The sequence below is a fragment of the Tiliqua scincoides genome, chromosome 5 (genome assembly GCF_035046505.1).
Source record: "Tiliqua scincoides isolate rTilSci1 chromosome 5, rTilSci1.hap2, whole genome shotgun sequence".
Classification (NCBI taxonomy): domain Eukaryota; kingdom Metazoa; phylum Chordata; class Lepidosauria; order Squamata; family Scincidae; genus Tiliqua; species Tiliqua scincoides.
The window spans coordinates 32,927,914-33,070,134 of NC_089825.1; the positions used below are offsets into that span (position 1 = coordinate 32,927,914).

General features: G+C 42.7%; 2 protein-coding genes across 2 annotated transcripts; both read right to left on the bottom strand.

Moving 5' to 3' along the window:
- Positions 1-6,796: 6,796 nt before the first annotated feature.
- Positions 6,797-82,694, bottom strand: CRPPA (CDP-L-ribitol pyrophosphorylase A). Its single transcript, XM_066628397.1, has 10 exons — positions 82,391-82,694; positions 68,868-69,147; positions 56,215-56,364; positions 49,554-49,658; positions 45,240-45,285; positions 37,958-38,055; positions 36,190-36,282; positions 35,057-35,149; positions 33,657-33,779; positions 6,797-8,196 (listed from the first exon to the last, which is right to left on the bottom strand). The coding sequence occupies exons 1-10, from the start codon at positions 82,594-82,596 to the stop codon at positions 8,092-8,094; spliced, it is 1,299 nt and encodes a 432-aa protein (XP_066484494.1). The 5' UTR covers positions 82,597-82,694; the 3' UTR covers positions 6,797-8,091.
- A 19,764-nt stretch (positions 82,695-102,458) lies between these two features.
- Positions 102,459-106,895, bottom strand: SOSTDC1 (sclerostin domain containing 1). The gene is made up of 2 exons (XM_066630940.1): positions 106,694-106,895; positions 102,459-102,874 (listed from the first exon to the last, which is right to left on the bottom strand). Exons 1-2 carry the CDS (start codon positions 106,893-106,895, stop codon positions 102,459-102,461), a joined length of 618 nt encoding a protein of 205 aa, XP_066487037.1.
- Positions 106,896-142,221: the final 35,326 nt, after the last annotated feature.

The window sequence follows — 142,221 nt, forward strand, 5'->3', positions numbered from 1 at the left end:
CCAAACAAGCAGTAGTCTATATGTAATCATACTATTATTTACTGCCTCAACAAAGAGATATCAAGAGACACAACTATTTTACTTGTTCTTGTTAGTAATGCTGAAGGAATTATGCCAGAAGTTCCCAAACTCCTCTATGGCAGTTGGGAATCTTGTTAAATAGTGGTGGGGACAGGAATGGAGGGGTGGCTTCCAAGCAAAACGAAAGTGAGCTCCAATCAGTGATCAGACCTCAGGGCAGTCACGCAGAGGCTCGCAAAGGGGGCTGTGAACCTCCAGGACCCTCATGGAGGCTTCAAGAACCCCACAGGAAAGTTAAAATGTCCCTAGGTCCCCGCAGTTCTATGAACGTGCAGTGTTATCAGGGACCCATTCCTGGGTCACTCCCCCTAAGGAGGAATGGCCCATTTCTGGTTCCCCTGGTGAGTTGTGACCTACCAATGTGGGAACCACTGAATTAAGCAGTTCCACACATAGCAGAACGAACTTTAGAAAGCACTTTAATAGAAAACTGCAGCCATTGTTACACAGACAGAAAACAAGATCAAGAGGGGAAAAAACCCAAATGGATGTTAGTCAGATGTAGTATGCAACTCACAAACCTTTAACTAGCAACAAACTCCTCCTATTGGTGGAGGCCAACATCTACACAGTTGGGGATCATATACTGGGGTGGCTCAACTCACATGCAGTTGCTCCGCCCAACAGTTCTTTGTGCTCCTGAAGAGTACCTGGAGAAACAGTACTGAAGTAAAAGTGACTAAGAGAAGTTAGAGGGCAAAATTATGCTGTGGGTGGGATGTGGATAGAACGGAAATGAGGCAACGTGGTATGGAAAACCAAGAACGGTTTCCAGCATTGCGGGTCTTTGATCGAATCTGGAACCCTGACACTGAGTCTGTGATGAGGAATTCTCTTTCAGCCACAAATGACAACCCTCTGGTTTTCTCTAGAAGGTAACACTGTATTCTTGGTTGAGTTAAATACATTTATCATTTTAAGAGAAATGAAATGACAGAGACAATTAGAAGCGGGTAAGAACAGAGTCTTTCATGTGCCTGGAAAAGAGCAGCATGCTGAAGGCCTGAGAATGTTTTTTTTTCTGTAGTGAAGTCTACCATATTACACAAATGTAAAGGTCAGCAATTCATGGAAAATAGAATCAAACTGAGTACTTCCAAGAGATCATTTCTTTTATATGTCTTGGCATCTCTCCAAGTTAATTCACAGACAAAAGTTAGTTATGAGTTCAAGTAAGTGATCCTTGAAACAAACAAGAGGAACTGCCTTTGAATAGCATGCTTTCGAAGTCACAACAAAAGTCTTTTATTAACCATGTATTTCAAGTTAGGATAAGTATCCAATAATACATTTTTTAAAAGACGAAGCCAATGGGATTAAAACTAAGAAACTCTATTGTCACAAGAAGAGTACAGAGCAATCAGGTTGGTTGCTTTAACAGGAAAGGTAAGCAAATACACTCATCCTGAATGACATATTAATATCAGGCTTTACCTACAATCACTTCTGTCTAGTGTAAGCTGATTTGCATTGCTTATAGAACCCCTATTTCTTGTAATGCACATCAGTGACCTCACATTTGATTTGTATCCTGCTCCTGCTTCAGCTGACACATATATCAGAGCAGACAATCTTTGCAGAGAATTCTGGCATGATCAGGTTTCCTACATTTTCTATGTACCCTTAAGAATAAATTGTAACAGTTGTGCAAATTCTTCAAAACATTCTGTTTCTGTTTTGCAGCCATCAAGGTGAGACCCAGATTTCTTTGTGCCTGTCCCCAACACAAAGAAAACTTAGCAGATTCGTTTTGATTTTTACAAGCTCTGCTTCACCACATTCCCAGCCTTTCCCTTCTCCAAATTAAAATGACTTTCGAAAGATAAATCAACAACCGTTGAAGTTGCACTAGATCAGATTTTGTTCCCGTTTCTGAATTCAGATGTGCAAGGCAACACCCTACTATTTTACCTGCCTCCTTGCTCTGATGTCAGCTAATCTGGTCTGATATCACTGAATGCTTGAACAGCCTGGAACACAAACAGCCCAATCCTATGCATGTCTACGCAGAAGTAAGTTTCACTGAGTTCAATGGGGCTTACTCCTAGGAAAGTGTGTTTAGGATTGCTGCCTAAGATGCATGAGCAAGTTTTGCACAAGTTATTGATTTCATGCTACAGGTTATTGAGTTGGTGCAAAAAAGTTGAGCAACTGGGATCTCTCAATACAGGTGGAGTGTGTTTATTTGCTGATTTTACATCTGCAGATCTGACTCAATGCGAGTTCACCGGACCCACATTGGACCAAACTTGGCTCCACCTGAACCCTCTGAAGGTGACCAGAGCTGTGCTCCAGTTCCCACCACAGGGTTTCTGAAGCCCGCAGAGGCTGCGCACATCTTCCTGCAGCTACTGCAGGAATGGCCCATAATCGCAAAAAAATGCGACTTCTGGCTTCCCTCGGGAAAGTGTTATTTTTATGCTTTTTACGGCATTCTGAAGCCCAGGGCTTAAGGGGCCAAAGATAGCAGATTGGATTATCCATGATTTTCGGTCTCCATGGATCCGAGAACATATCCCCGCAGATACAGAGGTTCTACCTGTACAAAGAATCCAGACTAGCAGCAAAAAATGGTGACTTGAGATTATGTCCTTTGGACATAAATGTGTTCAAGCTTAGAGCCAAAGTATTTTACAATTTGCTTAAAAATGAATTGTAATAAATGTTTAAATAGTATTTGAAGTATTCAAAGCACTTCACATACATCTATCTTAGTAATCTTACATTAGCCTTGTAAGGTTGGCTAACATAGCAAGTGAGATCTGAGAGAAAGGGTTGGTTATTTGCCCTGAACTCACTAGGTAGCTTTAGTGCAGAGGCAAGATGCAGACCAGGGATTTCTCGATTTACAATCCAGTCTCTTAGTCACAATACTACATTAGCTCTGGAAATGTTGATAGAATTCTTAGTAAAATCAACATGCAACAGCATGCAGGACATTCAAGTTACCAGTTTCTAGCAAGAGCAGACCCTCATGGAGTCCAACATATTGTAGTTGCACAAATTATAACCCTACCCTGCAAATGCCTTCATAAAGCCAAGCTATCAAAAGACCAATGGTCAAGAGAAAAAAGGATGTTTTAATGTGTCACAAGGATGCGACTTTGCCTATGGCAGACCTTCATAACATCCCATTAGTTTGTTTTTACAATTCTCTATTCCTAGAAGTGGCAAGTTCCATAGCATTTTTGTGGCTCTTTCACATCAGTTTCTCTTGAACGCTCATTTTCTTTGACGCTATGTTCCTTGGAGGAAGGTCAAAAATTACCAACAACACTGACTTGTAAATTGGAATCACTGCACATCAATGTTTTGATTACTCAATCAGCTATGTCATAATTAATTAGTCCTAGAAGTACTAAGCAAAACTGCACTCAAGGATATGACTAAGGTGTCAGAATATGAGCATTTGTTATTTCCTTCCAGATGTTCAATAGAATATGTGATATAACTAACACACCAGAAAGCTCAAAGAGGATTTGCATTAAATATGCGTGTAAGCATTAAATGTGATGCTTATTAAACATTAACCAGATTTGTTTTAGTTCCCTTACATGCTTATTTATATTTTGAATGAAAATGTTCTGTTGAGTGAGCTCTGCTTTGCTTATTCATACGGTGCTAATAAGATACAACAAAGGATTCACAGAAAAAGCAGGAGAGGTAATGACCCATTGACTTCAAGGTGCAAGCCCTACTTGGGCAGCCCAATCCTAGTTTAGGTTTACAGGGGCAGATCTCATGGGGAGTGGAGCAGGCAGATGACTGTTCGAGGGTAAAAGAGGGTGGATCACCATAGGATGCAGCACACACTCTGGCAGCATAACTTTATCATGTAAACTGGTGGGGGATAGGATTGGGCATTAGGGCCCGATCCAGAAGAACACACACTGGTTCACTGCCGGCGCAAATATACCATAAGGCACACTTGCAGCAGTTAGTGCTGGCCCAGTGGAAGAGCAGGCTTGCACAAGCCCATGCTGTGCCGGTGCCGGCTGGAGGCTGTTTGGCCGCCACACAGAACTCTGTGTGAAGCATCGGGCGATGGAGAGGTAAATTGGGGCATCGGGGGAGGAGTTCTAGGGCGGGGGGAGGGTGGGGAGGTGTGACGGGGAGGAAGCAGGGTGGGATGGACTGGACTGGCAGAGCTCAGCTCCGCTGGATCCAAAGCCCTGTATCAGACCCCTTGGCCCAATACAGGACCACTTTACCCTGCGCTGGCTAAATAGCTGATGCAGAGCAACCCCATTGTGAGGCCTCTTCCCTTACTTCGGGGAAGGGGACAAATGTCCCCTTTCCCCAAGGAAGAGTCAGGAGCTGCCCGTGGCTGCCCAAACAGCCATAGATTGCAGTGGCAGCCATTTTGGTGCATGCTGCAGTCTTGGGCACCAGGCAGCTCAGGCTTGGGCTGCCTGTTATTTAACGTTCCAACACAAATGCTGCAGATACCCTGCTGTTTCTGGCAATGAGTATATAAAACATAAACATACCAGCTTCATTAAGAGCATGTCACAGACTTTCCAGCATGTTCTATAGGTATTTAAAGATGCAGACATATCCACCACTTTGTATGTTGGCTGTAAGAAATATGGATATAGCCACAGCATGTTTCTGCTGTATAAAGCATGAATTCAGCTTAAGACAGGTGCTGATCATATGATGGCACTGTGGCCCTTGAAGTTATTGTTTCCTTGAAACTAGTGTGGTTTCAGTGTGTACCTGGAACCCAGGAGGGCTTCCACAGCATTTCTGTAGAGCACTGGTTCCCACACCTTTAACACCAGTACCCACTTTTTAGAATGAGAATCAGTCAGGACCCACTGGAAGTGATGTCATGACCGGAAGCGACATCATTAAGCAGGAAAATTTTTAACTATCCTAAGCTGCAATCCTACCCACACTTACCCAGGAGTAAGTCCCATTACTTACTTCTTATTTTTTTGGATATTAAAAATAAAATATTGAAATGAATGGGGACCCATCTGAAATTGGCTCGCGACCCACAGTTTGAGAAACACTGCTGTAGAAGGAACAGTTTCATGCATTGAAAGCTATAAATGTGCAGTGTGTTTGAAAATATGGAAGAAGCAACAGCTTCACAGCTTCAAACACCCAGTGAGATTATGTGCTTAACTAGGATGGACACAATAAGGAAGGTAAAGCTTGTATCTGATTAACTCCTACAACTGATTTAACCATTGACAGAATAATCGCATGTCAGACAAGTGATATTTAAAATAATGCCCAATAGCTATAATTTAGAAAAGAAAAATGATAATTTTCTTCTGTTGGAATTTTAATATCTAGAAACAGAAAGGCACAGATTGTCATAGTTATAACTGCCAAAGGCTGCAATTCTGTAGACACTTTCCTGGGACTAAACTTCACTAAACCCAGTGGACCTATCTTCTGAGGAGAAATCTGCTGTACATGAACGTCATTTGAATTGCTTAGTGACAGTCATTAAACTTTACACGGTCATTTAGAAGAGAATCAGATGTTTTTAGACACTATTGGCTTTAAAAATATATTCATAAATTGAGAGTCTTACCAAAAGAAAAAAATTTACATACATACATAAGACCTTTATTGGAATAGATAAAGGAAATACACAACAGACAAACTGTACAAACAGAAAACAATAAAATCAAACAATCATAATCATCCATTACTCCCTCCCCCCATTCACCATAATGTAGCAGAAGACCCAGAATTCCAACATGTCAGTATCCCAGAAACAAAGTTAGCAACCTTGTCGAGAGAATCAGTTTCGAATATAGAAAGAAGAGATTGTAACAATCGAATCCTCCCAACCCTGCTTCTCGGCCTTTTGGCTAAGATCAAGTGTAGTGTCGCGGCTTGCCCTCCAGACCCAGTGGAGGGGAGCCACCCATGGCTGGCCCTCCTGGCATGGTGGAGGGGAGCCACCCAGCCTATCAGCCTCCCATCAGCTCTGGGAGCACTGGAGGCAACCTGCATTGCAGGTAGACCCCCCCCCCCGAAAGCCCCTGAGCCAGCCAGGAGACTGTTTGGCTCGGGGGCGCCTGGGGGGACACACCACCTGCCCCATGCAGTGAGGGGATGGGTCCTGCACGCCTCCAACTTCGGACTCTATACCACCTGAGCAACTCTGCACCTGCACATGCTGTCAGAAGGACTGACATACTCCACCTTTCTATATTACTCTCTTTTTTTCCCTTTAACTAATTGCTTACTACTTTGTATGTCACCTTATGCTGATCTGTGCCTCACTATTGCAACGCATGAACAACCCACCCAGAAGCCAGACACGCTGACGACAACCATGGAGGCCACCCACGGAGGACCCCCTGGATCCAGGACTCACGACTGGAGGCTACCCTCAGCAGAAGACGCCTGGCCTGGCACTGCTGGCCATGTGCAAGGCGGGAGTGAGCACATCTTGCTCTAGCCTTGAATATAGTGACTTATGGACTTCCAACTTACCCCCTGTAACGGACCTACATACCAGACTTGAATGCTCTGTGTTTGTGACTGACAATACTCTCTCACTGTATGTAGCCGTGTTTCGGGATCTCGTATTTGCTATCCAGTTGTTTTCTGCTCGTGAAACTGAAAAATTCTCTAATAAAAAGTTAATCTGTTCTTATAAAAAAAAATTTAAGAAACTATCTGCCACATCATGGCACAATCTGGCCAAAGTTAATAACTTAAAAGTCCTACTTAAACATCAAATACTATTATAGTTTTAAAAGGTTTTGGTTATTGTTATGTTTTAATTTGAAATTATTATTTTTTAAATATCAAGAAGAAATTCTAGATCAGCCATTTTCAACCACTGTGCTGAGGCACACTTGTGTGCTGCAAATGGTCTGCAGGTGCACTATGGGAGTTTGGGGGAGGTTCATTTATTAGTAGGGCCACTGGGGGATGTAAGCCCCTCACCAACAGCATGGTGTGCCTTGTCAAAAAACTGATGGTATGCATTGACTACTTTAGTACCTTGTCAATGTGCTGTGAGATAAAAAAAAAGAAAGAAAATAATTGTTCTTGATGGTAAGGTGGTTTGGCAGAGGAACAGATTGATGAGAAGTGGTGGATTCTCCCTCACTGGAAATCTTCAAGCAGACACTCAGATGCAGATGCTCTAGGACAGGGATGTCAAACTTGTTTCATACAGAGGGCCAAAGTTAGCACTCATGGCGCCTGCTGAGAGCAGGAAGTGACATCATTAAGTAGAAGATGGTCAGAAATAAGCACTTTGTTCGCACACAGAAACTTATTATTTGCAAATGAAAGAAAAGGAAATGTGCAAATCTTGTTGATATTTTCAAGATATGAGAATGCCCAATTATCAAGCTAGGAGAGCCCAATTATACCAGGGGCTGGAAAAATTGCTTCCAGGGATTACATCTGGCCTGTGGGTCTTATGTTTGACATCCCTGCTGTAGGAGGATTTACTGCTACAGGCACAGGGTTGGACTAGATGGCCTTGTGGGTACCTTCCATTCTATGATTTCAATGATAAAGTTAAGCACATGCTTAAAATATTCACTGGGATTACTAGCACTTAAAAGTGCAAAATTTTGGCGATATCACGCTTATATAATCTTAAAACCATTAACTCTGTGCTTATATTTCTCTAGAACACAAAAAACACACACCTGGTTAATTCCTCTCTGCTCAAAGGTGCTGAAGGCAGAGTACAACATAACTGTACAGTAACTTCATAGTAATTTCTGTTTCATAAAGAAAGCTCTTAAATACCAAACACATTGGGTTGTATCAAAAAGCACCCGACCAGTGGGTTGTATCACAACAAAGTTAGTTGAAATCACAAGTCACAATTAAGTACCAAAATAATTAATAAGAAAAAGTCTGACTAACTTAAGACTCATTGACTTCAATGAATACAACCCAGTGGTACTAGACTGCAACAGCAACTGTTAAACATTCTGCATTTTCATTTATCAATAAAAGGTTTTTAGGAGGACTTGTTAAAACATTTGAAAAGATCTGAGCATTTCCTTTTCATGCTATCAGAAGCTGTCCAATGAGTGCAGGATTTCTGTCCTTTATTAATGCTGTGATAAGGGCAGCAGCAGAATCCATGGCCTCCTGAAGCTTCAAATTGTCCTACAAGCAAAAGAAGAGTATTCAAATTAGCCTCTTATTTCTACAAAGAAATGTGCATAGCATGCTTATATTAAAACATTCCTGAGGAAGAGAAATGGCAGAAAGCAGAGAACCCGAAATTCACTAGTAAAGTATATGCTTTGCTTGTAGCAGGTCAGTCTAATTTATTCATGCTGGAGATTTTTATCCTGTCTTTTGACCTCTAAAACAGTGTTTCTCAAACTGCTAGGACCCACTAGGTGGGTCGCTAGCCAATTTCAGGTGGGTCCCCATTCATTTCAATATTTTATTTTTAATATATTAGACTTGATGCTACCATAGCATGTGACTGCATTTGGGGAACTGTTACAGACCTGTACTTCTAAGAGGCTACTAACGTTTAACAATGATAGTAAATAAGACTTAGTCCTAGTAAGTGTAGGTAGGATTGCAGCCTAGGATTGTTAAAAATTGCCCTGCTCGATGATGTTACTTCCAGCCCTGACATCACTTCTGGTGGGCCCTGACAAGATTCTTTTTCTTAAAAGTGGGTCCCGATGCTAAATGTGTGAGAACCACTGCTCTAAGGAGTCCCCTAAGGTAGTTCAGTTCACATTCTAAAAATCTACAAATATGATGATAAATGCCTGGCAGCTCCAATTCAATATGGTCTTTGCATGAGACCTTGGATAGCCATTGACAATTAAAGTAGACAGTCTAGGTCAGTGGTTCTCACACATTTAGCATCGGGACCCACTTTTTAGAAAAAGAATCTTGTTGGGACCCACCGGAAGTGATGTCATGACTGTAAGTGACATCATCAAGCAGGGAAATTTTTAACAATCCTAGGCTGCAATCCTACCTACACTTACCCAGGAGTAAGTCCTGTTTACTATCATTGTTAAAAGCATATACATAGTTGCTAAAAGTACAGGTCTGTAACATTTGCAGTCACGTGCTATGGTAGCATCAAGTCTAATATATTAAAAATAAAATATTGAAATGAATGAGGATCCACCTGAAATTGGTTTGTGACCCACCTAGTGGGTCCCACCTCACAGTTTGAGAAACACTGCTCTAGGTAGATCAACCACTGTACAGTTTCTTCCAGTTCTTATATTTACATCATTATTCCTTTGTGTTCTGCTAACATAGGATTAATTGTCCAATGCTGAACTAACTGCATATAACACAAGACAGAGAATCTACATTATATTTTATACCAAAACAAAGTGAGTATTTATTGAGATCTCTCTCCTTGAAGTCCTCAGCAGAAATATCCCAACAGAGTTCTGGTGATACAGTCCATTAAGAAACACCCTACAATTATAGCTGTTATCCTGGCATCGAAGTAAGGCCTATTTCTAAAATTATGTTTTAGTACAAGGGTTTCAGACTTGTTTAATACAGACGGCCATATAGCATTCAAGAAGCCTGCTAAGGGCCAGAAGTAATGCCATTCAGCAGGAAGTGTTGTCATTAAACAGGTCATGATCAGAAATAAGCACTTTTTCTCACTTAGGAACTCTTCACGTGGGTTGCACTCAGCAACTGAGAGCAGCTGGCAGTAGTGTTGGAAGAGCTCAAGGGCCAGATAAAGGCCTACCATTTATGTCTGCTACAGTCGGCACTGTTTACAATATAAGCCTAGTCTTTTGTTAGCTAAGCTTGAATTAATTGCTTTAAAACCGTATACTGCACTGCATTATAGGGTGGGATCCAAAAGCAATCAGAATACTACCACGCAATTTGGACTCAGTGAGACAGCAGGCACATCTAGCTATGTTATGGTTGTAGAAGCCAACTCTGCCACAACTACATCATGTAGGGATCTAGGACTTAGCTCAATATTCTAACCTTTCTATTCACAGTTTGCTGTGTACATTCATGACCAATGATAGTCAGTGCAAAGCGATACCATCAGGATGACAACTGATCAACAAAACTCAGACCTTCCCTTTCTCTATCAACCCACGTGATAATGGATTCAGTCATTACCAAGTATTTGCACAGAGGTCCCAATAAATGAGGGTGCAGATTCTTTCCTAAGTGACTGTTTCTAATTTTGGACTCATTAAACCCAAAGAAAAACATAAACAAGAAAAATCTAAACTGCCTTTCAATTTCACAGTTGAACCTTTGAATGAATACCCAGTCCAATGGTATTTGGGTGGCAAACACCCAAATACAAGCTTGTGCTATGACATTAGCAATGCAAAATGATTCAACAAAGATGCTATGGGCAATCCGTTACAACCCCAGAGCTCCATAGCTAGCTGTGCCTGCTGTCTCATTCTTTATATTCAGCTATACTGTACCAATACTAAACATTCTTACTAGTTAAAGAAAACTAAATATTCAGACACAAGACACTTCACAGATTTAGGTACTTGAAAGGTTTAGACATATTGTAAACCATAATATGTAGCAGAATAGGAAAACAAAATAAGCAGCAGAGATCTTGTTCTCATCCCATTCCTAATTATCTAACATTATCGACCACCCACAGCTGCTTCTGCAGTTCTGGCATCCTAGTTATAGGAGGCTTATGAATCCTGTAAGGTTAAATGTTTTACTCATCAGTAAAATCTGTAACAGAAAAGACAGTGATCCTGGTAATTGCTCTTTCCTATCCATATCTTGAGTTCTGTAGTCATCCCAGACTTCTAAAGAAAAGACCATCATGTTGTTGAACTGCTTGCTAGTTTAATTAAACTCGTTTACTGGAGACCCTGGTGAAAAAAAAAATCCATCATCCTAGCCAATAAAAAATAATTTTTGTTACTGCTTAAAGGGATGATTTACTGCAGTTATATACCAAAGAACAAAACATTTACCACATCATGTGGACACAATTTGGAAAAGGCAGAATGGAACCTTGTCAATAGTATAAACCACAAATTCATATTACAAAAGTTTCATTCCCACTAAAAGATTCCTCTGCTTTTAAATGAAAAAATAATAATATTGTGACTCAAGGGAGATTCAGATCGTGAACTTTCTACATCTGATCTAAGTGGTTTCTCACTATGTGTGAGCGCCTATACTGCACAATGATGCGTGTTTAATACTTGTTAGAACTCTGTCAGTCTCATTACACATTGCCAGAACCTGAACTCATTTGGGGAGGGGGGGGTGGAGCATTATTGATACTCGATAGTTTATATTTCCAGATCTAGACCAGTGCCTGCCAGACCTGGCGTTCGCCAAAATCTCTCCCTGCCTTGAGCAGTGCTTACCGTTCCGCTGCTCTGCCACTTCATTTGAAACCCATCCGGGCATAGGGATGCTTTGGGCAGTTGCGTCTATGGCCCACATTCCAGCAGGCCTTGCACCAGGATGTCTGGGTAATAAACGCAACTGTCCAGAGCATCCCTATGCCCAGATGGATGACAAACGAAGTGACAGAGCAGCAGAACAGTAAGCGCTGCTTGGGATGGGGAGGGAGTTTTTGTTGCACGGGGTCTCCAGTTTGGAGACTGCTGATCTAGACACACACATCAACATATGGAATGAGGCCATGCGTTCTGCAACTATGTTCTGCAACCAAGACAAGGCAATTACACATTCACATCAATTCTCAGTGATGTTGGAGAATAAATTCAGCTTACATTTTTAATATGAGTGTAGAAAGAACGTCTGGCAGAATACAGAAAATGGATACTACTAAAAAGAATGCCAAGGAGGAATGTTACCAAAAAATCTTCCAAAAATAGTGCACGTAGGGTACATTCCAAACTGTTGAAAATTGTCAATGTAAATACACTGTGCAATTATGATTGCTTTTTCCTCACGCAGTGATTTTCAGACTTCTCTAAGTAAGTCCCCCCCCCCCCCGCCATCAACTCAAGTAAATTCTGAATGGTACTTGGTCATAAGAAAAAGCCTATAAGAATTCTTACTACAGGACTAATACAAGGTTGATGTGAAGTCAGGCCATGCAGGCTAAGGGACAGAAGGTAAAAAAAAGTCCATTCTCTGTTCTATTTTTCTAGGATTCCTCTAGCTTTAATCACTTTCATAGTGGAAATTCTTCACTTATAATGTATTCTTACAGCCCAAACCTAATGGATAGATTGTGCATTCTGCCAGTATTAACTGCCTTAACAGCTGTCATGAAAAACAATCCAACAGTACACAGAGGTCCATGCTGCCTGAGTGCTGTCAGGACCCACTGAGGCAGTTAAGTTGGCAGGAGAGACAGGACAGGGTAGGGAGAGGCAGAACCAGGTTGGGGGGCAAAGGTGGTGGAATGGGGAAGCAACAAGGGTGGGGAGCGGGCAGATAAGCTCCACAAAGGCAGTGGGTTCAGTAGCAGTAGTGAACACAAATCCTAGCCTGCTTCCCAGAACCAATCATGCAGCCTGGGTTCACATGAGCTTGTGCCAGCAATTTCGCTAGTACAGGTCCAAGTAGACCCTTCCATGCTAAAGAAATGGTAAGAGAAGAAATGCTCATTTATCCAGAGGAAACATACTTAAGATACATCATGTTTGCTTTCCTAATTATTGAAATAGCTATCCTGAAATCTATAGGAACCTAGATTTCACAGGTCACAGCCAAATCTTATGCAGAGTCTTCTGCTGTTGTAAAATGACTGCCGCTGGAGCCCACAGGGCTCCATAGGCAACCATTCTAGAAGTGCTGCTACAAGAGGTGTCAACACTACATATCCCTTTCTGGTTCCTGCCATGCCCGCTGGACCAAGTAAGGCACCAGTGGGAGCAGGAAGGAAGTGAATACCTGGATTGAGACTGGATTGAGACGTGGTTTAAGACCAGGAAACAGAGAGTGGGTGTCAATGGGCAATTTTCACAATGGAGAGAGGTGAAAAGCAGTGTGCCCCTAGGATCTGTAATGGGACCGGTACTTTTCAACCTGTTCATAAATGACCTGGAGACAGGGCTGAGCAGTGAGGTGGCTATGTTTGCAGACAACACCAAACTTTTCCGAGTGGTGAAGACCAGAAGTGATTGTGGGGAGCTCCAGAAGGATCTCTCCAGACTGGCAGAAAGGGCAGCAAAATGGCAGATGCGTTTCAATGTAAGTAAGTGTAAGGTCATGCACATTGGGGCAAAAAATCTAAACTTCACATACAGGCTAATGGGTTCTGAGTTGTCTGTGACAGATCAGGAGAGATCTTGGGGTGGTGGTGGACAGGTCGATGAAAGTGTCAACCCAATGTGCGGCAGCAGTGAAGAAGGCCAATTCTATGCTTGGGATAATTAGAAAACGTATTGAGAACAAAACGACTAATATAATGCCATTGTACAAATCGATGGTAAGGCCACACCTGGAGTATTGTGTCCAGTTCTGGTCACTGCATCTCAAAAAGGACATAGTGGAAATGGAAAAAGTGCAAAAGAGAGCGACTAAGATGATTACTGGGTTGGGGCACCTTCCTTATGAGGAAAGGCTATGACGGTTGGGCCTCTTCAGCCTAGAAAGGAGACGCCTGAGGGAGGACATGATTGAGACATACAAAATTATACACGGGAAGGATAAAGTGGATAGAGAGATGCTCTTTACACTCTCACATCAGAACCAGGGGACATCCACTAAAATTGAGTGTTGGGAGAGATAGGACAGACAAAAGAAAATATTTCTTTACTCAGCATGTGGTCAATCTGTGGAACTCCTTGCCGCAGGATGTGGTGACGGCATCTGGCCTGGATGCCTTTAAAAGGGGATTGGACAAGTTTCTGGAGGAAAAATCCATTACGGGTTACAAGCTATGATGTGTATGTGCAACCTCCTGATTTTAGAAATGGCTTATGTCAGAATGCCAGATGCAAGGGAAGGCACCAGGATGCAGGTCTCTTGTTATCTGGTGTGTTCCCTGGGGCATTTGGTGGGCCACTGTGAGATACAGGAAGCTGGACTAGATGGGCCTATGGCCTGATCCAGTGGGGCTGTTCTTATGTTTCTTATGAAGCTGGGTGAGGATTGGGGAGGGGAGGTGGCGGGAGAGGGTGGATCCAGCAGTAATGGCATGCGCAGGATCCTACCCCTCTTTTTGGGAGTTCCCTCCTATTTCTTCTCCTTGAAATTGTGCCAGCAAAAGAGTTGTCACAGGTCCAAGAAGACCCACTGCAGAGAGGGATGCTTACAGAGGGTCTAAGACAAAAAAAATTCCTCTTCTCCCCTCCAAGCCTCCAGATTTCCCCCCTCCCCATACAGTACCCATGTTTTTGGTGCAGCTACATTGGCAGGGAGGAAGGATACAATTGGTTTCTAAAAGACACCATGGCCTAATGAATAAGAACCTAAGGAGAGTCCTGCTGCATCAGTCAAGGGTTCACATAAACCAGCATCCTGTTTTCCACACCTGCCTCTGGAAACCCCACAAACAGGAAAGACATACTTCCCTCTCACCACTGGTCCCCTGCAAGTTGTATTCAGATGCATTCTGCCACTGAACCTGGAAGTCGTGAACAGCCATCATGGCTAGCGGCCATGGACAGACAGACCCTCCATTAACTTGTCCAATCTCCTTTTAAAACCATTCAAGCTACTGGTCATCACCATGTGGCAACAAATTCTACAGACTGCGCACTGTGTGAAGAGATGTCTCCATTTGTCCATGCTAAATCCCTTGTAAGTCTGTTTCATGGGATGACCCTTGTTCTAGTGATACAGAAAGATACAAATTCTCTCTCCACACTATACACATTTATAAATCTCAATCATCCCATTAATTGTCTTTTTTCAAGCTAAAAAGCCTCCAAAGTAAAACCTATCAGACATTTCCAGCATCCCTAAAAACATGCAACCATCCACATAATTTACAGACTGTTCAGCACAAAAGAAGCTGATGTAAGAAAATGTCTGGTTTCTATATAAAAGTAGATTGATGATACAGTTAAATCTCCTCTAAAAGCTGCTCTGCAATCTCATGTGCTGTTTCTTCATTTCTTACCAACATCTATGCATGAAGCATTAGTTGAATATTACCAAGAGTTAAAAACAAACAACTCTCTTTTTGAATACTCTTGCCCAATTCTGTGCTCTTCAAAATGCAGAACAAAATTCAGAGGAGAGCTATTAAAGTGGTGAAGGGTGTAGCAGAGAGATTCCATGGAAAAAAAGGAGAATGGAGCTGGTTACAATTTAAGCTGAAGAAAAAAATTTAAAGGAAAGAGTATACTAACAGTATGTGAATATTTGAAAGAATCTCAGAGAGGGAAAAGTTGTGCACAGCGTGGATGGATGGAAGACAGGGCCTTGACAGAGGTCCTCAAGGTACAAGCAGTTTCAAGTGCAAGGAGGTGTTCCCTCAGATAGTCAGGTCACAACCACTTTGGGCTTTAGAGCCCAATCCTGCGCTCTGCGTGCTGGTTTACTGCCAGTGTGCACTGTCACAAACGTGCCATAAGGTATGTTTGCGGGGCTTAGCACTTGCTCAGCACCAGAGCTAGCCCAGTGCGAGCCTGCACTGGGCCAGCACCAGTGGGAGACAGGCAGCCCATCGCTCGGCAGTTGCCCGGACCGCTTGGTGGCGGAGGTGGGGAGGAGGTGTTCCGGGGTGGGGGGAGGGGCGTGGCAGGGAGAATCAACAGGGAGTGAGGAGGACGGGACCGGTGGAGCTCTGATCCATTGGATCCACAGTCCCGCGTCAAGCCTCTCGTCTCAACATGGAATTCTGTTACTCTGTACCTGCTTGATAGCAGGCACTGAATTGAGTAGTCCCATTGTTGGGCTACTTTCCTTATACGGGGGGAAGGGGACAAAAGTCCCCTTCTCTCGAAAAGGTGGCGGCAGCTGCCCGGGGCACATTGGGTGCTGTGGCCGCTGTTTTGGTACCACAGCAGCCCTGCATTTCGGGCAGTTCAGAATTGGGCTGCCCATCATTTTGAATTTGGCCCAGAAACAAACTGGAAGTCAATTAAGTAATGTAAAATCATGTAATAACATTGTGATGTGATCAAACCACCAGAGTCACAATAGCAATCTAGCAACTGCATTTTATACTAATTGCAATTTCTGTACACTTATCAAGAATAGTTTCATGTAGACTACATTGCAGTATTCAAATGTGGGGGAAACTAGAGCATGCGTAATGGTTGCAAATTGAGTCTTTCCTGAAAAAGACCAGCAAAAGCAGAGTGAACATGATCCTAGTTATAGCCAGCACCTGCCTACTAAGGGTAACTCCCAGACTACATACTTCTACTTTAATGAGAACCAAGAACATATCTAGAGCAGGCTGCAATCTTGTTTCCAGGTCAGCAACCTCATTTATGAAAATAACTTCTCTCTTGTCTGAATTAAGCTTTAGCTGGCTAGCCCATATCCATTCTTGCACTACTCTAAACACTGATTCTGAACTTTCATGGCTTCCCTAAGAGAAGATGAAAAAGGGGAGATAGTGCCATCATCTACATACTGAGGACAGCGCATACCAAAATTCTGGACCTCCCCCAGGTGTTTCATGTAGATGGACCTCTGCAGAGCCCATGAGCCAAAGGTGTTGAGGAAGAACAGCAGCCTCCAGTACCACTTTTAAGGGACTTGCCCTACAGAAATAACAGGGACCAATACCCACTCCTCCAGGCAGTGGAGGAGAATTAAAGAATAATGTGGATCAATGCTATTCAAAGCCCTTGGGAGAAGAATCAACAAGGATACATACTGTCTAGTTCTCAGCATTAATTATCCACCAGGGTGACCAAAGCAGTTTCCATCTAAAAAGATAACTGAAAACAACCCAGATAATTAGTGTCATCTGCAATTCCGATTTGCAGAGCTACCACATGCTTCAACTTCCTCCCTAGAAATTGTGTGCTAAAGACATCCAATGAATATTTCTTTAGCAAATGTCTAATCATAGCTTCAATTAAAACAAAAAGAACTAGCTTTTCATGCAAAGGTGCATTAATTAATCAATCTGCCAATCCTCCTTGGCTACTTTAATTAGCCACCGGGCATGGATTAAGCATATATATGGTAGGATATATTGCTCTCAGGATCCTGACCACATACTCAGAGTGCACAAACATAAAAGTATCCATACTAATATAACAGAATGGAGCCTGTTAAGGCAGTCTCTGTAATCAAAGTGGAAAGAATGGATAAGAACAATTTTGTCTGCAAACTGTTTTACAAGTTGGTCACAGTGGCTCAGCAAAAGATCCACACAATTTATAACAAGCCTCACTTCGGCTCCATAGTTTGGGGAGGGGAAGAAAAATGTCACAGCAATTTTACCAAAAATGACGTGTGAGTTGTATTAAAGGAGTTAGTCTAAAAAGAGCATCAGCTTGAGGCATGCACAGAGGACAAAAATGAGGCATTCTAAATCCATATAACCAAGAAGACTTTCCATCCATTAACAAATCCTTATCCATAGTACATGTGACATCCACTATACAATTCTGGACTCTCACAGAGCATCTTCAGATATAATAGTGATGTGGAAATCAGGGGCTTGTACCTTAAGAAAGTTAGTCATGACTAAGCATCATTGAACTCAATAAGGCAAGTTAGTCATGACTAATTGAATCAATTAATCTATTAATCTCAGTGAGACTTGGGTGATGACAAACTTCCTTAGGATATAACCCAGAAAGTACAAGCTCCTTATGTTTTCCATTTTTCCCCATCTTACCCAAAACACATCTTTCACTGCTCTCCATCTGCGGGAGCCTGCAGGTTGTGAATACTGAGGATGGAAAGAAGGGAGAGAGATGCAAGCATCCTATCCTAGATGATATTAAGATGCAGGGATTGGAAGTGTGAGATATTTTCATTTTCTGTTCTCCCCATATGACTGTCACTGATACACCAGAATTACACTATGTATACAATAGCCAACAGAGTTCTAGATATGATTATATTCCACTGAAGTAAATGGGACTGAAGCACTAAACTGTGCACCTAAACATCTACTGATTTTAACATGAGTTAAACATATTTTCGCTAGTTTGTATCTATACATTAATTGGCATGTATTGGAGGGCACTGTCAGAGTCCATTTGTTTTCTGATTTCTATAGTTTAATAAATATGACCAAAGACTAAAAAAATTACAGGTCCAGCCTTGTTATACACAGATTTTTTTATACACAAATTGCCCCTGCAAATGAGAAGGAATGTGCTGATCCCTGGACAAGGGGGAAAATGCACCCCTTTAAAATGCTTTTCTTACTATTGTAGTGATTTTTATCTCAACATGATGAGAAGGGCCCTTTAAATTAAAGGAAAACAGTCCTTTACAATAGTTAGAGAGAGGGCAGCCAGCTGACAATCCATCAATCATTCTCTCTCCCTTCCTCCCCCCTGAACATGTGAAAGAAAGATAAGCCTTTCTAAGCACCTGGAGAGAGACTGATTGTTGGATTGTCATCTTAATGACGCTATCTTAACATCACAAAGGTCAGAAAGGCTGTTTTTAAATCACCCAAGCAAAGAAACTTTGTTTTTTAAATTGATTTGCTATAGTGCAATTTTTGCCATCCACATGAGTTCTGGGAACGCAGCCCATGTGAATAATGAGACTCAACCTGTACATTATTGCCCTTATGAATGGGAAAATCTTTGTGGCAAGTTTGGAATCCATAAAATCCTTTTGTAGAAAGAAAGCAAACAAAGAAGTACAGTTTTCAATATTTCCAGTTTAAAAGCACACTTCTTTGGTTTCCTGGACACACTGAATTCATAAACAACAATCTTACATATTATTAAAGATTCTGCTGTCTAGACAAAAAGTCAAAGACACAATAACTTATATTCATTTTACATTTATGTTTAATCTTTCAAATCTCCCATTAATCCCAACTCCTACAAACTGAGAATAATTTGAGAAATCAATAGCAATTTGTAATACCAACTGAATTCATTCCAAACATTCCTATAAGTTGTAGATAATCCACCTAGGATGGTTGACAGGAAATGCTGGTGAATTAAGTGATAATTTAGAAAAACCCCTATGGAACAGGGATGTGAATCATTCTTCTGAGCACAGTCATTTGTGCAGAATATGTGAGACTGTTTATAGTTTGAAATTACACAGTAATTTGAAATCTTCAGGGGTAAAACATAAACTTTAGCCATGTTCTTGTCCAATACTTTGCACCAATGCAAATTTAAAATGTAGTATTTTATACTTTAAAATATGCTTTCAGATTTTATACTTCAGTACTAGAGATATAGCCTTAAACCTATTCTCTGGGCTCTGAGGGTGGAAACACACGTTCCAATAGCAGAGCCTGCAGTATACAGGTTGAAGTGCCTGAATCCTGGCAGAAGTCATGCAAATGTGTTGTGAGCTCTGATGCCACTGACAAGTGCAACAAGGCCACCAGTGCAGTTGCCACCAGTGAGGCCTCCATCTAATCAGTGCAAGGTGAGTCAGCAGTGGGGGTAGGGATTGGTAGGGACAGGGCAGTGGGAGGATCAGGAGATTTTCTCAGTAGGGGTGGAGAGGAGGCAGGAATAGATGGATCCAGTAGCAATGGCACACACCAGATCATATCCCCTACATTTCAAACCTCTCCACCCGTTTCCTCTACTCAGTCATACACCAAAGTAGGTGGCATGTGGTCAAAGATACCCACTGCTGCTCAGGCAGCCTACCAGGACATAGAAAATATTTTTAGTTAACTCCTGCAGGCTGTCTGAGTGCACCCCCCCCCCTCACTATAGGATTCCTTCCTTTTTGGCATGTGTGCATAGGCATTGGTTGCAGGGCAAAAAACTGGGGTCATAGTCTATTTGTAAGAAAGCCTTGTTGATTTTACTGGAATTTTGTTAAAAGTAAATGTGTTTAGAACTGCCTATTATCATAACCCAATCTTTTAAAAAAGATACATGTGAAGATGTGGCCACTGTAGCCATATGTAGTAGCTATTGTACATACTACATAGGTAACCTGTAAATGACATGCTCATCTGTTGAATGCAAGTTAACATAGTTATTTGAAAAGATTGTCATAGATTAATTTTTTAGATACAGTAAAAAGGTAAGTAATGAATGAGTGACATCCACAATTTCCCTTCCTGCTAAACCAAGGACTCTTCTGACAGAAGAGGGAAACTGTGACTGCTACCCTATGTTATCTCAACAAGTGTCTGTTCTAATTTGCATCCAACATATGATGCAAGTTATATATAAGGAGCTTCAGCTTTGAACTTTTTTTTGAAAAAAAAAGATTTTAGTAGTTTTTTAATGGTATAATTAACATTTTGGTATACCAATAACATTTTACTGTATGATTTTTGTCTTATACTTTGTAAATACCAAAGATATTTAGGATGAGCAAATACAACAGAAATAATAAGTGGTACACAGATGACAGATGGCCTACACACTATTCGAAGCACAAGAGAGATAGTTCTCATTTATTTCAATGGTGTTTAGTGTGGATTGACCTTTAGATACAACTTAAATACCCCATCCTTCAGTAAAAACTGGTTTACAACACATGTTTACACAGACAAAAATCTAATGGCCCTTAGTTTTCTCACTGGTGACAGAGACTAGAGGTTTCCATGCTACTTTGCAAACCCCAGACAACCAGCAGTTGAACAGTTATTTCTGGCACAAAGAGGGCTCCCTGCAGCTGCTCCTTTTTCTCTAGCTGATGGCTGGGGAAAGTCTGATTGCCAACATGTTCCTTCCGGTAGACAGGGGAGCAACCTCCCAGGAGTTCTTCATCCTCTGGCCAATGGGAACTCACCCCTCAATTCTCACAACAGAATTCTATTTATTAATTAAAAGCTTTGTTCCCAAAACATATTAAGAAAACTTGTAAGTAATAAAAATCATAATACTTGTAACTAATACATTTTCATTCATCTCATCAGGCCCTGGTTTGGCAAAATTCTCCACCAGCCATTACTGAGGCCAGAGCCTTATTTTTTAATGTCAAATAAACCTCATCTGAAAATGGTTTTACTTACATCTTTGGCTAGGCATAAAGATGACTTTTTAAAGTTGTTTACATGGAATGTTGTCGCCTAGATGACCACTATTTGTTATGCAAGTTATATCCAATGGAGTAAACAAATTAAACATTTATTGCCAGTGGCTGCTTTTCCACCTGCACCCCTAAGGTTTTCAGGACTGAATGAAACCAAGGTTTTGCTGGATCCAAGATGTGTCACTGTTCTCTAAGCTAGGGTAACACTGAGGGTTAGCCATGTTGCATACTGGTTGAGGGTCCATGTCCATCAGAGACTGGCCAGGCGGATCCCCAAACCCCCTCAGTATAATAACAGTGGTAGCACCCAATGCACCATTGGGGGCAGTTGGGGCACGCAGGGTTTCACCACATGGATCACAGCAACCTGGAGCCTGCACCACACCTACTATCCAAGGATGTGGAAAAGTTGCCTCCTCATTTAATTCCTACTTTCTTGTATGAAAGTTGTATCTGGTTAAAAAATCCAGTTTCGTTTCTAATAAATAGAATTGTATTCTTGAAGCCATAAATCATATATTTCTTACTGAATACGTAAATGCTAGTCAGCATGTGCAGATTTTCCTACTGTTAGTTGCTTCAAATTAATTTTCAAAGTTACAACAATATTTGTTTGGCCAAATCACTAAATAATGAAAATTAAACATCTTCAATTCTTCCTGTTACTAATCCAATCCAGCTATTTTGAGGTTTGCTTTTTTTAACCATAGTTTAAAAAGAAATATTAATTCTAAACAAAGCTGAAAATTCAATGTGTTTTCAACATTTGAAGAAGGGTCTAAGGTTCACATAAATGCACTAATAGCTCAAGTTTAAAACACAATAACATTTGACTGAAAATTTGAATAAAGACCAATCATATGCTTAAAGGCTCTAAATATAAGAAAAATGCTGTAGAAACATACAATTTATTAAATAATTTCCAATCATAATTTTTCTTGACCAACACTACTTTGTTCAATTTTAAGCTTTTCAAACATCTCAAAGTTGTTTTCTTTTCTCTTAATTTCATTAGGAGAATATCAGGAATAGTAACATACAGCATATTTTTAACAGACAGCAGCATGCTATTTAGATATAACACTTTGGGCGCAAGTGTTCGGTTAGGCTGGCGCAAGCCATCTGTGCCGACCTGGGGGCGTTGCAAAAGTGCCATAAGGCACGTTTGGGTTGACAAGAGTCAGAGGCAGTGCTGGTATCCCTGCGCCAGATCCAGGCCCAGCACGGTAAGATTGTGTTGGTCGACCTCAACCGAAACAGAGACCTGGGAGGGGGCATGCGGAAGGCAGGAAGGAGGCAGGAGGGAGGCATTCCAGGGTGAGAGGAGGGAGGGTGGTGGGTGTTCCCGAGGCGAGTGGGCAGGAGGGGAGCAAAAGGAGGGGCCAGGATCCAGCAGTTATGCCGGATCAAGCCCCGTTCCCTGGGCATCATGGAACAGTTCCAGGCTGCTCCGCTCTAATTTGTGCCAACTTCTGAGGTGGCGCAGATCCAAATAGAACCACTGGGGCCACTGCGGCATTTCCCGGACTAAGGGAAAAAGTTTCCCCTTGCCCTTGGTTGAGCAACAGCCGGCCCCAAACTTGCGCTAGATACAGCGCAGGCCTGCTGGCCTTCCAGCTTAAGTTAGGATTGCACTGTTCATTTTTGAAAAATGAATTTAGAGAGGTCCATTCCTGTCAGGCACATACCTGAATAATGGTTTGATCTTATATGAAAGGCAAATGATTAAAAAATGCATTTTTTTCAAATTTAAAGCTGCGCTGAAAAATTTTCTAAGTCCTAAGCATTAGTTTCTCACAGATATGCTGTATCCTGACCCTTTCTATCTCTGCAAGAAACAGCATACAATGCACACAGTCTAGAGAAGAGCAGCGTTCTCTGTGTTGGAACATAGTAGAAAGATGAAGGAAGCATTACAAACCACTGCTTTTGTAAATCAAGAACAACCAGCAGCAGCAATCTCAGGAATGCTAAACAATTGTACTCCTGTAGGATGGAAAAAGATGGAAGCATTGTTCTCTTTAATGCAGATAGCTGCACATCTCAAAACCGAGCCAAGTCAAGCTCTGTGCACCCTGGCATTTCAGAAGTCCAATGGTGACAGATAATGTCATGGGTCTGGAAACGCTGCCGAACTGCCACGCAGTTCTGCAGACTCCTTAGAGTGAATATTGAATGAGAGCCACAAACCCAAGTCTACTTGGTGACTATCCAACAGAAAAGTAGGGAGCAACTTGTTGGTACACAATTTCTTCAGGAACGTGAGTGTGCATAAACCTACATTCACTTGTAGTTACATTGTGTCCCTCAGTGCAATACTCTCTCTCTCTCTCTCGCCACACAAGCCAAAATATTCTCCAAGGAGAGAGAACAGGCATTCCACAGAAAGTGGCCGAACAGCTCGCATGGACTCAAATAAGTGAGTCAAGGTACATTCTGGAGAAACTGTCTAGCTAACCATTAACATCAGATCCTATTAGTACTAGGACATATTAGCTATGTAACCATAGCTGGAAAGCCAAGCTAGCCCTTTTCAACAGAGTAGGCCTAAGTACCCACATGGCCACAGAAATATGCTTCTGAACATCTACATTGCCAACATGCCTGCACTGGCAGGCGGATGAATGTCTTGTATCAATATAAAATGTAGAAACTTTGGCAATACATTTATAATTATATTCAGAGTAAAATGAAGATCTATTGCCTGTAACTGTAATTATATTAATAAAATCACTGATGACTGATGAAGAAATATGATATTTGTGCTTGAGGGATTAAAAATGAAGACTCATTGACGGTCAAAATACTTGAGCAACCTCATTTTTGGCGAGGCATTTTACCAGAAAGACATTCATGTAAACCTTCTCTGAACTTCAGCTGGTTAACCCTTCTGATCCTCTCACTTTCTCTCCTTCAATTCAGTATCAACTATGTCACTGACTCATGAGAAAAATGACGACAGAACAGGGTAATTCTATTATGTCCCCACAAATATCTCATAAATAGTTCAATAATTTGACTTCCCCAGACCTTAGAATGCCCTATGAGGCAATAAAAACTTACAGTTTTATCATAAAACTGGAAGTAACGTTTTAATTATAACAGTCATTCTGAGGTTTGCAGAGGCTGTAGGTGGACGTGCAATGCCTCTGCAGGGTTCAGAACACCCTCGCCTCTGGAGAGGACGCATGCAGGGGAAGGGCTTGCAGGAGGGCCCTCAGTCCCAATCCACGGTTAAATGAAACTGTGGATATGGGATCCACAGATACGGAGGGCCCCTGTATGTATAATCACTGCCCTGGTTCTCATAATTAAAAAGACATCAGACAAGTGCAAGGATAATGGCTAGGCTGATGCCAGCAAATATGCTCCATCATTAGGGAGAGCGGTCATCTAGCAGGTGTAACAAAATTAATATACATGGAAAATAAACATAACCTTGGGCTTCAAAGTGGACATGCATCTTATCACCCAATTCTCATAACACCAAGCAAGTGCAGTGGCTGAGGTTATTGTTTTAGTCCAACTTTTCAGGCTTCTCATGGGAACAGTTTAGACAGCTCCCGGGCTGGGAAATACACAGAAGATGGCTGACAAGCACACAGGATGGAAGACGGTTGCCAGGCCTTGCACTGGCCCTTACACCATCCTTCCTCCAAAGAGCTCATGGAGGTGTACATGGTTCCTTCTCACCTTTTGTCCTCAAAACAACACTTATGAAGGTAGGTTAGGTAAGTTAGGCTGGGAGATGGTGACTGGTCAATGTACCTATAGTGATCTGCATAATGCAAATTGTGTTCCTTGATTACGGTAATCACTTGCATTATATTCAATTTGCATTGTGTAAACTCATACCATACAAAAAATGCCTGTTATCTGTTGTGATTGTTTTCCTGAATTTTTTGCCTTGATATACCTTGTTGTTTCCTAGCACTCAGAATTGTTTTCCTGAACCGATTGCCTTGATATACCTTGTTGTTTCCTAGTACTCAGAATTCTAAAACCTTGTTTGCCTTGATAAACCTTGTTGTTTCCTAGTACTCAGAATTCTGCATCATAAAAACAATTAACACTTCTAACACTAATGACAGTGTGCGCAACATTTTAAATATTACAGTCATTTTGGCATCATACTCTCATTGATCAGAAATGAGGTAAAAAAACAAAGATCAAATTCAGTGCTTTCAAACTGTCATGATCTTCCCATTCAAAAGTCATCACATATTATGTATAGACACACATGGTACTTCATAGGACTGTAAACACGTGAAGGCACATCTGTGAAAGATGGTCAAATTTGCTACACATCAGCCAAAGCAACCTTATTACTAGTAATAGAAACAATCTAACATGGGAAATGAGATGCACCTCCTAATAGTGGTGAGCATGCCAAGAGAGTGCATACCAAGTCACAAATGAACAGAATAAAGGCATGTGGGAGTTACTTCCTTGCTTCAATTAGCTTCAAATTGGAGGAGAAAGTGTTCTGGGAGCAGCCAGGAACATATCCATAGCCTAGTTAATCTGTTGAGCAATGCTAAATTATTGTCTTAGCACTGGTGGACTCACAACCATAACAGGCTTGTATGGAGGTGTTTGTTAGTATTTACCAGCACTTCCATGTGGTACCCAGATTTAGGTGATCACAGCAACTTTTATAGCCACCATCATGGACACTGGAGTGGTTGAGCACATAACAAAGGCCTAGCCACACATCTAGTACAAGGCCATGAAGACCTGACACAACACTACATGGTCTGGTTCATGTGTGATTTTGAATCTTGTCTGTTTTCTCATTATGTAAAGCACAATGTAAACATGGTGCATGTATTAATATATTAACATTAATGTATTAACATTAATTAATGTATTATGTATTAATTAACATGCATTAATTGATTGATCAATCAACTGATTTATAAATAAAGTTAAGGTCCAATCCAATCCAACTTTCCAACGCTGATGCAACTGTGCCAATGGGATGTGGGCTTCATCCCGCAGTGGAGGGAGAGCGGTTGTAAAGGCCTTCTCAGGTTAAGGGAATGTTTGTTCCTTTACCTCAGGGCTGCATTGCGGCTGCATCAGCACTGGAAAGTTGGATAAGATTGGGCCCTCTGTCGGATTAACTTGGCTTGTAGTTTTTCAAAAGCTGACAGTTCTTCATATGTGAAAGTGAAACGGAATCTACCAATTTTAGTCAAGCATTTGTCATAAAAATAAGTAAATTAAATTAACTGCATGCAACTAAAATATGCAGATACACTGCTGGTGTGGCCCTTAGGGCTCTTAAGCTGCTTACACTGCTTAGGTTGTCAAGATCTATGTTGCAGTCAGTTAAAATAATTTCAAGGAGAGATGTTAATGACCACCCAGTAGACATGAAAGCTGTAGACACAAAGTTGTAGACCTATGAAGTCCATTAGGTATCTCTTCCAGACAGACATTACAATATAATTAATACTTGTTGAATGAGTGATACAAAAGCATCCCTGTGCAGTGCCACTGAAAACAGAATGATTGCCATGGCATCAGCTTTTCACTAAAGCCATACGTGCATCATGATGAAACACCATCAACCAGAATGATTGTCTAGCTATTGCAGCAGGCAGTAATTAAAACATTCCACTCCTTTGCCCTTGATGTACTAATATAAATTGCCACTGATACAACCATTACACTCTGAGAACAAGATGTAGCTGAGCAAGCAATTACATTATAGTCATTCAGTCACATAGTAACTGAAAGATTTTTTTTTAAATGTTGTGGCACTTTTATAATTAGCAAAAATATTTACATAGCAAACATCTGCTGCTCTCAGAACAAATGGCAATGCATCTTATAGCTTTTTACCTACAGCTACAAAATGCAATCTTCTTGGACAATTAACAAATGTGGATCAGAATGGCATTTTGACTTACACAGTAAAATTTGCTTCCTTTCTTGATTGAATCTTTATTATAGCAAATCAAGTTACTGACAGATTACTATGATCTGAAAAGGAACCAGGGAACACACAGAAATGAACAGGAATGAAGGGAAAGTAAGATAAGTGGAAACAGAAATATTTAAACTGACTGTAAAAGCCATTTAAAAGCCCCAAGACAGAAATGTAAGATTTGTTGAATCCAGCATGTTTGTCAAAACATGTAAAAAGTATAGAGCACAAAGCAAAGCAGAGCACATAAAATTCATGCTCAGAGACAAGTTGTTGGAGCAAAAAAGACAGATGCATTTGAACACTAATCACAGAGAACCAAACTACACATTATATTATGCTCATAATTAACCCTTTACACCTCCATAGTTAATACAAAGTGCCATCTGGCCCTGGATTTCTGGTTGAAATTTGTCACTGAACATGAATAACATGCATTCCTATTGAATTTGCACAACTGTGTACTTTTCACTTATTCTATCAAACGTGCAGTTTTCTATTAGAAGCATTTTCTTGTGCTGTTTCCATTTCACACTATAGTAGATTTCCAATAATCTAGTACCTTCCAAAGCTGTGTGGCGCCAGATTACTGGAAATGGCAGACTATCACATACATGGATATCACATATCATGGATGCTCCCCTGGCCCTTTCTCTTTCTCCCACTCTTGATGATACCTGGATCTAGCATCCCAATTACTGCAACAACAGGATGGCTACTTATATTATTCCGAGTCGCTGAAGTTGTCCCCAAGTGGCTTCTGTAGTGTCCCGTAACCTCAAGAGCCAGCAAGCTTGAGGATCTGTTCCTGCTCTGGGAACTCTTCTGGCAAGATTTTGATACCAGACTGTCAGAAGTACCAGAGTATCAGGAGCTGGACTACTAGATTTTTGCTGTACTATGTTTAAAATAGCAAGCATGTAACAGTTCTTAAGATGACTACTACAGCTCTGTTTCATTTCAAGAGCAGATCATGAAGATTTCTGGTTTGTGACTTACAGATTTATGGTTGACTTTTTGTGTCTGAAATTTTAAAAAATCAGCAGCAGCATCTCAAATTAATATAACTATCTGCAATTATGTGAGTATTGTAGCAGTGCACACACAAGAACTAATCCAGTGGTTCCCAAACGTTTTAGTACCAGGACCCAATTTTTTAAAAGACACTATCAGGACCCATCTAGCTTTATGAGACAAAACACGTTTCACTTTACCAGCTCAAGCCTCTCTTTTTATCCTTTTTACTATGGGGGCACCTTCTGGAACATTTGTTGAGCTCCACATTATCAGATCAGGACCATTATGGTGGCCTTGCAATCCCCTTTACCTGGCCTTCAATAGGAGCTGAGGCAAATTTGCCTACTCACAACTAAACACACACATGTGGCTCAGTTTCATTTTCCATAGGGCTCAATACATTTTTCTTGTCTGCTGGGGGGAAGACGTCTCAAGGGGGCCTGAGTCCATCAGATCGGGACCATTCTGGTGGCATTGCATTCCTCTCAGTCTGCCCTTCGAGGTGGACTGAGGCACTTCTGCCTACTTGTGAGTAAACACACACATGTGGCTCAGTTTCACTTTCCATAGGGCTCAATATATTTTCCTTGTCAGCTATCAGCTTGTTTCATGACACTCCAATAACAAGGTTGCAACCCACTGGTGGATCAGGACCCACAGTTTGGGAACCTCTGAACAAAACAATTTCCATTCTTTGAAACATTACTTCATTTATATAAAGTTAGATTTTCAAAATTCAGTTAAGTCGCTACTAAACAATATTAGCTTTTTCCAGCTAGTGCTTTTATTGCATTATTACAAGTGTTGTGCAGAATAATTATGCCTGTGACTGCACAAACAGTAGCAACAGAAGTAAGGAAGACTTTTATGTACAAGGAAACATTCTGAGGATTATGTTTCCTGGAACACATTATGAATATTAGAATATGAGGATAACATTCATCCTCTTTTGTGAAGGTACTTGATTATACATAGAAATTCATTGCTCAATTATCTAGTTGCCAGATATGCTGTAAAAATCAGACATAATTTGTTCAAAGTTGTCAGAAATAGAAGTTCCATAAATTATGAAGTTGTTCTTTTTCCTTCTACATAAAGCAACAAATAATGAGTTGCAGGAGTAGAATGCTCCTCACAGATCAAGGACATAAGAACATAAGAACAGCCCCACTGGATCAGGCCATAGGTCCATCTAGTCCAGCTTCCTGTATCTCACAGCGGCCCCACCAAATGCCCCAGGGAACACACCAGATAACAAGAGACCTGCAACCTGGTGCCCTCCCTTGCATCTGGCCTTCTGACATAGCCCATTTCTAAAATCAGGAGGTTGCACATACACATCATGGTTTGTACCCCGTAATGGATTTTTCCTCCAGAAACTTGTCCAATCTCCTTTTAAAGGCGTCCAGGCCAGATGCCGTCACCACATCCTGTGGCAAGGAGTTCCACAGACCAGTCACATGCTGAGTAAAGAAATATTTTCTTTTGTCTGTTCTAACTCTCCCAACACTCAATTTTAGTGGATGACCCCTGGTTCTGGTGTTATGTGAGAGTGTAAAGAGCATCTCCCTATCCACTCTGTCCATCCCCTGCATAATTTTGTATGTCTCAACAACAGAGGGACAGATTATAACCTTAAACACTTTGCTTCCTAAAGGAGGCAATTCACACATTGAGCAATGCTGCCAACTTATGAGAAATTAAGAGCACGTGAATGTGAATTAGGGCCCAATCCTAAAGCTCTAGCGCCGGTGCTGGATGTTGTAAACCACGTTTGCAGCACTCTCAGAATAGAGTTCCAGCACCAGGCCAGCACCAGTTCGCTCCAGCTCCAGCGCTGGGAGGAGGACGTTGTGTAGCCACCCAGAGGTAAGTGGGACTGCTGGGCAGTGGTGTGACCTTTTGGAGCAGGAGCTCCGGGGCAGGGGGAGGAACCAGCCAGGGAGGGGCGGTTTGACCAGTAGAGGCCTCCTCCGTGGGATCTTATCCTCCCTGTTGGTCTGAAAAACCTGACACAGAGATTCTCAAGTCTGCACTGGCAAAACAGCCAACACAGACTTGAGAAGCCCTTTTGCAGGGCCTGCACCCTTACTCAGTGGAAGCTTCCTAGGTGTATTGCATTGATCCTACCTGGAACAACAGGAGAATTGCACTTTTAAACAGACTTGGCTACAATATACTACATCGTACATTGTACCTCATCTCTTCAATACTCAGTGGACATACATACAGAAACTATAGCCAATCAAGCTCCATCTCCTGCCACTTGTACTGGAGCATTTAGTTCACATATGAAGCAGAGATACATATTCACAGTGCGTGTGGGGTGCTGCAAGACTTGAAACCAGACTTGTATGGAGCACAGTTTCTATTAACTGGCACCTTGATTTGTGTATGCATACAAGACTGCCTTAATTTCCAGGGAAGCACTGGAGTCACTATGTCCAAATTGCAAGACACAAACCCATATACTTAACTCGTGAGTCAAAAAGGGCAGCTGTTACGATTTGACCTGAGCCACTTATAGAGTCATTTTGACTCAAGTTGAATCATTATGAGAAACAAGTCACTACACAAGTAAAAAAAGTAAGCAAGCACACACAAACACGAAACTGAGTCATAAACACACACAAAAGTGAGTCATCACTCAAATCAATTTGAGTCATGACTCATTTTCAAGTCACTGGCAGTGGTGTCCAAGTCAGTGACATCTGTGACTCGAGTTAACATGAGTTGTGACAAAATCAGCATTTTCACGACTCAAATCATCCCAACTCAAACGTCCATCCCTGCTCACTTCTGGGATATGTGGCTACAATTACTGACATCTGGAAAACTGTTTATATGCCAGTCTTATGTAGGTGCTAGTTCACACAAATAACATCTCCAGCATGAGTTTATCTTGGAGGTGAGCCCAGCATTCCACTCACTTCTAAGGCAACTTTAGGAGGGCGCCTCTTGTATGAAGCAGTCCCAAAAGTATTCCACCAACTTCAGTATTGTTATTTATGTGTTCAGGTGATTCACCCTTAACAGATGTTATTCCCTAGGTGCACACTATTATCTCACGCTTCTCTCACTTAGAGATTTCTCATTTGTCCAGATTTATTGCTTATAAGAAAATTCATCAAGTGTCAGGATCCATGTATTGCAAACTATGCTATAACATTTGTTAATATTTAGGCTTCCTGTTTTCCCTGAAATAGACCAACATGGCTCTAGAAATAATTCATGTTGTTATCAGAAAGGACAGTTTTCAGTGAAGATTCATTAGTTGTATTTCCATGAGTCAGCGGTACTCAAACTGGTGGGCTGTGACCCACCAGCTTGAGTAAAGGTTTTCCTTCCCCGATAAGGGTGGGAGAAAGGGAGAGGCAGTGACATGATCTCCAGGATTGCATCACTAAGAGGGGGCACTTTCACTTCCTAAGGGCTGGCGCAAGAACCAGGATTTGCAAGGAGCCCTGCACAGCTCCCTGAAGCTTGGAATCTTAAAAAAGGAAGAAAAAAAAAGAGTGCAAACCACTTCCAGTTTTGTGTCGCACACAAGCTTTTTTTGAAGATTCCAAGTCTCCGGGAGCCCTGAGGAGGGTTGCACAGAGCTCCCCGCAACTTCTGGACCTTTTGCCAACCCTCAGTAAGTGAAAGCAGCCCCTTCACACACACCCCCCCGCCTTAGCAAAGCAATCCTGGGGATCGTGTAACTGCCCTCACCCCTTCCCCACAAAGACTTATTTCGGAAGCAAATCTCCCAAAAAGTTTGAAAACCACTGCTTTATATTATGCATAGAAAGTCCCGCCTTCAAACTCTGTATACTTTTAATTATATTTATTTGGCTTAAGGATAGCTTCAGGCAGTTATTCAATAATTGATATTATAGAGGGCAAATCTCAAAGGCAGAAATATTCTACAAAAAGAGAGAGATGGTCCCCAACACTGTATTCAACCTTGGTAAAAAAACGTCTTTGCCAGTGCATTATGAGGATGTGGCCTTCTCAGATAAGCAGTTCATTTCTGTAATTTTGAAAATCATTTCTATTTCAATCACTGTTCTGATCACAGTGTTCACTACTGAGATACAAAGATGGGTTTTGAGTAGTGACCACATATTTGAGCAACTGGCCTTATTACTAACAAGAGAATTCCCTCTCTGGGCATGCTGTAGATTCATCAGCAATCCCAAAACCCCAGTACACACTTTCAGAGGCAGCAAGGAACAGCAGAAAAGCCTATATCACTACCACAGATTGCCCCAAGAACCAGAGTGGGAGAAAAGAAAAGGTCCCTTTTACTTTTATGCATTTTAGCACCTCATCCTAAGCAACACCAGGCATTAGTTTACTAACTATGAGGGAGTGACATGCTAAATACTAAAATAGCATTTGATCTATGTAATGAGGTGGCAAAGGCTGCAATCTTATCCGCACATTCCTGAGAGTAATCCCCTTTTGAAGACAATGGGACTTACTTTTGAGTAAGCAAGCATAGTATGCTACTCTAAGAGATCCAGTTACAAATCAGGAAGTCCCTAGATCAGAGTCTCTCAACCAGTGGGACCAGGAATGCAATGCAACAAACAGCAGTAGGAGGTTCAGCTCGACGGGAAACAGGATAATGTCATGCCCAGTTACTTCCACTGACACTTTGAAAGGGTGGACAATGTGAAGTAGTATAGCAGAGGACAACCCTTGAGAATCACTGCCATAGGTCAAATTTCAGCTCTGCCATGAACTTACTGCGTGGCTTTATGCAAGCCACTACTTCGCAGCCTCAGTTCCCCAGCTGCAATATAGAGACAAATGGTTGTATTCTAAGGTGCAAGGCATCCTTCACAGTGTCAAAGAAATGTGAGGATACAACCCATTAATACTTACTTTCCTTACAAGACTGTTTTAAGGATAACACCAACACTGTATAAATGAAGTGCCTTGAATGCTTGAAAGCAATATATGTACAAATACAAAAGTTTTAATATTTTTGGTTTCTTTTACAAAGAAAGTGAATCCTGACTAAGTACCATGGAAATAAATAAGACCAATGAATCATAAGTCACTAACATTTGCTCCATTGGTCTCCACGTAGGCAAGATTAAATTTTGTTAGCTACAACTCATTTTTTTCTTGTATCCCATCAAAATTAATGTAAAGTATGTTTTTAGTTAATACTGAGCTCAAGAAAATTAGTCTGCAATATGCTAAGTCAAACAATTGTCCAATGTGCAGGACATTTTTTTCCCTTTTATCCTGCCAGTAATGACAGAGTATTTGTTGGTGGCTCTATATATCCTGAAAGATTTGTCACCCTATCACTGTGCAGTGAGCTGCAGCTAAACTGACCAGCCAGTCAGGAACTGATACCTAGAGATAAGAAGCTGAAAAATATGGAAACTTTTTCTATTAACAATTTCTTCTCAAAAGAAAGCTTACATTTATGCTTAAACTTATGAATTCTGCTGAACAGTAAACATGATCAGGCAAGAACCTTTCCAACTAGAATACTGCTTATCTTTTCACTTTTTTTTTTTTTTACTTTTTAAATCAATCATTCAAGTGGCCCAAGGGAATGGATCATTCACTGATATATTCATTTCATATTCATTCAACTACATACCTTTTGGTAACGTATAACAAGACCATAAAGCAAAATATTTTTCTTTTTCACTTCCTTTGCAAAGTGAACTAAGCTTTGCATTTCGCTGCTGACAGATGTATTTGCAAAAATATCCACATGCACCTACAAAGTGACATAAGACAAAAATTAAATTCCTAGGTATAAAAAAAGCAAACAGCCACAGAGTGTTATTCAAACCTTTAAAGACAACTGTTTCTGAAATTGTATATTTTTAGTACGCACTTAAAATATTGTAGGGCCCCGTCCTAACTAAATCCCTCGCTGCTGACACAGCCACACGAATAAGTGTATGCTGTATCCTGTGGGTGAGGCAGTCATGGAGGTCTCTTTGAATTAAGTGAACTTTTGATAACTTTTGTTCCCTTATGCGACAACAAGCCTCTGCTACACCAACTGGTCTCCTTGGATCTGAGCCAGCGAAAGAGCTGGAGCAAATCCAAGAAGAGTAAGAGAGAGAAGGGGACAGTGAACAGGGTTAGGACACAGTGCACACGGGTGCTGTTGAGATCTGCCTCCTGCTCCTGTTCAACCTTTCACCCTCCCTCTCCCTACCCAGAAATTCCCCTATTCCTCTTCTTCCCCATCCCACTCTACCCATTTCCAGCCATTCACCTCTGCCTCTGGCTAACGCTCACTGCTGTAGCCAGAAGCAGACCTCAAGCACCACCACTTTTTGTAGTGGTTGACACAAAATGGCCACCAGCAGCGTGCTGAGAGCACTGCCATATAGCCATTTACAACTGAGGAACTGGTTCCACTGTCATAAAGGGAAGCCCAGTCCTAGTTAGTATGGGACTGTTAATCTAGCTCAGAGTTTCTCAAAGTGTGCTCCTAGGACCCCTAGGCTCCCTGTGAGCCTTTCAGGGGTCCAAAAGCACACCATAAGTGGCCACCATCTGCCACTCTGTGCATGAGTTGGCATTCTGAGGCTACCCGATGCTCTGCATATGCACTGGCAGGGCTCCCCAAGATTCTGTTTAGGAGTGTAAAAAAGTGCTTTGGAGACTGAAAAGTTTGAGAACCACTGGTCTAGCTGTTCTTCAGTACTACCTGCTTTTCCTATTGTGCTACTTGTCATACACGTTGCTTAAAATGCTATTGGAGTTCAGCATTTTCCCTTAAAGTTTTTAGCCAGAGCTAGGGATTACAAGCTATCCAATAGCAAAACACTAGAGAACCTCATTCTGGAGACTCTGGCATGAGTCTTTAAAGTATTCAACCATTAGTACAATTTTTCCTTGCCTCAGCCAGTTGTCCCTTACATGTTACAAATATCACACTGATTTTTTTTTTAAATCTTGCAAATGGTCCACATTAAATTTGACCAACATGTAATTAATTTGATTTTATAAGTTTAATTATGTAATACGTTAACTTACTGAAATGAGAACAACAGAGTACAAAACAGAAGCATTTATAGTTTCAAGTATTTCTACTATCTCACGGGTTTCTTTGAAGTCAGAAACTGTATCCTAAAGAAAACCAAGATATATGTTAAGAAAAACACTCATCAGATGTATTGTGAGCTATTTTTTTAAATAATACTATCATCTATAAAGAGATGGTTTATAGTATTACACCAATACCACTGTAACCTCTGTTTCTTCTCTCCCTTGTCAAGTGAAGGGCCACATAATCATAAGAGCTACATGTGAAACAAAGTACAGTTTTGCTAGGTAAAGTAAGAGAATAGATTCTTTGCATTCATAGATAAATGTAATTTGCTGTAGAGGCCCTAAGAACTGGAGGAGGCAGGCTCTGTCCTAAAGTCTGCAATGAATGTCTATAGGCGGAGCAAATATGTTTTCTTAAAAATGTTTTCTTTGCCTAGAAGTCTAGCAATGAGGCAGGATATAAATTCAGATAATTTAACACAAGTAAGCCAGATTGCTTAGTAAAAATGGTTAAAAATAACAGGATTAATAGTCAATCTGACAAAGGGAAAGAAAGTCTTCTTAACTAAAAATTGACAGGCTCTTTGGACCTGAAAGCAATCAGGATTTTGTGAGTTGTACTGTTCTCTTTGGAATTTAAGCATATCCCCTCCATGATATATTTAGTGCGAATATTACAAGAAATAAAATTAGGTAGTAATTGCTCTGATTTAGGAATATCTTTCTGTAATTTTGCCAGATATGCAAAGTGGGCCTCATCTGCATCTTTTAAATGTACTTTAAAAGAAAAAAAAAGTCCTTCACATGGAATGTATCAGATTATAAAGGACTTTCAGCCAGTCAGAGTTCCATGATCATAATGAAAAAATTGATTTCTAGATACAACATATGGCTTAGTTCAACTCAAAATCTGCCCTTCATAGTTATAGGCCTGAGTTCTGTCAGTTTGACAATGGACCATGAAACTGCAAGGGCACCAATTTTCACAAGGATAATGCATCTAAACTGATGCTGTAGTTGATTTTTTTTTTTTTACAACCAATAATCCAAATAAACTTACTTGTCAAGGTTAAGCAAATATGTTTGGGGGCTGCCTTTGATTTTTCCATAATACTTACATTTACACAAATAAAGTTGCAACATTGTCCTAATAAGGTATTTTGTAGAGGATGATCATTTTTACAAAGGGACACTGATAATCCTTTAACCAGCTGAAAAAGAAAATTGAGATTATCTTACTGAATCCATTCCTGAACAATATTATTATGCTGCATGTCTTAAAGCAGAGAGAAGCAAAATAATCACATTGCAGAACAGAAAAAAGCACACTTCACAGACTACTTTCATGCCCAGTTAAAGACCTCCAAAGTCAACTCGTGGAAATATTTTAGAGTTCTGGTCTAATCACCGACTGATGATTGTGGTGTATTACATACAATTGACACAAATAATTGTGCAGAGGTAGTGCTGACTAATAGCAAGTTTTCTGGACAATCTAAGACAAAAACCAACCCCAGGTGCCAGTTCAGCCAAAACTGCAGTTATGCCACTTAAAGCTTTCTAGATTAGGGGATTAACAGCCCAATTTTATTCTTTCCCCACCACCACCATTGCAGCGATGCCAAACTGACGAATGCTGCATTCCATGGTGCTGGAGGTGGGGGTCAGGAGGCTTCAGCAGTAAAAGAGGATTTTAAATCCCCTTATTCCTGCGTAAGTCTCCTGACCCACAATGGATCTTCTCAGACCTGCACCAGCACGTCTGTCAATGCAAGTCCAAGGAGAGAAAGGGGGCAGGGAGGCTGCTGCCTGAGGGGATAAGATCCAGCATGGGCCTTCCATGACAGATCCTCCTCTTCCTGCGGCCTCCCTGCCCCCATTACACCCCTCTACCTGCCTGGTTTCACCCCCTCCCCACCTCCATTCTGCCCTCCTGCCACCCTTTCTCACCTCTCCTGTTGTCTTACCTGACCCAGCAAGCTGGGACGGGAAGGCACAGCCTGTTCCGCTGGTCCTCCCAGCAGTACACTAACTCACATGCTGTCAGAGTGCCTTTTGCAACTCTGTCTCAAGAGCCTCACCGCCATCAGGCAGCGAGAGAAAGATTGGGCTCTAAGAGACAAATTTCTCACAGAAATTTCTTAAATTATGCATCATGTAGAAAAGTGTATAGAAAAGCTTCTGTCCCTAGAAGAGTGGTTCCCAAACTTTTTAGCATCAGGATCTACCTAAAAAAACCGTTTCACTTTTCCAGGTGCTCAAGCCTCTGTAGCTATAATGGTGATTGGGCAGCAGTTTTTCCCTCAAGTAGCAGGTTGTTTAACTCTTGATGCACATAGCCTAATCTGCCTTGTCATTTTCACGACCCACCAAAAACTGAGGTGTTACCCACAGTTTGGGAAACGGTGCCCTAGAAGCATTGGTTTCATCCAATGAAGCTAGATGGCAGGGCATTTAGAACTTCAAACAGCACATAAAGAATCTATCTAATTTATTGCCACAAGATCCAGGATGGCTACTAGTTTAAATGGTGTTTAAAAAGGAGCAGACAAATTCATAGGAGACAAGTATATCAATGACTATTATAATGGCTATATGTTACCTCCAGGCTCAGAAGCATTCAGTATGCCTCTGAATACCAGCTGCAGAGGGAGCAGAAGAGATAGTCTTCATTTACTGTTTTTGAACTTCCCAGAGGCATCTTGTTAGCCACTGGAGAGAAACAGGATACTGGACCTTTGGTCTGATCAGCAGGGTCCTTTTTATTTCAGCTCTCTGAAAAAAGCTCACTACATTCAGTTGTTGCCAAAACCTTCCAAATATCTTTCAGTTTCACCTACCTACCTCATTCTGATATGCTGTTCAGAATCAGAACATAGTACCTACTTTCACATGATTTTTCAATGCCTCATGAAGGAGAAACCCAACTTGCACAGCATCTTTCTTCAAATCAGTGATAACACAAACTTGTTGAGATAGGGTATCTAAGAAAATGTAAAACAAGAGAACAAAATTACGTGAGTGTCTTTTATCATCACTTCTATATCACTTACAGCCCAATTATATCCACTAGACATGCTGCCAGAACGTGTGTTCCAGCAGTGTAACGTGCTTTCCTGTTGCCACAAATATGACACATCAGATAGTACAGTCTGGCTACTGCTGGAAGCAGCGAGCGTCTGGGCAGCGATGAACTGGTGACACCCACCACAGGGAAGACAAGTAAGATCGTCCACTGGGGATGGGATGGATGAAATGGGGAGTTGACGGGATGGGATAGAGGGCAAATCGGGCCCAGAAAAGGGGCAGGTTCAGTGGCAGCAGTGGCAGCTGAATCCTCAACTTCTTCCTGTGCTTGATCTGAATCAGGGGTGCCCAAACCCTGGCCCGGGGGCCACTTGCGGCCCTCAGGGACTCACAATCTGGCCCACGGGAAGCCCCAAGTCTTCAATGAGCATCTGGCCCTCCGGAGACTTGCTGGAGCCCATGCTGGCCTGACACAACTGCTCTCAGTGTGAAGATGACTGTTTGACCTCTTGCATGAGCTGTGGGACAAGTGTTCCCTCCACTGCTTGCTGTTTCACATCTGTAATGCAGCAATGACAGTGAAGGAAAGGCTAGTCTTGCTTTGTGCAAGGACTTTTATAGGCCTTGAGCTCTTGCAAGACCATCATTCATTCATACAAGTTCCATCTCTAATAAATTCATTTATGTAAATTTATTCACATTTGAAATGTAAATTAATTCGGCCCCTGACACAGTGTCAGAGAGATGATGTGGCCCTCCTGCCAAAAAGTTTGGACATCCCTGATCTGAATTGATGGATTCACGAGGACTTGCACCAGCAATACTGCTGGCACAGGTCCAAGGTGGACTGCCATGGGCTTGCCCTGGAGCAAATGTCCCTCAACCCAAGGAGACCTCTGTAGGCCAAAACTCCCCTCCCCCCCACGTAGGATGTAGTGGACACTATGTTGGCACTGCTGCATTGCCAAGCGGAAGTTAGGTAGGATTGGACTATTATTGTACAAGTTCCTCTTGTTTATCAATCATCTGAAAGCTACTTCAGCATCTGTTTTATGAAGACTTTTCTGTATATGGAATATTGCATTTTACAACAAGGGATTTTTAATATAACAGTAAACATAGTTTGCATTCCTCAAGTATGCTTATAGCACCAGCTACCGGAGGAAATACCTTCTTCCCAATCTGAGGATTGTTCACATGTGGATCTTAAGCATCCATATTTTCCATTTTAAGTGAGAGATACAAAAACTTCCCTTAATAGACTTCAATAGTAAGCAATTGACTTTGCATGTCTGTGTACCAGATTTTAGCTACTTTTACTCACAAGTGGGATCTGAATTCCCATTCTTTTCTGGTTCTTCCGGATCATGGAGGTGTAGAAAGAAAGTGATTGTCTGCACTGCTGGGGATGCTCTAAAGCTTCCAGTGCAATGAGGAAGAACCATCAGAAGCCACTGGTGCAAAAGGACTGCACTTGTTTAGATAAAGAAACAGTTGGCTGCACAATAAGGAGTAACTGCTGTTGAGGTGGCAAGTTCAAGCAGGGCACAGTAAGTGGTTTATTGCTTAGGAGCAGTCCTATCAATTAGCAGCTGACTTTTAAAATGTGAGGATGTTTGCCTTGCCCTTATAATGTTGTATTTGGAAGTTGAAATTTGGGCTCACTGTACCAAAAGAATTTCAGCAAGGCAAGCAAGTGTGCAAACCAGAGCTCGAGTTATAAATATATATAAAGTATAAAGAGAGGATCCTTTTCTTCACTTATTTTTGAATGCATATTTCAAGGTATACCTAAAAGGCAGGATGACGGTTTGCATGTTTCAACTAGAGGTTCAAAGATATACTTGCCCTAGAGGGAGAAGTCCTGAAAAAGGTTTGTTTTTTTTTCCAGGATGTTTTTCTACTATCCAGATTCTACCTAACTTTCTAAATGAGTCATTCCAACTGCAGGATGAGGTTTCCCTATTTGCAGACTAATAATATGAAAGAGAGAGAGACAGACATGCGCCACGTTGTCTGCACACGGAGCAAGTTCTTACTTGTTTTACTTAAAGAGCATTAAGACTGCTTTTTATTAAATCAGTGTTCCATTATTTTCTAACATTAGTTGTAAGAAGAAGACTTACAAAGATAAAAACAGAATCATTATATTTTAAGAAATCTTTTTCTGGAGATAGTAACTCAAACAGTTTACATATTGCAACCACATTGCTTAGTATCTGAATGATAGTTATGTTTTTCTTACCTACATCAGTGCTCAGTTTAAAAGAATGGAATGTGTCCATTATCAACGACTTATTTTGCCAAAAGCGAAAAACTTTATTTGAGTTTTCCTGAAGCATTTGGAATTTGTTAACTGTATTTGCATAAGTAGGATTACATTTGTAATATAAATCATCAAAAACTACTCATATAATGAAAATCAGAAGAAATATTCATTTATTTTAAATCGTCTTTAGCCATATATTTTTAATTGCAATTCTATCAAATCCAGAAACAAGTAACTTACTTATTGGGTATTCCCTTTACTGGTATTCCTTTAACTCTTGCAAAAACAAAAAAATGCAAACGTTACTGTTAAAGGAATCCAGTGAATCCCTGATCAATAAGAGTAATCATCATCATCAAGTAACAATAATAAAACTTTATATTTGTATAACACCAGTGAGTGTTCTTCAAAGCATTTCAAATACAGTAAATTGATGTGATCCTTATAACAACTGTGTATGGAATTCAGTAACATTTTCTCACCAGAACTGCTTGCAACAAAAGGTTGCATCTCCCCAATGCTATGCCTAGATGACTGCAGCTCTAGCATTGGGTGTCTTGAAAGCACCATAAAGCATTTTTCAATACTGCACAAGTAAATGGCACTGGCAGGAAGTTCTGCATCATCCCGCAGGCACAGCATCCCAGCCAACAGCCACCAGGGCAGGTAAGAACTGCGCTGGGTGAAGGGGAGGGCGGAATGGAGGCAAGAAGGGGTGTTTGAGTCAGAGGGAGGGCAGGGAAGGAGGTGTCTGCCATATTCTAACCCCCATCCCAGGCCTGAACACCCTACATGTGGCTTCTTGGTTCTGTGCCTGTGAGTTAGCTGTCACAGATACAAGCAGCCCTTTAAGCAGGTTGGGGTGCTACACAGGGTAGGGGAACAAATGTTCTCCTTACTGTGAGGAGACATCCCACCTGCTCAGTTCCAGAGTTGGATATAGCATGGGCCCAGCAGCACCACTACACTATTATTATTATTATTATTATTATTATTATTATTATACACTAGCGTTGGATAGGATTGGGCTGTAAGTTGAATGCCAACAGAATAAACCAATATTGATGTTGGTGGATATTCTGGGGCTATAACTCAGAATCTGCTTTGCTTATGGGAGGTTTCAAATTCAATCTCAGGCATCTCAAGGTAGGGTTAAGTAAAGGCCCAATCCTATCCAACTTTCCAGCACCAGTGCAGCCACAATGCAGCCTGAAGGTAAGGGAACAAATATTTCCTTACCTTGAAGAGGCCTCTGTGACTGCCTCCCCACCAAAGGATGCAGCTCACATCCCACTGACCCCACTGCACTGGCCTAGAAAATTGGATAGCATTGGGTCCTAAGTCACTTGTCTGAAACCCTGAAGAGCTGCAATCCAGGGAGTGTAGACAATACAGTATCTACAGATTCTTAATTCTTGAGGAGACAGACTTTGTCTAAGATTTTGTCTTTTTGCTCTGACTGCTGAATACATGACTGAGATACAACTATAAGTAATGTGGATAAACCCTTAAGTAATACATCTTAACTTTCTGAAAAAAAGTTAAATTATCCAGCAAGTATATGGTAGGAAGTTTTTGTCAACTTCAGGAGCAGCCTGCATAATATTCTGTTCAAGTCACTAACAAAGTCCATGGCTTTAAATGTGTCTGGCACAGATTTTTCTTTTAGCTCTATTAATAGAACACCAAAGGCAACTGCCATTTAGGTAATGTACAACCTGTGTCACAGTTGCAGCTCAATCCAATGCAGCTCTTTACAGTGATTCATCTGTGCCAATGAGGTTTTTGTTGTATCCTGCGGTGGGGGGTGTGTTTTAGGCTCTGGTGGCCCGAGATGGTGCTAGAGGACATTTGTTCCCTTGCCCTAGGTTAAGCCCATCCCCACCCACCGGGTCTAATCAGACCTCTGCTAGCTATATCACTGATGCAAGCCTTCATGGAACCGAGAGAAGTAGGCTGGGAAGGGGGATAGTATATTGGTGTGCAATGCTGCCACTAATACTGCTCTTTTCTCCACTCCATCTCTGCTCCATTCCTCCCCCTCTGTGCCACAGTCCTCCCCCTGACAGGCATCCCAATCTGCTGGCATGTGGACCCAGTTGCTCACAACTTGCTGAAGACAGGCCATGCCTTGTCACATTCTGCGACAGCTGTAACGGGTGTTACGCTGCTGGAATAAGTGTTTCAGCAGTACAAGGTTCAAATAGGATCAAAGTATGGCATTAACATTTCAGCCAGATGCACTTAATATATTCTATGGTGACAGCCAGTCCATAGAATCTGTGGGGGTTCTGTTCTCAGAACGCCAGTGGATGTCGAAAATAGCGGATAAAGGAATCTGTGGTTTGAGCTATTGGGGAGGTGGCAAAAACCAGAAGTTAGTTTCTAAGGCTTTCCAGGGGCATTCTGAGGCCTTCTGAAGCTCAGAACAATCCTCATGATGTGGATCAGGACCTGCGGGTTTGATCCATACTGGATCAAATCTATGGGTCCTGAATCTCCAGATAAGGAGGATGGACCTGTAAATATTTTTATTATTGCTATATTTTTTAAAATAGTATCTTTATTATTATATTCTATCTGGATTCTGTTCAGATAGATGAATGTCCTCATATCAGTTTCATATCATATCAGTTTCAGAAGATGAATGTCCTCATATCAGTTGATTACTACTATTTATGCAGAACCGCTGCATTGTGTACATACAGCTGCTCCCAAGACAGCAGTTATGATTAACTCTGCTATCTGAGCATTCCCCATTTCACTGGATTCATGCTGTGCTATGGTAAGTATAGGCATGCACTGGGGGCTGGTTTGGAGACAGAAGGTGATTTGAGACACATATAGGTCTCCTTTATTCTCAAATCTTGGAAAAAGAGTCATCCTTAATAATACACAGCATTAGTGTTGTGTGCTACTTAAGGCACACTAAAATAATTCTTTTATTATTGAAAATATTAAAAGATAAAAATATGCTTAACAATATATTTGCACATTACTAAGTATGAGAACCGCTAAGAAAAACTGAGCATTTCACAGCATAGCTTTGTTATACAGTACATCCTTGTAGAAGCTGAAAATATGTATTAAAAGGACTAGTTTAGTGTTAACAAGTACTTAAATCCCATTGAATTGTCATGGTCTTGGACAGTGTTTTTAGAGGTACTAAATAGTAAAAGGTTGGCAATAAAAATTGGCTTTCTCAAACCATATTCTGATTTCTCCCTTTGTAATATAAAAAGGAGATAAATAATTTGAACAAAATATATTAATAAATTGCAACCCCTCCCCCCCCAAAAAAAAGCACAAAGAAGGTACAGGAAAATTAAAACATAAAATATGTCTGGATATTTCCAGTTTCTACTAATCCAGCAGGCCGTTTGCCAAGAAATGCTCACTGTAAAAGGATCAGTACTGTTTTAGACTGGTTTGTTAATGTAAATTAAATTTCGTTTTTCCAATCTTGGCATTTCAACCTGCTTTAATAGCTTGTTAATTGCTAGTACTGTCACTGTGGGTGGGCACATCAAGTCTATACAACAAATACAATGTTGCTTTGTTGAGAGGATATGCCCATACTTAAGTAAACACACAACACACAGTGTGGTTTTAGCTTATTGTAACCAGTTCTATATTGGTTATTTGAAAGTCATTCTTTCACACATGGATTCTCCAGATTTAAAGGTCTGTGACTGCATAGGAAAATCCCAATTTGGAAAACTATAAATGACCCTTTGAACTCTACTGATATATACAAGTTCAAATTATGTTTCTTACTCATAAGAGTATACATTCAATCTGTAGTCTGAATTCTACACACAAATACTGAATTCATAATTTCAGTAATGCAACTGAAAACTGGAGAGGAACTCAAAACTTAAATTGTCCGCAGAATCAGATTTTCAGTAGTTAGATGTAATCTTTATGGAAATGAAGGCTACATGGAACTTTCTATGTTTGGTTATGCTGAACTTCCAGTGTGACTTGGGAAAAACTATATTATACCCACTAAATGCTGCTTCTGTACTGGGACAGTAGCAAATCCCTGAAAGTATCACCAGTGATGATGAGGTTCAACCAATGATTCTCTTTCACTTTATTTTTCCCCAGATGAGGCTGACTGAACTGTCACTGCTACAATCTATGAGGGCCAGCAAGACACCCACCACTCCCAAGTCAAAACAGTTAATGCTGCAAATCTGAAGCGAAGAGTCTTGGAACGTTAACCCTTCTTGAGAAACAGTCTTATGGCAAAAGACTGACAGCCCAATTCTAAGCATGTCTACTCAGAAGTAAGTTTCATTATCATCAATGGGGCTTACTTCCTGGTAAATGTAGATAGAATTGCAGTCTGAATTATGGGGATGTTTTACACATATTCCTGAGAAAGAAGCAAAAAAGGCACATTGGTCCAAATAGTCCCCCACAAGTGGAAGCCACAGCAAATGATATAGCTTTTCCCAGCAACAGCTTTGATGGGCAGTACTCCTCACCGTGTTGGACCTTTCATACTGTATCAACTATCTCTATATCAGTGCCACATACTTCCATAATCACACATAGGAGATAAGAGTATCACCATGGTTATTTATTTCCTGTGGCTCTGTTTTTGCTTTGGATATTGGCTGCAGAACAGCAATTGTTGATCCAAAATCAAACCGAGAATCCAAAGCCTAAGAGGGCATATTTACATCATTTCCCATTCTTTCTTTTGAAAGGGATGGGCCCTCTTTGTGAAAGTGCACATTTTTGAAAGTTGTTTATATGGTTTCATGATTTTACCATTCAGTTAATAGCATTTAAATTGTTTTCACACAAAACTATGGGTTCAGTTTGGTGACACTATGAACTGACAGGCACAAGGACACATACCCTTAATTAAAGATTCGGCTGCATATAGATCCCGCTTGTAGGTCACCTAAAGGACAGATTAAACCTAATTAGATTAACAGAGGAAGAAAGAACGTTTTAAAAAAAAACACTCCCAATAAAATGTTGCCCAAAGGCAATTGTTTACATTGAAGTACAACCACCAGATGATATTGTCAACTTTTTAATTACAGCAAGCAGCACAAGAAGTCCTGAGAATTTTTTAAATCAGGGATGCTCACACTTTTTTGGCTCGAGAGCTACTTTGAAACCCAGCAAGGCCCGGAGATCTACCAGGGGGGAAGGAAGCGTCTGACAGACACCCCCTTTAATGTATGGAGCCCCTGCTGGAGTCTAGTCAGTTTCGTCAGTTTTGTTGCTGCATGCCTGAAGAGCAGCTAAAATGTCAGTTTCAGTGTCAGTTTAGTGTCAGCTAAATATGTCAGTTTCGTCTAGTCACTAGACGAAACTGACATATTAACAGTTTGGAGAGACAGGACTCCGTGATCTACTCATTTTGCCTCGCGATCTACCGGTAGATCGCGATCCACCTATTGAGCACCCCTGTTTTAAATGATAAAAAACTATCATAAGAACATAGAGACTTCATAACAGATCAAAAGTACCTGAAGACGGTTCGGAAACTGCAATTATTGCAGAATGTGGCGGCCCGTGTGGTCACTGGAGCTAGGCAGTTTGACTCTGTCAGCCTGCTTCTCCAGGGGCTACACTGGCTGCCCATTCGTTTCTGGGCCCAATTCAAGGTGCTGGTTTTGACCTTTAAAGCCCTATACTGCTCTGGGCCAGGTTATCTTAGAGATCGCCTACTCCCGTACAATCCGGCTTGTCCTCTCAGGTCATCAGAGAAGGCCTTTTTACAAGAGCCGCCGCCTAAGGAGGTACGTGGGGCGGCAGCAAGAAATAGGGCCTTCTCAGTAGTGGCACCAACGTTGTGGAACTCCCTTCCCCTTGACTTGAGAATGGCTCCCTCCCTCAAGACCTTTCAGCGAGGCCTGAAGACCTTGTTGTTTAACCAAGCCTTCTGACGTTATGGCCTTTTAAACATCTTTTATATATCTTTTAGTTGCTTTTTTACAGGCCCGATTCCTCTAAGAACTGCTGTTTTATGCTCTTTTATTCTGACTCTTCTGACTACTGTTTTTATGGGTTCTGCTAATGTGTTTTTTAATATGTTTTTATCTGTTTATGAAATTATGTTTTAAACTGTTTTATATGTTAGCCACCCTGGGTTCCTTTTTTGGGAGAAGGGCGGGATAAAAATAAAGTTTTATTATTATTTTTATTTAAGTAAATTTAAAATTCTTCATTTTACAAGCTTGCAGAGACTGCTACATGGACTTTGCCTTATACATTTATCTCATTCTATAAGCTTCTACCATTATTTCTCTATTTTAATGAAATGACTTTCAGAGGAAAAAAATCATGCTAGTCCATTGCAGCAAACCCCGCAAAAAGCCTTGTTATACCTTGATATCTAATACATTTATTCCAGTATTTAAAGTGGAATGTAATCTACAAAGCACTCACCCTGTGTGAACCTCACTTTTGCAAGGGATTTCCACTAGGTGGCCTAAGGCATGGCATTCCCTTTCAAACTTAGTTACCCAGATGCTATATGGGAATATTGATACTTACCTTACAGGGTTTCTATAAGACCTACATCAAGATAAACATGTGAAGCACTTTTCACATTGTGAAAGTGCTATTCAAATGCTACATTTCATTAAAAGGAGTGTGTCTAATCCACTAGAATAGAATAATTGAGTGAGTCATAATTATCTTGAGATAAATATCTTTTAGTAACCACTTTGTATTTCAAATCTGTAGGCTTCTGAATATACAGCTCTCATTCTGGTCTATAACATATTAGCAATGTCTCTAACTTGCCAGCTGAAAGCTTTCTATTCTGATAATATATGACAATGCAAGCATATCAAACCTAAATTAAACAAAGGCACAAGTTCTCAAACCGGGGAGTTGCGATCCCCTAGCATGAGTTCCTCTGCCTTTACCCCTTTTTAAGGCGCAGAGCTCCCCAAAACACGGAGAATTTTTTAAAAGTTGCAACCCACTTCCGGCGTGCACTTCAGGATTGGGCACTTTAGGATTGAATCCCACTTCAGGATTGGGCATCAAGTCATATATAACCCACTTTTTTAGGATCAATTTTAAGACCTAAATTTCTTGACCTATACACAAGTATATACGGTAACTGCATCTATATAAAATCTTTGCAGGGAAACATGCTGCTCTTCTGTGCCTCTAAAATGGATCATAACTCAAGATTAAATTCAAGATTGAATCTTGCAGAAACATTCATGTTAGAGGGGGTAGGAGAGCTTTGAAGTAGACAACCTACAGAGCAGCTTTTAGGGCTGAATTATTAGACTGCTTCAGCTCCCACATGTTCGGCATTGCAGCCAAAAAACAGAGGTTCCGATATTTTAAAAATTGCCCAAACAGAAAAGAATAATCCTAATATATATGCAGCACATCTTGTTGTAATATATTGAACGGTGATAGAGCAATATATTATAAAAATGAAAGGGTTGTTGCAGTATGGTGATAGCATGTGCAGAACAACAGACCTCAGAAGGATAATATCCTAGAAATTCAACTAATACAAGATGTGCAAGTGGATATTAGGATATTATCCTTCTACATATTAGTTTGTATCCTAAGTTTCCTTCCTCCTGGAAGGACCTTTCTTCCTGTGGAAAGGGCCTTCATTTGGAACAAGAACCCCCTCTGCAGGAAGAAGGAAGCCTTAGGATACAACACAGAATCTCACAGCTCTTAAAAGGTTAACAATTTACTTCAGCATAAGCTTTCTCAGTAGTCCAAGTGGTAGTCCAAGTGAACAGTGGTCCAATTCTTTGTTATTTTTTTCTGCAACAGTCTAACATGGCTACCTCTCTGGATGTTGCATCCTTCTATATATTTACTATTCTGTCACATGTCATAAATATACAGTAATAACTCTGTCTATGAGCTGCCATGGGCAGCCCAATCCTGAGCTGCTCGGGGCACCCAGGCTCGGCGTCACTGAGAAGGGCTGCCACTGGATCCTGCGCACCCCGAGCTACCGCGGGAGGCGCCTAGAGAGAAGGGAACTTTCGTCCCCTTCTCCCAGGTAAGGGAAGCAGCCCCACAATAGGGCTACTCACTTTACTGCGGAGGCAAGGGTAAAGGCACTTGTGTAGGGCATGGAGCCTTCCCCAAGCGCCTTGGATCCTCCGGAACAGAGCTCCGCCTCCCTCCCTCTCCCAGCACGCCTCCCCGGCAAGCCTCTCCACACCCCCCGCCAGCCTTTCCCCTCCCCGGAACACCTCCTCCCCGCCCCCACCTACCGTGCCACGGCTCGGCGGTCCGGGAGACCGCCAAGCCACAAAAGCAGATCGACCGCCCCGCGCTAGCCCAGCACCGTCCGGCGCTGGGCTAGCACTTGTGGGAGTCTGACGGCAACAGTGCTTGGCAGCATGGAGCCGTGCCGCTGAGCACAGGATTGGGCTCCGAGTATCATCAAAAATAGATTATAAGAGGTACCTATAATAAGACATGTTGCGAATATGAGATGTCCCTTCATGATGATTTCTCCGCATTTGGTCAATATCTCAACTTCAGAACCAGTGTCTTTTGGGAGGTGGCAAAAATCACAATTTCTTCAAATATAGAGAACGCCCCCTAAAGGAAGGGAAGCATCCCTTTATTGCTAATGGCTATTTTTGACAGTTGCTTTGTTTGTTACACTAATTTTATTATTCTCATTCATGTGAACTGCTTTGGATCTATGTTTTTGGTGACAGAAGAGCAAGTTTCTAAAATATATAAATAAAATATCAACCTTCCAAGACTGTCAAACAGATAACCACAAACTTTTAAATGTACAAAAAAATGTAAAAATGTTTTTGGCAAAGATCAAGACCATCACTCCACAATTTCTGCCCTTGCTCTATTTCCTCTCTTTAAATTCAAGGAGAGAGTGTTTTCCTAAGAAAAATCTGATACACGTATCTCAAAGGAGAGCCTTCTGTTCAGTTCTAAACTGCAGAATGGTAGTTGAGTTCATTTGCAGCAGCAATAAGAGAACCATGGCAACTGGAAATACTTTTATCTAGATATGCAGCTGCTACTACTACCAGTTCTTGCCCCTTGTGGTTTTGAGCATGTGTCCCGCAACTTTCAGAGCTGGGGAGGTGCCTTCTTGATACTGTTGAGACTGTTGTCTACTTGACAAATACTATTTCACGTGTAAAAGTTTCCCTTTTGCTGAAACAAACAAAATATTGCTCTTACCTTCCACAGATCAGGGGGCCCTTCAATAAGTTTTGCGGTTGTTTTCCTATATTTTAGAGCCAGATGCAAACATTCTGTTCCATAATCCAGGTCATAGTCACTACACTATAGAAAATGTGGAAAAAAAATGCAACATAGTCTAGAGGATACACATATACACAACAGGATATTCTAAATTACTATCTATAGATACTTTGTACATAAATTACTCTATAGATATATTGTACATAGAAGCATCTACACACAGATGGGTTCAACACAGCCTAATTGCCTCTGCATCCTGTTTGGCTGACTTGTGTTGGCTAACTGACCAACATTCTCATAACTCAAAGTTACTGCTAATATCAGGCACATACAATTGTGCCAATGTGGTTATCTCTGCGGTGGTCCAAATTTCTTTAACACATAAGCAGTCCCCATCCTACTCCCTACCCACCTCATTCTGTGTAGCACAACTGCTTTGTTCTATTGCAGGGGTGCCCAAACCCCGGTCCTGGGGCCACTTGCGGCCCTCGAGGCCTCCCAATGCGGCCCTCTGGGAGAACCCAGTCTCCAATGAGCCTCTGGCCCTCCAGAGATTTGTTGGAGCCTGCACTGGCCCGACGCAACTGCTCTAGAGTGAGGGCGACTGCTTGACCTCTCGCATGAGCTGTGGGATGCGGGCTCCCTCCACTGCTTGTTGTTTCATGTCTGTGATGCAGTAGCAGCAGCAAGGGAAAGGCCAGCCTTGCTTTATGCAAGGCCTTTTATAGACCTTGAGCTATTGCAAGACCTTCATTCAATCATATAAGTTCATCTTTAATATATTCATTTATGTAAATCTATGTGAATTTATTCAAATTTTAAATGTAAATTAATTCTTTTTCCCCCGGCCCCCAACACAGTGTCAGAGAGATGATGTGGCCCCCCTGCCAAAAACTTTGGGCACCCCTGTTCTATTGCATACCTTCTCTAGTGTCTGGTGAAGATAGCAGTAACTGTTACAACAGCTTCAGTCAATAGGAAATCATCATGCGAACTTGGCTCGCAGCCAACAATGGCAGCACATACTAATGTGTGGGTACAGCTATAACTGTGCTCTTTTTAAACCTGTATTTGCTAATATGATACCACCTCATAGCATCAGAACACTAAATTCACAATATGTAACTCCTGCCAGTTTACTCTCAACAACAGAGTATGCCGAAAGTGTTTTTTATATAAAAACCTGTGATTTGGCAGTGACAGTAGTGAAATTAAATTTGCCTCACTAGTCAGTTTAGTTATTATTACAACCATAGACTACAAGTACTATAGGAGAGTGTGACTGATATTCTGCAGTCCAACCTCTTCAAAGTATCAACAGGACAGATTATTTCCCCAAGTCAAAATCTTCTGCATTTTAGGAACATCTGAACCAGTCCTTCATTAACTCTGCCAGTTGAGAATTACCAAGGTGGTATTACAGCTCTTAATTTCTGAATATATGTATTACCTAAAACATGGGTGTCAAACATAAGGCCCGGGGGCCGGATGCAGCCTGCGGAAGCTTTTTAATCTGGCCCTTAGGCTCTCAGTTGCTGAGCAGTGCTGAGGTGTTACTGCTAAAAGGGCAGCCCCCATGAAAATGGGGCTTTCCCGTATCTTGAAAGATTATCAAGATTTGTGTATTTTCTCTTCTGTCATTTGCAACTAATGAGTTCCTAAGTGAGAAAAAGTGGTGCATATTTTTGGTTATGACCAGTTTAATGACAGCACTTTTTGCCTAACGACAGCACTTCCGGCCCTCAGAAGTCATCATGAATGCTATTTGGCCCTCTGTATGAAACGAGTTTGACACCCCTGACCTAAAACTAGCATATGCCCTGACATGGTAGAACGCTTGATTCATGATGCTTCTGGAAAAAAATGCAAGACACTTAATAACTAGTATTAAGAGGTAGACATTCATCTTGAAGTTTTCATTCTAACCACAGCAGAAAAACTAAATAAGAAAAACATGGCATGTCCTTCACAACACTCCTCCAAATGGCTGACAAACTTAAATTTCTGACTAAGCACTATTGAAATCAATAGAGGCAAATTAGTTGCATGACCAACAGTCCAATCCACTGTAAGTGCCCGTATGCCAATGCAGCAGCACCAGTGTGATGTCTGCTGCACCCTGCAGGCAAGTTTTGGCCTCTGGAGACCTCCTTGGGGCAAGGAAACATTTGTTCCCTTGTCCTGAGGTAAGACTCCACCAACCCAGTCAATCTACTTGGACCTGTGTCAACTATATTACTGAAACAAGTCCACATGGATCAGTAAAGTGAATAAAACAGATCCTTGCTGAAAGCTTGTACAGGTGCAACCTTGTTATACACGGATTTGACTCAACATGAATGGCCACTGCAAATGAGAAAGAATGTGCTGATCCCTGGAGAAGGGGAAAAAGGCATCCCTTCAAAATCAGTTTAAAAAATTGCTTTTCTTACTATTGTAGAGAGAGTCATGCAAGTATTGCAGGTACAGACTAATTATCCACAGATTTTTCTATCTCAGCTTGATGAGAAGGGCCCTTTAAATTAAAGGAAAACAGTAGTTTCACAATAGCCTCCTTAATGTGAGAGATGGCAGCAGGCTGATTCTCCCTCTAAGGCAAAGCGACCCCTCCCTTCCCCAGACCAGACCACTTGAAAGAAAGATCATTTTGCTCTTTGTTCAGCGGGGTCCCTGGCGAGACTGATTGATGGATTGTCTGCCTAATGACTGTCTTAACATCAAAAAGGTCAGCAAGGCTGTTTTTAAATCACCTGAGCAAAGGGACTTTGTTTTTTAAATTGGTTTGCTTTAGTGTGATTTTTGCCATCCACATGAGTTCTGAGAATGGAACCCTCACGAATAATGAGACTCAACCTGCATATTTCAGAATTCAAGCAAGAGGGAAGTTTCTTATATGATGAGAAGCACCCTAGAAAAGCAATTCTTCCATTACAAAATGACTCCTTTTCACCTTCCATATGCATTGCATTACTTCGGAACAACTTTAAAGCCTTGCCCTAATTATTCAAAGTTCCATTATATCCTGAATCTACCATTATGCCAAAGAGATAATCAAGTGCAGAGCTATCTAAAATAGTCATGTTCATTCAGACCACCAGTCTTGTCTTAGATTTTGAATAAATTAAAACATGACTGAACTGATGTCTCATGAAAATTATCAATCAAAACTGTATAGTGCTTGTTTAGACTCTGCCTTCCTGCAACACAATGAGGTGGGCAGATGGTTTATTCACACTTCCTGTCTATTCTTTGTAGAATGCTAATATGAATGGGAATTGCCATGAAGCAGTGGAAATTGGAAGCAGATGAAATTCTCATAATAATAAAAGTCCAAACACTGTGAGCCTGCTTCTTACTCTTGCATGCCAGGATAGTGCATGGTCAACACTAACATTTGCTGTAATATAATGAGCACAGATGAGCTCAGATTTGTTCTTTTGTCAGATCACAGGAAAGCTTAATGTCACAATAAACTAAAAGCACAATCCTAACTCTGTGTTTGGCTGGTTCAAGTCCCTTGTGCCAGACTGGAAGTGTCACAAACGTGCCGTAAAACATGTTTGCAACTACTCTGGAGTCCGGGAGGCTGGCGCAAGGATGCATGCCGGCTTCCCTGCACCAGATCCATGCCCTGGGCTGGTAGATTTGTACCAGCCAAAGGCGGCCAGTGCAAGGGGTCGAAGAGGGTTCCAGAGGGTAGAATGGGGGTGTTTCGGGGGGGCAGGAAGACCAGTGGGAGGACCAGGCTCGGGAGGGGGTTGGGACTGGCCTCAGTCTAGATCCTAACTCCCCTCTTGGCCAGCCCAATTTCACTGGCACACATCCAAGTTGTCCCAAGGGGTGGCTGCCACCAACACAGTGTAAGGGGAAATATTTCCCCTTACTTCGAGTTTTGTGGCATCTACCTCTTAACCTATGCTTTATCCAGCACAGGCCAGTTGGCTGCCTAGTACAGCGCAGGTTAGGATTGGGTAGTCCAAGTATGTCGTGGAATGGATAGGGAGAAAGAAAACAAAAAGTGCTTCAATCAAACTGAATGAACTTTGAAACTGCTTACTAAGCTATTTCAGTTTCATAAAAGATTTCATATAGCCAGTATGGGTACTGTTAGATGTGGGAGAAAACAGTTTTATCATGGATTGCAAAGTTTTTCAAATTTTAGAAGTGCAGTAAGCAGTGTTATGTGTTTTTATTCAAAATTTACATTATGCATTATAATCACTTTTAAAATGTACTAGGTAAGTGGTATGGTGTCAGCAGATGCAGCCATCGTCATTACCCATGTCCCCATTAAATAATAAATAAAACGGTTTTATTTTTCAAAGATTTGTGGGGGGTTTTTTTACACAAATGAGAAGTGCAGAAAGCTGTGCTATGTGTTTTTTATTTCATTATCACCATTTTCTCCCACATCTAGCAATGCCACACCAGCCTCCACTGATCCAACTCCTGCTGTTGTCTCCTGGATTTGAAAAGGAAGAAGAAACACCAGATGTTCTAGCCAATCACTCGACTTTGAGCCACATGAACTTTTCAGCACCATTCCCTGCTTCCTTTTCAAACAGTGAACAGAAAGAGGATGAACACTAGATGTGGGCCACTGATATGAATGCCTCAGTCATAGACTATCAAAGCCTCAAATCACAATGATCATAAGCTATCCCCTAATGTTCCACTAAGCTCTAGGACCAAGTATGTTAAAGAAATCTTTTTATTGAAAGTGAGTGGGACTGGCAATGGAAGAGGAGTTTTCAGTTCCTAGATTCAAGAAATAAGCTGTTCCAAGTAGTGATACTTCAAGAGTATCACTAAAACAGGGCTTCCCAAAGCTTAAACTAGCACTTTACAGACTTACTTGGCACTTTCAGAGCCTAAACCAGTGCTTCCTAGACTTACCCGGCCAGTAATGCCCCCACCAAGCTCCAGACTCAGAAAACTGGCAATGATGCACATTGTGCTGACATGATGACATCATTGGCACTTACTTCTGGATTCATGCCTTGTAAAAATGGCTCAAAAATCATGCTAAATGGCCCAGGGAGGGCAGATAGACCCTTCTACAGCTCAGCAAGCAGCCCAGCCCACTGCTCCATATCTCCATGCATTGCTCAAACTAGTGTCAAACTAGTGTCAAACTAGTTTCATACCGAGGGCCGAACAGCATTCATGATACCTGCTGAGGGCCGGAAGTGATGTCCTTAGGCAGGAAGTGATGTCATTAAACAAAAATAGGCACTTTTTCTCACTTAGGAACTCATTAGCTGTAAATGACAAGAGAAAATACACAAATCTTGTTCATATTTCAAGATATAAGAAAGCCAAATTTTCAAGTGGGCTGCCCTTACAGCAGTAACACCTCAGCATTGCTCAGCATCTAAGAGCATGAGGGCTGGATAAAAAGCTTCCACAGGCCGCATCCAGCCACCAGGCCTTATGTTTGACACCCCTGCTCTAGCATGTCATGCTGGACTTGTTCTGCTGAGCAGCTCAGCCAGCATGGGTCCTGCAACACCTCCAGATATGTGTTGTGACACCCAGGGCATTGTGAAACCCAGTTTGGGAACCTCTGTCCTAAACAAAAGCCTACTGCACAAGTAATCAGCCAAAAAGATTATAGCAAAGCAACATATAGCTACATATGAGCAGAAAATTCTGCAATCAAATCCAGCTCCAATATTATGGTTGAAGTCGCCCAGTGGCAATCAATAGGTCCCTCTGGAAACAAGGAGGTAGCACCACAGTGCTCAACAAACATCAGAGCAACTGTGCACACTGGGGACTTTGCAGCCTGAGTGTGATTGCTCTAGTAATAGTCATTTGCTCCCTCTGAGAACTATCATGAAGAATGCAATTCACACAGAGCCTGATGAAGCCATGGAGCCATCTCTGTTCAATCAGAAAAATCTCTGCTTGAATGGGAAATGTATTGTGTCAGGTTTCAGAAGGACTCCTTGACGTGGACATGCAGGGTATCTGTATCTGAAAGGAGAAGCAAGGTCAGAGATGAAAGGGCTCATCCTTCGCTTCTGCCTCACCTGCTGCACATTATCACTACCGCACCTAAGATATATTGAAAACGTTGGCCAAAAAGAAAATGAAGAGTCTTCTACCACTTCAAAAATAACCAGGACAAGAGGCAATTGGCTTAACTCACTGTAAAACTAAAATTAGACCAGAAAACCTGTAGCAGTGTAACAAATTGCATCTGAAATTATATCAGTATAAAAATATCGTAGTTGAAGAAGGTTAAATGAAAAGCCTATTTAGGTTGACAATGAACTTAAATAATCAGTGCTAGACTAGGCAAGAAGACCTTTGAAGTTAGTTCGGATGGAGTGACCAGCCAGGGTTTGGGATTGGGCTGCCCATATCTTGCACATTTTAATGATTATTTAAATTGTAAGCTGCTTTGAGAATATCTCTTGGTTGAAATATAGATGTCATGTAAATACATGACAGTCTATATCTTATTTTTATAAATAAAAAAAGTATGAAAAATGGCCATATGGTGACAAAACAAAAAAATTTAAAATGTCATACAACAGATATTTAGTATTTTTTCCCCAAAAGAAAATAAGCAAGTCAGCAAGAAAGGAAAAAGAAAAAAAAGTTTCTTTTGAAATGCCAAAATTCTTACCTGGTGATATGCTTGATGGATTATATCAAATAAGAACGCCTGAGGCATTTCACTTGCTCTGTACTTGGCACGATCTAGTGAGTGGTCTAAACATCCGTCTGTAGAGGAAGCAATAACAGTGGAGACAAGAGGACGGATTGCTCCGGCTGCCTAGGGAACAACACACACACACACAAAAATGTCTTTAAACACAGATTTACATGTTTACCTTAGTTAATCTCTGCTTAAAAGAACACGTCCAAACAAATTAAAGATTTTGACTTCCACATATATTGTTGGCCTGATCCAAACAGACATTGCAGTTCCTCCTGGGATATACTGCACATCCTATTCTAAAGGACAAATGAAAGTTGAGCTTTGCACATTATGTTTATAGCCAGTCCCATACATCATCACATCTTTGTATTATGCTGAAGCAAAAGCAGCAAAATCTAACATTAAGTCTTTTGTCCAGTGAAGGACCACACAAAGACAGGTTAGAACACACTTTCATATTTGTGGAAGAGTACTTAGAGCACATATACCTACCAGGTCTTCAAACTTTTATAAGCATGAATTAAGTTTCTACCTGTTAGAAGCTTCAATTGCCTAGCCTGTGTTCTGAAACTGTTGAGTTGGCATGAATTATGTAGATAATAGCTTGTCAGTTATGAAACAGCTTCTAAGGTTTTCAGAGATTTTCTGAGCACAATTCAAGATGCTGCCGTCCTCCTGGTCCCAAATCCTGTAGGACTTATCACAAATTCTACCTGCCCCATAAGAACCTATCTGTACTTGGAGATCATTTGGGGAGACTCTTCTCAGCGTTCCCCTATCTGCTGAGCTTAGATGGGTCACAACTGGGAAATGACCTTTGTCTAAGGTGACCATCAGTTTATGGAAAGCCCTCTGTATAACCATATACTTGTTGAAGATTCATCAAATCTATTGGTGCCTGGTAAAAACATTTTAAATTCAGCACACTGTTTTTAAAATTGCTGCTGCTTTCAAATTTGAAATTTTCATACAAATATTTGATTTGCTGCTGTGTTATTTTAGTTAGTGCTGACTTACAGCCCAATCTTGTGCTGCTCATTACCGGCATTCCAGCCCCACCTTAAGCACTGCCGTTAGGCACTCCGGCACTGCCAGTGAGTCTGTTGCACTGAAAAAGAGGTCAGGGCCAGTTGGCATGGGTCTCAGAACATGAAGGGTGCATCGCTGGAACATTGGACACTAAGTTTCCCTGCCTCTCAATGGGGAGGCTTTCGGGATGGGGGAGGTTGGGGGAAGGGTGGGAGGAGGGAAGGCCGGAAGACAGATCGAGCCTGGGAGGGGGTGGGGATGAAGCTGCCACAGAATCTTATGCCCCCTACTGAGCCAAGCTGCCCGTCATGGGTCTTGTGCATATCAAGGGCTGGTGCAGGTCTGAGTAAACCTATCGGGGTCAGCCATGCTAGTCATGGGATACAGAAACCAAGGTTCCCTTTCCCCGAGGAGACCTTCAGCACCTTCCCTGGCCCCACAGGAAACAGGAGCAGCCATTTTGGTACCAATGGGCACCAGGGAGGGATAGGGTTGGGCCCTAGGTTGCAATCCTAACTATTTGCTTTCCTAGGAGTAAGCTCCATCGAACAAAACAGGACTCATTTCTGAGTAAAGATGTATAGGGTTGCATGGTTAGTTTGTTGCTTGTGATTTTAGGGACTTTGAGGACATGACCTTAAAAACAACAACATAAAAATGAGCTGCCTTAGAAAAGCTATAATGAAGTAAAATAGGAATATACTATAAGGGGGCCCCCATATCTGCAGATCCTATATCCACAGGTTCAGCTATCCGCAAATCAGGTGCAGGCTTCCCCAGCACGCTCACCCCTGTGCATGCCCTCTCTGAAGGCACCTGGAGGGCTTTCCTGGGTCTCCCAATGCCTTATAAGGCATCAAAAACATCACTTCCAGTTTCTCCATGAAATCAGAAGTCACGTATTTTCAGCTGCAAAGCTCAGTCGCTGCCTGGCAGAGAAGAGCATAAAGCAGTGTTTTGTTTTTATCACTGTTTTCTTGCACCTCTAAGCACAGAATTTCAACCAAGTTTTGCTCCTTTCTTATCACTCTTTTACTCCACCCACTTTCTGCCCTCTGAACAGGTGAAACTCTGCTGGCATGAGAGGCAATAAGGGACAACAGCAAACCAATGTAGCCATCAAAACCTACTCCAGCATGTAACTTAGATCTAACCAGCAGGCAAAATTTAACTTCGGGATAGGATTACTCTGTAAATCAACATGATTAATGGCTTCTCAACCTAATTAATCAAACTCTTTGCACACATTATTGCATAGAAAATATTATTTTACACAACTGAAACAATTTCCATTAGTGGGCATTCCTAACCACATGTATTTTCTAAACAAAAGTAGGAGAAATACATGTATTTAACGTTTGTGACACGTAGGAACATGCATGTCTACTCAGACTTCTGCACTCCCACCAATTATCTCTCTAGTAATCAAACATGCTTGAAATGCATACCATAATTACTACTTCTATTAGCAGAATTGTCTTAAAAGCATACTTACTAAAGTTTACAGAATACCACCTTCAAAGATAAAGCAACCACTTGCCATTTTGAGATTAAAATATTTCAACTATTTCTAAAAGTCATATTAAACTTTTTGAATAGCTGAACATTAAACCAATACTGTTTTAATAAGCTATTCTTTTAGCATTAAAGTGATTTTAGAAGAATTCCTCCAATTTAATGGGCAGTAAAACTGAAGATTAGATTGCAGCATCAAGAAAACAAAAATTGGTACAGCAATCATTATGATTCTTTGTGATTAAGTCTTGGCAGTGCTTTTGTCATGCACACTGTAAGATCTAGACTGTTTTCTCTGTAGAGTGATACATATTGATCACAATCTAAAACTCCAGGAAGTCCCAACATTCACATGGAGTTTCTTATGAGCAGGAATTCCTCCATTTACTTCAGCTATGGATAATGTTCATTAAAAATAATGTTTGTGAAGCTGATAAAAATGTTAATAGGTATTATAAATCTGCAAGAGATGTGGTTATCTGTCTCTTGTGCCTGATGACACTAATGATGCAGAGGGCTCCAACTGGCTGGTTCCACTGGGAGTGTGAATGTCAGTTTGTTTGTTTTTAATCTGGGTGGGACTATATTTAAGCGAGGTAGACCCAAGAAGGCCTTGTGTCTTTATCTTATGCTTATCTTATGCTTGTCCAAGACCCACATGGATTAGCTGGAACTGTGCCAGCTCAAAAGCATGCAATGATAGCATCTTGGATATTTTCACAAGACTCAACAAAGGATCAATAATGTAACTGCAAGCCCTCTTTGGCTAACAACATTTTAGCTAACTAGAAAAATGAACTAGCATTCAACAAACTTGGTTTGTTTTATTTTTTGTCATGTCCTCTCTACTTTTCTCTAGTTCAGTGTTTCTCAAACTGTGGGTTAGGACCCATCAGGTGGGTTGCGAGTCATTTTCAGGTGGGTTCTCATTCATTTCAATATTTTATTTTTAATATATTAGACTTGATGCTACCATGATATGTGACTGCATCTGGGGAAATGTTACACATCTGTACTTTTAACAGGCTATTGCGTATATGCTTTTAACAATGACAGTAAATGGAACTTACTCCTGGGTAAGTGTGGGCAGGATTGCAACCTTGGATTGTTAAAAATTTTCCTGCTTGATGATGTCACTTTCAATCATGACATCCGACAGATTCTCATACTAGAAAGTGGGTCTCAGCGCTAAACGTTCAAGAACCACTGCTCTAATTTATGTGGCATTCTACCCACCTTAAGCATCCCCAACAGAGCCCCCAAAGCAACTCACAAAACATGCACAATGTCTCAATGTTTCTCAATATGAAAAATATTTTAATAGATAAGTGTTTTGCTAAAGGGAATTAAGATTTGTTCACACACATCATGAGATAAAGTGCTTAAATTACCTTTTTACATTTTTGAATTTCCAACTCAAGTCCATTAAAAGAAATCTAAGACAGGTACAGATAAGGTTTTCAAGAAGATCCTCTTTACGGCTTGTGCATGTTTTGATTCCATGTTGGCTGGTATCAAGAATTTAGTACAAGGTTTGCCTGAATGCCTTATATTGTACAAGAGTAGGGTGGTGCTCACTTTTTGATTTTAGTTAGTTAGTTAGTTAGTTAGTTAGTTAGTTAGTTAGTTAGTTAGTTAGTTAGTTAGTTAGTTGATTTTTCTCTGTAAACCGCTTTGTGAACTTTTAGTTGAAAAGCGGTATATAAATACTGTTAATAATAATTAATAATAATATTAGACTATGTGCCATCAGATTAAGATAAGCGACACAGACTAGTAGTTACTCACTAAAGCACTTCTAGGCATGTTAAAAGGCAGTGCAACTCCACAAATTTCTTAATTTGTAGTGCTGGGAATGAACTGTTGAACTGATTGAAAGTATTTTGTGAAAATTGAAAATGATGTCATGAGTCACTGGAAAGAACATTTAACATAATTTTGAATCAGACAAAGCAAGGAGGGCAAATTACAACAGAGCCTTAAGGCTGTTTACCCAGCTGGAAGAGGACAGTTGTAGAACTTGTTAGAATAAGGACATCAGGAAAGAAGCTTTAATCTGTTTATTCCTAAAACACAAAGTGAATGGATAATCAGAAATGTAATGCAATCTTTGAATCAATATTTGTAAGCTGACACCATGCTATACATTAAGTTGACTTCAAAAAGTACAAGTTAATTTAAGTGCACACAATGTTATTTACAATGCATTATGGAAAGGAAAAAACAAACTCGCTTCTAGCATATCTCTTTGACCATCTGATATAAGATTAAAAGAAATAATTCTAGTCTAAAGACCTGATGCTGTTGGGATAGATAGTCAAACTTCCTTCCTTTACAACTTCTATTATCATGCAGCTGAAAATCTGAATAAACACAATTGCCAGATAAAATAGCCTCTGTGTTTTCAATGCAAGGATACATGCATACATTTTAGACACAAAGCTGTCCTGCCCCAGCTAAATGAAAATGCATGCTGCTTGTTCATTGATCTCAGTTGCTGACATGAATAGAAGGGAAAAAAATGACTAGCTTTGCTAAAAGTCAGGAACTCCAGAGCTTAAACTAAGAAACTCATGATTAAAAAACTGGCTGTTCAAATGAGTTTCTTGAAACTACACAGCCAAACCTCAGAGCACTGTTCAATTACTAAATGAAATACAGATATGAGATATCATACCAAGATATGCAGGCAATAAGAAGCCTCAGGATTAACAAGGCAGAAATCCTGAGAGTCATGTCTTCAGTCCTTGCCTGATCAAGACAGCATTATTTTCTACTTGCTACAATTTAACCTCCAGTTTGAGACCTAGTAACCAACCTTAGCAATCCATGTATGGCTGTCCATTGACCCAACAGGGTGCAAGACACCCCTTGGTTAAATATGTCAAGTGAATAGTTTATTAAGGGCACAAGTCTTAACTTGCACTGGAAACAGGCAGGCCAGCTGCATCCAGTGCAAATTTGGGGCTGACTTCAGGGCAGCTTGGAGAAAGGGGAAATGTTTCCCCTTACCCTGTGTTGCACTGCAGTAGCTCCAGTGGGTCTACTCAGATCTGCGTCGCCTGACAAAGGCTGCCCTGGATCACCGAGGAACTGCCGGATCATGGCCCCACCTCCCACTCTCCACCGCCCCAGACCCCTGTGTCAACTGAGCTTGGCCTACACAACTCACCATTTCCCTGGGTCCCACATCAGCATGGAGAGCCCAGCACAGGTCCACGTACCGGCCTATCTCCCCTCAAAGTTGTGCAGAAGTGCTTTATGGCACTTTCGTGACATTTCCGGCGCGGCACAAGGTACTTGCGTCAGCCCAAACACAGGTCTGGATTGTGCCCTAAGTTATATACCTACCTTTAATTTGTTGAATCATCAAGTATCCTGATTCTGTCAAGATTTTCTGTAAAATCCTTCTGCATATCCTGAATGAACATTCATTTAAGACATCGTATTTGCTCTAAATTGCAAAAGATGTATTTTTAAAGGTACATGGTAATCTCCAGGGATCCAGATCAGTGGGCGGTATCCAGAGGTGGTTTCTCCTAGCAGAAATGGTGCTGCACAAGGACACTACTCAAGTTTGTTACATAGAGAAAGTTACCTTTGTGCTAGCAAAAGAGGTTGCACCACCTATTGCACAAACCTGTTGCACTACCTCTTGCAAAAACCTCCTCTTCTGGTAGTGGCTGCAGTGGCTGCAGTTACAGTTACATGTGTAACACAAACACCATTCAAATTCCCTCCACAACTATTACTGTGGATTTCCACCCTGCATTTCCATAGACAGTATACCACAATAAGCAGAGAACCCCATCCTTCATATAAAAACAGATACACCACAGATTTTAGTTGGGTGCTGTCTGCTTTCTTAAGGATACATCTTGTCTTATCTTATAAACTCAAGAAACTAGTTCCGAAATTTTTTGCTGTATTGCATTTCAGACAATTTGATCCTTCTTAAATGGCATGCCAGTGGAATGAGTGTTCCACTGACACACCTAGCCATAAAGCACTATGCAACAGCATGAAGATTAGGATCACTGGCAGGAAGGCTGGAGCTGGTACTCCTAGGGACACCTGCCAGACAACGTAAGTCTGGCACAGGGGTGGGGGGAGGGCAGCAGAATCAGCAGTGCCAGTGCATGCTATGTCCTATCACCCTTCCCAGGCATGATCTGAACAGATCAACAGAATGCCAAAACTGATCTAAATGCCGAAACTGATCCAACTCAGACCTGCACCAGTGATATCACTAGTACAGATCAGAGCTCACCCACTACAGCTGTTGGGGCAAACCCCAGGGCAAGGGGTAAATGTCCCCTTACCCCAGGGAAACCTCCAGCAGCCGAAACTCCACCACGGTATACAGCAGAGCCCACACTGGCGCCACAGCATCGCCACATGGTAATTTTGTTAGGATTGGACTGTAAGTTAACTATTATTTTTATAGCCTAGCTTTACCCAGCAAAATTGTTCATGCACAAAGAAGCTTTGTTGAAAGATTTTCTACTATAACAAGCTTCAGAAAGACCGGTTTCTTTAAATGTTACCTGTGACCAATGAATCATAACCTGTTAAAAAGGTGAAAGTGTGAAATAAGGATTTCACAAACTCTAATACACTACTAGAAAGGGTTTCATTATTTTTTTAAAAGCTTTTAAGGATTTTCAAAGTTGTAAAGCATTATAAACCTTAAATGAACATCATTAGCGCTTTTGTTGTGGACAGGAAGTAATGGCAAAAAGTCCAAATACAATAAATAAGAAGTGTTTTCTTATAACACTGAACCATTAATCACTTAAAAGTGATACCATTTAAAAATCTGTTTCTCAGCAGCATAATCATAACTTTAGAAAGAAATAATGTACAGTGTCCCAAAGGTTATGAATCGCTGGGAAAAGTCCTTCAGAGTGCCTTAGGGGGAACAACATTGCACAAATAAGCACTGTAGCAAAATACTATAACTACATTTTGAAGGAAGCTAGATGAGCATCTAAAACAGCTATTTTCAACCAGTGTGTCATAAATGACACATGTTTAGGGGAGCATCATGGATTAGTAGGGTCATTAGGAAATGAAAGCCCCCACCACCACCAGTAGTGCAGTATATTTTATCAATTGTCAAAAAATGAGGGTGCGATTCTGACCATTTTGTCAGTGTGCCATGGAATGAAAAAAGTTGAAAATCACCAATCTATTCTAAAGACTTTATCATTTACTCTGCCTCTTCTCACAGCAGAGAGGGGGGTTCAAGCCCAATAGCAAAGGAGGTTAAGGGATGAAAATATTACTGGAAGGCTCCAACTTTACCTGGAAATTTATACACTGAACTGCATTGGACTATATATACAAGTGGAGCCTATTTATCCATGTTAGTTCAGTTCTGTTACTCGGTGTGATTAACAAAAAACGTGTTGAGCTAAATTCCATAGAGTTACGCAAATACGCTGCAGCCTAACACTTGGGCCTGGAAGGAAACTAAGGCAGCTGTTATCAATCCCCTCCCCTTCCTCCCCCTTTCACAGGTGGGATGCTGAGCTTTTAAGAGTCCAGTCCTATGTGTTTCTACTCAGAAGTAAGCCCCATTGTAGTCAATGGGGCTTACTCCCAGGAAAGTGTGAAGAGGATTGTAGCCTAAACCTCATGCTTTGCTTGCTAGGAAGGCTTGCTTGCTGGACTGTTTTGTTTCTGTAGGCTGGAGAGCCTGCACCGTGGGGGGGGGGGTATTGGGCAAACACTCCCTGGGTTTTTTAAAGCAATCCCCTCTGTTGCTACCGCACCTGCCCGTGTGTGTGTGCGTGCACGTGCGCGCGCGCGCTCTCCACCTTGCTGCACGTGTTCTGGCTACAGAGGTTTTCCGCCTTCCCCTCTTCAGCCTCTTTGCTGGCTCAGGGGCTCCAAGAGTGTTACTGTTCCTTCACAAGGGGAACCTCTTCCATGGCTCCAGGGCTATTTCCGTGCCTGGGTGAGGCAGAGCCTTTTTGCAGTGTTTTGGGCTGCCAGCGAAGGGCAAAGGAAGCAAAGGTGTGTGTGAATTTCTGTTCCCCCCACCCCATTCGCATTGAGACAAAAATAAAAAATACGTGGATAAACAGGTTGCACCTGTACTGCCAGCACAGAGATGGACAAGATTAGTGAACTTTGGAGGAAGACATTTTGGATACAAGGACCTTGTAAGGCTCCACTCTACTGGCAAGGTAAAATGTCTTGTTGAAATTAACAAAGCAAAACAGAGAAGCTTAGGCATCTCTCTACATTTCTCTTATAGGTAGTATAGAGAGAAGGGGAGCTTTCCTCAAGTTTCTAACACTGCACCAGAAAATTTCCTGCTTTGCTGCTAGAAAACAAGTTACTGCATGTGTGTGCAAGAACAGTAGCTCATCTTACAATAAGACTGGAAAACTGGAAATCAGAAGAAAGAACTTGAGGCTATTGATCATTTAAGTTACAGGGTTGCACTTCAATGAAGTGACATGCACTGATTCCTTTAGGAATGTTTTCAGTTGGTCCCCAGAGCCACTATGTAGGGCTTCAGGAGGAAAAAAGTCACAAAATGCCTTTTCAAAAAAGCATTGTGCAGCAGGAAACTTTGCATTAAAGGACCTTCTTCCGTCATGCTTCTCCAGGTTTTCAAGTCCCTACAAATGGAAAACTAGAACAGAGAGAAAACTGAATGACAACCATTCTCCCTACTATTCTAGCTTTCAACCTTTGAGGTAGGAGGTTGTGTTTGGCAAGGGGAGTGTTCAAAAAATATTATCCCACACCTTAAGTGATGTACTCTGTATCTTTTTTAAAGAGCTCTATCACAATCACTTAACTTGCAGATTGTAATAGCAACAGCGGACCACCTATCAGTATTGTCCTAGGCTGCAATCCTATATAGTGCATACTTTTCTGGATATAAGCCCTACAGAATATAGTGGGTATACTTTTGTGTTGACATGTATAGGCTTGTGCTGTAAGCCGCTCAGTTCCAACTTTGGCGCCCCACAGCATAATATGGATTACATCAGCCATTTTCAACCAGTGTGCTGCAGAACATTGGTGTGCCACAAATGGTCACAGGTATGCCATGGGAATTTGGGGGGGGGGGGTCATTTATTAGTAGGGCTATTGGGCTATGAGCATGGTGTGCCTTGTCAATTGTCAAAAAATTGGTGGTGTGCCTTGACAATTTTAGCACCTTAACAGTGTGCCATAAGAAGAAAAAAGTTGAAAATCGCAGCCTGTTTTCCTTCATATGAAACAAAGGGTTAAAAAAATGAACATTCTGATTATAAATGAAATTTAATTTTGTGAAAGGCTTTATTTGACTTTTCATAGTAATAGTTGCAGGCAGAGAATCAGACTTAAATCACACCTTGTTGCAATTATAGAGTTTCTGTCTCTCAATTCTATCTTTCAAGCAGGACTGACAAGTTCAATTTTTTTTTTAAATGCTCCAAGCACTTTTCTTTGTGGTGCTGTTTAAATTGTTGGCAATAAAAAGTTGCTAGGAGCTTTGGAATGCTGCCTTCTTCTGTTTTCCACTGCCTTCCACAACTTGTATTGGCAACAAAAAAATTGGTTTCTAGAAATGTATAATTTTAATTATAAATTGCTTCAAAACATAAATGGAATTTAATTGGTTACAAAATATGTATTCTAACATAATCAGGAGATTGTTTCATAGAATTAATTTACTAAGGCATAGTAGTTCAAGTAAGTTTCACATTTTGAATCCTGCAGGCAAATAACAAACTGATTAGTAAATGTAATAAAGTAATTTATTTGCTGACAAGTGGAATTAAAGACTGCAATATCCTACTTGATCAATTGCCATTTTAAGAACATTAAAATTTCACATAATTATGCTATCTATATGGTATGCAGAACCTGAACTCCAGTACAGCTTCATCATTGTTGCATGAGTGATTTAATGTGATGTTTCAGCCAGGGTTTTTCTTTTTGGTTTATTTGTTTAACCAGGAAGTTTCTATAATGTAAAAGGAAATAATTACTTTCTGTAATGAAAATTTAGTCCTATTTTATTTATTTGGATTTCTAATACATCTTACTTCTTAGAGTGACTTTGCATGCTTGCTTTGGGCTGCTTTTTCTCTAAATCATGTTTCCCACCATGTCTTTGAAACCTTTTTTAAAAGGGAAAGGTGATTTATAAACTGTTTTAAATAAATATAAGGTCTTTAAAGTGTTGCCTATATCACCTTGGTATTTGTACTTGTAGAAATACTTAGGGACCTGCTCAGTTATTACTTAGTCCCAATGCTAGTACCTTTGGTGAGATCAGGAGTGGAGTTTGGACCCTCATTCCCTCATTACAGGGGAGGTGGGGGGGAATGAAGGACCAAACAAGAAAATCCATGTTTATTTGAACCCAGGAACTTCCCTGATCAAGTATTCAATACACCATACAAAGGAAGGTGGCAGAGACAGAAACGTGCAGGCTAGGGAGGAACAAGGGAAGCAAAATGCCAGCCCAAGTCTCACTCAAACAGCATACAAGCCCAATGGTTAAACAACAGCCCTGCAGAAGACAATGGAATACAGGACAGGAGAAAGTAACTAAAATTTGTAGGATGCAAGCTTTTATAAATATGTAAATGAGCATTTAGAAACATTAAACACTATACCAATAACTGTTTGTCAGGACATAATGATAATATAAATAAATTGCAGGAGATTCTGTCCAAATCAGTGGAAGATTGACCTATGTCTGTTAACATGTCAAGCATTTCCTGACATATTAACAGACAGCTGAATTTAGACCCTGAAGGTAATAACCAACAATAAAGAAATAGCTGATTTGTTAGCTTCTTGTTTAATTATTCCTGTCACTACATTCAAGTTCAAAATTCTATATTTGCCAGCACTGGGATAGCTAACAAAGTTTTTGTTTAGTTCTGCAGAATCTGGTACTCATTAAAGCTGTTAGACAAAAACCAACAAACTGATACACTTTTTGCTATTTTGAGGAGTTCGACGTGTGTCTACATATATACAATGAACTTCTTCAAAAGAAATGTTTATTATTGAAGTTTTCCATAAAAGCCATACATTCAACTCAATCATAATGTGTTGTTTTTGAACAGATAAATTATAGTCTTAGGCCACAATCCTAAATTTGCCACTTGGAAACACATGAAGAAAATTAACTGAATTTCCAGATAGCGGCCAGGATCCAAAGAGCTACTTAGACAAGCACACAGTCTTGCATGTATCCAATTTTTAAAACCCAAAACCATTTATCAATAAGCATGGGGGCACTTCCATTCAGAAAACACATTCAAAGCACATTTGGCACACCAAACTAGTTGCTTTTTCTTTGGATATTAACCAATATGTTTAGTACTGAGGTTACAGATGACACAATCCTAACACAGAAATACGAATACATACAGTTTGAATTCTACCCTGCCCTGAACCAAAGGCTCAAAACACATAAGTCAGCAGAACAGAATCAGATTTGATCTAATTCAGGCCAATTTTGCTTGCTCTCATTTATCTGCAGGTGTGCATCACTTAACAACGGAAATATGTTCTCCAATCCCTGTTATGTGAATGTTCATTAAGCAAACATTCAGCCCAATCTAGTGCCTTTGTTGTGTAAGAGAGTCGATGCCGGACACTAGCTGGTTGCACAGGCTATTGGACATAGATTGCCTCTTCTTTGCATTAAGAGCCTCTTTGTTGTGTAAACAGACACTCTGCTGCAGGCTATGGGAGACATGACTGCCTCATTAAGAGCCTCTTTGTTGTGCTTTGACCACTGTCATATATGCGGTTCGTCATTAAGCAGAAGGCTGTTAAGCAATGCACACCTGTATAAGCCCCAGAGGTTAGCCGAAACGTTGTCTTATAATGCTTCCAAAAAGTCCTTAGGCTCAGGCTTTGACAAATTTGCAATAAGAGAGGGTTCCATAATTGGGACTATGGGCATTATTCATAGGATACGGAGCGACTAAACCACTCACTAACTGTTTTCACACAACCAGACCTTGAATTAGTTTTAAACAAAATATGTCACATCAATACAACAGCATTAGAGAATGTTTTGATGTTACAGAACTTACCCCATGTTCTTTAGCAGCCATAACCACTTTAAATAGAATATCTTCCTCAACAAATGGTCTCACAGCATCATGGATGATGACTACTTCTGGTTTCTTGAGCAGGGAACTGAGAAATTTGTTCTCTACAAATATTTCTAGTCCATTGAAAATTGATCTATGACGAGTCGTTCCACCTTCAATCACTGTTGTTCGTTTGTGGCCATATTTTTTAATGACAGTCTTCATTATTTCAATATTCTCAGGAGACACCACTACGACAATATCAGATATCCAGCTGATTCTGTTAAGCATTGAAGAAAATAATGTTATGCACATACTTTAAGACCTTGCTTCCATTTAAAGTTTCTTCTAACTGTATATTAAAAATATTTATTGATAAAAGTATGTGTTGTCCTTTAAATCCCTCAATGGCTTAGGGCCAAAGTATTTCAAGGACTGTCTTCTTCTGCAAAAGATGGCTCATCCCCTGAGGTCACTTGGAAGAATCCTTTCTACAGACACCACCAATCTCTAAGGTTTAGCTGGAGGAAACAAAGGGAAGGGCCTTTTCCATAGCAGCACCACAACTGTGGAACTCCCTATTTAATTACAAACTGAACCCTCCCTTTTAGCCCTCCAGCTTGAAAGCTTAAGACTGTATCTTTTTTATACTTATGGTTACTTTATTGCTTTTATCACTGTTTTACTGACTGGTGTTTTTATACTAATTGTATTTTTATTGTATGATTTTATTTTTGTGTTGTGTTATTAACTGTAATGTTTGAGGTCATAAGCCCTGGTTCTCTTTTAGTAAAGAGAAGGGCAGGATGGATATATATTTCTCCAAAAGAGAAGATGGAAAGGTGAAGCAGGAAGATAAATTCGCTTCCCTGCATTTTCAGGAAGAAAGCTACATCCGTTCTAACCTTGTCCTACAGCTATCCCAACCATATTTTAAAATCCTGTTTACAATGATATCCCTAGTACAAAATACATGGCTAATTCTTCATGCCATTTTAATGAGTGGTCAGAGCTTGTCATATTAAATCTAAACTTTTTATCCAGAAATTGCATCTAACAAACTATAAGGATAAGAATTCCACTACAGGATAAAATACAATCAACTATCACCCCAAATTTTGCTTAAAGATTCATAATGTAATCTAGGCATGTTTTCAGATGATTCGTCTATTCTTTAATTAAAGCCAAATGGATAATTCATGTTTTCTATTAAGAGGTGATAATTATACTTGGGAAAGAAGATCAAAAGACAGTACAACCCACTTTCTTACAAACAATATTTTGTTAATTCTTACTGTCAGTATATTACATTTATCAACCTTACTCCCGTCTTTATATTAATCTTTCATTACCCTTATGAAAGGTAAGCACAAAAGCAATATAAAAACTTGAAGTACACGCTAGGGAAATTTAATATAGTAATGACATTATTAAGACAATATAGCAGAATTCTTCATTAAAAGTAGAGAATGCTGTAAGTAACATAAATCAATTTCAGACTTTTGCTAAGCTGACTTCATCAAGAAATAGAGCAACATAAACTGTAGTACAGTGGTTCCCAAATTTTTTGCATTGAGACCCACTGAAAAAAAATATTTACCATCCACTCAAGCCTCAGTGGCTATAAAGATTATTTGGCCATTGTACTCCCCCTAAATAGCAGATTGTTTAACCTTGATGCACATAGTCTAATCCGGTTTTTCTCAAACTGTGGATCAGGACCCACAAAGTGGATTGCAAGCTAATTTCAGGTGGGTCCCCATTCATTTCAACATTTTAATATACTAGATTTGATGCTATCGTGGCAAGTGACTGCATTGGGGGAAATGTTACAAATCTGTCCTTTAACAGTCTACTATATATATGCTTTTAACAATGACACTCAGTGGGACTTACTCCTGGGTAAGTGTGGGTAGGACTGCAGCCTAGGATTGTTAAAAATTTTCCTGCTTGATGACGTCACTTCTGGTCATGACATCACTTCTGGTTTGTCCCGACAGATTCATATTCTAAAAAGTGTGTCCCAGTGCTAAACATTTGAGAACCTCTGGTCTACTCTTGTCTAGTCTAGTCATAGTCTAATTATCAGTTTCATGACCCACCAAAAATTGGGTTGGGACTCATTGGTGGGCCACGGACTCAGTTTGGGAACCATTACTGTAGCATGCTGTGACTCTTCACTAAGAGAAATGAAATTATGGAACTTCCCACTTTATACTAAAGATGTATGTTTTCCAAATGTCCATTATTTTAGGCACCAGCTCTCAGAAGAGTTATATCATACTGTATCCATCCTCTGGAGGCAGGAGGTGATATTCGATATTGCCAGTTGAAGATACCTCTATCTGTACAGGAGTGCCCTATATGCATATATATGGCCATGGAATAAGTGGTGTCTTCAAATGAAGTCATTGTTTGTCAAGAAATAGGAGATCTTCAGTTAGAAGATACTGGAAGGAGGCCATAAATCAGTCGTTCTCAATCACTGTGCTGTGGCACACTGGTGTGCGGCAAATGGTCTGCAGGTATGCCACGGGAGTTTGGGGGAGGGTCATTTATTAGTAGGGGCATTGGGGGGTGTGGGGGATGCGAGCACCTCACCAACAGCATGAGGTGCCTTGTCAATTGTCAAAAAACTGATAGTGTGCCTTGACAATTTCAGTACCTTCTCAGTGTGATGTGAGATGAAAAATGTTGAAAATCAGTGCCATAAATGGTGGAGGTTTTCTTTTCATGTGTTTTCTAGAGAAGGGTACTAGCTGCTGATGAGACCCAGGGATTGAGGCAGGAGCCAATTAAGTTGTTAGCATGTCACAGTATAAAGTACTGTCAAAGCTCAAAGCAAGACACAGTAATCCTCTGGCATCTGTAAAGAATGAAGGCAACCCACCCAGGATATGGTCAAAGACGGCTTCTTGGAACAATTAACCAACAATTAATTATTCTTAGTTGTTGGAAAGAACAGGCTGTTCTTCTGAAATGAGGACAATCACTCTTATCCAGGTGCTTTTCCTTTCAGGCTATTCCCCCATTCACATGGAAAATAAGTTATCTGAACCATTCTTTGCAAGGGCAAAGTGAGACTTTGAATAACACCACAAACTGTAGTAAAGTGGGTTTATTGGTTGTGGGATGCATTACAATTTATACATAAGAACAGCCCCACTGGATCAGGCCATAGGCCCATCTAGTCCAGCTTCCTGCATCTCACAGTGGCCCATCAAATGCCCCAGGGAGCACACCAGATAACAAGAGACCTCATCCTGGTGCCCTCCCTTGCATCTGGCATTCTAACAGCCCATTTCTAAAATCAGGAAGTTGCACATACACATCATGGCTTGTACCCCGTAATGGATTTTTCCTCCAGAAACTTGTCCAATCCCCTTTTAAAGGCATCCAGGCCAGATGCCGTCACATCCTGCGGCAAGGAGTTCCACAGACCAACCACACGCTGAGTAAAGAAATATTTCCTTATGTCTGTCCTAACTCTCCCAACACTCAATTTTAGTGGATGTCCCCTGGTTCTGGTGTTATGTGAGAGTGTAAAGAGCATCTCTCTATCCACTTTTTCCTTCCCATGTATAATTTTGTATATCTCAATCATGTCCCCCCTCAGGCGTCTCCTTTCTAGGCTGAAGAGGCCCAAACGCCGTAGCCTTTCCTCATAAAGAAGGTGCCCCAGCCCAGTAATCTTCGTAGTCGCTCTCTTTTGCACCTTTTCCATTTCTACTATATCCTTTTTGAGATGTGGCGACCAGAACTGGACACAATACTCCAGGTGTGGCCTTATCATCAATTTGTACAACGGCATTATAATGTTAGCCGTTTTGTTCTCAATACCCTTCCTAATGATCCCAAGCATAGAATTGGTCTTCTTCACTGCCGCCACGCATTGGGTCGACACTTTCATCAACCTGTCCACCACCACCCCAAGATCTCTCTCCTGATCTGTCACAGACAGCTCAGAACCCATCAGCCTATATCTAAAGTTTTGATTTTTTGCCCCAATGTGCATAACTTTACACTTACTTACATTGAAACGCATCTGCCATTTTGCTGCCCATTCTGCCAGTTTGGAGAGATCCTTCTGGAGCTCCTCACAATCATTTCTGGTCTCCACCACTCGGAAAAGTTTGGTGTTGTCTGCAAACTTAGCCACCTCACTGCTCAACCCTGTCTCCAGGTCATTTATGAAGAGGTTGAAAAGCACCAGTCCCAGGACAGATCCTTGGGGCACACCGCTTTTCACCTCTCTCCATTGTGAAAACTGCCCATTGACACCCACTCTCTGTTTCCTGGTCTTCAACCAGTTCTCAATCCAGGAGAGGACCTGCCGTCTAATTCCCTGACTGTGGAGTTTTTTCAGTAGCCTTTGGTGTGGGACCGTGTCAAACGCCTTCTGAAAGTCCAGATATATAATGTCCATGGGTTCTCCCACATCCACATGCCTGCTGACCTCAAAGAACTCTAAAAGGTTTGTGAGGCAAGACTTACCCTTATAGAAGCCATGCTGATTCTCCCTCAGCAAGGCCTGTTCGTCTATGTGTTTTGAGATTCTATCTTTGATGAGGCATTCCACCATCTTACCCGGTATAGATGTTAGGCTGACCGGCCTATAGTTTCCCAGGTCCCCCCTCTTTCCCTTTTTAAAGATAGGTGTGACATTGCTATCCTCCAATCCTCTGGCACCGTGGCCGTTTTGAGGGACACGTTGCATATTTTAGTCAAGAGATCAGCAACTTCATTCTTCAATTCCTTAATACCTCTTGGGTGAATGCCATCAGGGCCCGGTGACTTACTGATCTTTAATTTATCAATTAGGTCTGAAACATCTTCTCTTTTAACCTCTATCTGAGGTTAACCAATCCCAATTGGTCTACCATTCCCAATATACTTCTCCGGTTAGCCGGACAATCCGTTCACCAACTGGGAGAGACTAAAAACCCAATTGTGTACCTCAAATACACCAGTCTGAGTGGCATACATTCAGTCATCTGTCCTCAGATGCCAACAAGGCGTCTGCCATTACATTCTATTTTCCCTGATGGATGGGCCACAAATACTGGCACAATGCCAAGCTGACGCACCCCAGGTGCTGGTGCAACTACTATTGACAGAAATCTCCTAACAGGGCAGAAGTATGGACAGGACAAGGAGGAGTTGACATATATCATATCCTAACCTCCCTGAAACTAAGGACATGCCCCAGATGCCAGAAAACACAATGCCAATGACAGAGATGATGTAGGAAGGGGAAAACCCATAGGGAAGAACAGAGAAGGGAAAACATCTCCCACCAATCCCTCCACCTTGCCCACTTTCAAAGCACAGGATGCATATTACACAATCACAGCAGCTCCAGCTCCAGTACTTAAGCACCTGCCAGGGAGACATGAATGCAGATAGCAGGCCTCTCGCTGTTCACACTTAGAGCACACACAGGAGAACTTTGCTGGAGAAAGGGCACTTGGCCCAGAAATGAAACACTTTGCACAAACAACCTGTTGCCCATCATAACATGCATGGCAAGATACTTTATTAACATATGTCTTCTCAAAATTCTTATTGCACGCTGCAAATTCTTATTGCAATTTGGGCACCCCACCATCCATAGGAAGGTTTTGCATAGGCGTGAATAGAAGCAGCAGTGGGTGACAAATTCAGACAGCGGAGAGACATGTACCACCCTTGGAATACACACTTGAGTCAGTAAGCAAGTTATCAAGAGCTCAGAGCAAATTTACAACCCAACTGGGCTTCCCAGTGCCCAGAGGAACAGCAGTGCAAAAATGGCGACCACTGTTTCCTGCAGGTGCAGGGAAGCCACCAGCGGTCTCCTCAGGGAAAAGGGATTTTCATCCCCTTCCCCCAAGAAAGGCCCCAGAACCCAAAATGGGGCCTCTCTTGTCTGTGCTGGCTATTTTGCCGGTGCAGCTGAGAAAACTTCCATGTTGGGCTTTGCAGTTCAACACAGAGGATAGGATCTGGCAGAGCAGGGCTCTGCTGTTCCTACCCTCCTCCTGGGTTGGTCACTCCCCTGCTATGAAAACCTGCACTGTCACCCAGTGGTGCAACTTATCATAGGGCACCCCTGCAATGTTGCCATTTGGAACTGAGGCCCAGCACCAACAGGTGCGATTCTCCCTGGGTGCCATGGACATGCCTTACAACACATTTGTGATACCTAGCACTGGAGCTTAGCACCAGTGCTCAGACAGTTTAGGACTGGGCCCTTAATCTCCAACAAGATGGTATCCCCAAGTGATATACACCAATTATCCCCATTTACCCATTACAGCTCCAATATTAAGACAGTCATAATGGGGTCACAGTTTCACCTAAATACTGCACTGCAAAATCCCCAAATTGTATGGCTGCCCCTTCATATCAAAGCAGAATATGCCTTTGCACCACTATTGAGGACAGGTTGTAAAAGAAGGAATTGAGCTGACAGCTCTTTTCTGGTTTTAGTGTCGCCAAACTCATTCATTTTCCTAAGACATGAGGATAAGGTTTAGTTAGAGCTGGCCCAAAACCTTCCAGCACCTGAGGCTGCATCCCTTACCACATGATGTACCAGCCTCTGAACCACCACCTCATACTCCTTGGACTGGAAGAGGAAATGCGTAAGAGTTGTGCTCTAACTCAACACTCTCTTTATTGTCTCCCACAAGATGGGAGGAATAGCAGTTGAGGCAAGTGGATGTACAGAGGTAGGCAACCTCCTGCCTAGTCTGCTGCCTGTCTCATTTGGCCTCATGATGGGACCAACCCTGGGTGTTGGACCAATCCTGCTGTGCTGATTTTATTAGGCTTGTTTCACTGTTCTGTTTGTTCCATATACCCCTGCTATTTGGGCAAAGAGGCACTTTTTTCAAGTAGTGCTCCTCTTATATTTAGCAGGGGGAGAGTAACTGCCCCTCTTCATTCCAGCAGTGTCTTTTTGCTGGTATTTCTTCTGCATCTTTTAAGATAGTGAGCCCTTTTGGGACAGGGAGCCATTTAGTTGTTTGATTTTTCCTGTAAACCATTTGTGAACTTTTTGTTGAGAAGTGATATATATTCTTTATTATTATTATTATCTTGCATAGCACAATTGCCCATTCTTTAGCTGGACAGTGTTAATTACTAGTCGGGCCCCACCCAGAGGCCTAGGATGTCATAATGTATTTACGAATGTGTGCTAAACCAAGCAGGGTAGCTTTTTGAATTTGACCAATAGTAATTTTGTCAATGTTCAGATGTTTTAAATGCAGTTCAAGCATTTTTAGAACTACACCCGGTATACCACTCACAACACGGATAACCACTGCTGGTTTGCAACCTAGTCTTTGGATTTTAATTTTTAAATCCTGATATTTAGTAATTTTCTCATCACTATGTCAATAATGGTCACTTTTTTTTTCTCTTACTGTAGTATCTGATGTATTGTGTGCCAAAACTTTATCAGTTCGTAATCGAAAATCCCATATGATCTTCACATTCTCATTTTCTGGTTTATGCTCCCACCAGTTAACTGCTTTGGTGCTGTAATTTCTGCATAAATGCCAATGGATCATTTGAGCAAATGTATTATGTCTACATTTATAATCTGTCTGTGCAATTTTCTTGCAGGAACTAAGTATATGGTCAACTGTTTCTTTGGTTTCTTTGCACAGTCTGCATTTTGCATCATTCCATGATTTTTGAGTTCTGACCTTTATTGCATTTATGGCCTGCTCTTGGGCTGCTAGTAATTCTGTTTCTTTCTTTGGGGTTCCAGATGTTAACCATATTATTATTACTATTATTATTATTCCAGACTACATGAAACACAGTTGTATTAATTGCTCAACACCAGTTAACAAGTGTCAGCCTGAGACCTATCACCTAAGTGTCAGCGAAGTATGTACGATATTCCTAAAAGCACCATTTTTTGCAGATCTAATGGTGTTATTTCAGTAAGCTGCAGTTGCTTAAAGTAATTCACAAAACTTTTCAAATTCCAAGTGTCCTGATGACAATGGGGACCACTTTGGTATATTTTGTCCATAGTTGTGAGATTTCAACAGCCAAGTGTCAGTACTCTGTCATTTTTTCTAGTTCTTTTTCATTGACTGTGTTTTGCCAGATTCCAAGGCCAAGCTCCACCTAGAAAGCCAATGCCCATTTTAAGCTAATTAGCTCTCCTTCTTTCTCCAACAATGGCTGTTGTTCTACCCTGCAGTACTGCTGGGCCCCACTACCAGGGTAGCTTCCCTGTCCAACCTGCCACGGTCCTTCTTCCTCCCCTCCTGCCAGCAGCTCCTCCCACCACTATAGCAGCACCTTGATCCTCAGCAGGTCTTGGGCATGGCAGCCACACACCAATCTCCAGTGTCTCCAAAGTCCAATCATCCATTTGTCCTTTAGTCAGGTTGGAACATCAGTAGTTCCAGTAGTCCATCAGCCATTAGTTCCTCAGTCCATCAATTCACTCTCCAGTTTTCCTCCTTCTACTACCCACAAACCCTTCCTGCATCAGGTGCTCCTTATATCCCTAGAGACCTCATTGCCTCTAGTGGCTGCAACTGTGCAGCATACTCTGTCAAAAGCCCAGGCCTTAACCCTTAAAGGGGACACTGCTGACACCACATCCTATCTCCTCCAGAGATCTTGCACATTTCCATTACACTCTGGCATTTCCAGGAACTACAATATCAATTAACCAGACATTTCAATTTTCTATTATTGTTATATCATTATGTTCAGGTCCATTTGAATTTTAAAGTCCCACAGGATCTTGACTTGTTCATTTTCCAACACCTTCTCAACCTGATGTTCCCAAACATTTTTCGATGCTGGCAGATTATACTTTTAACATAATGACCAGTGGATTAATTTTGCGACTCTATCACGTCCGACTTTGTAATCCATCTGTGCGATCTTACTATATTCACAAATAAGATGAAACACAGGGCTCAATCCTAATACGGCTCACGCTAGCTTACCATACAGCATGTCTGTGGCCCTCAGCATTGGTCCAGTGCTGGTGCTAGGTCAGATTTGGCTAGCCCTGGTGGACTGTTATTGCTATGCCACTCTGCGATCATGCACACCACTGGCAGCAGAGAGGTAGGTGGTGGCATGGGAGGAAGCAAGGAGGAAGTGTTCCAGGTAGGGAGGAGGTGGGCAGAGAGAGGGTGTGCTGGGGAAGGAGCAGGGTGAGAGGGAGGTGTGACCAGTGGAGCAAAGCTCACACCCTGAGCCTCTGTGTTGGGGCTTCACTGGGCTGTGTTGTGGCCCCTTGGGTCACGACAGAATCAAGTAGCCCCATTATGGGACTACTCGTCTTACGGGGGGGAGGGGACAGAAATTCCTTTCTCCTGAGGAGCCACTGGTGCTGCCCTGGTTGCATGTTTGATGCAGCGGCATCCATTTTTGGTGCCACTGCAGCCCTGTGCACCAGCTAACTCAGGATTGGGCTAACAGCCTCATCTTTTTCTTGGCATGCTCTGCACTTAGGGTTTTCACCTCCTTTCTGAATTTTAATCTTCATAACATTTGTAATTAATAATAATTAATTATTATTATTGTTATTATGACATTTTCACACAGTCAGGTCAGTGTTATTGACTGGTCTGTTTTATCCAGACATCTAGTCCTTCCCAAGGACCTGGGATGCATGGTTTTTATTCTATAAATACTGTTGCAAAATGTAAGCCACAGAAATTACCATCAATCAACTGCAAAAAGTTGATGGTAATTTCTGTGGCCCCTATGCTGTTCAGGTGCTCTTCATTGCCAATCACCACTGGGATCACTTTGGTCTTCTTCTGCCACAGCCATTGAATTTCTACTTGTAAATCTTTTTATTTTTCCCCCAGTTCTTTTTCTTCCACTGTGCTGTCCCCTTGTATTGCTATAGCAATAATTTTGACTTGTTTTTCTTTCCTCTCCACTACAGATATGCTTGGTGTATTGTGTGGTAGGTGTTTGTCTTTCTGTAGTTGGAAATTGCATAAAATTTTGGCATCTTCATTTTCAACAGCTCTTTCAATTTTGTGGTCCCACCAGTTTCTGGCTGCTTTTGGTTATTATTTAGCAGTTTTTGTTATTATTACTATTGGCTTTAATTTTCTTCCTATTTTATTTTAGAAGCAAAATATGTACTTATTTTAAGAATCTGTGACCCAGTTTCACCCATAAGCACTCTCATCAGTGCTTATGCACCGACTCTGTCGTCTCCAGCAGAAGCCAAAGACAAATTTTATGATGACCTGGCCACCACTATCAAGAAGATCCCTGTAAAAGAGCCATTGTTCATCCTCGGCGATTTCAACGCTAGAGTTGGTGCTGATAACAGTTCGTGGCCCACTTGCTTAGGTCAGTTCGGCACTGGGAAGATGAACGAAAATGGCCAACACCTGCTAGAGTTTTGCTGTCATCACGGTCTCTGTGTCAGCAACACGTTCTTCAACACAAAGCCCCAACATAGAGTCTCTTGGAGACACCCAAGATCAAAGCACTGGCACCAGCTCGACCTGATTCTCACCAGACGCTCCAGCCTTCCCAGCATCAAGATCACACGCAGCTATCAGGGTGCTGCCTGTGACACCGACCACTCGCTGGTGTGCAGCAGAGTGAAACTGCAAACAAAGCGACTGTATCACACGAAAAGGGAAGGAAGACGTCGCATTGATACGAGCAAGACCCGGGATCAGAGAAAAGTGGAGGAATTTGCACAAGCGCTTGAGGAATCTCTTCCAGGCCCGGTTGATGCAAACGCATCCAACAGATGGGAACATTTCAAGAATGCCGTTTACAACACTGCCTTGTCCATATTTGGCAAGAAGATCAACAAGACAGCAGACTGGTTTGAAGCCCACTCTGAGGAGCTGACACCAGTCATTGAGGAAAAGAGGAGAGCTCAAGCAGCATACAAGGCCTGTCCCAGTGAGCGCAACCTGCAGGTCCTCCGAGGTGCTCGCAGCAAAGTCCAGCAGACTGCCAGGAGATGTGCTAACGACTACTGGCTCCAGCTCTGTTCCGAGATACAGATAGCAGCTGACACGGGCAACATCAAGGGGATGTATGATGGTATCAAGCAGGCCCTAGGTCCAACACAGAAGAAAATTGCCCCTCTGAAGTCTGCAACAGGCGAGGTCATCCAGGATCGGGCGCAGCAGATGGAACGCTGGGTGCAGCACTACTCTGAGCTATATTCCAGAGAAAATGTAGTCACTGAAGAAGCGCTGAACAACATTGAGTGCCTGCCTGTGCTGGAAGAGCTTGACAGTGAACCAACCCTAGAAGAACTTCACGTGGCCCTGGACTCCCTTGCCTTTGGCAAGGCACCTGGAAAAGACAGCATCCCTGCTGAAGTCCTAAAGTGCTGCAAAGAGATCATCACTGAGCTGCATGAAATCCTTTGTCTCTGCTGGAGAGAAGGTGGAGTACCTCAAGACATGAGGGATGCAAACATCATCACGCTGTACAAGAACAAAGGTGACAGGGGTGACTGCAACAACTACCGTGGCATCTCTCTCCTTAGCATTGTAGGAAAGTTGTTTGCCCGAGCTGCACTAAAGAGGCTCCAGGTACTTGCAGAGAGCGTTTATCCAGAATCACAGTGTGGATTCCGAGCCAACAGGTCCACCACTGATATGGTATTTTCCCTTAGACAACTGCAGGAGAAATGCAGAGAACAACGACAGCCACTCTTTATAGCCTTCATAGATCTCACAAAGGCTTTCGACCTGGTCAGCAGAGATGGCCTCTTCAAGATTCTCCCCAAGATTGGATGTCCACCCAGGCTCCTCAGCATCATCAGATCCTTCCACAAGGACATGAAGGGCACTGTTGTCTTCGATGGCTCCACATCACACCCCTTTGACATCCAAAGCGGCGTGAAGCAGGGCTGTGTTCTTGCACCAACCTTGTTTGGGATCTTCTTCGCTGTCCTGCTGAAGCAGGCCTTTGGAACTACAACAGAAGGCATCTATCTCCGGACCAGATCAGATGGAAAGCTCTTCAACCTCTCCAGACTGAGAGCAAAGTCCAAAGTCCAGCTGAAATGTCTGCGTGACTTCCTCTTTGCTGACAATGCAGCTATCACTACCCACTCTGCCAAAGATCTCCAGCAGCTCATGGATCGTTTTAGCAAGGCCTGCCAAGATTTTGGACTGACAATCAGCCTGAAGAAAACACAGGTCATGGTTCAGGATGTGGACTTACCTCCCTGCATTACAATCTCTGCACATGAACTGGAGGTTGTCCATGACTTTGTGTACCTTGGCTCAACGATCTCCGACACTCTTTCTCTCGATACTGAGCTAAACAAACGCATCGGTAAAGCAGCTACCACGTTTTCCAGACTCACAAAGAGAGTCTGGTCCAACAAGAAGCTGACGGAACATACCAAGATCCAGGTCTACAGAGCTTGCGTCCCGAGTACACTTCTGTACTGCAGCGAGTCATGGACTCTTCACTCACAACAGGAGAGGAAACTGAATGCTTTCCACATGCGCTGCCTCCGATGTATTCTCGGCATCACCTGGCAGGACAAAGTTTCAAACAACACAGTCCTGGAACGTGCTGGAATCCCTAGCATGTATGCACTACTGAAACAGAGACGCCTGCGTTGGCTCGGTCATGTCGTGAGAATGGATGATGGCCGGATCCCAAAGAATCTCCTCTATGGAGAACTCGTGCAAGGAAAGCGCCCTACAGGTAGACCACAGCTGCGATACAAGGACATCTGCAAGAGGGATCTGAAGGCCTTAGGAGTGGACCTCAACAAGCGGGAAACCCTGGCCTCTGAGCGGCCCGCTTGGAGGCAGGCTGTGCAGCATGGCCTTTCCCAGTTTGAAGAGACACTTGGCCAACAGTCTGAGGCTAAGAGGCAAAGAAGGAAGGCCCATAGCCAGGGAGACAGGCCAGGGACAGACTGCACTTGTTCCCGGTGTGGAAGGGATTGTCACTCCCGAATCGGCCTTTTCAGCCACACTAGACGCTGTTCCAGAACCACCTTTCAGAGCGCGATACCATAGTCTTTCGAGACTGAAGGTTGCCAACTATATGACCCAGTTTGGGCTCTTCCTTGTGGAAAAGCAAAGACAGGATTTGAACACTTTAAAAAACAAATAAAAATGTTATTTTTAAGTTCATTGCAGCAACTAGTAAAACATGAGAAAATCTCTTGGGAATTTAGAGCCCAATCTTAGGCATGTCTACTCAGAAGTGTCCCATTATAGTCAATGGGGCTTACTCCCAGGTAAATGTGGATAGGACTGCAGCCTGAGAGCCCAAGCCTATGTATGTCTACTCAGTAGTAAGTCCCACTATAGCCAATGGGGCTTACTCCCAGGTAAGTGTAGACAGGACCGCTGCCTGAATGTCGACTACACGTCAGCCTAGCACAGCATCAGCCACCCTGTTCCAGGCGCCTCATAGCTTGCTTCAGGGAGGGGGGAGGGGCGTGGAGAACCTGAGCGCGCGAATCACCTCGGCAAAGAGCGCGCGTGTGCGCATGCGCGGAAGGGAAAGCCGTTGGGCGTTTTTACCTTTCAATCGCCTGCAGCGTGTAGCTGATGAGCGGCCGCCCCAGCAGGGCGCAGAACTGCTTTGGGGTCCCGCCGCCCATCCGCTCCCCGCTTCCCCCGGCGGGCAGTACCGCGGCCACCGAGAAAGGTGGAGGCCCAGCTGCCACAGCCGCGTCCTCAACAGCTTCAGAGGCGATCTCGCCGCCGCAGCAACCCTTCTTCTCCATGGCGCGTCGGCTCCGCCGCCTGAGCCCCCCTCCCCCTCCGGAAACGTCCGTAAAGTGTGCCCGGCCGCCTCACTTTTCACCCCCAAGGATGTCCGTTAACCACAAAGACTGCCTCGCGCTCCCCTCAACGGCCGTCGTTCACAGCCAATCAGCTTTCAGCACCACTAACGGCCATTGCGGTGCCGTTATGATAGCAAACGTTCTCTAGCCCTTTAAATATTTCCTCCCGGAAGTTTGTGTTGGGGGGGGGAGGCGCGCTTTGGAGACCTGCTTTGTGCTATTGCGCATGCTCAGATTAAACTAAACTGTAGCCCCTGGAATGAATGACGCTGAGTCAGCTTTTGCCCCTGCAGTCTGGCAGTGTCTGCACTGGCTGACTGTGATTGATGGGGGGCGGTTTGGATGCTAGAAATTGTGCAGGCAGAAGGCTGCAACACCACTGAGCAGGTGGGGAGGCAGGTGAGGCAGAGCCTCCCCAGCGGAGTCCTTTGAGAAGCGCTGCTGCCTTGTGAGCCACCCAAGCAGCCACAACCCTCCAGGGATGTTTGGTGGGTGGGGAGGCAGGTGGGGCAGATCCCCCCCACTGGAGTCCTTCGAAAAGCACCACTGCCTTGTGCGGCACCCAAGCGCCCACAACCCACGTGCTCAACTCCAACCCATGTGCTCTACTCCAATGCTCTGCACATGGGTTGTGGATACTTGGGTGCCTCACAAGGCAGTGGTGCTTTTCAAAGGATACCAGCGGGGAGGCTCTGCCACACCTGCCTCCCCATCCACCGCACATCCCTGAAGGGTTGTGGCTGCTTGGGTGGCTCACAAGGCAGCAGCACTTTTTGAAGGAATCTGGTGGGGAGGCTTTGCCTCACGTGCTTCCCCACCCACCTCATGTCCCTGGAGGGTTGCGGGTGCTTGGGCATCTCGCAAGGCGGTGGTGCTTTTCAAAGGACTCAGGTAGAGAGGCTTTGCCTCACCTGCCTCCCCACCCACTGCATGTCCCTGCCACTGAATGAGAACTCCTCCCATCTGCTCTCACTCTTGCACCCCACTCCTCCTGAAGACTGTTCCCATTTCCAGTCGTGCAGGATTTATTTTTTTATACATACATGCCAAGGGTATCCAAATTTTTTGGCAGGAGGGCCACATCATCTATCTGACACTGTTGGGGGGGGATTAATTTACATTTCTAATTTGAATAAACTTACATAAATTTACATAAATGAATATATGTAATGATGGAACTTATAAGAATGAATGAAGGTCTTGCAATAGCTCAGGGCCTGTAAAAGACCTTGCACAAAGCAAGGCTGGCATTTCCTTCGCTGCTGCATCACAGAGGTGAAACAGCAAGCAGTGGAGGGAGCTCTCATCCCATAATTCATGTGAGGGATTGAACCATCACCCTCACAGTGAGAGCAGTTGTGTCTGGCCAGCACGGGCTCCAGCAATTCTCTGAAGGCTCATTGGAGACTGGGGGCTCCCCACGGGCTGGATTGGGAGTCCCCAAGGGCTGCAAATGACCCCCGGGCTGGGGTTGGCCATGCCTGATTTATACATACCTTTCCTCTGCTGGAGCAGACGCCCAAGGCGGCTTACAATTTTAGACTTGTAACAAAAACCAGTAAACACAAAACACAAACCAGTAAACACAAAATACCAAAATATGAATAACAATAAAACAATACTGATCGTGGCCTCATTGTCCATTGAATTTAAAAAAAAAAATCAGTGAATACTAGATCAGAGGAAAAATAGCTTTAAAGACCCACTTCCAGGTTTCTCGCTCCTCCACTGTCGCTCCAGAATGCATTGGTATAGACACTATACTGCATTCAGCCATTAGATGGGGTGAATAGTGGAATCAAATGGAATGAAATTACAGTAGTTATTTAACAGCACAAAGGAAGAAAATTGGATTTTGGTGCTTTTCTCCCTTGTTGTAAGGCATTTAAAGGTGGACCTCAGTATCAGTTGGAAGTCAAATCAGTGGATACTGAGATCTCGCTTGTAAATAAAAACAAATAAGGGCATACACAGGCACGGGGGGGGGCAGACAGATGACACATTGCACACTCACAAGACTAAACAGAAACATTTTGAGCCCTTGCAGATAGGCCATGAGGTAGGGGGTAGTTCTTAGTTGTTGTCCCCGGGTAGGGAATTCCATTATTTGTGTCGCCACTGCAGAGAAGGCTTGCCCCTGTTCCACCATCCCGCTAACTTGAGATAAAGGCGGAACTGAAGGATGACCTATCAGGCTGGAATGTATGGGAGAAGGTGGTCCCTCAAATATTTTGAGTGGATTTTGAGGCTCTTCATTCAAAAATGCAATGATGGCATGGTACAGTACAGTTCAGTACTGAGGCTTGCAGTTTGAGTCATGCAGGTTCCAGTAGACCAGTGTTTCTCAACGTTTTTCCTCTGCCACACTGCTTCAAACAGTCCACCTATTCAAGTGCCACTGGAAGTAATTGATGATGACATCATCGTCAATTACTTCTGGTCTGGGAGGCCAGATGCAATACAGCATATACCAGTAAGAGGCTCAGGGTGGGCTTTTTTAAGCAAGGAAAAGCATGCTTTGGAGCTCTACCTGCCTAGCCAAGCCTCCTACAGCTGTTTGTTATGCCATGTTTCTGGTCTCGATTCTGGGCGGCAGGAGTCCCGCAGACACCACCTCCAGTGTCTCCGAAAACTTGTAGTGCAGGCTGGTGGCAACACCCACCACTGCTTGTACCTCAGTGTTGACTTCCTGGCACTTCCTTACGGCACTTTTGCGACAGCCGGAACCAGCGGTAACAGCATACTGCCAGCGCTGATGTGGAAAGGATAGGGCCTGAAGTCATGCTGTCATGCTGAAGAAGCAGCAATGATGATTCTCCAGGAACCAGAACTAGCACTGAACTAGATGTTTAAACATATGCAGAGTTACCAGTAATGTTGCAAACTGATCACTGTGCCCAGATATCACTGTAAACTATATTTGATTTACTTTTATTCATCTCTGTCAGACTTCTGTGAGAATTGTTGAGAAGTGCAATAAAGTCAATTATGCTAGCTTTATTACCTATTAAAATTTCTTGACATGTGAGAATAGCCTTTGCTCTCTTACAATGAATGGCAGCTATCTTTTTAAATGTTTCACTAGTATATTTTTTCTTACTCAGTTGCTATTCATTGTATCCCAACAATGAAATTTACTGTTGATATTTTGAAAGTCCAAGACAAAATTATAGCCTTGAAAGTGCTTCCTGGTTTTCTGCTCAAAGTTGTTCATTGTACACTGGAAGGTAAGTGGTTCCTTTTTTAAACTTGCAGAACCAACATGTGACCGCAAATGCTTATGTAAACATAATTTTAGTGATGTCAGTTGGATCACTTTTGTATAGGTATAAATCAAAATGGGGACCTGTTCATCAGGATCTGGTGGTGAAATTATTTCTTAATTCTGCACCAGTTTAAGCCTCCCCAGCCATCCAAGGGCTTCCAGACGGGGGCAAGGAAGGGAGCGGGAACAAGGAAGGCATTTGCCCCCCTTGATTCCCCCAGGTATGCTAGTGCTAAGCATATTTACTAGAGAGTAAGCCCCACTGTACTCAATGGGTCTTACTTTGCAACTATAGGTGGCATTAGGGGTTAGCCAGGTTGGGCACTGACTGGCGCTTTAAGGTCTGCTGCTGACCCTTGACACCCCCAGGTCTGAAAATATAGTCACATTTAACTATATACAACTTACATGTGTAGTTATGAAAATCTAGAATCAAAACATGACTTTTTAGATTATAATTGATCCTTGGAGGAGGGGGAGAGGAAGCACTTCCTGCTGCCAGCCCAAGAACCTGTGAAGCCAGGGATGCTCCCAAATGTTGAGACTTCCACCATTTGGAAGTATCTAACTGATCTCTGGGACAGAGAGGGACTATGTCATCTTCCCTCCATCAGAGGCCACTGCAATGGGGCTGACAACAAGAGGGAAGAGTGGGGTGGAAAGAATGCCTGCTAACCACCCAGTTAGTTCTCAGCCATCTATCTGCATCCTGCACATTCCCAATCTCGTCTGATCTCGGAAGCTAAGCAGGGTCAGGCCTGGTTAGTACTTGGATGGGAGACCTCCTAGGAATACCGGGTGCTGTAGGCTTATACCATAGTCTTTCGAGACTGAAGGTTGCCAACCATCTGCTCGCCATCACCACTGTTCTCACTTTGCCCAGGAAGTGTGCAGGTCATGATTGGGCAAGTGACCAGGCCTTCATTTTCCCACCACTACTCCACCCTCACCCCAGTCCCAGACTGAGGAACAAAGGTGGCAGCTCAATACATGCAATACATGCACACAGGTCCCATACTAACATTTGGCTGAGAACTAGATCACCTTTGCCATCTCAGTGTTTAGGCAAATGCATTAATGTATAACCTGCCCAACAGTTTCTAAGAAACTTCAGTTGGATGCCCTGTGGCTAATTTCATTTTTTGGACAACATCAGAGGCTAGGATAGTATGGGGGATTCATGCACGTGATACCCTGACAGGTGATGCATTGTGTTTCTTACTGTGGCAGACATAGGCTGCAATCCTAACCACACTTTCCTTAGAGTAAGCCCCATTGAACAAAATAGGACTTACTTCTGAGAAGTCTCAGAAGTCTCAACTCTTACTTTTCCTACTGACCAAGAGAAATAGAACAGTGCCACACCAATTGTCACACTTGATCAACAGTTGTGGTAGAAGGCTTTTGCAATTATAAGTAATGAACCAATGAAAGGGGGGTGTTAAACCCCTTTGAGACCACAATACATAGCTGGTGTGCTGCCTTCAGTTTGCAGGCCCAGGTTTATGTAATTATTGTCTGTGGCTATCTTTTGTTAGCTATTTAGATTTTATAACAAACGGCTCTGAGATCTGTCTTAACATTTGCACCGTTCCTGGATGATAAAATGTGGGTGGGAAGTTTGGGGGATGGGGCACTTTTTCATTTCACAGCTTCACATTGCACATTCCAAGTGACACCATTCGCTTCTATGCACAAAATTCACTAACCTCATATCATGGAAAACCACCACTCACCAATGGCCTAACAATGAACCTAGTGCAGACAAGTTAGCCCAGGGTGGTAGATGGAATGCGTTTGGGAAGAGGAGGAACAGGGAGGAAGGTAGATTGAGGCCAGGAAGAGGGCAGTATTGGAGGCAGTGGCACCGCCGATATCCCTCATTACAGCCTCGATCCACCTTCCCAAGTCCACTTGAACTTGCACTAGCTACATAAGTGGTGCCAGGTCTGAGTAGACCCAGTGGGGCAGCAAGCGTTTACTCTGGGGCAAGGGAACTAATGTTCCCATACCTTGAGAAGGCATTCACCTATCAAAACTCCCCCATGGCACAGCTGCATTGGCGCACAGGGAGTTAGGTAGGATTGGGCTGCTCAAGAAATAGCAACAGGCAAAAGCCTGTGAAAATGAGGAAGGGGTGGGGAGCTCATTCCAGAATTATCTTTAGTAGGACAAGTTAACCTGCCAAGTTTGGTGAGAGAAGCTCAGAGTACACAAACAGGTACTCACAGGAAACTAACAGAAAAGAGCAACAATTCTAGAGGACATTCGCAGAAATGGTGACTTCCACAGCAGCTGCAGATGTTTTCGCCCATGGAGGTTTCTCTGCAAATTATCAAAAGCTCATGTGGAAAACCAATCCTCATGGGTTTTCATTTGTGTAACACAAGTGACACATGTTGAGTAAAAAGTGGCCAGAGCCTTATACGTCAACTGTGGTTGCATAACCACAAAGCTGAAGCAATTAACGTTTGTATTTTATGTACTACAGTTAGTTATTTATTTAAATGATTTATATCCCCTTTTTTCCCTCCAAATAAATAGAACACTCAAGGTTGCAAGTTATGTAACACCTTTCTGCCAAAACACTCAAGGTGTCTTCTACTTTTAAATGGTTACCTACAATCAAAGAAGTATGATACAAAGCTAGTGAAACTTTTAATAGTAGTAAGGAAGAATAAGAATATTCAACTACCAATTATTCAATAATATTCCATAATAGTGTTACGCAAAGACAGGTGCAATGGCTGTCAGCAATTCTGGAAGGAGAACAACCAAGTGGCAGTTTGTATCAGATTAGACCAGTGGTTTTCAGACTGGGGCGTCGCGACACCCCAGCCTGAAGGCCCAGGCCTCTTTCCCCTTAAGGGGCGGGGACAGGGGGGAGGCAGTTCCTGCCAGTCCCTGCAGCCCTCCTGAGTGGCGCAATCCTTCCCCCTGCCCTCGCTGCCTCTCCCCCGCCCCCGCATGGATTTACTGCAGGTTTCACACCCCTGGAGAGTTTGAAAACCGCAGGCCTAGACAATGGAATGGGCCACACTCTGTCACCACTGTCTCAGATGAAGTGGAATGGCTGCTGATCTAATTCTGGGAGGAGCCAATCCAAACAGGGCAGCTGGTCCAGGCCAAGATGATATTTAATAAGAAAGTCTAATGAAACTGACTGTGATGCTTCCAATGCAACCCTGCATAATTTGTCTCCCACTAAACAGGCCATGAGCCATGCCATAAGCCATATACGGTAACATGCACCTCTCTAATGCCTGATTAGGACTACAGAAACTAGAGATTAAGTACCTGGAAACCACAATGAGGTGCACTCCAAAGGACATTTCATTTCCACCGAAGGACAGGGAACATATGGATGTACATAAGCTACTGTATGATTATCCACAGCCTGAAAAGGCATGGGCTGTATCCTGATTTAAATTCCCTTACCACTCCTCCCACTTCACAATGGTTCTCCTTGGACCTGGTCAGCAATTTCACTGGTGCAAGTCCAAGGAGAGAAAGGGGAAAGGGAGACTGTCCATGAAGGAGATAGGATCTGGTCTGCAGTATGTGTGTATGCGAAGGCTCTGTCATGCACTGCTGGAAGTGTTTTTACAACTGCTGGAAGTGTTTGTACAACTGCAGTCAGTGCTGGTGGACCTCTGGTTCTGCCAGCATGAAGAGCCCATAGGATTGGTCTGTGAGTTTCTCGAGCTTGATGGGTTACAAGTTGTACGTGCCTGTTCTTGCTCCTTACCAGTCTCTGTTGCAGCTGTAGGTTGATCTAGAAATACTGCACACAAGAACAAATACTCTGGTTGGTCTTAACTATCTAACAGCTGCTGGTGCTAAATTAAAGTCTCCCTGGGTGCCCCATTATCGGTTATAAATGGTTATAAATCTTTGAAATAAGTAAATACGTCATTATTTTAAACAGCATTTCTTAAAAATTTTATCCAACGGGTTTTCTTTGTGTTCAGTTCTGTTCCTCATCTTTCAGATATTTTTATTAGTCTTGAAATGGAAAGCTATGGGATTAATCAGACTTCCATATTGCCTAGTAAATTCTGAAATCATTATTTTTCTATACATCCGTATTTTTAAAATAGCACAGAGGCTTGTAAAATTATCTGAAGAACAGTAGATCATAGCAGAAAAACTTGGGCTTCAGTACAATTGGAAAAGTTAATCCATTGATGTGAGTGCTCTAGCCTTTTCCAACAAAATCTCCGTTGGAATCATGTGGAATGTTTGGCAAATATTTTTCTCATACTATGCAGTCATTAACATAATTTACAACCCAGTCCTAACTGTGATTTAAGATGGTGCAGGCCCCATGCACCGGCTCCCAAGTGTTGCAAATGTTCCCCTCTTGGGAGTCGGCTGGGCTGATGCAAAGGCCTGGGCCAGCTCGCCTGTGCCAGATGCAGCCTCTGCACTGGCTAGAGTTGGTATGTTTGCACTGGACAGTGCAGGGAGTGGGAGAGGATGGCAGCAGGGCATTCAGGAGGTGGAGAGGGGCAAGGAAGAGCAGAACAAGGGCCGGATTGGGCCCCAAAGAGAGTGGGATTGGCAGTGACAGCACTCACCATATCCAGTCCCCCACTCCCAGGCCTGGCAGCCTTACATGGGCTGCTCAGATTTGTACCACCTAAGTAGCTGGGGTAATTTCCTATCCCAGGAGAACTTTTTTCCCCCCAAGACACAAACATTTGTGGCTCTAAGGCCACAATGTCCTTGAAGGACATTGTTACTGGCTACCTGGCCCATGAAGCCCCCAATGGAAAATAAATTCTTTTATTGACCATACTGAATTTAGACCTTACTATGTTCTATACACACCTGGCAATAAGTTCAACTGAAATCCAACTGACATGAGTGGACATGTATAGGACTGCACTATGAATGTACACATGGAGTACTAACATGCACCACAGCTCACAATTGCACACATGTGTGTTTCTGTTCCTATTTACTGGACATGTGGTGGTGTACAGTGTGTACTGTCAAGTACAATTAAATATTCTTAGGGTTCATTTGTAAATGCCAGAAAATCTCTCTGAGGAACCCAGTGTCCCCTTAACAAAAAATGTAGTGTATTTTTTTCTTGTTCTTGAATCAGGGTTAAGAATCCTTTCTCTATTATTTTAATTATCTGAATGTCATATTACTGTTACTCTGCATATGCCTGATCTTGTCAGAAGCTAAGCAGGGTCAGGCCTGGTTAGTACTTGGATGGGAGACCACCTGGGAATACCGGGTGCTGTAGGCTTATACCTTAGTCTTTCGAGACTGAAGGTTGCCAGCCACCAACCACCATATTTCATGTATTGAAACAGTGGTATTAAAATAGCATCAAGCTGAATTGCTATGCCCTTAGGTATATTCTTGAAAAGCTGTGTTCAGCTCAAGCCTCAAGACTGTTTATGGATGCTCCAGGCCGCATATACAAGTGAAAATGTGCTTTCATTCTTCCTTTATTATTCATATCTCCACAGCACTGTATCACCACCCTTATTCATATCTCCATAATCCTATGGTATAATTGTGCTGCTGAATGCTAGGCCAGGGTTAACATTTTCGCAATCATAGCCAGTGCCACTTACCACAGCAAAACAAAGCACAAGAATAGCTGTAGCAGACTAGGTAGCAACACCAACTGGTGTCCCATGATTGGTCAAAATCCTAAGTTGCAGCTATAGAAAGGGAAGGGGGAGGACATTCATCTAGTGCACCTTGTTGGCTTCAGTGTAAGTATTCTACTTCACTGGGCGTTGGAACATTATGGGCACAATCCTAACCAGGTCTACTCAGAAGTAAGTCCTATTTTGTTCAATGGGGCTTACTCTCAGGAAAGTGTAAGGTTAGGATTGCAGCCTATGCCTTATGAACAGACAAAGCTGCCTTATGTGAATTCAGACCATTGATTCATCTATTCATGACCATTGATTAAGCACAGGCAGCACTGACAAGGCAGCATCTCTCCAGTCAGTACTATGGGCCCGCCCACCTTTTCAGGTAGCAGAAATAAGCCCTGAGAAGCATAGGGTTCCTCCAGTGCTCATACCCACTCACCCAATGGAAGAGAAACACTTTGCCAACAAAAGGGTATTGTTACGAACACACCTCTCTTGCAATGTATGCCATTCCCCTCCCCTGCTCTGGTGGCTGTAATTTGGTGGGCAGGAGGTCTGGTCTAGAGGGTAGAGCCTCCATTTGCCTGAAGATAACATCCACAAGGTCGCCAGTTCGAGGCCACCGGCACCATGCAACCTTGAAGCAGCTGACAAGCTGAGCCGAGCTATTTCCATCTGCTCTGAGCATGGGAGGATGGAGGCCAGGATGGAGGCCAGATCAGAATGAAACATCTGAATTTGTTGTGGCTCTTGAAAGATAGAGCCTTCTTTCAATTGTAAAAATCCCTCCAGGGATTTAAATTAGCCTGCCTATGTAAACCGCCTTGAATTGAATAAAGACCAAGAAAGTAGGTATATAAATACCTGTATTATTATTATTATTATTATTATTATTATTATTATTATTATTATTATTAATTTGGGAAGACCCTTTGAGTCATTTTTTTGGTAAAAGGAAACAGTGGGTGCATAGGCTAGCCTGGTTTGAACACCGATTTTTTTAACTTAAGGAACATATATTAAAATTGGTAGATCTCTGAATGGAAAAACACTGGTTGACTAAAATTATAGTGCTCCGATTATGAACATTTATTTATTTGCTTGTTTTTTTCCGCATATATTTCTTTTGAAATTTGCAACATCTCTTACTCATCATTTGAACATTCTTAATCCTTTCAAAAGTACTCATACAGCCTTCATGCCTCTCATGCTCCAAAGAAGGGGAAAGGAATGTGCTTGATCTGCCAAAAAGTTACAGAAGAGTTCCCTTGAAGAATCACCAGCAAATAAACATTTTGTTTGAAATCAAATTAACAAATTAACAATACCTGCAAGCATGATCAGGGAGGTATGAGGTACAGCTGCAAGCAAACTGAAGTCTAATTTCTGAACTCATTAAAGTATTTGTTTTAAGGAAGAATGAATGTGTGTATTCCCCTCCCTTCATACATCAAGGCTCCCAGGACTAGCTCACACATGATGCAGCCCCCATCCTCAGGAATGCCTTGAACACATGCAGGTCCACCAGCAAGTTTGTAGCTGAGCCAGACTCACATGGAAAGAGTGAGGACAGGGAGGCTGTGGGAAGGGATGGGTCTGGTGGTCATGGAACATGCAGGATCCTGTCCTACCTTTTGGCAACCTCCCCATCCCCTTTCCTCGAACTTGCGCAAACTAAAGAGCTTGTGCAGGTCCAAGGAGAGCCATTGTGGCTCAGGAGGCTTACAAAGGAGTAAAGGGATTTAGGGCACAATCCTAATCAGGTCTACTCAGAAGTCCTATTTTGTTCAATGGGGCTTACTCTCAGGAAACTGTGGTTAGGATTGCAGCCTTCATCTCCTTTCCCCTCTGAAGCCAGAAGGAGATCTACCCTCTCCGCGCTGGATACACCCCTCCCCACTGCCTTTTTGGCAGGCTGCACCAATGGGGGTCAGGGAGGAAAGGATTGGGATCTTAGTGTGGTTCTCCTAACACAAAGCAATCAGATATACAGTGAAACATACACAAAATGTTTAGCTATGAAGAAGTAGCCTCAAGCAGACTTGTATTTTCTTGAAGTTCTTGAATTCTATAAAGTCACAGCTTGTCCTACTCTCTTCTGGGATTTTTTCTTTATTTTTGAAGTTTTTGCATTGTCTCCAACAATAGCAATAATTAATGAAAAAGAATTACTGTATATTTAAAATTGAAACAAGTTTAAAGGGTTAAAAAAGCAGTGTTGGGAACTCAAGTCAGTGACTTGGACTCGAGTCTCGAAAATGACATTTTTCAGTGACTCGGTGACTCGTGAGTTGCGCGCATGGAAGACTCTGAAAAAGACTCGAGTCGGGGCCCCCTAACTCGGCACTCATCCCCATGCATGCTGACTCGAGTCTACCTGTGTCTGGGGATGCCTGCTTATTGTTTTCACCACATGGAAAACCTCATGGGACCAGCATTCTGACAGCAAGCAGTAGGGAGTTCCAGCCGGGAGGCAGGAAAAGGTTAATGAATCAGGTGGGAGGGGGATGCGGGAGTGAGTTCTTTCCCCCCATCTCTGATAGGAAAGAAGGAACCAATTATTACAGGCTTCTAGGGACATTTGGATATTTTTATTGAGCAGGAGGAGGAGCCCAAGGGATCTCTTGCCTTACAATTGGCTGCAGAAGCCCGGGGAAGTGGGACCAAACTGTCTTGCCCATCTGTGAAAAAAGCAACGTTCATTAGAGGAAGGGCATTCTCATATTTTCTTTGGCTGAGGGAGGGCAGGAGGAGAAGCCAAGGGTGTTCTTGCCTTATGATTGTCTGCAGAAACCCAGGGAGGGGAAGGGAGGTTTTTTTCCTGAATGAATGAGAGGAGACTGTAGGGGAGGGGGAGGCAGTTCCTAGCCATCCCAGAGAAATTCTTGGCATGGCTCCAGCAGGCTCATTGAATGACTGGCTAGGGTGGGACTACTTCTGAGTACTTCTGACTCGTAAAGTGCCCCCGTTCGGACTCGTTTTCAAGTCGAGTCATGGGATCGGTGACTCAAGCCCCACTGGGTTTTCCCAATATGAAAATATGAAAATAAGTATATTGTTCCTTGAAGTGATGTGATCAGGAAGTAAAGAGACTTCTAGGATGTTGCTGCTATTGCAGTCTTGAGCCTTCTTAGGATAATTGGAAATCACTGAAGGATTCTGCCATTCTGCAAGTTAACTTACAGCTTCTTAGCAGAGAAAAAATGACTAATATCTGGTAGCTGTGATTATCTATCATCCAGTTGTGGAAATCTGGATTAGTTACAGTGTAAAATGTCTATTCATTTGATGCACATTTGCGCCCCTGGTTGCAGTCTATATTTCAGTATCTTGTGTCCCAAATTCCAGGCATTGCTGCTTCTCATTTCAGGAACTGGAATATGAGAAGCATCGTGGATTTTTAATTACTGTGCAGGCTGTTCACCCATGTGTCCAAGACGATGTTTTCAAAATTTGATTACAAATTAAATGATTGCATGTAGTTGGTTGTATTAAGTACTGTGGCCAGTTTTTCATTTTATACTTTATTTTATGTACAGATTGTATACCCTTCCTCTTGCCCAAACTGTCTCAAGGTGACTTTCATATGAAAAAAAAGAAATACAACAAAATGCAATAAAGCAGTAAAAGCAGGAATAAAACAACAAATCAATTGTATGAGCTAGCAGGTAAATAATGGCAGCAGGTGAAAAACAATTTAAAATATTATCAATACCATTAATAGCACAGGAGGCTTGGCCTGGTGCTTAAAAGATGACAACAAAGGTGCCAGATGAACATGTCTGGGAAAGAAGGTTCGTTGTTTGGGTGCCACCACAGCAAAGGCCCTATCTCTAGCAGTCATCCACATAAGCTATGAAAATGGGAGCACCTGGAGAGGAAGGTTTTAACTGAAAGCCAGTTCTGTAGATACAATACATTATAATTAATAATCAAAGTTCTATTATCAGAGAACAGAATACAGTATAGAAAATATTTCCATACTTGGAGGGTCTGCAGACTGAAAATATTTTGGACATTTTCTGGGAGGCAAGTAATGGAATGGGATGGGAGAGGAAGTACAAGGAATGAATACTATCTGTTTCGGTAGGTCCTATTAACCAAGAACATACCATATTTTCTGGTCATCATCCTTATTTTTTTATTATTATTTTACCCTTTTTATGCCTTTTTGAAGATGCTTTGTTGAAACGTTGCTAGTATTTGTTGCAGAGTCCCTGGAAATTAAATAACAGAGGGAGCCATGACTGCATCTTGTCTTTAGGGCATGTGCAGGTAAATTAATGCACACTCAGGGCATGGCCTGTCATTTCACCCCCTGCAACTGCTGGAATAGATTTTGCACTGTTGGAAACATATTGCTGAATAATATGTTTTTTTCTAATGTATCTTTAACACAACGAACACTCCCCTCTTGGCTTTTAAGGAAGGTGCACCATTGCAGAGTAAATGATGAGCACAATATAGTGCCCAATAAAGGGAGGAGCCATAGCTGGATGGCAGGGCGCATGTCTGTATACCAAAGGTCACACATTCAATCCCCAGGTAGGGCAGAGAAACATGCTCATCTGAAACCCTGAGAGCTGCTGCCAGTCTTTGTTGATTTAGCTTGACCAATGGTCTGGTTTACCATAAAGCAGCTTCCTACGCCCTGTGAAGTGCCTTTAGCAACGGGTAGTAGCAGAGGAAGAGAAGGGGAAGGCTGAGGGGCTGATCCTTGATATGAGAGCAGGGGTGTTCCAAGGTTGTCTCTCTTTTCATCTGTGAACTGTTGGAGGTGGTGGGATAGCATGCCAAGCCATCGACATGTACAAAATGTGAAATGATTTGGAAAGCTGGATGTCTTTCAAAAAGCTGCTCGGGCAGGTCTTGGTGGGGGAAAGATGTTCAAGCTGAAGGCGCAAGTCTAGTGACAGACTGTCTGCCTGGCTCATAAATCTGCAGACAAATTTCAGTTTTAACCTGGAGCTACATTTACAAGTATGTCAATGAAATTAAAATCAAAGCCCCCTTGCCTGGCCTGCGGGAAAGGAAATGCATCATGAGAAGAAAATGCTTTCCAGCACTCAGGGTTCCTTCTAAGTTTCTGAAACCCTCCAAGTTAGCACTGTAGCAACAAGAATCCCAGAGTGGAATGTGTTAAACACGCACATGATTAATGTGGCACTTCTTCAGGAAGGATGTAAAGGTCAGGTTTAGGAGGGCTCTGGTTATTTATGAGTCAAAATCTTTCAGGTATTTCCAAGGGTATCATTCAAAAAGTCAGCATGCTCCTCTTGCTCAAGTCGAGCTGGACATTTTCTGGGATTTTTCAAGTCTGTGGAGAGGGAATGAACCACAGATTGCACAGCTGCTTCCATAAACATTTAAGACACCCATGCACAGAAGTCCATTTCCCATCTCTCTTGCAAACATGCCATGAACTTTGTCTCCCAAACTGAGAATATTTTAATGTCATTCTAGCTTACTCTGGACAACCATAGTATGCAGTTCATCTGCATTTCCATGGCGCGATCAAAACAGCTAGCATGCCAGAGAGAATGTATTTCCTTTCATTATATATAACCACGATTGCGTCTTGACTCTCGGGGGCTTTTCATCAGCAGATAGCAGTTCACTAATGAGAATGAATCTGCTTTTTTTCTTTTTTCAACTTTACTTCCTAAATAGTGCCAGTACTGAGCTTGATCAGTAGAGAAAGGATCTGTCTCCTTGTTCTTAAACAGGGTTGGTACTTTGCGTTTAAGAAATCTTATGGCAGACAAATCATGCACTCTTGCAAAACTCTGATCTATTACAGCATGGCAGACAGAGCTGTTCGAGGTCTGTAAAAATAGTTATTCAGTCTTTGAAAAGGAAGCATCAAATGAAAGGTATCATTTACAGTCCAGGTTAGTATGAGGTTACTATGTCATGAGTATCCTTTTTTTTTTAACTATTCATTATTCTGCCCATTGGAGAAAATGTGCACTAGGATCCCAAATCCAGTGAGCTAAGGTTACTCATAACTGAAGACATAGTTCTGGTGCCTGGGTACAGCCTGGTGGTGGCAGCTATGGTGGAGTCAATTAGCAGCATCCAGAGTTTTGGTGAAGTGGCACCCCATTGGGAGAAATGCCACTTGTGAATTGAAGGAGAGCTTCCCTCACAGAAGAGGTCCTTGCGCAAGCAGAAGGAGTCTTGACATTCATGAACAGCCACTGAGGTGATTAAGCACATTTTTCTCCAATAGCTAGAACTGGTGGCTTAAGGAACTGCACACAGCAGTCTTACAGTTGGAGCCTGGCAGGTATCAGGCGTAAAGAGCTGGAGCCTCACACACTTGCCCATTGGTAAAGGGGTAGAACCCACAAAAGCACTCTGTGTATTAAATCTGTGTAGAGTATTGTATCTGCTTACAATCCTTTCCTGTCAAGCAATCCTTTCCTGTCATAGCATCCATGCATCATATGGGTCCATGCAGTTCAAACATATCCAAATCCAAACTTCCAAAGGTGAAACGAGAACTAAAAGTATATGCTCAGCAGACAGCTCAAACTGGTGACCCTGTCTCAGACTACCCATTAGGTCATATTTATCTCTCCCACACACACACACCCCTATGCAGAATGAAGTAAGCCCTTTGAAGACAGTCTAGACAACAGCCCCCTTTTTCTTTTCTATGGATGGGTAATTCCAAAGGAGAGATTAATCAATGAATCTATGGCGCACAGGACTCTACATTCGCAGTACAGATTGCTCAAGAAAGTGAGTCAGCTTTGCCACAGACTACAAGCCAAGTCACAATATACATGATATAGTCAATGCATTAGGCATTTAGGAAGCATGTACATACACACACACACACACACACACACAAAGCCACCCACCAAGATAGGAGATGAGCTCACCCAGCTGTTGACTGCTCCTTGAAGCACTTAGCATGCTGGGCTGAACAGTGTTCCAAGTTCTCTGGGCTAACAAATGGAGAAGGCAAGCAGGCAGACACTGGCTGGCTATCAGTAGTTGTAGATTTATCTGGAGTGTCTGGGCAGCAGTTAGCCTCAGCAACTGAGGGCGCAATCCTAACCCCTTTCCAGCACTGACATAAGGGCAATGCTGCTCTGAGGTAAGAGAACAAACATTCCCTTACTTTGAGGAGGCCTCTGTGAGTGACACCCAACTGCAGGATGCAGCACACGTCCCATTGGCACTGCTATGCCAATGCTGGAAAGCACGGACATAAGGGGTTAGGGCTGTGCCCTGAGTGACAAACAAAACCAATAATGCAGCTCCTCCTCCCAGCCTGGTGCTTGTCCTATTGGCATTGCTGGGTCACTGAGCAGCCACCTGAGTGAATGAGCCCAGGCAGTCTGTAGCCAGGTTTGTGCTTGCCACCATTGCTACAATTTTATAAAAAAGAGCTCAAGTCTCGTGCACATGCACCCTCTTTGGCTTGGGCTTTCAGTGCCTGGAACACATAGCATGCAATACCACAAAACCAAATTGTTTTAAGAAGTCAGGAAAAAATGGCAACAGGAAAACTATCTTTCATTCCTTCATCAGAAACAGGGAAGGCCTAATGCTTCAGCACTGGGTAGGCCAGTTGTTTTCTGGCTGTTTTGCAATTCCATCATGAGGAGTTGTTCAGTTCCCACATGTGGACAATGTGTCATTGTCCAAGTGGTGGATTTTGTGGAAAGACCATGCATTATCATGAGCCTTGCGATGTTTCTAGGGTGATGTTTTTAGAGTTTCTAGAAGCCCATCATGCAATCATGGGATTAAGTGAAAAATCTTGCCTTGCATTTTTATAGTCAGTCTCTAAGGAATGGTTCAAAATTGCACTTGCCATGGGTGGCATCCAAAGGTTTCCTTGCTGTGGAGGAAGACTGTTTGGTCCAGAAGAAGATAGCCATTGGACACAACCTATATTTCAGCCAAGGTCTTTTCTACGCCTTTTGAGACAGCATCTGCCCCAGGATGCACAATGGTGCGCATACCTAATTGCATCAGGTGCATACCTGATACCTTTGATAAAGTGCCACTAAAATGTGGTAGACATTCTCTGATAGGTCTCAAAGTCCATGCAAAGACTGACACTCCAACCCACCACTCCTGCCCTTATTGGCTTAACCTGTGTACAAACCCAACCAAGAGAGTTGTTGTAACACAACTTTCCAGAAAAATAATGCCACTGTGAACAGATATAGACAATTCATTCAGAATGTTTTTTTTAGAGAGATAATAGAATTATGTATAGAAATGACCTGCTTATCCATTCATTTTCAGTGTTCATTTGCAGTAATTTTGCTCATGGGAGTTAGGATCCAAGTATTGACAGAATTTTTTGAAGTTGATTAATCATCTTAAGGGCACAATCCTAACCAGGTCTACTTAGAAGTAAGTCCTATTTTGTTCAATGGGGCTTACTCTCAGGAAAGTGTGGTTAGGATTGCAGCCTAAGATTGCTTGAATGGATAGCTTAAAAAGCCTGTTTCTAATAACTGTTAAAAATGACCTCAGGACAGATTTTCATAATGTGTACTAAATTTTGTATAGAGATTGTCATAGTCATCACTGCAAATATTTGATTTTATCAATATGATCAAAATTGAAAACAGAGGGGTGATTTTACAAGCCTCAGGAAGCCTGGACACTAATGTTTTCCAAATGCAGTGTAGAAAGTATTACATGTGAGGTTGGTTTGAACTATTAATAAGCAGCAGCTGTTAATAGCCATACAAAACTTTTGGAACCCAAAACAATCTACTGAAATATTTTTCTTACACTGAATATTATTACCAGATATGTTTTCACACACACATTTTGAAAACAATGTTTTGCTTTTTAGGCAATATGTCTATTTATGACAATATGTCAACACAATAGACATATGTTTAGGGTCTATGCATGTATTGGAATGACCGCAAGGGGACTGGAGAAAGGCCTTAGTTTCTTTTAGGTAGTTGAAGATTGTTACCCATCATGTATACACTCAACTCACTATCACCATTCTTAACTGGTTTCATAGTTTTTGGATTGCGTCAGTAAACAGGAGCTTGACCAGATATAACAGTGAGAAAATATAAATGAGTACATACATCAAGGAAAATGACCTTTGGAATATAACTCTCAATTGTCTAAGCACTACCATCTATCTTCAGATTGGCTAATTGCAGTGCTAATTGCACTGTGTATCGGTGTTGACACTTATAAGGCCATTTCTATGGCTCACTACACAAGACAGGCCATTTTCTCCAAAATCCTTCTCAGAGGTCTCTAGTGGGGTAGAAAATTGGCAGGTTCAGGGGACTCTGGAGTGGCGTGTTGCATATGCAGAAGCAAGAACCTGTTGCTCCAGCCCCATCTCCAGTTGCACACCAGCTGTAATTCTACATAATCAAGTGGGGCTGACACATACAAACTGGGCCAAACCGCGCAGTTTAGATACTAGTATTTAAACAGGATTTGAGGCTGTTTGTACATTCCAATCTCATGTGACTATGCAGGTTGAGACAGGCACACCACTCCATGTTACTGGTGTAGCAGAAACATAGGTCCAGGCACCAGACAGGAAGTGGGGGTAGGGGACGGGAAAATACATTATTCTAAACCAGGGGTGTCCAAAGTTTTTGGCAGGAGGGCCACATTATCTCTCTGACACTGTATCGGGGGCCAAGAAGAAAAAAGAATTAATGTACATTTAAAATTTGAATACATTTACATAAGTTTACATAAATGAACATATTAAAGATGAACTTACATGAATGAATGATGGTCTTGCAATAGCTCAAGGCTTATAAAAGGCCTTGCACAAAGCAAGGCTGGCCTTTCCTTTGCTGCTGCTGCTGCATCACAGATGTGAAACAGCAAGCAGTGGAGGAAGCCCTCATCCCACAGCACACGCGAGAGGTAAAACAATCACCCTCACACTGAGAGCAGTTGCATCGGCCAGTGCGGGCTCCAACAAATCTCAGGAGGGCCAGAGGCTCATTAGAGACTGGGGGCTTCCTGAGGGCTGCACTGAGAGACCTCAAGGGTTGCAAGTGGCCCCAGGGCCGGGGTTTGGGCACCCCTGTTCTATGCTAAAGATAAGACCAAAGACAACAATACTATTATTGATATTTTTATTAAAAATGGATGAAATTAATATGAAGTCAGCCTTTTGACTGCACACTTGAAAAAATACTAATGTATTTTACAATGTATTTACAAAACATTTTTCAAATTTTCATATGGAAGTTGAAAATTGAAAAAAACAAACACTACAAAGGTTAAAAATATCTATTTTACATTATGTACAAAATGTATATTCTAATTTGACTACAAATCATAGGAAAATATTTTGATGCATTGAAAAAGTGGTAAAACATTAAACAGGCATCTTAAAAATAGAAAACACATAAAAGCTCATTAAATAATTACATTGACAAATAAATAGGCATTGTTCAGATCTGCTTTTCAGCTGCTGTCATACATATTTTGTTTAAGTTTACTAATTCCTTGATACAGATATTTGAGTGGGAGAGTAGGATCAGCATGCACAATGCTTTTTTGTTTGGTGGGAGTGAAATGCAAATCATTTATTTCCTTTTAAATGTGGTGAGTATAGAAAAAAATATATACTTGATCTGGAAAGCATGCCCATGAAAACTCACAACAGCGCCTCTCTATGGCAACAACTATCTGTTTCCAGTATAAAGAAAAAGTAGAGCTCAGTGAGTAGGAGGTTTGTCACCCACTGTGAAAATATGGTTGATCACCAAAAAGGTCCTTATGCCCAGAATGTCCTTCTGAGTTTGGTCAAAAGCCACTAATATGTACACCCATCTGAGAAGCAACAATGATATGATAGGGGTTTTTAGGCTGTGATATCAGTAAAGCAGGAGATTACGATGAGTTCAATTTTTTAAATGCATGGCTAAGTTCTAACTTGCGACATGCTTCATTGATTTGCCATTTCTTTTCCTCTCTTTATGATGTTGGCTGGGCTTTGTTTGAGATGCTCCTTCCAAGTTGTGGCTGGATTCGTTGTGTTGCCGGGTGTATCTCTTGCACTTGCAAGCTGTGACCACAGTCACTTTGTAGGTTCTTGTGCTTCCGTCTTGGCACTGAAGCTGAATCCTCTGGGTGCGAGTCTTGTCATTGACACATCGCCACTCTTGTGAGCTCCTTCTGCTCCAGTACTTTGTTCCATAACCTCCTCCAATCCAGTTGGGCAACAATGGCAATGGGAGGCATTCCCCAGCGCATACCAGCTCTTTCAGAGGGTTTATGCTGGTACATTGACCATCCGAAATGTACTTGGTGGATCTCAGTTCCCGGCAGCCAACTTGAACGTTACCTATAAAAAGCACAGATAATATTGAAATTCATGTTCAAATGCCAGATATTTAAATTCACTACTTGCATCAAGTTACAAAGTCTTGGCACCAATGTTTGTCTTGATTTCAGGTTGTGAAGGAGCAGTGTGCCCCCACTTCACTAAGTAATGATGTCATGTACAAACCAGGAAGTCCATGGCAGCACCTAGTCTGATGGAGGCCCTGTTTGCATGATTGCTCCTCCTCCCTTGGAGTCAGCACAGATGTTATTGCAGCCAGCCTCAATGCACAGACATTTCACATTAGCAGTGCAACACATGATGCAGAGTCTCAGAGGTTCACAGGAGCTAGCTTCCATGATTTGAAAAACTCCAACATATGACCAACTGCAGCAACAGACCTGGTAATCTTTTGATTCTCTACATTACACTGAAGTTATTTGCACATATAAGCTAGCAACAGTAACATCAGCACCGTCTGTTGAGCAATAGAAATTATACTAGCAGGTGAATATCATGTACAGTACTCACATTGTACCATCTGCGTGATCGAGGAGGAAGGGGCATGGTGCTCTTCCACTATGTGAATGAATGTCCAAACTACAGTACAGGCCCAGGGTAAAAATCTTAGTGTGCAATCCTAACCCACTTTCCAGCACTGGTATAGCTGTGCCAGTGGGGCATGTGCTGCATCCTGCAGTTTGGGGGCAGTCACAGTGGCCTCCTCAAGGTATGACAATATTGGTTCCCTTACCTCGAAGTTTCATTGCCCTTATGTCAGTGCTGGAAAGTGGGTTAGGACTGAGCCCTTAGTGGATATCCTGGACAGTTCTTTGGGAAAACCTTTCCCTTATACAATATCTGTTCCAGTTGAGATATCTGATAGGTCAGTCCAGTCTTAAGAAACCATAATCTAAATTTGTAACGTACCAACCCAGAACATTTGTATAAAACTGAATGGGACTGCTTCTTAATTCTGACTTATCAGTTTACTGGTGCTGCCTCAGCAACAGATGGTATCAGAGGTAATTTCATGTTATAGCCTCCCTTTCATCTGCCTGCTTTCATGAAATAAATGAATTATCCTGGATCTTGCTCCAAGATGGATGTGCTCCAAGATGTTAAGTCTTTGTGACTTAACAAACATTTCTCTGCATTGGTTTTGACCTTTAGGAAGTTCTGGTAAGTAAATTTTGGAAATAATGTGCATTGATTTCCATGAAATATTCCAAGGAACCATCCTAGAAAACCATATTCTGTCCTTCAATCTAAACATACAGTGCTCAGTCTTCTGCAGGCAACAGTACTACAGTCTTGCAACACTTCTTATAAGTACCCATACTTGAAACAAATAATGCTCTGAAACCTGGGGCAATGTTATTTCATTTTTTTTTCCAAGGCAACTGACATTATACCAAGGTGCTGCTGAACTAGCTGCAAAGACAGGCATGTTTGTGCCTGCTGGTATCTGTAGATATCCTCACTGAAGTAAGCACAATTCCTTCTTTTAATAATTACCCTTTGAAATGAACACACACCATGAATTTCAACACAACGCCTTCCCATCGTGCACTTTCCCTTTTTAAAGTAAATGTTATCATGGAAACATGCTATTCAAAAGCCAAGCAAGTAACGTGGAGAATTAACCATGAATCTGTAGTTTGGCTTCCGTTTGCTCCTTTGAAATCAAGTGTATATGGAGGACCTTTTGTAAAAGGAAAACACAGAAGGGCTTTCTGCAGTCACTTTAAGGTTGTGATATATAGCAATGCACATACAAAAGGGTAATTTTGTTTAGGGACAACAAATCAACTTAAATTTGTCATTTGTTTTTAATGTTTGGCGAAATCTTGTTATCCCAGTCACAAAGGATTCTTCCACCAATTCAAGAACCAGCAAGAGCTCATAAAAGCACACTCCATAAGATTCATCAAAAGGTATGGGAAGCTGCACAACAGCACAGCTCCCATTTGTTTCAGTCAGATATGCACAGGGGAACTTCCTTCCCAAGCCCTGGTTGCAGCATAGGAAAATTGAGTTTAGTCCCAGCACACCTTGGAACTGTGTCCCCAGCCCCACAACCAGAAAGGTAGACACCAAAATGTTAAAAGAAGTGAAATCTAAAGTGAATTTCAAGGTTCTTCACAAGGAGAAACCTCTTTCAACCTTTCAAGGGCAATCAAGACAGTTCCCTTAAGATACATGAAATTGCTCAGAGGGGTTCTGTACATCTATCTCCACTATAAGGTGACTGCAGAAAGTTCCCTTTCACTGGAAAAAAAAATTATATATAATGGGAATCATCTACTTTTCAGAGTGTTTCCACTTTAGAAACAATGAACCAGTCTCTCACTGCCCTACCACTTGGTGGATTCTATTACCAAAGGTGGCTACAGATTCAGTCTATTCTGCAGACTATTTAGAGGAACTATGGTGTGTGCACCCCCCCCTCCTTTTTAACAGTATCGCTTGCTTGAATAACTCTGATCTAGGTCTGCATCCTGCACCTGGCTCAGGAATGCATCTGAAAGGAAGTGGTTACTATTTTATTGTCTTTTCTTTTTGGGATGTCTGTATGTGTACATTGAGCTTTTTCATGGTGACAGTTCACTGACAATGAATGCCCACTGGGCTTTTTCCATAATCTGGCATTGACAAGACATTTCCTGTGTGTTTTAAAACCATCCTTAATAAAAATGCAGGCAGACCTTTCTACTGCTGAAAGATGTGGCCATCAACATCTCTCCTTTTGCAGATAAAGGTGTGCAGATGGAATCAATGTGCCTTTCAGAGCTGGGTTGATAAGGCTCAAGGCAGCAGAGCTTTCCTGATTCCTTATGCATTTCTTGTGAGCCAAAATCCCAACAGGCATGAATGGGTGGGGGGGAGGAGTGGTGGTGTGGAGGGAGATGTTTGAAAAGGCATGCTGGGGCAGAGATCCCAGGTAGGTTGCGAACCTGTTTGTTTACACTGACTGCAGAGTTAAACAGGTAAGTGCTATATCAGGAAATGAAAACAAAGTCCTGGAACTCAATCAAAGCCTGGTTGCTGAAGGTAAATGGTAGCTTTGTGAAGCAGTGCAGACAGATGATCTAGCTGCAAAGCATGCCACACTGAGAGTGGAGAAAGTGAGTACATTTGCCTCTCCTGGAGGAGAAAAAAAAAAGCCACAATGAGCTACTTAGTTCCCAAACTACTTAGTTTTCCAGAAGATAATGAGATCATCTCAGATTGCCCCTGATAGGTGGCATTTGGAAGCAGGAAAGCTGCACAGAAAAATCAGACACCTCTCCTCTTCAGACCTTTTTTCCCCTTCCCCTTTTAGGTCTCATCAGTGCAAGAGACTATCTTGAAGAAGAAAAATACCTCAGTGCAAGGCCTGAGTCTAATTGTGAGCTAGTAATAAAACAAGACTGCCACTTGTGTGTGTGTGTGGAGCAAGGACAAAAAGGGATTGAAGTTCTAGTAATGAAACAAGACTGCCACTTTTGTGTGTGGTGTGTGTGTCAAGCAAGGACAAAAAGGGATTGGAGTTCTCATAGTCCCTCTTGAGATCAGTCAAGAAAATAGAGATTTTTTTTGGATGGGCTGCATCTTTAGGAACACAGAGATGGAGAAGCCCAATCTCATACATGCCTGCTCAGAAGTAAGTCCCATGACAGTCAGTAAGGCTTACTCCCCGGTAAGTGTGGCGAGGATCGCAGCCCAATAGAGGCAGGATCCGTTTCTGGAGCCCACCGGGTACAAAGCACAAGGAGAGCGAGAGAAATGGCACTTGGTGGGAATGGCTCATCCAGCACATGTGCGCACAGGGGGAGGGCCAAGGCTGCAAGTACTTACTGTGCCGGTCGAATCCGGGGTGCCTGCCTCCATTGCGGGCTTGGTTGAGGGCGCTGCTGTTGCTGCTGGGGCTGGCCGGCGCGGCTTTGGCCACGTGCGAGTAAAGGATCTCGGTGGCGTCGTTCTTGAAAGCCCAGCAGCAGCTCTCCAAGAGCATCAGGGCCAGCAGGGAAGCGGAGAGGTGGAGAGCCGGCGCGATCATGGCTAGCTGGGGGCCTGCAGAGTCCCCGCTCTGCTGCTCTTGCCGCTGCAAGTGCAAACTCCTGGTGCAGGCGCCCCTTTTATAGCCCCCGAGCGAGCGAGCGAGCGAGCGAGGCTTGGCACGCATTCAGGTGCGAAGCCGGGGAGAGCGCTGCAGAAGGGAGCGCGCAGCCCGCGAGAGGGTGGGATCCCCTGGAAAGGGCCAGCCAGGGCTGCTCTCGTACCAATGGCAGGCGGATGCTGAGGCGAAGGCGGGGCTCGCTGCGCGACTGGCTGGTTCCCGGGAGAGACCAGGGTGGGGAGAAGGAGAGCTGCGGACGGTTCAGCAGCGATCCAGAGGGCTCTGCAGGGCGCCCAGGCAGCTGGGGGCCTTTTCATGCTTCCTGTGCCTGTCCGGGCTTTTCACCTGTGACACTGAGGTCAGTCAGTGAGTGTCTGCCTCGGTACCTGGTCCCATCTCTGCCGTGCTCCTGGGGGAGAGAGGGATTGGCCAGTGCCCGGGAGGAGGCGCAGGGCTACCAGCACTCCCGAAAAGCGCAAGAAAATTAAGTGCTGGGAGAATAAGGACAGACAAAAGGAAATATCCCTTTACCTAGAGAGGTCATTAGACTGTGGAACTTCTTGCCACAGGATGCGGTGATGGCATCTGGCCTGGATGCCTTTAAAAGGGGATTGGATGAAGTTCTGGAGGAAAAGTCCATCGCAGGTTACAAGCCCTGATGGATATGGACAACCACCTGATTTTAGAAGTGGGCTACCTCAGAATGCCTGGTGCATGGGAGTAGCCCCAGGATGCAGGTCTCTTGTTGTCTTGTGTGTTCCTGTAGGCATCTGGTGGGCCACTGTGAGATACAGGAGGCTGGTCTAGATGGGCCTTTGGCCTGAGCCAGCACAGTTTTTCTTATGAACATAAGAACATAAGCACAGCCCCACTGGATCAGGCCATAGGCCCATCTAGTCCAGCTTCCTGTATCTCACAGCGGCCCACCAAATGCCCCAGGGAGCACACCAGATAACAAGGGACCTCATTCTGGTGCCCTCCCTTGCATCTGGCATTCTGACATAACCCATTTCTAAAATCAGGAGGTTGCACATACCCATAATGGCTTGTAACCCATAATACCTGTCACAGGCTGCAATCCTAGCCAGTTACCTGGGAGTAAGCCACATTGACTATAATGGGACTTACTTCTGAGTAGACATACCTAGGACTGGGCTTTTATTAATGTCAAAAGCACCCCTCCCCTTTTTTTAAGGGGATGCACAAAAACCACAGCCAGCTATATGTATGTGACGTGAATAATTTAATGCACCCCCATAGAAAGGTTTGAATAATGCAGCTTTGATCAGTGTGTCATGAGCTTTCCTGGAGCGCTGCTGGTACTTGGGGAATAAGCTCTGCTGCTCAGTATGCAAAAAGCTCCACTGAACTTCTCTGTAGCTACTCACAAGGAGAAGTACTTCCTCTGGGGTTGGCAAAATGTATGCGCACTTACAGGAACCAAAGGAAGTGTCTTTAGGCTGCTCACCAGCAAATGGGAATACTCTAGAGTAAGTGGAGCATGACTGGCAACCTCAGTCCCATGAAGCATCTGTGCATATGTTCAGGATGTTGAAGTTTATTTCACAATCATCACCACCACTGCTTCATAGAGGGGGGAATCTTATTTTTGGCCCATAGCATTTTGTTGAAGTCTTTTTCTTAATTCAGATATATTAGACATTCAGAGGCAGTGTGATCTAGTGGTTCAAGAGCGATAAGAAAAGTGAGTTAAAATCAGCCCTCAGTGTGATGGGGAAAGTCTCTCAGTCTCAGCCTTGCCTACCTCACAAGGTTGTTGTGTAGAGAAAATAGAGGTAGGGATGATGTACACACTGCCCTGAGTTCCTTGAAGGGAGAGTAGGATATAAAGTAAATAAAGTAGGATATAAAGTAGGATATAAAGTAAATAAAGCACATCCCGGTAATTTAGGACGCTGTCAGATGATCAGTCCCAGTCTATCAGTATTGTCAACACAGAAGAGCAGTAGCTGTTCAGGGTTTCAGACAAGAATTTTTCTCTGCTGTACCTGGAGAGGCCAAGAAAGTATCTGGTACTTTCTGCCTACAAAGCAGGGACTCAACTCACAGTCCTTCCCAGAGTGATACTGGTGCAGTATCTGATAATTTCAGATGAAGCCCTACTAGCATAAGTACTGGTAGTGCCCATCCTAAATGTTTTTGTAGTAACCCAGACTAACAGTGGATGTTTTTCCAGCATGTATTAGGAATGGCAGTTGCACTTTCCCCTGAGTAGTGTTCCCAATTAATACAATCCTCCATGGTTGGTTCAGAGGTGATCAAACTCAAGCTCAGGGATTTTATAGTCCTTACAGTCAAGTAGTCTTATTAGGCCCACAACAAATGTGCAGAAACCCGCTTGGACTTCAGCATTTCCCACAGATATAGCACATGTTTTGATGCAAAGCCCACACAGGTTACCTTACCCATGCATGATCTGTGATTCTCCCCCCCCCCCCATAGAATAAGTCAAGTACCCTTTTCAGTTCTTAAAATGTGCCTTTGGAATCTTCCACATGGGTTTGGAATGTATGGTTGGAAAACTCACACCGTTGTCTGATACCTGTGAGGTGAAATGGTGCCTTAGACCAGGGATGTCTACAGTCCCAGGAGTCACAGCATCACAGAATTCAGAGTCACAGAAAAATTCCTGCAGACCTGCTGCGCTAAACCTGTGCAAAAGTTAAACCGCCTCCAACAAAAAGTTCTCTGTTCGTGAGTAGCAACAGCCAGGTGCAGGGTGGGGGTTAAAAAAAAAAGGTCTTGTCCAAAATGCCTGGATTTTTGAAGAGTTTGGATTTTGGATGTTAAGATAAGGGGTAATCTACCTGTACCAGAGGACCGACTAGTGCAGCTTTTGCGTCAAAGAATGCCCTGGCTTGCCGTGAACAGGTGGTTGCAAAGCCCACATGGGCAGAAATTCACAGATGTGCTCACTGATGTATTTTCCCACAAAATAACTGCATGGTTGATGTGGGCCTTAAGTCTCAACACCTCAGCCTGCTGACCTTATAAGAGCAGCTTTATTTTGGTTTCAGAAAAGTTGGACATTCATTAAGTTACTTTACTAATTGGTCCCTATCCAAGCATACTTATGCAAGGCATACAACTGGAATAGCCAACCCTAGTGTAGCCCAGTGAGATCAGAGTTGTGGCATGTACACTGGCCTTGATTTTGCCTCAGTAATCTCCACTATGCTGCTCTGCTATATTCCTTTTCACCCCTCTTCCTTGGCAGCTCATTCTGAAAACTTGCCTTCAGCTAATGACAACTCAGTGTTATCTTCTTTTTGGTCCATTGGTACAGGGCCTCCTGAAGATTGCACTGTTCGTTCTCCTATATCTTAGTATACACCCTGTTCTTCCAAGCACCCCTGGGTGATACAGCTGCTTACATGCTCTGTACTCAGTTTATCAGCCTGTGGAGCCTGACTTTCACACATTGTCAGGTACTCTGCTGTCTTCAGCCATCTTCTATTGCTTACACATATGTACATGCACACATCCAATTGCCCTAATATGTCCATCTAACATCTGTCCAAAAATCAAAACCACAACTAATCATGACAATGTGATACAAACTTACCCGCACTAGGATTCATGTGAGTTCCCATCAAGCAAGGCATTTCAAATTGCTAAACTGGAGCCTAACTATAAGGAACTCTGCAAGCAGATTGACACCCCAGCTTGAGAGTTTATTAGCAAGTAGGTGCACCAACCTGCCATTGGAAGTAGCACATATTTTCCCCACATGGACTATAAGTGTATGAACAGCACACAGGAGCAAAAAGAAGGGCAAGTGGTTGTGGTCAGGTGTTTGTTTCCTGCACAACTGACAGGACACCCAAAAACAATGTAAGTGCTTGTTTGTGGGTTGTTTCTCATAAGTAAGGGTGTTTGAAAATGGTTTTATTTGTTTGCACTACTTTATATTTTCCAAACTGCTGACAGTTAGGGTCTCTACAACATGCTTGCCCCTCCATCCTTCAACTGCTTGATGAAGAGTTCTGTAAAACTCAAAAGCCTGCTCTTTGATACTGTGCAACTTTATTTAGAACACATAACAAGCATCACCCTCCTTTGAATTGTGGATATTTCTTCTTGTGGACCAACACTTTCATCTACAATTTTCTGTTGCTTTTGTATCGCAGGGAGCACCATCTCTTCTTTTTGCTCCAGGCAGCAGAATGTCTGGAGCTGGCCCTGCCTCTCTGCTTCCTGGATTGATCACCTGCCTAATTGCTACCTACTTGTATCAAGACCACCAGCCCTGACAGTGTTTGAAAGGCTGCTTGAATGCAAGCACTTCACCTTAGCAAATGTGTGGCTCACAGCCATCTAGATACTAACTCAGGGCCAAGCTACACGTCAAGACAAGCAAGTGATTGGTGCTTGCATGCTTGTTTTATTCCCCCCTAAATAGCAGCCACAGAGAAGATGATCCAGGTCAGGACCACACCATGGAATGAGGATTTTTTTGACCCTCTACTTCTCCCCCCCCCCCCCCCCACTATAATCCAAATCATGATCAGCCCTGGGGCTGCTTTGGGAGGGAAGCATGTGATTCATGTGCTTGCTTGAATCATGTGCTTGCTCTAATATGCAGTTTGACCCTCTGCAGTTAGATTCCAATCACAAAATGAAGCAATAAATTCAAATGAATGGCATGGGGGAGGGGCAGTGGGTCAATACATGTTTTGCATGCAGCAAGGATCAGCCCCTGGAACTCGGGTCAGCAAGGCAGAGAATGATAAGAAAGCCCACCCTGCTCAGTCACCACCAGCCAGAGCAGATCGCTCTAGGCTACGTGAATCTGAAACTAGCTTCATATGAGTCCTTGCACTCTGTGGGCAGGCTCTGCTGCAGGAGAATTCTTGCACAAGCATTTTCATAATGCTTTACTAGAATTCCCAGAGATGGCGACAAAGACAATTGCTTGGTACCAATGGAGACTTTTCTGTACCCTCCAGTGGTCTGATGTGCAGTTTAATTCCATTTTAGTCCCATTGGGCTTCTCCAGGGCTACGTTTGGCTTAAATCCCAAGTACTGGCGCTTAACCGGAGGTAGCATCCCCAAGGCTTTAACCTGTACCATTTAAATTAATGAGAACCACACCGCTAACGTCAACAATGGAAGATCAGGCACCAGATCGCCACCCAGGTGACAGCTTCAGTGGAAGAGCAAGAGAGGAACTGCAGGGGTGTTGAAAAGCAGAACCCAGCAGTGAGGAAGCTCAATCACTACCTGCCTGTCTTTTCGCTGGCCACACCCTTTTCTGGAATAGCAAGAATGTTGCAGGGCGGAACTGAGGTGTATCAGCAGCACTTTTGTGCAGAAAAGCTCGATCAGTTCTTGGCAGTCTTGTGTCTCGCCACAGCCAGACAATCAGTCCTCTTCCTTTTATACACATCCAACTATACCCACAGAAAAATTTCAGACATGATGACATCTATTCTCCTTTTCAAAGGCAATTATAAAGTGAGGCTTCCTTGAATGAAACTATTCACAAAGATTTGTTTTGTGAGGAAGCAGCTGTAGCAAAAAGATATGATGTATACAGTACTTATAACTAACCAAAATAAACTTCCTTTCTTTTCTCCTTTTGCTTCACAGGTAGCAGAGACCATAAAAGTCTCATAAAAGGCTATCTTCCTTTAAGAAATTGTTTAAAATTCATCTTTTCTCTCCTGTGTTCCGCTCTTGATGTACAGTACCATTTGATTTTTTTTGCTTGCTCTGGAGGAAGGATCCTTTCTTCAGAGAAAGTATGATTCTGGATGCTACCCATTATTTCTGATCTCATCTCCACCATCATCTCCTTCTCCTGTGGCCCAGAGCTTCACCTCCAGGGGGCTTGAGAAACCAAGTGACACCTTAGACCAGACATGCCAAAGGGGCTCTTAAATACTTATCTTTTATTTGGTCTTCGAAGAATTAACAGAAACAAAAAGGCAGGAGATACTGTCCCTCCTCCCCAGGCTATTTTCACCCTTCTCCTCATGTCATCTTCAAGGGCAGGGGTGACACATATGGAGGCAAGACATTAACCTGTTTCTCCTGTTCACTGCAAATGGAGGAGACAGAAAACAAGATGACCTTTTGTGAAGAAGGGCTCCCTTAAAGAGTTTCCGCAGGTCTCCTCATATCTTACCTCCTATCTGACCCATGTGACAATTGGGCTTTCCCAGAGCCACCCTTTCAGCAGCACCACTTCTGCCAAACTGCAGATAAGTGAAACTGTGGATACGGGATCCACAGATATGGGAGACACCTTACTGTTGGGTAAGGGGTTTGATGAGGTGATCCATGTTTCTTTTCAAAATTCCTATGACTTTTTTTACATAATTTGAAAGCCTGTCTATACATAGATGGGTTTTTGTGGCTGTTGATCTTTATATGAGTGTCAAACAGAAAGCCATGGCCATTACCGGATTTTTAGTAGACATGTGCAGTCTCCCAAAATGCATCCAGTTTCTGGATCATATTTTACTCACATTATTTCCTGCTGAAATAACCAAAGTATCCAGGAATTAAGTTCTGATGCAAAGTTTTTTCAGTGGCAGCCAGGAATATAAGTACAAACACAGACATGAAAGTCTATGCTTGTTTGTGAGAGCTTCCCTTACAAATACATGAACAATCTTTGGATTGAGGCAAGAGTAATTTCTCATGGCAGCTTGGAATAAATATGTCTGCAGATCATTCACTGTGTTTATGGATGTGATGTTCATCCTGAAAGGATGACACATTGTCCTAATTTATACTTTATGAATGTAGGAGGCTGCAAACATATTCAGCTTGGAATTTTGGACCATTGATCTAAACAATCAGCAACTAAATGCAAACAATTTGCCTATGAAGTGTTTCAGCTATCACTGGAACTTGCACCTTGCAAATGTTTCAGAGCCAAGGCAGTCCTGCCTTCCCAATAAAGCATGAGGCTCCTTTCTTGTTCAATGTGTTCCACATGTTCAATGTGGTTAACAGAAATCCTCCCAGGATCCTCCCTGCCAAACACACAGAGCTCTTCAGATTTTAAGATCATTTGTTGTGTAACATCACCGGAACAAGGATTACATCTCTAACACTGAGATCTGTCAGATCAGTTGTTGTTGTTGTTGTTGGCAGAAGGTGTGTCTAGCATTAGTGTGTTGTTTAGTCCAGGCAAGCCTGAGATGATCCTGATAGGTTACAAGATTGATAAGATTGGCATTGTGGAGTACCATCTGGATGGATTCAAAATTATGTCACTTTGCTCTCCGTCTTTGAAGACTGTCAGCATCTCTCTGATTTGTCAGAGTTATCTGTTCTTTTGTGATATCCTGATTGAATAACTGCAGTGTGGTGTCTATTAGATGCTCCTGTCCCTGTCTACAGCTACTACTACTATAAAATATGTCTCCTTGATTAATTAGTGGTATTGGCCATAGCAAGCAAAAAGCTTTTTGAAGTCTATATTGCCTTCCTATTTGCCTCCAGGTACAATATTGCCATTGATCTATAAAGACCTATTTTCTTGGAATTTTGCCTGACAGATCTTCTATCCCAACTGCATCTCAGTGACAGCTGACATTTTTTTACTTCCCCAAAGGTTTAAATACTTTGAGATCTGGATGTGCATATTTCTCAGTAAGAGACTCATTGGTTTGTCAGAGCTGGAAGAACAACAAACAGTAGAAGATTCATCTTTTACTTGTAAGATGGTGGAAACTGTAAACAGATTTATCTTGGAATGAGACAGATCTCTTTCACATTCACAATGACGCTTGTTGAATTGAATGTCTGGTGATTGGGCAGATGAATTGCATAAGCTGACGCAAATGAAGCAGTTAAGAGTGTGACCCTGGCTCAGAGCTCAGCTTGTAACTCGCTGGGTGGCTTTAGGGGTGGTGTTGAGATCAGGCGCTGCTCCATGCTCATACATATCAGAGGGGCCCACCTGACCGGACCAACTCCTGAATCCTCCAGTGGCAGTAGTGGTGTGAGTTATCCAAGAGACTTGTGTACTGCGCCAAGCTCCCCCACATACAAATGAGCACATTCTGCAGAGGCCCCAATGTTATTGTAAGGTCAATGCTTCCATTGACCAGTGGGGAAGGTGAGAAAAGCACCACTGCTTGTGGCCTGTCACCTACTACTGGCAAGGCTGAGAGTGGGGATCAGGTGCCCAATACCCATTAGAGGCCCCATACAGGACTTTGCCCAAGGGCCTCCAGCCACCTGGACCTGATCCTGCATGGCTTTACAAAATCCACTGTCTCATACCCATAGCCCTAGTCAAGTGGTATTCAAACTGGGGCGTTGCGACGCCCCAGCCTGTGGGTCCCGGCCTCTGCCCCCTTAAGGGGCGGGGGCAGGCAGGAGACAGGGGGAAGGCAGCGGCGCGATCCACTCAGGGGAGCTGCAGGGGCTTGGGTGCAGTTGCCCAAGCCTCCTGCAGCCTCCCGGGGGTGCGGGGAGCCCTGTGCAACCTTCGGCAGGGCTCCCCAGGTCAGGAAAAGGGAAAGCGGAGCGATCGTGCCCCATTCCGCAAAACCGGAAGTGGAGCAGGATCACTCCACTTTCCCTTCTGACAGGGCTGCAGGGACTGGGGTACACCCTCCAGTCCCTGCAGCAGCCGTCCCTGTGTGCGGGGAGCCCTGCGCGAGCGCCTGCAGGGCGCCCTAGGTCAGGGAAAGGGAGAGTGGGGTGATCATGCTCCGCTTCCGCTTTTCCGCTCCTCTGTGACTTCCTGTGCATCACAGGAAGCAGTGCACACCCCATAGGCACAGCAGTACCAGCACTGGAAAATTGGATAGGATTGGGCCCTCAATCATGTATGTAAAACACCTTGAGTACTTAGGGAAAACTATGCAAATAAGAACATGAGAAGAGCCCCGCTGGATCAGGCCAAGGGCCCATCTAGTCCAGCTTCCTGCATCTCACAGTGGCCCACCAAATGCCCCAGGGAGCACACAAGACAGACACAACCTTCGTCCCGGCGCTCTCCGCTGCACCTGGGAATCAGAGACCTGTGGAAAAACCCCACCACAAGAAACAAGGGCGGATAACAGACCATCTTCATGGAACTAGACAAAATATCAAAATATTTGATTGATTTCTCAGGACATCTATCCTAATGCTTCAAAGTTCCTAATATCTGAACTACCCAAAGACTGGTAGCAAGAAAGAGAGTACACAATGCTATTAATGCTCTATTGATTCATTAACATTATCCCATGCAACTGGAGGTAACCTGTTGTAAAGAGAAATCATCTAGCCCAAAATTCTATCTGATTATTCTTGTACAGCTCTTTTTAAGAGGTTAACTCAAGGAGTAGAACAATAGCTCTATAATAGATGTTTATTGCAGAGATACAGATTATCACCAACAATATTCTCTTAATGGATATCAAGTGCTGCTTCTGTAAGACTGGTATCATATGCCCTCAGGATCTCTATTATTGGAGTTTTGTGTGCATTTTAATTGTAAATCACTTTGGAAGTTAATTTTGGCTGGAAAACAGGGTATAAACAAACAAGTATCACATTATGTGCACCCTCTTTCCCTAACATACATTCTAGCAATGCTGGTGGATCATAGATATACCTTTCCACATTGACATAATAGGGATCAGAAAGACATTGACAATAAATGATTATTGATTTCTGAATGGTTTCATTGTTGGGCAGTATTGTTCATCATTCTTATATGTTTCTGCATCAGGGACATGCAGTGGGTGGGAAGGCAGGTGAGACAGAGTCTCCCCCCTGGAGTAACTGAAAAGCGCCGCCATGTGAGGTGTCAAGCACACTCAATCCATGTACGAATCAGCACCTCACACAGCAGCAGCAGTGCTTTTCAAAGGATTCCAGTGGGGAAGCTCTGCCTCTCCTGTCTCCCCACCCACTGTACATCTCTGTTCTGCGGAGTTGGGTTACTGCACTTCTCTAGCTACTAAATCTTGCTTTTGGCAAACTCTGGCAATGGAAAAACCTATAATCCATCCTCCCAGTGTGTATATAAAAATACACTGAATAAGCCCTGGAAAGATCATAGCAGAGAATTCTCTCCCCAGTTAATGTTATGGTCATTTATAAATCTGTCAGGTTTTTGTCCCTGATGTGCCCAAGGCACAAGATATCAAAGGGCAACGATACTTTTCTGAGCACCTGCCAACTGGCCCAGGAGATCTAGAGGGAAATGGGAGATATGCATAGACAAGTATAAATTAATATGATAGAGGCTTGCCCTGCAATTCTCGCTTTCAGTGTACATCAAAAACATAGAGCTAATTCTTCTGCCTCCCAAATAAAACACGAGAAATGCTTCGGATTCACAGGGCAAACATGCCCCATTGAGCGAAGCAGTCATCGCAAAAGCAGCTTGCTTATAGTGAAAGGTACATGGTAGAATGAAAGCGGAAAGGAACAAAATGTGAGCCTACCAGTATTCTTAGAGGTCACCTGAGCGGTGCACCTCTAGCCAGTTTTCAGTCCAAAGGCAAAATAAATAGTGGAAGAGAAATGACTGCAAACAATACAGTGATGTTCACTGCATTACATGTTGTGGTGACAACGAAAGTCAGCCCTTTCCCCCCTGCTAAGTAATGCACCTTGCAGTGCACTTCAAAGCAGAACAAAATGCAATCTGGAGCATGATAAAAGAATGAGTCTTATGCAAATACAAAATGGTATTACACATGAAATTCTGAAGAACTTAAAGAAAAGGGGTGGTTGAGCAACAGGCCTATGGGGTTGGAAGGGCTCATAAAGGATACATTAGAGCTGCAAAACAGAAGACCCGACACTTCAGAAGATAGCATTCTTCTTTTCCAGTGTATGTTTAATATATTCCAAACATCTCTAGATTGTAAAATACACTCCTGTTTTCAGTTCAATCAGTATAAATGGGGAATCTCTTCTAATAAATGTTTCCTTTCTCTTTCACATGCATTTGCATACAGAATTGGTTTTCATTTTGTTTTCTTTGGTGCCAAATCGTTCTAGGCTACATTACTGGCCCAATTCTAACGAGCCGGTGGGCCAGCAGAACAAGTGTTTTGGCATGCACTGTCATAAAAGTGCTGTAAAGTGCTTTGTGACAGCGCTTCTACCTCCCTGGCACATCAGCTGGAAGGTCAGAGACTACCAGACCAGGTAAGTCAAGCTAGGGGCAGGTGAGGGTGGTGGTGGGGAATGAGTGGATGGATCAGGCTCAGAAGGGGGATGGGACTGGCAGCACTGGCATGTACCATATCCTAATTCCCTTCCCAGGCCTAATCCCCCAAAATGCTTAAATGCAGGCTTGAATCAGTGATATTGCTTGCGCAGTTTTGAGTTGATCCATTGTAGCTGCTGGGGCTTACCCCAGGGGAAGGGGATAAATGTTCCCCTACCCCAAGGAAACTTTCAGCAGTTGAAATTCCCTGCAGGATGCAGCATAGCCTACGCTGATGCCACTGCATCGTCCTGTGGAAATTTAGTTAGGATTGGGCTGCCCGTTATATATTGTAAGAAACAGAATTCTGAAATGTTAGTTTCTACTGAAAAAAAGAAATATATATATTGATTTTGAACATACACTATGCCATAGCCAGGGTTGGTGCCAGGTTATTTTGTGCTCTAGGCAAACTAACTACATACACTTCCCCAAATCTTTTTTCCATAAGATTTTATAATTAATTACATTCCATAGCACTGTTGTGATATTTATCTTTGTAAAGATATAGGAATTAGGTACAAGGTTGGCAAGTAGGAGGATATAAGGAAGATTGAAGAACAGTAAGTTTCTAGGATTTGTGCCCTCTTTCTGTCCTGCTGTTTGGTAGGGAAGGTGATTGTTGCCAGCTGGTGTATTAGCTGAGTAATAGGTCAAGATAAGCTTTTCAGGATAAAGGGAAGGGGTATAAAATGGAGGATCTGGAAGCCAGTTTTGGTCTGTTCTTCTGTTTGTCCCTTGGGTTTCCTTCCTACTCTCTTGAACTCTGGAATTGCTAGTTTTTGTTTGATTTTGTTTTTTAGTAATCTGGGGTTCTGCAGTACTTTGGTAGGAGGGAGTTGGTTTTAGAGATTTTTTGGAGTTTTTTTACTGGTTCTGTGCCTATATACTGAATCTCTGTGAACCCTTAGCTCTGTCTTATGTAAAGTTATTTGTGGAATAAATATCTTTTTAATCAATTTTGTGTGGAGTGTATTGCATGGGATTTTTGGGTATAAGGTCAGCCTATATTCAGTGGCTTTGAATAGTCATGAGAGTCCTGAGGTATGGCTATCTTTACAATCTTAAAATAAAGAAACCTATAAATTGTCAGTTGCATTTTCATGTGGGTTAAAACTGTGCCCTCTGAGGTCACTATTGTGCCCATCTGAGGTCTGTTGCACTAGGCAGCTGCCCAGTTGGCCTAATAATAACACCTGACCATAGCCTGTTGTTCTTGCAGACAAATATGCACATTCATGTATCTCACTTGATTTCTCTGCACTTGACTCTACATTCCCTGACCAGCAGCTGCTTGTATAAATTGACTTTGTTTCCTTACCAAATATAACTGATATGGAAGTTAGATCTGTGATGGTTTATTCACATATGCAAATCACCCATTGATATTGCAGTCCAAGCAAGCAATCATCCTGTGTGGATAATCTGGCCACTTTTTCTGCAATTGAAAGAATTAGTAGGCATGCTTCTGGATTGCTCTTAAAGGCCTTTCCTGTTCAGCATAGAATGGAAAGAAGAGTGCCTTCAGGCTTGAATTGCAAAATCTAGATCAGCAGCTATCTGACTTCCTGAAAAACTGGGATCATCAGAAAATTACTTCAGGCAGCAATCAGTAGTGATGCTCAAAGGAGAATCAACAGTTGGGAGCTGACTCTCCCAAAGTAGGTGCCAGCACTAAAGGATGGAGAAGTGTTGAGAAGAACTAATATCAGTAAGTGTGGCCTGATGCTGTTATTCAGATGATCTTATCTTGTTTGTGGGGGGTACTGGGGCAATGCAATACTTTCAAAATAAGTTTATTATTTGGAATTGTGGGCCTGTTTTTAAATACTATAACACCACAGTTTCCAGGCTGAAGTCCTCCGGTCCTGGATGCACAACACCCGGGACACAACTAGATATGTGATGGAAGCACAATCTAAGAGGGGTTATGCCAGTTTCTGACAGAATAAGAAGATAGAGGAAGGGCTTAAGTTGCAGCATACATTGGTGGAAAGGGAACTTGGATCCTTTGGTGTTGTCCGTGCTTTTCCATCAAAAATTGCTTTATCCCAGCCGGCTGGCGTTATTTCCAGTCTCAGACCGCCACCAGCAGAAAGACAGCAGTGGGAAAAATTGATTCAGGGACGAAATGTGATGGCAAGAAAGGATTCAGCTTTCCTCTCCCTCCCATCTTACCGAACTTCAAAACTCTCCCCCCCCCCCACAGTTTCTGTCTGTGGAACTCTTTGCCACAGGAAGTAGTGATGGCATCTTGCCTGGATGCCTTTAAGAGGTGATTGGACAAATTTCTGGAGGAAAAGTTCATTACAGGTTACAAGTCATAGTAGGTATGTGCAAGCTCTTGGTTTTAGAGGCAGGCTGCCTTTGATTGCCAGATGCAGGGGAGGGCACCAGGATGCAGGTTGTGTCTGTTGTCTTGTGTGCTGCTCAGGCATTTGGTGGGCCACTGTGAGATACAGGAAGCTGGACTAAATGGGCCTTTGGCCTGATCCAGCGGAGCTCTTCTTAGGTTCTTAATTGATAGAGAATCAACAGGGAGATATGGATCTGCCACTACCTACTTTAGCCCTCCATGCCCTTGACATTGATTTCTAAATATTATACATAATCAGGTTGACCAGATGTCATAATGACAAAAGAGGACAAAATATAGGACATCCAAGAAAAATGTAGGACATGACAAAATAAAAGCTAAAACACTTGTATTTTGATTTCCTGGGGTTAATTGAAACACTATATTACTTATTATTAAATTTAAAACTATAATACCTATAATTTATTAGTAACAAGAAGGCTATACACTGCCTGCTCACAGGGAAAAGGAGGACATTTAAGTTATTTTCCAGGATATGAGGCTAAAAAAAAAAGACACATCCTAGAAGAAGATGCCTATGTAATGGAAGATCAGAAGATCATTAGGTGGATGATGTGGTGTTGACAGCGATCCATGTTTTGACAGCTGGTTGACAGGTCTGAGAAGGGCAGGGCTGGCTCCACAGCTGTAAGGCCAATGGAGACTCTGATGGACACCTGAGCTTCATTTGACCTTGATGGGACTTTGAATAAACATGGACTGAAGAGATGGCTCACTTGAGCCTAATTTGGACTTAACAAGGTAGCTCACAGGTGAGCTGCATTTTGGATTATGAGACATCCAAGGATAAAAGGCAGCTTCAGAAGGAGATAGATCTACCCTGACCCAGAGCTATGGGAGAAGGGGACTGCCAGGACTCTGCTGGAGGACACAGAAGAGAGGACTGCCAGGACCCTGCTGAAGGGGACACTCTGTGGGAGAGGACACTGCTGGAGAGGAGGGACTCTGCTGCAGACAACTGAATTGGGAAAACTGGACTGTGCTTTGGAAATTAGACTGTGGACTTGGACTGGAGGCTTCAGACCTTTACCCACTGAGTTAAGTGGAGTTTTGGGGAGGGAAAGCCTCAGGACAAGAGGACTTGCAGGGAGTGTATGTGTTTGTAGCAATAAATTCTTGTTAATTGCTCAAATGATAAGGAGTTCTGTTCATTTATTTGCACACCACAGCTGTTCTTGGAAAAGGAGGGTGTTAATTAGCCAAAAAGTGGGCATTAGAAGGGAGCTGGAATATTTGGATGGGACAGCCTAGCCACTCTGTACATAGTGATGATGCCCAGGAAGTAAATACTAGGAAAGCTATAGTAACATGTTGTACAAGACAGGGAAGGAGATATGCCATGCTACATTCTGCAGTATTACAATTGACACCAATTAGAATCTATTTTGGCTCTAGAATTGCAGCATGGTAGTGGCATATCTCAAGTCTCATTCCACTTATGCTTCACATATATGTATTTCTGTTCAGTATATCAATTTTGGAGACAGTGGTTACAACAATTCTTGGTGGAGCAGCATTGACTGACTCTCCTGCACCAATGATTCAGATCTGCTCACAGTACTACCTTGAGGTGTGACAGCTACTACTATGGTGTTGTGACAGCACAGCAGCCACTGCACCTTTCTTAAAACACATGCAGCCTTAGCTCACACTGAGAAGCAAACCCCACTGCATTCAATGAGGTTTATTCCCACATAACCATCTGTCAGATTACAGCTTTCTTTGCAACACTAAAAAGTCCCAGAAACTTTACAGTCTGCTTAATTTACTCCTAAGTGTCAGGTTGGCCTACAACACTAGGAGTCCAAAAGGTATACCTTTAACCAAAGTTAATTAATGCCAGAGTGAAGTGGATTGAAGACTATATCCTTCTAAATTGTGGATTAAACTTTTCATGTAATATCACGCTAATTGTGTTTAAATTCACTACTTTGTTTCCAATTATTTAAGCATTTTGAAATGACTGCAAGAGTGCCTGAGAAAAATATATTCTCAGCAGCAAATCCGTCCAGAGAATCTGGGACTGGTGCAGGGTTTTCTGAACAAGCCCTTGCCAAACCTGTTCTTTGATCCAGCAAGACAGTTGTAATTTTTAAAAAGGCCTACAGCCTTCAAGGAATCGGGGAGGGATTCTTCTCTCTCTTTTCCCCCAAGGGGACCACTTCACAGTTGCTCAGGTTGTAATCTACTAAGTGGGATACCTGCAGGAGCCCTACCATCATAAATTGGTCTCTCTCCTGGAGAAATATGGGGTCCTGTGTGGAATGCAACACCTTCTTAGAGACTGCATTCTTTCACCAGATGCATACTTACAGCTTCTGCTGTATGGTGGAAGGCAGGATAAGACTGCTTTGTTTAAACAGTTGTAAAAGAGGTGAAAATTACCGTATTTTTTGCTCCATAAGATGCACTTTTTCCCCCCCAAAAAGTGGGGGGAAAAGTGTGTGCTTCTTATGGAGCAAATACTGGGGAAAAAAACAAAAACCTCCGGCCCCGCCCCCTGCCTGCTCTGCTCGCCTTCCCAGGAAAGTGTGGGTGGGATGGCAGTCTTGCTGAACAAGCCCTCCTGTCTACTCAGAAGTAAGTCTCAGAGTCACTGGGGCTCACTCCCAGGAAAGCGTGGGTGGGGTGGCAGTCTTGCTGAGCAAGCCCCTAGAGCAGGGGTGCTCATTATGTCGATTGAGAGCTACCAGTCGATCTCCAGGCGAAATGAGTCAATCGCAGGCTTCTCTCCCATCCAAGCATCCCTAGGAGTGAGCCCCTAGCAGGCTTGTGAGCCTAGGGAGTGAGCACCTGACGGTTCTGTGTGCAAGGGGTTTTGCACTGGTCTTGCTGTGATGTCTATACAGAGATCTTCCCTCCCCCACACCTTTCCCCTGCTTTTGCACTGGTATGTATGGAGATCTGCCCCCCCCCCCACTTCCATCTGTTGGTTCTGTGTGCAAGGGGTTTTGAACTGGTCTTGCTGTGATGTCTATACAGAGATCTTCCCTCCCCCACACCTTTCCCCTGCTTTTGCACTGGTATGTATGGAGATCTGCCCCCCCCCATTTCCATCTGTTGGTTCTGTGTGCAAGGGGTTTTGCACTGGTCTTGCTGTGATGTCTATACAGAGATCTTCCCTCCCCCACACCTTTCCCCTACTTTTGCACTGGTATGTATGGAGATCTGCTTCCCCCCCCCTTGTAAGCGGGCACGAGGCCCAGTGGTTTGGAATTTGGCAGAAAGATAATGTGATCCCCTATTTGTGTGCACCTGCTTTTGTGAGCTTCATAAATTCTGACTCTAGCGATGATGAGTTCTTGGGGTTTCCAGAAAACTAGAGTACTCAAACCTTTAAGTCTCTCCATTTGTTAATGACAGTGATAATGGTTCTTAATGCCACTGTTGACTGCTGGTTCACTTTACATGGTTCAAATGTTATTCTGTTATAGTTTATTAAATGTTTTATTACACTCTTTGGTTCAGAATATTTTTTCCTTGTTTTCCTCCTCTAAAAACTAGGTGCGTCTTATGGTCAGGTGCGTCTTATGGAGCGAAAAATACGGTATGTTGCAGGACACATATAAAATGTAGCCGTGCTTTAAATGCAGCGGTGGATATCAAGCTTCCTTCTTTCACAAAACATTTTCCACTTTTGAATAGTTTGCCATACCACCTGTGCTCATTTCAGATGAGTCTGGAGGAAAATGGTCACTTATGAACACAGTAGGTTGTGTGAGCCCACTCTCACATAAGCCTCCCAATGCAATCCTAGGCATGTCTACTCAGAAGTAAGCACTACTGTGTTCAACAGGGCTGACTCCCAGCTAAGTAGGTATAGGATTGCAGCATTGATTGCGTAGAAGCTGCCATATTGCCATGTCAAGAAGGCCCATTAGATTAGACTCTATTCTTTATCATTTTTTAAAATTTAGTTTTAATTTTTCTATTTGTATTCTTCCTTTCAGCTCAGTTGGGTTCCAAGGCACAGTATAGCTAAAGGCTGAAAGGATTATAAACTGTCACAGTCATTACAGAGCACCTCAAAGAGAGTACAAGCTTCCTGAAGATTTCCTTGGAGATTATCAAGGTGTCTCCACTATTAGAGAGTGTAGCACAGTGGCTAAGGAGACTGAGCTATAAATCAAAACTTGATTCAAATCTTCCCTCTGCCAGGAACTTACAAGGTGGCCTTAGACAAGCTACTCCCTGTCTGCCTCAGTCTTCCCCAGCAGCAATATGAGGATATACCAACTCTATAGGGCTGTTGTAAGGATCATTTCAATATAATTTATGTGAAGTGTTTTGCACACTCAGAAAGTCCTATACAAATGCAGTTGTACATTTACTTGGAAATAAGTCCTGGTGAAACAAATAGGACTTAAATCTGGTTAGAATTGAGCTGTCTGTCACTTACACAGAGTTTCCAAAATAAGTGTCCTCACACCCCTCCATACATGACTTTTGCATCTGCTTGTTGGTTTTTCTCTTTGCCAGTTCTAGAAACTCAATTATGTATATGAAAGGCAAACTGTGCTTTTTCTGGCTCATTTATAAAGCTGAAGATTATTACCAGTAATCATTTTTGGCAATCACAAATCTTCCTGATGACGCATGATCTAGAAACTAACATTTATTATGTTAATATTAGCTTGCTAAATTTCTTGATTGTCCAAATCCACCTGTGCTTTCTGTATAGGTCCATGACCCACAGCCTGTGTAGACAATGACCTTGGGCGGGGGTGGCAGGGGCAGAAGCATCTAATTATCTGAATGGTTTTGATGTTCTATAAGCCAGTTAGGGAAATGAAGTTGTAACCGTTTGTGTATAGTTTTCTATAAGCCATCTAAATGTATAACATTTATTTTGTTTATTATCTTAGTTATATTTATATAATTTATGTAGTCAATAAAAATATTTACACTCATCAGACTTGGGCTGCTTATGATCTACAAAAATTAAAAATGTAAAAATCACAAAAGCCACAATCAGAGCAATGAGAGACAATTAAAAACAATAAACTCAAGTGGCATTATAGCAGATCCATATAGTCCTACCAAAAGAAGAGTCTACCATCAACAATTGTCAGAAGATTGGAAATGAGGGAGGTCTGCTGCACCTAGCAGAGCAGGGGAATTCAGTAGGATGGGGCCCATCACAAAGAATGCCCTCTAGCAGGTCACCACTAACCACACTTCAGAAGGAAGACGTACCTACAAGATACCTCACTCACATACTCTTCCCCCACCCACATTTCTTTTCCATCCAGAACATCTTGAAGGAATAGGTTACCCTGAACCTGAAGTGCATTCGTCATCTCATGACAAATACACACCTATTAGCTCCCAATTGTTGAAATCACAAGATAAGTTGCTTAAAACACCCTGCAGTGCCTGTACCTTGAAAACAGAGGGACCTAAGGTAAAGTCATCCAGACTTTAGTCAAAAATATAACTGCTTAATCTTCATTTGAAAATCAAATGCACCAACCTCAAAATAGTGTAAAACATCTCAGCCATATGGAAGAGCCATATCCTGAACCTTCAGAATGATAGTTGTAAAATGGTCCAAAGTACAATATATGTCATGAAGGCAATGTTTATCAGGCGATTCAAGAAACTGACCAATAAGTGATCTTTCTGAATGGTGCCAATGAGAACAGTGTCACATATGAGGGGGATGGACAAATGCCTATACAGGTGGAGCCTATTTACCCATGTTAGTTCCATTCCATGACTCAGCACAATTAACAAAAAAAAGCATTGTGCTAAATGCCATAGAGTTACGCAAATACACTACAGCCTGACAATTCCGGATGGAAAGAAACTAAGGCAGCTGTTATCAATCCCCTCTATACGCAGCCCTCCCCATTGCCAGCTCGCCAGCTTCTTTCACATGGGATGCTGATCTTTTAAGAGTCCAGCCCTATGTGTTTCTACTCAGAAGTAAGCCCATTGTAGTCAATGGGGCTTACTCCCAGGAAAGTGTGGAGAGGATTGTAGGCTATATCTCCTGCTTTGGTTGGTGGGAACACAGGTGGTTGCCTGCACCATCTCAATGGGGGGGGGGGGAATTTGGCAAACACTTCCTGGGTTTTTTAAAGCAATCCCCTCTGTTGCTACCACACCTGCCCGTGTGCGTGCATGCACATGTGAGAGAGAGCATGCATGCACGCACTCGAGCAACAGCTTTCCACCTTGCTGCACGTGTTCTAGCTACAGAGATTTTTGGCCCCCCCTTCCCCTCTTCAGCCTCTTTGCTGGCTCAGGGGCTCCAGGAGTGTTACTGCTCCTTTGCAAAGGGAACCTCTTCCAGGGCTATTTCCCTGATTGGGTGAAGCAGAGCCTTTTTGCAGTGTTTTGGCTTCCTGGAAATGGACAGAGACACCAGCAAAGGGCAAAGGAGGCAAAGGTGTGTGTGACTTTTGGTTCCCCCACCCCATTCTCCATTGAGAATCCAATGGTTCCCCCACCCCATTGAGACAAATCTGTGGATAAATAGGCTGCACCTGTATATATAATGGCATGAGGCACATGATCTTCTCTGCCCATGTTTGTTTTTTTAAAGAGAATTATACTAAACCTCCCTATATTAAACTAAATTATACTAAACATCCCTACAGCTGGACCCCACCACCAGGGTAGCTCACCTGTTCAACCTGTAGAGGTCCTCCTTTCTCCCCCCTCCTAACAGTAACTTCTCCAGCCATTACAGCAACACCTTGATGATCCTCAGCAGGTCTTGGGCGTGGCAGCCACACACCAATCTCCAGTGTCTCCAGCAGACTCTGTTCCAGCCACCCCAGCAATCCTCAGAAGTCCATTCGCCCACCTGTTCATTAGTCCATTGGTCAATCAACAGGTCCAGTAGTCCATCAGCTAGTCCATTAGGTCCTCAGCCCATTAATCCATCAGTTTAGTTCTCTCTCCTCCAAGCTCCTTCCTTCTACACCCATGCCATTTTCCTTCCTGCAGGTGCTGCTTTTGAGGGCCTTTTTGCCTCCAAGCAGCTGCACCTGTGCAGCACATTCACTGCACTCTAAGGCCCTGGTGTTAACCCTGTGCTTGCCTGCCAGAGCAAGAGCTCACTCTTGACACCACACCCTATCTCCTAAAGGGATCTTGTGCATTTCCATTGCTGGTGGGCAGTTGTACAGGAAGTACCCAAGTCAAAAGATTTTCTTCTGCATGTGAAATGACTTTCAATCATCAGCCATTAACATTTTACCAGAAGTTCTTGGACATTCAAAAGGCGCATGAATCCAGCATGTTTTCTTTTGAGGAACTTTATGACTGCCAGATGCACATTACCAAAGGGTGTCATGACAATTTACCCTGTTTTCTAAGTCTATGTGCTTGAGAGATTACTCTATCCTACTTAAATCTAAAACAGATAGCCATTCAGCAGAACTCTTATATAATGGGACTTAGTTGCACCAGATGCTTAAATGAATGTAGCGTGTCCCCTGCACTCCACCCCCTCTCATGGGGTTAACTCCATATCACAGGAGCCAGGGAAGAACATGCCCCAGGCAGGAGGGCCTCCTGCTATGGACAAATGAATTTACTAGGAGAGGTTGCTGGTCATGTATAGCCATAGACAAGAAGCCCACCTGGCTGAGGACATGTCCTTCCCTGGCTCCCATGATGTGGAGTTAACCATATGGGAGGGGGTGGGGTGCAGGGGAAAAGCTATGTTCATTTAAACATCTGGTGCAACTAAGTCCCAATATACAAGAGAAGAGTTATATATTAACTATGTATATGTTAACTATGTAACTGTGTGTGTGTGTGTGTGTGTGTGTGTGTGTGTGTAAAACTATGTATAGTCTTTTCAGGCCCTGAATACTTTTACCCTGATCAACAGTAGCTTTCCAGGCTTTCCAGGTGTTTCCCCAGCCTACCTGGAAATGCCAGGAATGGAATCTGGGACTTTCTGCATGCAAAGTATATACAGCAGTTCCTTCAAGGCTTATCAGGAATTCCTTAATTAAATCAGTAATGGCAGATAAGCTTCGTAGTTTGCCAGTCACTACTAATCTTACCCTGCAACGTGCAGCCTTAAAACTGTAACTGGCCTGTATTCTTAGATTTTCAAAAAAAACAACTCTCTAGTTCTTATTGTGCTGAACATAGAGGGAATATGCAAACAGTATTTTGCCCCATAAGAAACAAGGTCTAGGTGTTCTGGGTGATCCTGACCCCCTCCCTCAATGATTATGTATTAATCTCTCAAGTCATCTGCAATTAATTCCTCAGTGAAGTGTGCTCAGAGCAATCCAAGATCCATGTTGCAGCATAGTGTTTATGCTTTTTCATTTGCTTTCACAGCTCACACAGGCCGACTGTGCTACAAATAGAATTACTACCCTCCAATGTGATGTCTTGGTGCATAGGTATGCACTATGACAACACATGGGAGTGACTAGCAGAAAGAATGATTCCACGAATTTTTTTGCCCACTTTGCATCTGGCAACTGACCCAAAGAATAGAATTCTTTAATCCACCAATCATATTGTTGGTCCCCAAAGATTCTATGGTAGGCTCTTCGGCTCAAATCACATATAAAAAGTTTCCCGGATAGATAAGGGTCAAGAAAAGACACAGACAGTGCTGGCACTGGGTGGCTGAAAACCCTTCCCGGGATCCTCCCTTCACCTGCTCAATGCGAGTATTCCCTTAGAGCAGTGGTTAGCACTGTGGCCCACTTTTTAGAATGAGAATCTATCAGGAACCATCAAAAGTGATGTCATGACCAGAAGTGACATCATCAAGCAGGAAAATTTTTTAACAATTTTAGGCTGCAATCCTATCCACTCATACCCAGTCCTACCCACATGTAAGCCCCACTGACTATCATGGTTAAAAGCATATACAGAGTAGCCTATTAAAAGTACAGATCTGTAACATTTCCCCAGATGCAGTCACATAGCATGGTAGCATGAAGTCTAATATATTGAAAATTGAAATGAATATGGACCCACCTGAAATTGGTTCATGACCCACCTAGTGAGTGCCAACCCACAGTTCGAGAAACATTGCCTTAGAGACTCTGTGATAATGCAGAGGCCCTTGGGAGATGCTTCCAGCAGTTGAGAAAGCCAGGCACAGCACTGGCACATGTCACATGTCTCTCAGTCAAGCTGAGCCACAGCCACACTGCCATTGGTACAAGGAGTTTTAGGGGCTCAGCCCAGCTGGGTAGGTTATCGGATGGAGATGGACCCTTGGTCAATGGATACGGTTGGCCTCCAATGCCATCCCTGCATTTTGGCACAAGTTGTTATCCTCACTTCCTGCCCCAGATAGGAAGAACACTCATATCTCCAAATGTAGCACCAGAACAATCCATCTCAAAAGATCCATTGTAGATAAATGGCAGGGCCTACACATGTGGGATGGGATATACCAGTGACTTTTAACCTTTATTGTCTCATAGCTCACTGACCAGGTACTAGAATTGACAAGGCACACCATGCTGTTGGTGGGAGGCGCACATTCCCCAATGGGCCTACTAATAAATGACCATCCCCTAAACTCCCACGGCACACCTGCGAACTATTCACAGCACACCAGTGTGCCATGGAACACTGGGTTGAGCATGCCTGGGATATACGTTGCAACCTACTGACAATGCAACATTTTTACTTTTTTTTTTGCTTTAATCAACATATTACTTCACACATCAGCCTCCCACTAACTTAAATGACAACACTTGAAGTAGGTGGGTATATTATTCTTTTCATCACCCAAGCATTTCAAAAAAAATTAGAACCCAATTACTTCAGCATCCCTGGAATCTTTCATCTGTGAGGCCAAGAAAATGAGAATGTCAATGATTTTTTCCATTACTTGGCAAGTCCAGGAGGATGAACAGTAGCGCACAAACATGCCACTAAGAGGCCAAACCCAGGAGACAAGGTGTGTGCTCCACTGAGAACAATTTTTTATTCCTTTCCACATGTCAGCAAATCCTCATAGACAAAGTCTTACCCACATTTTTTGACACTTCAGTGTTGAAACATTTAAGGCAGACACTTGGTTTCATAATGGAACAGGTACAAGAATGGCTGGTGGTTTCATTAAGGCACCCATTGCTCTTGTACCTGAGGCTTTTGTACCTTCTGTACAAAGCCCACTGACGTCAAAGGATACAGTATTTCCATTGAACTCAAGGGTCTTGGATGCTGACATTCGCTCTGTAAAGACAAAACGGCATTGGGGCCCCTGAGGGTGAAAACATTATTCTCTCCTTGTTTTCAACATGCATGTTGCAATATACAGTGGGGTAGAGATAGGAAATCAATCTGGAGGGTAGGATGTAAGATAGAAAAGATAAAAACCTAAGGAAAGGAGTGGTTCTTAATCATTACGAAGATAAACTATTTTTGCCAGTTACTGCAAGAAAGATGTCATTCACCATTGTGCATATAGTTACAATGTGGTTTTGTTCAATGGTTGGGTGACTGACATCAAGGAGATTCAGCAGTAGGAACTGGCTGACACACGTAGGTGTTGCGGTTTTTTTCATTTGCTATTGGGGATCTCTCTTATGAACACTGTAAAAACGTTCTACTCTGTAGGTGATTTTTAAGCTATGCTTTCTGTGCATTGCACCTTAACCTATGCTTGCTTTCTGTATTGTAGAAGTGCCTCCTAAAAACTAATTCCTACCACCTCATATGTTACATTTCACCTCTTTGTTGTGAAATCAAATCATTTCTTCAAAAATGTCAAAGTATAAGGAAGCAAACTTTAACACTTGCTCTAAAGGACAGTGTTTTGCCAAATCCCAATCCACTGGGCCTTGTAAACCAGTCCAATCAATCAGAGTTGCCAATAAGCTAAGTTACAATCCAAAGTCAGGTTCCAGGTAGGTCAGTCCAATCCATCAGGGTATCCAAATCAAAGTCCAAAGCCAAAGTCCAGTAACAATCCACAGTCTGATTCCCAATTCCATAAACCAAGTCAGTCAGTCTCCTCTCCTACTTCCAACCTGCACTCCTTCAAAACCCACCAAAACCTTTCTGCCTTAGGTGTCCCTATATACATGAGGGATCTCCTTATGCTCTAGTGGCTGCACCTGTGCAGCACACCTCCAGCTACCACCTGGGCTTTAATCCTGCATTTACTCAGAGCAAGGGGCACTGTGGACACCACCCTATCTCCTCGGTAATATCTTCCGCAATTCCAATACAGACAGCCAGTGGTAGCCCATTTCACAATCATTGGTTGTCTAAGGAAGGGCCCCAATGTTGCCCTTGTGCTCCCTGACTGCCACCATTTCACCTGCCATCTTTCAACTCCACCCCTGCCCTTCTTGTCTTTGGCACCATCTGACTCACATGACAATTCACTCAGTCCTCTTCCTGCACATGTAGTTTTTTGAAAAGGAAGTGTGGGGGAGAGAAGAGTAATGGCCCAGCACAAGGGTGTCAAACTAGTTTCATATATTGGACCAAACAGCATTCATGGCACCTGCTGATGGCCAGAAGTGATATCATTAAGCAGATGATGGCCAGAAATAAGCACTTTGTTCTTACCTACAAACTTATTAGCTGCAAATGACAGAAGAGAAAGTGTGCAAATGTTGATCATGTTTTCAAGCCCAGTTATCACACGATCCACCCTTTCAGCAGTGCCACTTCTGCTGCAGTTATTTCTTCAGCAGCTGAGAGATGGCCTGTGAAGTGACACCTCAGAAGAAGCAACCCAGATGAAAGGGCAACCTGCATGATAACTGGGCTCTTGCAGCACCTTGGCAGCATCTCCCTTTCTTACCCCTCTTGGTCTGTCCCTTCCCCCACAGCATTGCTTGCCTTCTGAGGCCTCCTTCCATCTCTTGGAAGAAGCGGCACCGCTGAGGCTTTCTTCCAGAGCCTTGGCAGAAGTGGCACCCCTGGCCTAGAGTGTCTCCTAGGAGACGCTCTAGTTCACAACTCTCCTTTCCTCCCTCTTCTGCTCTGTTCCTCTCTTCTGTTTCAAACTGAGGGAGCACGGTAGGATGAGCCATAGCAGCAGCAAAGAATGAGGAGGATTGAGGTGGGTGTGGATACTGGCACCTACATAACCCACTAATGCCGGAGGCAAGTATCTCGGTTCACCTTACGGATGGGTTGATTCTTTTGAGAGCTACTTGTAAACTGTGATGTGTATATAGATATCCTGTGTACATTAGCTGCAGATTCAGGGCCTGACCCTGAGGATGGGGGAACAGTTGGGTCAGAAGAACCAGACTTGGACACTTTCTTTGCCTACTATTTTCCGGTTTCCCCTTCTTTTCCAATCTTCTCTGGGATTTTTGTCATTCTTCTCAATGGCTAAGAAAGGATTTCATTTTGTTGCATGTGCTCATGCTGTTTGGTGTTGATTTACAGCAACAAAAATATGATTTAATATAAACCTTTCCCCCTTCTCCAAATTTCCAGTTTGGCTTGAGATAAATCACTTTAATCCCCCCTGACTATGGGTTGGAAACAAAGTTAGTCAATAAATTTCCCCACAACTTCTTTCCAAACATGCAACATTCGCACAACCTTTCCCATGGACACAGCTGTAATAATAGTGCATTGCATGGATAAAGTTCCTTTCATTCTGAAATGTCTCAAAGAGTTTACGCACTATTCTTATGAAGGATCACCAAAGGAAAGCCACAGCGGAACTGCTGAAAAGCAACACAACCTGCTTTTTGAAGCCTTGGCTTGTTTGTTTTTTTCCCCAGCAATGAGAGTTGCTTTGTCAAAAACACCAAAGAAAAGCAGTGGCACATGCCGTCCTGGTCCACTTGGGCCACTGAGTGACTCAGCATCAACACATGTTCCTGCTTTGCTTGCTTCATTTTGAAAGGAAGAGGATGAAGAGGAACTGTGGAAGAAAGTCGTCACCTAGAAAGTCTCCCTAGAGATGCTCTAGCCTAGAAGTTCTTGAACTTTTTGGTCTCTGGAGTCCTTTACACTCCTAAAGGGAGTTTCAGGGAGCCCCACCTGGGCATGCATGGAATCTCGGGAAGCCCCAGAGTGCCAGAACATGTGTGGTGTGGTACAGTGCCGAGCAGATGGCTCGTGGAGCCTCAGGGCTTCCAGGAGCTCACTTTAAGAAACACTGCTGCAGCCCATCATTCTCCTTTCCTTCACTTCCACTTCTGTTCTTACTTCCTTTTCAAGGAGTATGGAGAAGAAGCTGCAACAAAGGAAGAATGTGGGGGGTGGCGGCATCTGTATACACAAGACCCCTGTCAATACACCACCTGAGTTGACTGCAGCCATCTGCCTAGGGGTGGGGTGATCCCACCACATGTGCATTTCCCTTCTTTAGAGGCTGGGCTTTAGGTCTAGCTAAATTTTATAAAACTCTATTATATTTTGGTTTCAATATGACAGTTTGAGCACTTTGTCCATAGTCACAAAGACTAGACGTATTACCTCTTCTTAAACTGGAAAGTGAGGTGCAGGGAGAAGGCGGGAGGGAGGTGTTCTGGGGCAGGGAGAGGACGGGTGGTGGGTGGGCAGATGGGGAGCGGGAGGCGGGGCTGTGATCCAGCAGTTATGCTGGATGCCAACCCCTGTTCCCAGGGAGCTTGGAGTAGCTTCAAGCCACTCTGCTCTCCTCAGGAGGTGGCGCAAGTCCAAGGAGACCCATAGGGGTCAGTGTGCCTTACCCAGAGGTAAGGGAAAAGTTTCGCCTTACCTCTGGCTGAGCCACTTTGGGCCCCTATCCTGCACTGGATACAGCGCAAGCCTCTTGGCTTGCCTGTTCCAGTGCAGGGTAGGATTGCACCCATAGTGCTTAGGAGCAAAGAAGGTGTGTCAGTAGCAATTCCATGAGTTTAAACAGGGAACATTTCTTATTACGAATCAAAACATTTGGACTATGGTACTTGCAAAAAAGTGAAAACATGTATAATTTGTGATACATAAGGGTCCAAAATTAGTTCTTTTACACACATTGGAACCAACTAGACCATGGTAGTATTATATAGTTTTTCTTTTCTGATTTTTTTTTTTTTGGGGGGGAGGAGGAAATCTCCCATGCAACATGATTTGAGCAAGTAATTGAAAGATCTCTAACTGAAACCCCTGCTAATTGGGTAAGAGGCACTTTTTAAAGTGGGTGCTCCTTTTTTTTAGCAGGGGGAGAGTAACTGGCCCATCTCACCCCAGCAGTGTCTGTTCTGGTGGCTGTCTGCTGGTATTCTTTTGCATCTTTTTAGATTGTGAGCCCTTTTGGGATAGGGAGCCACTAGTTTGATTTTTCTCTGTAAACCGCTTTGTGAACTTTTAGTTGAAAAGCGGTATATAAATACTGTTAATAATAATAATAATAATAATCATCATCATCATCATCATCATCTCAGTTTCTCCATCCTGCATGTAAATAACTAGGGAAATTATTTTTTAAAAAATTGATTCTGGCCAAACTCAATTCTCAGATTTGTTGAACAAGAAACCCTTGGCATTCAGATAATTTTATCACTGCCTGGTTTCCCTTTTTTCCAGTCTGGAAACACCTGAGGGAGAAGAAAACATGAAGATATCCATATGAATTTATCTCTACATACCACATTGTGGTTTGATATTTTTCTCTGACAATATTTTTCTTTTGCTGAATAGGTATTATGCATTTATTTGTCTACAAAATTTATATCTGACCTGTCTCACAAGGACTCAGAGTGAGTTACATCAAAATTAAACACATATACAGTAACAACAGAAGCCGTTAACTACAAAGCTCATCTGTCATTATTGGTTTCCAGCCCAATGCTATACACAGGATTGGGCTGTACTATGGAGGTTTTTGTGACAGCAGAAGCCACTTCTGCTTATGCAAAATGGCTACTGACTGAACACAGAGGACCCTGCAGGTGGCTGAATAGGAAGTGCTGCCACAAGAGATGGCCGTGCCTGTCACTGGACCTGCCCCCAATGCCAGAGCAGATAGTGCTGGGGAGAGACAGAGAGGGGGAAAAGTGGACAGGGAGGGGAGAGGAACGGGGTAAGGAGGCTGTAGGAGGGGTTGAATCCTGTGGCAATGGCACACACCAGATCCTATCCCCTCTTTCTGCAGCCTCTCTTTCTCTCCTCAAACTTGTGCCAGCCAAACAGCTAGCACAGGTTTGAGGAGGCCCATTGTGGAGTGGGATGCTTACAGAGGGGTAAGGGGATTTAAATCCCCTTTCCCTTCTGAATCCCCTGATCCACCTCCCTCCACCAGATACAGCATGCTCCTTTTTGGTGTAGCTGCACTAGTGTGTGTGTTAGGGGGGGAGGGAAAGGATAGTATTGGGCTCTTAATTAAGGAATCCCTGATACACTTTTGTGGAACATATATTTTGCATGCAGAAGGCCCCAGATTCCAGTTGTGACATCTCCATGTAGGCTGGAAGCCCACCTATCCCACCTATCTGGAAGCCTGGAGATATCTCCACCTATCTGGAAGCCTGGAGAACCACAAGAACAGGAATAATACCATTCAGCTAGGCAGGCCATTAGTCCTACTTGATGTAAGGCAGTGTCCTTCCTCCCTAAGTTCTCTATCACCAGAACACAGTTTGAAAACCATTGAAAGCCATTCAAAGCTCCCACTGCACCCTGTACTGCCAAGATTGTCCTTTCCTTTCAGGCCTGTAGCCAGGATTCTAGATGTGTGTGGGGGGGGCAACCATTTTTTCGGGGGGGGGGGGCAATTATGTCAGGTATCTATACTGGTGCGCAAAATGAAGGATAAGTATGGAGAAACATCAAAGACCCATAACTAACCCAAATTTCATTAGGAGGAAATATTTTGGGTGTTGTTTTTTTTGAAAGATGTGTTCATTATCTGTAAAGCAATCTAACAGTGATCTGCATAGAATAAATGCATCTCTGTATGCAATGTAAAATCTATTTGTCTACATAGAAATAACATGCAACTTGTCCTTTCATTTTGGACACCAGTGCAATACACAGACTTGCAACACTGCAAAAGTAAAACATATCACTAGGATACAGGTAGTATTTACTTGTACTGAAAGCCTTTCATTTGCTGATGACAAGAGTAAAGTTACTTTACCTAAAAGCAAGAGGAAAGATATTGAAGTAAAATATAGCAATGCCATGGAACATTAGTTTTTTACATTAGACATTACTTTTAAAAAGCAAGGTACAGAAGATTTGAAACTACCTAGTAGAGCTGAATTCTCCTATCTTTCTGAGAATTGAATCTTATCAGAACCTTTTCCGCACTTAAATTCTTGGTTCTCTTTAGCTCAAAAGCTAGGTATACTAAATTAGCCATTCTTGAGTGAGACATTGATAGTCTTTGAGGTCTGTTAATTTGTGTAAGCACTGAGGTCGATTCACAGACGGCAGTGCTACATGCAGAAGTTCTTACTGCAGCTAACATACTGTAACAATCTTCAAAGGCACTCCAGTGTTTGTATATTTCACTGAAGAAATTTCGCTTCAATTTTGTTCTTCTCAAGGAAATATTTTACTACTTTCATTTCTTCTTTATTTGGAAGGTAATATTGAAATTTTTTAGATAATTAAGCCTACCATTTTCATCATCTAAATTTTCTGCTGCAATTATTGCTGAAGAATCTCTTCATTGTTGTGGAATCTTTTTTTTATTTCGGCTAGCACTACATCCAGAATTTCAAAAAAGTCAGAAGCATGCTTACTGTGGGTCTCACTACATGATTCTCTGTTACCTGTTGTTTCAGACACCACATAATCATCAAGTAAGGAATTAAATTTCCTTTTCCTTGGCATTTTTACTTCTTCCTCTTTAGCCAGTTTTGATGTTTCCTGCAGAATTGATTTCAAAGTCTCACTGTTTCTTAAGTCTTCTAGTGAACTTTCTGTAGCTTGAATTAAGTTATAGGCCTGCTCCAAGGAAATGTCATGACTTTGGAGTCCCTTATCTACTGGAGAAAGAATTTTCCCAAAATATTTTTCATTACCACTAGACAAAATCTAAACTCTTGCTTCTGCATTATAAGATGGAGACCAGTGCGAAAAACCACATCTTCCCCAGCAAATCTTTTTCCATTATTTATTGATATTAGTTCAAGAGTTTCTGATACATGTTTGTATTCTTCAAAAATTGTCCTACACACCTGAAGATGTCCTGACCATCTGTTCCAGCAGACAAGAAAGAGCTTTGCCTTCATACTCAGCAGCTACTACCCCACGGGACAAAAATTTGTATAATTCCACATATTGTCCAAAAAATTCCCTCACAATTAACACAACCTCAACTGCTTTAACTACAACTAAATGCAGCCTGTGGTTAAAACAATGGACGTATGGAATTTCTTTCTTCAGTGTTTTTTTTTTTTAATTAATGCCTGGCCACCACCTTTCTTGCCACTCATAACTGATGCTCCATCGTAACATTGGCTCAACAGATTGTTAGGATTTAAGCCATACCTTCGTAACATATCTAAAGTTGTGTTTGTAAAAGTCTCAGCATCCAAAGCAGTTGTTGTCTCTATGGATAGCATGGATTCGTAAATTTCACCATCTTTAACATATCTAGTATATTTTCTCTTCTTGTCTTTTGTTCCATCCTCCAAGACAGAAAAAAATGGGACATCTGCATTCTTTATGTCATTGGAAACTTCCTCTTGCATGAGATCAGTCACTACTTTAACTATTTCATTTTAAACTTCTGGAGATTGGTAAGTGGCATTCTTTGGAATAATTTTATAATATTCAGCTAGTTTTGGGTCCTTTTTGAGGGTGTATTTGAAAAGGTTTTTAAATAAACTTTCCTCCACATGTTCTTCAATGTTGTATATTCCCCTCATTGGAAACTCATTAGCTGCAAGAAACTGAATGATTTCAACAATGCTTGAAATGTAATACCTATGTTTTTCAAGCACATTGTCATTAATTAGAGTTGAAATAGATGTGTTTGAATCAGTTCTTTGGTTTCTTTCACACTACATTAACATAGCCTGCAAGTGGGTCTCAGATGAAGCATGCTTGAAAAATCCTGATGCAGCCTTCCAATGGCTAAATCCCGTTTTTATGTAAGCTTGCTCTTTAGTAAATGGAACAAATTGGCGACACGGATAGCAAAATGCAGTTTTGAAGAATATTCCAACCACTTAAAACGTTGAAACCACTCTGATCTGAATGATCTGCCATCTTTGTTCTTTGGATATTTACCAAGTTTAATTTGTTTAATAGGCTCTCCTACTCGTGCTAAATCATCAGGAGTCTTCTCATTAATTGCCTTACTAGTGCTAGCAGAAGCAATGATATCTCTATCTCCACATGTTGTTTCCAAAGTTTCTTGAGTTTGAAGCTCGGTTTGTTCTGACAACAAAACGGTCCATGTTGGAAGATCTCAACACTAATTCTTTTGCACTCACGTTCTTCAGGTCTGTTTATCTGGTAGTGTATATTCACAAATTTGCACCTGTCAACAAACCATTGCAAAAAATCACACTTTTAATGAAAATATAACAGTTTGCAGGAGCAAAGAAGTCAAGTGTTCAATGGTCACCCAACATATACACAGGAGGGCCACACCATATATCAGGCATGGAGTTTAGGACCTAGATCTATATTATTCCAATTTACACTAACTCTGAATTCCAATACCCATGAAAAAAAAACTCAGAGCTCTCTAGGAAAGATTCAAAATCTTAGAGGCCAGACCCATGCTTTCCTCTCCGCCCCCCCCCCAAGAGAAAGGCCCTACCAGAGCCAAACAGCAGAAATGGTCCATCCAAAATCTCTTGCCTGCTCACCCCCAAATGGTGCCAGAGTCACTCAGCAGCAGCCTCCAGGGTCCTGCAAAGTGCCTGCACAGCCACTCAGCTCCCAGGAAGGTGATAGAAGGCACTGAGAGGCTTTTTCATGCCCGCCTTTCTAGTGTCCTGTGACTATCAGCAGGTCACTATGATTAGCCCCTAAGGTGAGTTACTAAGCATCAGCAGCCTGAGCTGATTGGAGGAGGCTGCCTGCAGGAAGGGGCTGAGGACTCAAGGAACAGGAGCTAAACTGGAGGACATTCAACCACATTTACATGACAAGTGTGGAAAAAATGCCAGGGAGGGCAAACCGCTGGCTGGGGGGGGCAAAAAACCCTGTGGCCCCCCTAGCTACGGCCCTGTTCCTTTGTGTGACTCTTTAAACAAAGGGAGAAATGCACAGTGCACTAGGAGTGACCCCATAGTGATTCAAGAGTCCTTGGGGAAGAAAGAGCAAGGTAAGGGAGCTGGGAGCAGTTGTATAGCTGAGAAGGGACCAAGGGGGTACTGTGCTCCAGGGTGGCACTCCGTTGGAGGCAGCAATGCCGCCCCCACAGTGATCAACTGCACTGTGCCAGGATACCTGCCCTCTCACAGCCGTTCTTGGCCTAATGAGAGGCCGCCTGCTTCTTCACTTTGAAAAACAAAAGGTGGAAGATGTGGGTGTCTGCTCAGAGCACTCCGAGTGCCTGTGAAGGGGGCAGGGCAGGTTCTCCCCTTGCGGCCACTCTTGGACTGGATGCCCGCTGCTCTGAATAGCCGCCCGCTTCTGCTTTTTACAAAGTGGAAGAAGCAGGTGGCCACTCGCAGCAGTGCACAACCACCCTGAGAATGGCTGCTGGGGTGGGGGACAAGAGAACCTGCCTCTTTGCAGCCTCACATGCTGTCCCTTCACAGCCGCTCTGAGTGGTGTGCAACCGGAAGTAATTGCCATAACATCATCATGTCACCTCTATTACTTTCGGGTGGGAGCGGCCCCCGGGGGCGGCACAAGAGCCAGCTACTCCACTGGGTGGGAGGGCAGCAGAGCTCTGCACAGCCTCAGGCAACCTAATAGCTTCAGCCAGCCCTGTGTCCCGGTTTGGCCGTAAGCAACTGTGTCGAAAAATTCACTGTTCCAACTTATCATAAAACAAGCCACCCATGCAGAATAACAAGAAAGACGGTCACATTTTGTAAACAGGAAACTCTGACTCTGCTGCAAAATACTGTGTGGAAATATGAGATTACTGTAACTGTTCTTTGGCAAGGAAAGATCAACTTAAAAAGACACACATGAGGGCCATGGCCAATAAAGTTCAAACAAAATGATGGATATGACTGAGTCACATATGTGCAAAATCTGAATGGATCTCAACTGCTGTCTCCATGGAAGCACCACATGATTCTCCAAAACCATCCCTGTAATGGGGAGGTTCTAACACTTATATAGGACATTATTGCTAGGAAAAGTGACATAGCTTTCCTCAGAGCTGGACTGCACTATTTTATCTCTTGTAAAGAGAAAATCATGTTTTCTGTTTAAGTCATGTTGGATTTGATTAATGCTTCTTCCATTCTTTTGTTCCAGACATTACATCCCAACCGAATCTAAATGTCATCCGCTTAGTTACAGATTGCAGCTGAAAGACAAAAAGGAAAAGTTTCAAGGTACTTTAAAGGCACCTTAAGGTTTTATATGGAGTGTTTGCAGGCAAGGACTAATTCATCAGAACCATCATTTCAGATGAATTGGTTTACACTCTTGAACGTCACTTGGTTTCCTAACATTGTCCAGAATGCCAGCTGGCTTTACAGCAAAGTTTGCACAATATGCCTGGTGGTCATGTATGTACATCCCACTCCCATCCCACTCTCCTACATCTCACTCTCAGCATGCTGTCTCACAACCTCCTAAGGGTGCATGGCTAGTCTTCTCATGAGCTCCAGTGAAACATGAACCTACAGTCACAGTGGTGGGACCAGTTGCCTTACTTGGTGGTAGCAGCAGCAACTTCAAAAGGCAGAGAGAGATGAAAGACATTGGAATTAGGAACACTGTAGCCACCACTCTATATTCCTCTCCCAATGTCCTTTCTGCCTTCTTTCACCGCCTGCTTTTCAAAAAGGAGCAGGAACAGGTAGATGTAGGAGGGCAGTGGCAGCAGATGAGGTCATAAGTGGGAGGCGAATCTTGTGGCAAGCGGGTGATCAGATAAGTGTTGCAGGGGGGAAAATGGCAAGGTATTGTGGGAAAGACTGCACCTGACGTCACAGGTGCCAGAGGGGCTTGGACCAGGCTGGGAGGTGGGAGGGGGAGTTGGAGGAACTCTTTCCATGTAATTATGAAGATGTAGGTGGTGCACTGAGAAAAGGAGCAGCAGGCAGGGCTGGTCCCAATGCAGTGGGGCCCATTGCAGGGCATTCATGCAGGACCCTCATTCTCCCCATGCCTCTTCACTCCCCCAGTAGCCATGGCAATTGCAGCCAGAGCGAGCCAGGTGCTTGTGGTGCCACACATAAAGCACAGCACTTGGAAATGGTTGTCAGTGATGTGATGATGTCACTGCCAACTGCTTCTGGGAGGTCCATTTCAGACCACACGGTCCCAGAGGTGGTCGGGTGGGCCCACAGTAGCCAATGCTCTACTTGCTGCGCTGTCCTCCCAGCTACTGAGATGCCAGCTGCAGCATGGGATCCACCGTCCTCCCCAGTGCGGTGCCCCCCAAATCATGGGCCCAATTTGAGGACGTTGGCCTTTATTGCCCTAAGGCCGCCCCTGGGAGCAGGTCATGTGTGTTCCCATCCTGCATTGCATGTGAACGTGTCATTCAAATTGGCCCAAACTGACATTGAGTGAGATGCTGCTTCTTCCCATAGCTTGTCACAATTGTTTTTCAGAGTGAAATATCATAAGGAAATGGAATCCCCGTTTGGCTTCTGGGCCTACTGCACAAGGCTGATCCTTAGATCGAGCTGTCTCA

What these genes read in the sequence shown, in the direction of transcription:
- SOSTDC1 (XM_066630940.1), bottom strand. Translation starts at nt 106,895, where the DNA reads ATGATCGCGCCGGCTCTCCACCTCTCCGCTTCCCTGCTGGCCCTGATG. An exon ending in CCCCGGATTCGACCGGCACA is followed by an intron (nt 102,875 to 106,693) that starts GTAAGTACTTGC and finishes TGCTTTTTATAG; the next exon opens with GTAACGTTCAAGTTGGCTGC.
- CRPPA (XM_066628397.1), bottom strand. Translation starts at nt 82,596, where the DNA reads ATGGAGAAGAAGGGTTGCTGCGGCGGCGAGATCGCCTCTGAAGCTGTT. An exon ending in TGGCTGCTAAAGAACATGGG is followed by an intron (nt 56,365 to 68,867) that starts GTAAGTTCTGTA and finishes GTTGTTCCCTAG; the next exon opens with GCAGCCGGAGCAATCCGTCC. An exon ending in GGCCCCCTGATCTGTGGAAG is followed by an intron (nt 45,286 to 49,553) that starts GTAAGAGCAATA and finishes TCTGTCCTTTAG; the next exon opens with GTGACCTACAAGCGGGATCT.